Below are 144,179 nucleotides of genomic sequence, written 5' to 3'. Positions count from 1 at the left end.
GAGAGTGAGATTTGGCAGGATTGAAAGACATGTTCCACTTGTTTGACCAGTCTGTGATTTTGTCCAGGTCTTCAGAGAGTGAGGAGGCTGCAGACTGCCGATCTGAGGGAAGAGGAATGGAGCGGCAGAGAGTGGAGTCATCAGCAAAGAGATAGAGAGGATTTTCCAGAGAGTCAGAGAGATCATTGATAAAGACCAGAAAAAGCACAGGGCCCAGCACACTTCCTTGGGGAACTCCAGCCTGAACAGGAAGGGGAGATGAGAGAAATCCATTCAGGGCCACACGTTGACTACGACCAGAGAGGAAGTCCGCAAGCCATGCATGGAGATTTCCATGGATACCATAGGAGGAGAGTTTGGTGAGCAGAGCTGGGTGCCAGACCGTATCAAAGGCCCTTGATATGTCAAGGGAGACAGCTCTGATTTCCTGTTTGGCATTGAGGACCTCCATCCATTGTTGAGACAGCAGAAGCAGCATGTCCAGAGTAGAGTGACCTGGTCTGAAACCAAATTGATGATCAGAGATCAAGCCATTGGAGAAGAGGAAAGATTTCATATCCGAAGCAATGATGGATTCCATGACTTTGCTGATAATTGGGAGCAGGCTGATTGGTCTGTAGTTGCAAGGATCTGTTTTTGCACCTTTTTTGTGTAAAGCGGTAATGTTAGCTGATTTCCAGGATGCTGGCAGATGACCTTGAGCAAAAGATAGGGTGAAAAGAACAGAGAGAGGGTGAGATAGAGCGGCAGAGCAGGATTTTAAGACCCGTGGGCTGATGCCGTCTGGTCCAGTTGCAGAATCAGAGTCGAGGTTTGACAAAAACTCCTCCACCTTGTCAGGAGAGAAGGACACAGAGTCCAGGAGCAGTTGGGTTTGACTGGGAAAGGTGGGAACAGAGAGAGATGGGTTTGGGACTAAGGATTTCGAGGCGAACACAGAGTTGAGGCATTCGGCTTTGTCACGTGCGATGTCAACTGTGTGGCCATTTGAGGTAAGGGAGGGGATGGAGGGGGAACAAACACCAGAAACGGATTTGACCAGACGCCACCAGGATTTGGAGGAAGGAGACAGGTTTGAGAGTTCATTCTTGAGTGAGGAGAGATAGTGCTTCCTGGCACTCCTGAGGGTAGACACACACTTGTTCCGAGCTTGGTGGAAGGAACTGAGATTTCCTTCAGTTGGATTAGCCTTCCAAGAGGCAAAGGCAAGTTGTTTCAGGGCAACTGCCTCACCACAAGATTCAGTGTACCATGGACGGGAGGAAGGGTAAGACAATTGAAGGCGAGATGGGATAAATCTGTGCATGAGAGAGATCAGTTTGCTTTGGAAGAATTCCCAGGAAGAATTGATGTCAGAGGCAGTGGAGATGGGAGACCAATCCAGACGATTGATGGCTGCTTGAAGACCGTCCCAGTCGGCCTGAGTGAAATGCCAGACTCGTCGACGCTGAGGAGGCTCTCTGAGAATGGCCAGAGAGATGTCCACTTTGACAAGCACATGATCAGAAGAACCGATTGGAGCAGAAGAAGAGCAGCAGACATTAGCAGGGAAGTTTGTCATAACCAAGTCTAGAAGAGAAGATACTCCATTGGCTGAGATCCGGGTCGGGAAATTGACAGATTGTGTCAATCCCAGTGAGTCACAGAAGTCCTTTGCTGAGGTGCCATGACTAGTGAGAGAGGAACCCACACCCAACCAGGTGGCATGATGACAGTTGAAGTCACCACATATGAGGAAGAGAGAGTTGGGATGAGTGGATAGAAGTTGGTCCATGTTGTCAGACATTGAAATGTAGATGGAGTCATCACTGTTTGGGGGACGGTACAGAACACATATGAACAAAAGGTGGGAGCGGAGAGGAAGCCGTAACCAGAGGTACTCCTGCGGGTGAGGAGGAAAGAGAGCAGTGCAAGGAGAGTGAGGAAGAGAGTTTTTGACAAAGATAGCCACCCCACCACCAGGCCGAGGCTCAGGTCTAATCATACCGGAGGAGGGAGTAACCAGGAAGAGATATTAAGGAATCAGAGACATCTTGAAGGAGGAAAGTCTCTGTTAAGCAGATCAAGTCTGGATTGTCAGAAGCAACCTGTATGGAGAGATCAGTCAGGTTTGAGCGAAGGCCCCGGATGTTTGAGGTCCATACCGTTAATGAAGAGAGAGGGGGAGCATCGGGTACAGGACAGGGGAGGGGAGGAGTAGGGTAAGATGAAGGATGAGAGGGGGAGGTAGGGAGAGCAGTTGATAGTGTTTCAGATGTTGCAGAAGAGTTCCAAGAAAGGGAAGGATGAGGAGGATGAAAGGTTTGCTGGTGAATGGATGCGGCACAGTGAGGGGTTGTTTGAGGGGGGGCAGAGGAAAGTAGAAGGTTTGGGGGGGTGGAGGTATGAGATAGAAGGGAGACGAAGTGGGGAGGAGGCAGCTTGGAGGAGGAGGGGGGAGGAGAGAGAATTGGAGAGGAATGGTATGTGGGGAGAATTGAATGGGAGGGATTGGGGGGGAGTTTTGAAGGGCAGGAGTGAGGGGGGAGTTTAGGAGGGGAGGGGCAAGGGGGGAGTTTTGGAGGGAAGGGGAAAGGGGGGAGATCAGGAGTGGAGGGGCAAGGGGGGAGTTCAGGAGTGGAGGGGCAAGGGGGGAGTTTAAGAGTGGAGGGGCAAGGGGGAAGTTTCGGAGTGTAGGTGCAAGGGGGGGGGGATTTGGATGGGAGGGGCAAGAGGGGAGTTTAGAAAGTGGATGATTAATGAAAGACGAACATTGATAACAAATTGGGTTTGTTGTGATTTTCAAGTTAGCAATCCGGTTCAGGATGATGGAGGAGGGATGGAATGAATGTGAATTTAGACCATGTAGTGAGGGAGACGTATAAGATATTGAATTTCTTTTTTTTGAAGTGGAATGAGTTGGAGAGGAAATTGAGAAAAGCCTTTTAAATAGGAAGAAAAACAGTGTGTTGTAATATACCACTGAATAAAAAACAGAAGGGGAAAGGTTAAACATATTTAAAAATATTTAAACAGAACTATGAACAATCTTATATGCACAAAAATACCAACGGGGGGAGAGCCGAGAGGGACCACCACGAGTCACGTGAACAGGGCAAATGGTGGATGGCAAGGAGATAATGGGGGTGGGGCGAACAGCACACCTGGACAGAAAATACAGGATGAGACAACAGTACACGTGGAGAAAATAAAATAAATGTTTTTGGTTTTTTTTTGTTTTTTTTGGGGGGGGGGGGGGTGGGGATTTAGAACGTTAGACAGTATTATGTTCGGGGTAGAAGGGAAAAAACCAAGAGCCAAGCAAAACACACTTAAGTTAACAAAACACTGACGGGGGTACAACTACAGTACAAGGCCACACACGAGGAGCAGAACACGATTAATTAAATACGAGTTACAGGAAATTCAAACCAAAACTAACTATAATCAAACAATATCACATGGACGATAAAATAACGAATTGAAATTTGACAATCTATCTGGGGAAATGGGGGAGAAACACGTGGTCGAAGAACGAACGAACGAATAAGAAAGAATAAACGAATGAGCACAGAGAAGGTAATGTCTTTTTTTTTTGTTTTTTTGAGTTGAGATTTACATAAGGAAGTAGGCTTTGGGGTGGAAAGACTGCGAAAACAGAGAACGAAAGTTATTGGATCACAAACGACAGGCGCTGAGAGAAAAACAAAGCCTCAAGGTTGACACAGTGTACACTGTACAGGGCCTCGAGACGACACGAATTAACGCGATTTTCAATACAGGTATGAAAGATTTGCACCGAAAATCTTTGACGGGACAATATACGTACATACACCATAAAAGAAATACAGTTATAACGAAAATACAAATTGGAACAATGACTTAACTTCGATTTCGATGGAGAGCGTGGAGACCTGCGAAAAAACGAACCGTCGCCAGCAAGACCGGAAACGGAAGTGAGGTTTCCACAACTCATGCCTCTGTGTCGTCCTATGAAGGGGAAGGGCATTCAAAAGTTTTCAGCTGGAGCTACTACCCCAGTCGAAGAAACGCCAGTTATTGGTTTTATTTTTTATCATTGGCTCTGTTAAAATACTGTGAACCCGTTTTATTCCCACCTTGAGGGACCAACTGGAGAAAGTTTTCGTTGGGGCCCATAAGGGGGGTGGGGGCGGCGGGGAGGGGGACACTAGTCGTTTCACAAATGGAGTTGCCAGGCCTGGGGTTTGATTAAAGTCTATTACGCGTCTATTCTGCGCAAAATGCACCATGGTGGGATTTTTCATCTCCACTAAGCAGCCTCAGGCTTAAAGTTGTTCCAATGGTAGCACAGAAGACGTGCCTTCCAGCAATGGGTGTTGGTGAATGGCCAGGCACGCGGGGCACCAGATAAACAGTTTATAGTTAGGTGGAGATTCTAACTCCGGTGAGACAGCCCAGAAGTGAAGTGCTTTTTCAATGCCCCACGTATCCAGCAATCCTAATCCTGTATATGTGCAGAGTTTCAAAAAGTACCCTATTGGGGTTTTCCTTTGCACATTAATTCTAATGTTTTGTAAATATTCGAATGCACCTTCTCTTGTAGTGGCAAAAGGACCAGTGGAAGCATCGCACTCAGGGTCACCTGTTTGATGTTTCCATCCCAGCCGTATGCCTCATTAAAGTCTCAAGGAGTTAGAAGGACAACCAAAGAGAACACCATCAACGGTATTGCGGCTAGTTTAAACAGTCGTTTGGGAATGGTTAAGCAATGTATCAACAGCTATTCATAACAACGTCTGGAATGGCATTTTAAAATGCTCCCCAGGGTTGGAAGGCATGTTAAAGTTTGTATTTATCTTTCATTCCACCGAGACCACATTGCCTGGAGATGGGCAGGCATTCGTCTCGACAGAGGGCAGTGCATCATAAAGACTGGAACGAGATCGAAAGGTGAGATAGGCCATGCCATTAAACCAACATCTTATCTGCAGTGGCCGATGGAAGGCCACCAAGGAGGAAGTGTAGTTCCATAGCATTTAGCAAGCATTCCAGAGTTGCACAAGTTATTGAGGATATTTCCTGCCTGGATTGCAACAGAGGGAATTGCAAATGCCTCTTCGAGCCACTACAGCAGCAGGAAACAATTTTTTTTGTTTGCAAGAGACCTAGATGGTGCTTTTTGTTGCAGGCAGGGGTCAAATCGCCTCAAGGTCAGAAGGCTGGCTACGATACTCAGCCATTGCAAGCACAGTGGAGAGATATAAATTGCTTGCAATCTGGCCACGAAGCAGCAGATCATTACACTTTAGAACGCAGACAAGTTGCACAGACATCGAATTGTGTTGCAACAAGTTATTACCCGAACAAAAACCGAATCACGGAAACACTGTCGTGTTTCTCAATCTAGCTATACCACTAAGCGTGTCGAAGCATATTACAAGTGCAGAGCTACATTCAATGATAAGCACTAGCATGCATGGCCAGAATTGGCAACTGGTATTTAAAAATGACTAAAACTATAAAACTAACGCAAACTAAAAAAATGAACCGACCATGGTAGCACAATCAGGGAAGATTTCAGCTTCACACCTGTTATTCATTCATTCCTTTGACAAACACGTCTTACTGTACTTCATTGCTGGCATGGCAGGACCCATACTTACCTAGAATAGCACAGTCTGGGGCAATTGGATGTATCAAACAAGACATCAAAGAGAGTCATCGAGGACGATTCATACTACCACCCTTAGCCACCACAGGAAAACAGCATACCTGCAAACTACCTGTTACTTCAGACATTTCTATAGGTCGTCAAAAATAATAATAATAATAATAATAACAATAATAATAAAGATATTTTGAATGATGAGTGGCCACCTGTACACATGCTTTTCAAGGAAAAACCTCTACAAGGAAGATGACATCTGATTTAGAACACCAAGACCATCAGCACACAATGGCCTGCCCTTACGAAATGTGCTATTTTCGACAGGGACATCACAATATCAACAACAGGCAGTTTAAGGCCATTTTCCCTGCTAGAGCAGGGGTTAGCCTTGCGGTCCCCATGACAATCTTCTCCATTTTGCCCTATTTTCTGCATCTCTCCTTGTTAACCCCCTTGCCCGCATTTCTTCTTCCACCATCTTTAGCCAAGTCTTTCTCGGTCTTCCCCGTCCTCTACTTCCTTCTACATTCATTTCCATCACTCTTCTCAACCAGTCACTTTCATCCCTCAACACATGACCAAACCATCTCAACCTGTTCATCTTCACAGCATCCATCACAGGCTCTATTCCCATCATCTTTCACAATTCATCATTTGGCTTCCTCTCTCTCAACGATACTCCGCACATTCATCGAACCATTCGCATTTCCACCCTTTCCAACTTTCGTTGCTGCTCTACGTTCATTACCCATGTCTCGCTCACAGAAATCATAACACTTCTCACACATGCAGCATACACCTTTCCCTTCAGCTTCAACGACACTCCCCTCCTCGTCAGCACACCACTCAGTTCCCGAAACGTCTTCCATGCACATCTCACTCGAGCAACCATTGCCGAGTCTGATCCACCTTCTCCATTCAGCATGTCTCCGAGTTAGCAAAAATTTGTTCACACCTTCCAGCTTCATGCTGTCTCCAAGATCCAACTCAACATTTCCTCCAGCTGCTGCTCCCTCTGTGCACACCTTACACTTGAATGTAGCTCCCACACTGGTTAATGACCCTCTCAAACCACTACATTTTTGATGAACCCACTCAGCGCACATTGTACATTGAATGGAGTTCACCCCGACACCCTTCCTGCACACAGCACAGGGCCACTTCCCAGTTCTTTCCAGCTCACCACATGCTTTACCACTTGCCATCACCTTCGTCTTTCCGATATTCACCTTCAGACCCTTTGTCTCCATACATTCCTTCCACTTGTTCATCTTCTCCTTCAGTCCATCCATACTTTCTGCAATCAACACCAGATCATCTGCATACAACAACTCCCACGGTAAACCCTCCTTTACGGTCTGAGCCAGCACCTCCATCACAGCTACAAATCGTAGTGGACATAGTACCGACCACTGATGCACTCCCACCTTTACCTCAAACTCACCACCGTTTCCGTCCTTCATCCTTACAGCTGTGCACTCTCTTTTGTACATTGCCATCACTACTCTGATCAACCATTCCTCCACTCCTAACTTCCTTAATGCCCATGTCACTACTTCACATGGAACCCTATCGAATGCTTTCTCCAGATCAACAAACCCAAGAAACAACTTCTTCCTCTTCTCCATCTACTTCTCCTGCAACTGCCTTACAATAAAAAGCGCGTCTGTCGTTCCTCTTCCTGGCATAAATCCAAACAGCATTTCGTCGATCTTCACTTTCTTCCTTATCCTCCTCTCGAACACCCTTTCCAATACCTTCATTCCATGCTCCAATAACTTTATCACTCGATACGAGCCACAGTCCAGAGGGTCACCTTTCCCCTTGTATAGAGGGACGAGGGTACTCAGTTCCCAATCGACAGGGAGCATAATCCTCGTTATTGTTCTATCAGGCAGATAATTATTAACCCTTTCATTTCGAAGTGTGCTTGTCATTCGGTAAAGTTAGTAGCAATGTATAAGTGCACGTCAACAGCTACCATTTGGGTTTGTAACAAACGGTGGTGCTGAACCTCGGAGCATACAGATTAAGCACGAGGATGACTACCTGATCTGCATTGGATTTTTAAATCTCAGATGGAAACTAGAACGACACTCAGTATGCGTGTTTGTTGGTGAGGCAAAAACGCATACCTCTCCCAGGCTGAACATTTTACGTTTTGTATCCCACGGACAGGCTGGATCTGGATTCGGACCTGAACCAAAATCGAATTGGCTTGTTCTTGTCACCTAAGCAACTCGTCCAGCAAGTTTGTTACAAGTCATCCACAACATTTTGAAATATCGTGCTATATATCATTTTTGGCCAATCTCTCAAAGGTGAAGATTTTTTTTTTAATCCAGATCTTCAACAAAATCAAATATATTCACCGTCGTCACACACCCAACCTGTCCACCAAGTCTCGTCCGAATCTGTCCACACCTTTTTGAGATATCGTGCAATTGTTTTTGGCCCGATCTCTCAATGGTGAAGAATCACTTTTAAAATTCTGATCCAGATCCGTATTTTGATCTTCGCCAAAATTTAATCAATTCTTCCTCGTCACACACCCAACCTTTCCACCAAATTTTGGTGGAATGCGTCCACAACGTTGAGATATCCTGCCCAGACAAACAAGTGAAAACATAACCTCCATCTACCTTCAATGGCAGAGGCAAAAACAGAGGAATCCTGAAAGCGTCACAATTTACACCTGTGCACACTCCAAATTAGTTTGTGTCCAGCGGACTAGAGGAGTACTTTGCTAATAATTACATAGGCAAAGCAAATAAATAAACTCTACACCTTCGAGAAATAGCTCAACCTGGAAAAGCACCTGAAAAAGTCAAAGTCAGCAAATACACCTTTTTAGTGGTTACATTCATTGCAAAAGCAAGCAATTGCCAAACCTGTTGTTGGCTTAACGGTAAAGGTGGGTAGCTTGAGATCTTTGGGTCTCGAGGTCGAACCCCTGTCGCGCTGTTGAATTAACACCAGGTGGGTTGACTCAGCCTGTCATCCTTCCTCGGTCGGCAAAATACGTACCAGCTGACTTGTAATGGGGGCACTGCATCAGCAGCACAGCACCACGGGCAATGCCGCAGCCAGCTACATCCAAACAATCACATTGTATACCGGAGTTACTTACATTCAGTAAACGAGTTCGTTTCATCGCTATTCCTGCCATGGTTGGCGAAGCTAACACCTCCATAGATTGCAGCCCTGTTTATCGGTCCCGATACAGTATACGAGCTGGAAAGGGTTAAATCACCCGAACCAGGTATGCAGAGTGCCCGAGCAAGTTATTCACAAATTTTAGTTTTTTGGCAAAATGCAAAACAATCTGCGAGTACGCATTACGAGCTATTGGTGAACATCGTCAAGGAATTCTTGTAATTAATTAATTATTTCAGCCTCTGGGTTCCTCACAATTCATTATCAACACACAGAGCACACAAAACGTACACAACTTGGCCAAGCTGGCCACGAGGATCCACACGGCGATGAAGTACGGCTCCTTGACATGCTTCCAATGAAGACCGACCACCTCGAAGCCGCCAGGTGCGTCGTGCCCCTCCGCATTGGAACCGTGCTCTTCGGCCCGGCCGGGGGGCGCGGGTCGAGGGTCCAGGCTCGGCGCGGAGGTCGCCAAGGTGGGCCGGAAACACAGAAGGACTAGCAGGACCGAAACGGTTGGAAAGCGTGCCGCGCGACGGCGGCGAACGTCACGACGAGCCATGAATGAATGAATGAATGAGGAATGAACACCTCGAGATGGTAAGTCGCGGTCGACCCCGAACCCAGATCCTCTCCCTTCGCTTACGCTCGAAGCCCCCGAGCATTGACAGGGACTGTACACGCGCAGCCACGTTTATATTCCCGGTGCGAGCGCTGATTGGCCGGAACGAATTAAAACCTCCCAGTCACTGACCTTTACCTGCAGGAGTATTCAAAGTTAAAACGATGCGTAATATAATACCTTCGTTCAAATCAGCCAATGGCTGATGCAGCGGCGGCACCGAACATACACCAACTGATTAATTGCTATTCATCTGATGACGTTTACCTGGGTTATCGATGAAATTATTTATTTTCCTCTTTCGACACTTGGTCATCTCACACTGTGACTGTCGTGACCGTGACCCTCTCCCACGGTGCTGAGTCAGTGTGACAATAATTGATCCTCAATTATTATTATCGATCATCGTCTTCAATCTGCTGTTTCAACGTTCGATCAGCTACAAATTCTTTGTTTTTGGAACAAATAGTACCGTATTGCAAATAGTACAAATAGTACCAATTGAACCCAAATAGAGAGCTAAGCTCTCCATATGGGTTCAATTGTGCACTTTATGGTAAAAGCATGAAATCTCCCACATGTGTAACAGGGGCCAAGACATTACCTTTTCAGATATGGGCCACTTCCTCGAGTGCCCAGGGTGGCCGTAAGAGGTCAATGACCTTTGGCCCTATAATTTGCATACATTATGCATATACAGCCTAAAATGATGACATACTATGAACATCATGTTTGATACCTGAATGCAAAATTACACAAGGTTTTGTTATTTAAACTTAAATGTAGATATTTTACCATCCCAATGTCATCTTAAGGTAATTTAGTGACCTTTGACCTCCTCTGGACATTATCGAGTCAGGCAGGCATCAGGCAAGCATAACTGATCGTGTCAAAGGCGTTTGTGTCAAACACATATCATGTTTGGTATCAAAGTGTAGCAAATACCATGCACATTGCAAAGATGTTACTTAACATGAAATCTGTTCTTAGGTAAAAGTGTCACCAAAAAATCTACTCTGAATTATGTCATGTATTTTGTGTTGCAGATACCGTAGTATTCATGGAAAAATGATAGTGTGTCAGTGAATTAGACTTTCTTTGAATTGCATTAGTCAGCTTCGACTGATCACTTCATTTTTCATTGAAACTTAACTGCTATTTAACACTGAATTGAAAATATATAGAACGCTCATACTCCGTGAAAAGTGTAGCCGCCGTGTCGCCATCTTGGTTAGCACGACTCGACCGACTCGCTCCGCGAGTGAACTACTGGTGAACTACTGGAGTGAATATAGTGACAAAATCATGTGACATACAAAAACAAACATTACATGTACACACGTTGTACACACAGACATGTACATTCTCCCGGCTGCTCACTCTGCCAACCATTTGGGCCTACTTAATAAAGTTGATTACATTTCATCACTTTAGTTTGCATTACTTTGATACGTAATAAAAGGACAGCTAAATTCATGTTTTCAATTTTGACCAAAAACAAATCATTGTGAAATAATTCGGACAGGCTCTTCGCAAGTTTCATGAAAATGTCCCGAGTCCTTCACGCTCCCAAATTAACAATATTTGTCCTCGAATTTTTTTTTTGTGAAAAGGAAAGGATAAAGGAAAGTGTTGTAGTCATTGTGATAGGTTTCCTATTGAAAAACTATCGCACAAAAGGTGAAAAAACGCAATCGCTTTTCGTTCTGAATTACGTGCAAACGCATGACGGAAATCACCATCGCCCAGCATCGAGTGCCAACCAAGATGCGCCCGGCAGCTACATCTCCACCTGTGTGGTGTGAATGGCAATGGTCATTGTACACCGCACCTTTCCTATGCCATCTCCAGGCATTGCAAATCGTCATTGCTGGGCACCGAAGGGGACTCGGCAGTGACGCACGCTGAAAGGGAGTACTCAGTTTTCACTCTGGTTGTTTGTTTTCTTTCTTTCTTTCTTGTTTTCTTGGTTGTCCGGGCGATATCTCAGCCATCCTTTGAGCGAGGAAGCTGAAATTTCGGCACACTAGTGAGCAAGTGCTTTGACAAAAACGGTATTTTTGTACACCGCACCTTTCCTATGCCATCTCCAGGCATTGCAAATCGTCATTGCTGGGCACCGAAGGGGGCTCGGCAGTGACGCACGCTGAAAGGGAGTACTCAGTTTTCACTCTGTTTGTTTGTTTTCTTGTTTTCTTGTTTTCTTGGTTTCTTGTTTTCTTGGTTGTCCGAGCGATATCTCAGCCATCCTTTGAGCGAGGAAGCTGAAATTTCGGCACAGTAGTGAGCAAGTCCTTTGTCAAAAACTCTATTTTTTGTTTTTTGAATAATCAATTAATTGAGGAGTTATTTAATTATTAGCGATTAATTAAGTACTTATTTAATTAATCAAATTTCCTTTCTCTGCTGACCATTAGCTCAGGCACCTTTTGAGTTAGGAAGCTGATATTTGGACATGCCAATGACCAGGTGATTTGGCTGCAAAGGCTATTTTTGATTTATTAATTAATCAATTAATCGATTAATTATCTAATTATTCGTTTAGTGACTAATTTTTTTTTTTTTTTACGTTAAGATTCTGATGAAATGGTGGTGGTTTATGTGTTCTCTGACCGAATTGATTAATAATTTAATTTTTTTATGATTATTATTTATTTATTTTCATTATTAATCATTTATTTATTTTCTTTCTCATTTGGGCAATATCTCAGGCACCTTTTGAGCTCGGAAGCTAAGATTTGGACATGAGTGACCAAGTGATGTGGCTATCAAGGATATTTTTGATTTATTGATCAATCAATTAATCAATTAATTATTTAATTATTCGATTAATTACTAAAAAAAACAAAAAAAAACAGTTACAGATTCTGATGAAATGGTGGTGGTTTATGTGTTCTGTGACCGAATTGATTAATTATTTAATTTTTTAATGATCATTATTTTATTTTTTTCATTATTAATCATTTCTTTATTTTCTTTCTCATTTGGCCAATATCTCAGGCACCTTTTGAGCTGGGAAGCTAATATTTGGACATGACAGTGACCAAGTGATGTGGCTATCAAGGATATTTTTGATTTATTGATTAATCATTTAATCGATTAATTATTTATTGATTAATCGATTAATTATTTATTGATTAATCAATTAATTATTTAATTTTTTCTTAATGACTGATTTAATTAAATTTCTAAAAGATACATCTTCGGATGAAGCACTAGTGGTTTAGTTATGCTATTAGCCAATTGATTATGAAAATATTTTGTGATAATCTTTTATTGATTTTAATTATACAATTAATCAATCAATTAGTGTTCTATTCTATAGTGTTCTATTACAATCATATTAGTAATCAATTAGTTTTCACTCTCGTTGTTTGTTTTCTTGTTTGTTTTCTTTCTTGCTTTCTTGTTTTCTTGGTTGTCCGGACGATATCTCAGCCATCATTTGAGCTAGGAAGCTAACATTTCGGCACAGTAGTGAGCAAGTCCTTTCTCAAAAACGCTATTTTTTGTTTTTTGATTAATCAATTAATTGAGGAGTTATTTAATTATTAGCGATTAATTAAGTACTTATTTATTTAATCAAATTTCCTTTCTCTTCTGACCATTAACTCAGGCACCTTTTGAGTTAGGAAGCTGATATTTGGACATGCCAATGACCAGGTGATTTGGCTGCAAAGGCTATTTTTGATTTATTAATTAATCAATTAATGAATTAATCGATTAATTATTTAATTATTTGATTATTGACCAAAAAAATTTTTTTTTTTAGTTACAGATTCTGATGAAATGGTGGTGGTTTATGTGTTCTCTGACCGAATTGATTCATAATTTAATATTTTTATGATTATTATTAATTTTTTTTCATTATTAATCATTTATTTATCTTCTTTCTCATTTGGCCAATATCTCAGGCACCTTTTGAGCTCAGAAGCTAATATTTGGACATGAGTGACCAAGTGATGTGGCTATCAAGGATATTTTTGATTTATTGATTAATCAATTCTTAATTAATCAATTAATCAATTAATTATTTAATTATTTGGTTAATGACAAAAACTTTTTTTTTTTTTAAGTTGCAGATTCTGATGAAATGGTGGTGGTTTATGTGTTCTCTGACCGAATTGATTAATAATTTAATTTTTTATGATTATTATTAATTTTTTTTCATTATTAATCATTTATTTATCTTCTTTCTCATTTGGCCAATATCTCAGGCACCTTTTGAGCTCAGAAGCTAATATTTGGACATGAGTGACCAAGTGATGTGGCTATCAAGGATATTTTTGATTTATTGATTAATCAATTATTAATGAATCAATTAATCAATTAATTATTTACTTATTTGGTTAATGACAAATTTTTTTTTTTTTTTAAAGTTGCAGATTCTGATGAAATGGTGGTGGTTTATGTGTTCTCTGACCGAATTGATTAATAATTTAATTTTTTTATGATTATTATTTATTTATTTTCATTATTAATCATTTATTTATCTTCTTTCTCATTTGGCCAATATCTCAGGCACCTTTTGAGCTCAGAAGATAATATTTGGACATGAGTGACCAAGTGATGTGGCTATCAAGGATATTTTTGATTTATTGATTTATCAATTAATCAATGAATCGATTAATTATTTAATTATTCGATTAATTAGTTTAAAAAAAATTTTTCCCCCAGTTACAGATTCTGATGAAATGGTGGTGGTTTATGTGTTCTGTGACCGAGTTTTTTTTTTTTTTTTTGGATACTGAATCGAGGCTCGTGAAAGAGCTAACATTTACCTCACAAACAAATCAACCAGACAAACAAAATATATAAAAAGAGGGAGCGGAAGACAAGATGGTGAGAGAAGGGGAAGCACACAAACACAACATTTGAGAGCAGGGAGATGTGTGGAAGGGAGAGGGCTTGGTGGGAGGAGGCGTGGGAAGGGGGGGGGGGGGGAGGGAGAAGTAAAAACACAAGGACACCAAGGACTTCCAGGACAGAAGTTGGTATTTCAGAAAAGTGGAATTGGGGTGAAATTAGCGGGGGTAGAAAAGATCAAGGTTTTGGATGGGGGAAGATAAGAGATGGTGGTGAACAGCTGTTTTAAAGACCTGGAGGGTGAGTGGGATTGAAGAGAGTGAGGGAGTTTGTTCCAGAGGCGGGAGAAAAGAGGCATGAAGGAGTGAAGGTGAGCAGAGAGTCTTGATTTTGGCAGTTTAACCATAAGAGGGTTGCAGGCAGATCTTGTGCGACCTGTAGGAATATATGCGGGACAGAGCCCAGAGAGAGCTGGGGGGGGGGGGGCAAAGCCAGAGAGGAGTCGGTAGAAGACGGAAAGACCACCAACCTGCCTGCGGTGAGTGAGTGAGAGGCCCTTTAGGGCCCTACTTGGAGTTAGCTTCATCGTGGGAGATTCCAATGATTCTGAATGCTTTGGTTTCAACAGCGTGAATGATTGATAATTTAATTTTTTTCATGATTATTATTTATTTCTTTTCATTATTAATCATTTATTTGTTTTCTTTCTCTTTTTTTTTTTTTTTTTTTTTTTTGTATACTGAATCGAGGCTCGTGAAAGAGCTAACATTTATTTCACAAACAAATCAACCAGACAAACAAAACACACAAAAAGAGGGAGCGGAAGACAAGATGGGGAGAGAAGGGGAAGCACACAACCACAACATTTGAGAGCAGGGAGAAGTGTGGGAGGGAGAGGACTTGGGGGCAGGAGGCGTGGGAGGGGGAGGGCGGGGGGGAGAGGTATAAAACACAAGGGGACCGAAATTAGCGGGGGTAGAAAAGATCAAGGTTTTGGATGGGGGAGGATAAGAGATGGTGGTGAACAGCTGTTTTAAAGACCTGGAGGGTGCAGTGGGATTGAAGAGAGTGAGGGAGTTTGTTCCAGAGGCGGGAGAAAAGAGGAATGAAGGAGTAAAGGTGAGCAGAAAGTCTTGATTTTGGCAGTTTAACCATAAGAGGGTTGCAGGCAGATCTTGTGCGACCTGTAGGAATATTTGGGGGACAGAGCCCAGAGAGGGCTGGGGGGGCAAGGCCAGAGAGGAGTCGGTAGAAGACGTAAAGACCACCAACCTGCCTGTGGTGAGTGAGTGAAAGGCCCTTGGAGTTAGCTTCATCGCGGGAGATTCCAATGATTCTGAACGCTTTGGTTTCAACAGCGTGAAGACGGGCTAGGTGTAAGGCAGGAGCACCAGACCAGAGGGGAGAGCAGTATTCCATAGAGCTGCGGATGAAAGCCTTGTATGTGGTGAGGAGCTCAGGTGTGCCAAGGAAGGACTTCACACGACGGAGGATGCCCAGTCGGCGACTGGCTTTGGAGGCCAGATTTGAAATGTGGTTTTCCCAGGAAAGATCATGGCAAATAGTGAGACCCAAAAGCTTGAGTGACAGAACTTCTTGGAGAGGATTATTCAGAAAGAGGATGGGAGGGTTTTCCAGTCGGTCTTTTCGGAGAGACATCGTAAGAGTGTGAGATTTATCAGGATTGAAAGACAAGTTCCATTTGTTTGCCCAGTCTGTGATTTTGTCCAGGTCTGCAGAGAGTGAGGAGGCTGCAGACTGCCGAACTGAGGGATGAGGAATGGAGCGACAGAGCGTAGAGTCGTCAGCAAAGAGATAGAGAGGATTTTCAAGAGAGTCAGAGAGATCATTGATGAAGACCAGAAAAAGCACAGGGCCCAGAACACTACCTTGGGGAACTCCAGCCTGAACAGGAAGAGGAGATGAGAGAAACCCATTCAGGGCCACACGTTGACTACGACCAGAGAGGAAGTCCGCCAGCCATGCGTGGAGATTTCCATGGATACCAAAGGAGGAGAGTTTGGTGAGCAGAGCAGGGTGCCAGACCGTATCGAAGGCACGTGAAATGTCAAGGGAGACAGCTCTAATTTCCTGTTTGGCATTGAGGACCTCCATCCATTGTTGAGAAAGCAGAAGCAGCATGTCCAGAGTAGAGTGACCAGGTCTGAAACCAAATTGATGATCAGAGATCAAGCCATTGGAGAAGAGGAAAGATTTCATATCTAAAGCAATGATGGATTCCATGACTTTGCTGATAATTGGGAGAAGGCTGATTGGTCTGTAGTTGCTGGGATCTGTTTTTGCACCTTTTTTGTGCAAAGCGGTGATGTTGGCTGATTTCCAAGCAGATGGCAGATGACCTTGAGCAAAAGAGAGGGTGAAGAGAACAGAAAGAGGGAGTGAAAGAGCAGAAGAACATGATTTTAGGACCTGTGGGCTGATGCCGTCAGGACCAGTTGCAGAATCAGAGTCGAGGGTTGACAGAAACTTTTCCACCTTGTCAGGAGGAAAGGACACAGAGTCCAGGAGCAGCTGGGTACGACTGGGTACGGTGGGTACAGAGAGGGATGGGTTTGGGACACAAGATTTAGAGGCAAACACAGAGTTGAGGCATTCAGCTTTTTCACGTGCGGAGTCAGCCGTTAAGCCGTTTGAGGTGAGGGAGGGGATGGAGGGGGAACAAACACCAGAAACAGATTTGACCAGACGCCACCAGGATTTGGAAGATGGAGACAGATAAGAGAGATCGGTCTCGAGAACGGTGAGATATTGTTTCCTGGCTCTCCTGAGGGTGGACACACACTTGTTTCGGGCTTTGTGAAAGGAAATGAGATTTCCTTCCGTTGGATTTGCTTTCCAGGAGACGAAAGCAAGTTGTTTCAGGGCAACAGCCTCACCACAAGACTGCATGTACCATGGATGGGAGGAAGGGTATGACAACTGAAGATGAGATGGGATAAATCTGTGCATGAGAGAGAGCAATTTACTTTGAAAGAATTCCCAGGATGAGTTGATGTCAGAGGCGGTCGAGATGGGAGACCAGTCCAGATGATTGATGGCTGCTTGAAGACCGTGCCAGTTGGCCTGAGTGAAATTCCAGACTCGTCGACGCTGAGGAGGCTCTCTGAGAATGGTCAGAGAGATGTCCACTTTGACAAGCACATGATCAGATGAGCCGATTGGAGCAGAAGAAGAGCAGCAGACATTTTCAGGGAAGTTTGTCATAACCAAATCCAGAAGAGAAGATGCTCCGTTGACTGAGATCCGGGTCGGGAAATTGACAGATTGTGTCAGTCCCAGTGAGTCGCAGAAGTCCTTTGCTGAAGAGCCATGGCTGGTGAGAGAGGTACCCACACCCAGCCAACTGGCATGGTGACAATTGAAATCACCACATATGAGGAAGAGAGAGTTGGGATGGGTAGATAGAAGTTGGGCCATATTATCAGACAGTGAGATGTAGATGGAGTCATCGCTGTTTGGTGGACGGTACAACACACATATGAACAAAAGGTGGGAGCGAAGGGGAAGCCGTAGCCAAAGGTATTCCTGGGGGTGAGGTGGAGAGAGGGCAGTGGAGGGCGAGTGAGGAAGAGAGTTTTTTATAAAGATAGCAACCCCACCTCCAGGACGAGGCTCAGGTCGATCATACCGGAGGAGGGAGTAACCTGTGAGAGATACCAAGGCATCAGAGACATCATGAAGGAGGAAGGTTTCTGTTAAGCAGATCACATCTGGTTTGTCAGAAGCAACCTGTATGGAGAGGTCAGTCAAGTTTGAGCGAAGGCCCCTAATGTTTGAGGTCCATACCGTTAATGAAGAGGAAGGGGGAGCATCGGGTCCAGAACAGGGGGGGGGGGAGGGGTAGGGTAAGATGTGGAAGAGGAGGAAGAGGTAGGGAGAAGTGTGTGTGTATGTTGTGTGTATGTTGAAGGTGTGTCAGAGATTACAGAGATTTCAGAATAGCTTGGAGAAAGGGAAGAATGGGGCGGACAAAAGGTTTGATGGAGATTGGGTGAGGGACAGTGAGGTGTTATTTGAGGAGGGGGGAGAGCGAGGCAGAAGGTTGGGGGAGATGAAGGTGAAAGTTGGAAGGGGGAAGAAGCAGGGAGGATGCTTTGAGGAGGAGGGGTGAGAGGGGAGTCTAGGATGGGAGGAGCGAGGGAGAGTCTCGGAGGGGAGCGGTGTGGGGGGAGTTTAGGAGGGAGGGGAGGGAAGGGGCAAGGGGGGAGATTTGAAAGGGATGGGTGATGGGGAGGATTTGGAGGGGAGGGGTGAGATTGGATTTTGAAAAGTGTACGATTCATGGGAAACGAACATTTTTTGCAAAATGAGTTTGAGACCTTCGAGTCAAAAATATGTTTGAGGACACTGGAGGAGGGGTGGAGTTCTGGATAGTTTAGGGAATGTAGAAAGGAGGAACTGTAAGAGATGGTATTATATATATTTTTTGGAATGAATAGATTTGGTGAGCAAGACGAAAGTATCCTTTTGTAGGAAAAGAAGAAAAGGGTGTTATAATATATGAGAGAAAATAGTTGTTCAGGGGAGAGATTATACATTTCTAACCACGTGATCGCGTGATCGCGAACGAAGAACGAACGAACAAAAAGAACAACAAATAAACGAATAAGACCTGGGAAGAAAATATTTTTTTGGGGTTTTTTTTTTTTTTTTGTGAGTAGAGATATTAAACAAGGAGGTATGGGGTGAACGACTGGGACGAAACAGAGAACGAAAATAATTTCAGCGCATTCGACGAATCGCTGAGAGAAAAACAAATCCACAAGGTCGGAGACGGTACGGTAGCCGAACCGAAGCCTACGAGTACTAGGCCGCAGAATACTCGATACGCATTAACCGACGATTGTGATACATGTACGAAAAATTAGCACCGAAAATTTTCCAAAAGGATATGCTATAGGTACAGACACCGAAAGATAGATACAGTCTCGACAAAAACACAATTGAGAAATATCACTTAGCTTCGAAAGCGTGAGCGCATGGAACAGCTTCGAAAAGACGTGACCTCGCCGTGATCTCGCGAGATCTCCCATTTGGCCAATATCTCAGGTGCCTTTTGAGCTGGAAAGATAATATTTGGACATGACAGTGACCAAGTGATGTGGCTATCAAGGATATTTTTGATTTATTGATTAATCATTTAATCGATTAATTATTTATTGGTGAATCAATTAATTATTTAATTTTTTATTAATGACTTATTTAATTAAATTTCTAAAAGATACATCTTCGGATGAAGCACGAGTGGTTTAGTTATGCTATTAGCCAATTGATTAAGAAAATATTTTGTGGTAATCTTTTATTGATTTTAATTTTACAATTAATCAATCAATTAGCGTACACCTCTCTTTCCCAATGCAGCCTCTATGAGCTGCACTGCGGTATTGCCGGGCGCAAGAGGCGCCCCGGCAATGCCGCGCTGTAGCATATTTAATTATTTGGCATGGGGGGCGGTGTACTTTGAATGTATCTTTACTTGTTGTATACCGCACCTTTCCTATGCCATCTCCAGGCATTGCAAATCGTCACTGCTGGGCACCGAAGGGGGCTCGGCAGTGACGCACGCTGAAAGGGAGTACTCAGTTTTCACTCTCGTTGTTTGTTTGTTTGTTTTCTTGGTTGTTTTCTTGTTTGTTTGTCCGGGCGATATCTCAGCCATCCTTTGAGTGAGGAAGCTGAAATTTCGGCACAATAGTGAGCAAGTCCTTTTTCAAAAACGCTATTTTTTGTTTTTTGATTAATCAAATAATTGAGGAGTTATTTAATTATTAGCGATTAATTAAGTACTTATTTAATTAATCAAATTTCCTTTCTCTTCTGACCATTAACTCAGGCACCTTTTGAGTTAGGAAGCTGATATTTCGACACGCCAATGACCAGGTGATTTGGCTGCAAAGGCTATTTTATATTTATTAATTAATCAATTAATCAATTAATCAATTAATTATTTAATTATTCGATTAATGACTAAAAATATTTTTTTAAGTTACAGATTCTGATGAAATTGTGGTGGTTTATGTGTTCTATTACCGAATTGATTGATGATTTAATTTTTTAATGATTATTATTTATTTATTTTCATTATTAATCATTTATTTATTTTCTTTCTCATTTGGCCAATATCTCAGGCACCTTTTGAGCTCGTTAGCTAATATTTGGACATGAGTGACCAAGTGAGGTGGCTATCAAGGATATTTGTGATTCATTGATTAATCTATTAATCAAGTAATCGATTAATTATTTAATTATTCGATTAATTGCAAAAAAAATATTTTTTTTGCAGTTACAGATTCTGATGAAATGGTGGTGGTTTTTGTGTTCTGTGACCGAATTGATTAATAATTTAAGTTTTTAATGATTATTATTTATTTTCATTATTAATCATTTATTTATTTTCTTTCTCATTTGGCCAATATCTCAGGCACCTTTTGAGCTGGGAAGCTAATATTTGGACATGACAGTGACCAAGTGATGTGGCTATCAAGGATATTTTTGCTTTATTGATTAATCATTTAATCGATTAATTATTTATTGATTAATCGATTAATTATTTATTGATTAATCAAGTAATTATTTAAATTTTTATTAATGATTTATTTAATTAAATTTCTAAAAGATACATCTTCGGATGAAGCACTCGTGGTTTCGTTATGCTATTAGCCAATTGATTAAGAAAATATTTTGTGATAATCTTTTATTGATTTTAATTATACAATTAATCAATCAATTAGCGTACACCTCTCCCTCCCAATGCAGCCTCTATGAGGTGCACTGCGGTATTGCCGGCAATGCCGTGCTGTAGGATATTTAATTATTTGGCATGGGGGCGGTGTACTTTGAATGTATCTGTACTTCTTCTATATATTTTCAGTTCAGTGGTATTTAACCTATTGCCACCTTTCCTTTGTACATTGCAGGTAATACTCACTGTCCTCCTCTCAAGCATCTGCACTCACTGTCCTCCTCTCAAGCACCATCCACAGTACATACTCGCCGTTTAAGCAAAGCAAATGAAAATGAGCAATCCTCAGAACCAATTTGTTTCTTCTGTGATAAACAAGCCGACCATGATGCGCTACATGAGGTGTCCACATACAATTTAGATGAACGTGTTCGCAAATGTGCTTTGCAGCTGAACAACACATCTCTCTTAGCAAAACTCTCACCAGGAGATATGATTGCTTTAGAAGCAAAATACCACAGTAGATGTCTCGTTAACATCTATATATTTAAACGCGAGTTGTTTGTGTGTGTGTGTGTGTGTGTGTGTGTGTGTGTCCAGTTTTTGTGTGTGTGTGTGTGTGTGTGTGTGTGTGTGTGTGTGTGTATGTGTGTGTGTGTGTGTGTCCAGTTTTTGTGTGTGTGTGTGTGTGTGTGTGTGTGTGTGTGTGTATGTGTGTGTGTGTATGTGTGTGTGTGTGTGTGTGTGTGTGTGTGTGTGTGTGTGTGTGTGTGTGTGTGTGTCCAGTTTTTGTGTGTCCGCGTTTTATTCAGAGATGGCTGAACGGGTCTTCATCAAACTTTCAGAGGTTCATCAGTGAGTGCCTGGGAGTGTTTTAGGCAAGAAAAACAAAACAGACAAAAAAAAAAACAAATTGAAAAAAAAAAGTTCGTTTTTTTGGAGTTAAAATAAAAAATAAAAAATCGCTCGATAGTGCCGAAGCCTTTTAAAATTAATGACAGTTCTATACAAGTACACATTCGCATAAATAAATACAAAACATTCACCAAACATTTGAACACAAATAAATCAAACAATTCCGGAAGTGTACGAAGTTGTTAGTACGAATTGTTCTTCTTCTTGATCGGCAACACACTTAACCCTCCTCCCCTCCCCTCCCCTCCCCCACCCCTCCCCCTCCCCCCTTCCCTCCCCTTTCCTCCCTCCCTGCCCCTTCCCCCCTCCAACTCCTTCCCCCCTCCCTCCCCTCCCCTTCCCCCCTCCCTACCCCCCTGTCCTCCCCCTCCCCTTCACCTCCCTCCCCCCTCCCCTCCTTCTCCCCTCCCCTCCCTCCCTCCCTCCATTCTCCCCCTCCCCTCCCTCCCCCCCTCCACTGTCCCCCTCCCACCCTTTCCCCCCTCCCCACCTCCCCTTCTCCCCTTCCCCCTCCACCCTCCCACCAGCCCCTCCCTCCTTCCCTTCCCTCCCCTCCCCTGCCCGGCAACGCCAGGTACTTCTGCTAGTCTACAATAAAGCAGAGAGGGCAAACAAGGCATCTGATGATAATGAAACTGATGCCGAGCTGTACGGCATAGCACTAGCACAATTGGTGTCGTATATTGAAGAATTTCAAGCTGATAATATCGCATCAGTCTTTCGTCTTGCTGATCTCGCAACACTCTACCAGCAAAGGCTTCAGCAGCTAGGAGCTCAAAGCAATACAAGAATACACAGTACACGACTTAAAAACAGGCTTCTTGCAGCGTTACCAGACATGACGGCAATTTCTGAAGGTCGCAATATTCTCCTTACCTTCAACGAGAACATAGGAAGTGCTCTCGTACAGGCTTGTAATCAAGATAGTGATGCGATACATTTGGCCCGAGCAGCACAAGTAGTCAGGAAAGAAATCTTTGCCAGCACATATTCTTTCAATGGTTCATTCCAACCCGTGTGGTAGAAGAGACTGTTCCCAGGAAGTTACTGGCCCTAGTCAACATGATTCTTGAAGGCCCTAATATTAAAGCCCAGAGTGAATTAGAAACAGGGTCTTCATCCACTGTTGCCCGTTCCCTATCTCAGTTGTTAATGTTCAACTGTATCAAACATATGCACGCGCAAGTCAAACCCTTCGCCAGGCTCAGTGCGCCATAACAAAGACCGAGAGACACCGCTACCCACATACCTTGCTCTTAAAATCCACGGTCTTACTCGGAAAAGAAACCTCATTGATGTAATTTTTAACCATGGCATGTGTATTTCATATGATCGGCTCCTGCAGGTGACGTCAGACATGGGCAATGCTGTCTGCAAACGCTTTGAAGTGGAGCAGGTTGTTTGCCCTCCAAAACTGCATCAAGAACTGTTCACAGTTGCCGCAGTAGATAATGTGGATCATAATCCCACTTCCATCAGTTCACACGACTCATTTCATGGCACTGAAGTTATGGGTACTGAAGCATTTGATGAACTTGCACAGATGCCTGTAGACATCAGTGAGAAATCTATGGCTCTCATTGAGCGCTTTGTTGTCCTCTTATACCACAGAACAAGTGAGTTGACTGAAGTCAAAGCCGCCAGAAAGCAGCTCTTTGCTCAAAAGGCACGTGCTTTAGAGAACATTCCTCCTACCAAGGCAGCACTCACAAAACATGTCAAACGAGCTGCCTACCAAGCCAACTGTTGGAACCAGTCACTGGCGCTGAACCCAGAGCTTCCAAGTTCATCAGACTGGGGTTGGACCAAAGACACCGGTGAGTGGCAGGCCCTGTGAACCAAACTTCCAGATAGGGTGGTCCAAAAATTTGAAGATTGGATTTTCATTTCTCCACAAGCCTGCCCCTATTCCTATTGAGGAAAGTAGTTTGTGGTGGAAATTTGAGCTTGATTGGACATTATTTAGAGGGTTCTCAAAATGTTGACAAATTTTAATGAATAATAAGATACAGAATTTTTTGCATCATACATCAATTCATAGATAAATTATCTATTTTCAATTACTCAAATTTATTTATTATTGTTGGCTTGCACTTGTCTTCAATGGTATGACCAAGAGATTGTGCAAAAGCACTGGCCACAAACATAGCACGCCGATCTGAGAGATTTACTCTGTCCAGAGTTGCCACTATTGCTGGAGTGATCACCTTGATGGGAGCCTTTTTCGCCTGTTTGGCAGAAGATCGAATTTGGAGTTTGAATTCATTGTCCCCTGAATCGGAGCTTTCAATCTCAGACTCATCATCATCAACCACAGCCGATGTTGATGGAACAGATTGCATTGCTATTGGAGTCTCAGCAGCATGCTTCTTCTTTCTTTTATATTCATTCTCAAGCCTGATACGCTTTCTGTTGTCCTTCACTGCCAGAGTGTTGTCCACAGATCCCATACGTGAACGTGAGGGATCCTCACGCTGCATGATAAGGAATGCTTTGTCTTCTTCATTCGTCATTTTCTCAAGCGCATCATTTGGTGAGATATCAAAGAGGGATTGAAGATCATCTTTGAACATCTGCTCCTTCAATCTATAGTTTTCGAATGTCTTGGTTCTATTTTACTTTACCAGTTTGTGGGCATCATACAACTTCAAAAGTTGGCGCTCACAGGAATCTACTCTCTGCACTGGAATTCATGCTTTCTCCCAGTATGCACACATAGCTTGTACACTAAGTTTGGCACTTTCACGAACTGTATGGTGTTCTTGTATGTGATGGTACACCATTTTCTGCAATGTCTGTCCTTTGGTTGGTAGTCCCCCACATATTATTTCCTTTTCAGACTTGCCCAGCAACCAAACTGTGGAAGAGCTGCGAGTTTCTGCCATCTGAAAAAAACAGGATAAATTTAAAATGTTATTTTTTGAGCAACCTCTAAATAAGTTCCAATTGACCTCTTATTTGGTTCCTCTGGTCTTTATAAACATAGGAACAAGGGCAGCCTTGTGGAACATGGATGTTTAATAGTATTAAATATTACATATATCTGTGGACCACAGTGTAGTGTGGTGAGTGAGTGTGACTGTGTGACAGTGTGGTGAGTGTGACTAGAGTGAGTGATAGGTTGATGATGGTGAAAATGATGATTGGAAAGCTCTTGGTGAACGTCATCTCGGGATATGCTCCGCAGGTTGGTCGGAGCGATGAAGAGAAGGACAAGTTCTGGTGTGCGATAGAGAAGCTGATGGAAAACGTGAAAGATGAGGAAGTTGTTGTGGTAGGAGGAGACCTAAATGGACATGTGGGAAGGAGTATGGATGGTTTTGAGGGAGTTCATGGGGGTTACGGACATGGTGTGTGAGAAATGGAGAAGGTGAAAGGATTTTGGAGTTTGCTGATGGAGCTGATTTGTTGATTTGTAATACTCAGTTCCAGAAAGAGGATAATAAGCTTGTTACATACACGTCAGGTGGGTCGACGACAACCGTTGACTACCTGATGGTGCGTAGGCGAGATCGGGGGAACTTCCGGGACACAAAGGTGGTCCCGGGGGAGGAGGCTGTTTCACAGCACCACCTGGTTGTCTGCGACATAAGGGTGAAAGGTGCGAGGAGAGCTCAGCGGGTGAAGTACCAACCGAGAATGAAGGTGTGGAGGTTGAAAGAGGTGACAGTAAGGGAGGCATTAAAAGAGAGGCTGAGTAGGGTAGAGGATGATGTGGTTGAGCTTGAAAGTGGTTGGATGTCAATGAAAGCTAGTCTGTTGGGAGCCATTGGTGAGGTATGTGGATGGACAAAAGGACCACCGAGGCACTCGGAAACATGGTGGTGGGATGATGAAGTTGGAAAGAGGATTGACAAGAAGAGGACGAAGTTCAAGGAGTGGCAGAAGGCGAAGGGTACGGGAGCAGAAACAGCAGAGCCTGAAAGTTATAAGGCAGCCGAGAAGGCTGCAAAGAAAGAGTTGGCAAAGGCGCAGGAGGCATGTAGGAAAATGTTCGGAGAACGCTTGGATTCGGAAGAGGGTCAGAGAGCGGTATTCAGGATTGCAAAGCAGATAGCGAAAGAGAGGTGTGATGTGATGGGGGTGAGTTGCTTGAAGGATGAAGTGGGACAAATCGTTGTGGACCCAGATGGAATTAAAGGAAGATGGAAAAGATATATGGAAATGCTGTTGAATACAGAGAATGAATGGGATGGCAACATAGAGAGTAACCCAGTTTTAGGACCGGCAGATAAGATAACTGAGAAGGAAGTTGAGGAAGCGATAAAAGCAATGAAGAGTAGAAAAGTGGGAGGGCCGACGGGAGTTGTGGGAGATAGGTTGAAGGCAGCAGGAAGTTGGAGTGTGAAGAGAATGACAGAGATCTGTAATCTGGTGGTGAAAGAAGGCCGCATTCCAGTGGATTGGGAACTGAGTACCCTCGTCCCTCTATACAAGGGGAAAGGTGACCCTCTAGACCTAGAGTGTGGCTCGTACCGAGCGATAAAGTTATTGGAGCATGGAATGAAGGTATTGGAAAGGGTGTTGGAGAGGAGGATAAGGAAGAAAGTGAAGATCGACGAAATGCAGTTTGGGTTTATGCCAGGAAGAGGAACGACAGACGTGCTTTTTATTGTGAGGCAGTTGCAGGAGAAGTACATGGAGAAGAGGAAGAAGTTGTTTCTTGGGTTTGTTGATCGAGAGAAAGCATTCGATAGGGTTCCACGCAAAGTATTGACATGGGCAATGAGGAAGTTAGGAGTGGAGGAATGGTTGATCAGAGTAGTGATGGCAATGTACAAAAGAGCGTGCACAGCTGTAAGGACGAAGGACGGGAACAGTGGTGAGTTTGAGGTGAAGGTAGGCGTGCATCAGGGGTCAGTACTAAGTCCACTACTATTTGTAGCTGTGATGGAGGTGCTGGCTCAGAACGTAAAGGAGGGTATACCGTGGGAGTTGTTGTATGCAGATGATCTGGTGTTGATTGCGGAAAGTATGGATGGACTGAAGGAAAAGATGAACAAGTGAAAGGAATGTATGGAGACAAAAGGTCTGAAGGTGAATATCGGAAAGATGAAGGTGATGGCAAGTGGTAAAGCATGTGGTGAGGTGGAAAGAACTGGGAAGTGGCCCTGTGCTGTGTGCAGGAAGGGTGTCGGAGTGAACTCCATTCAATGTACAATGTGTGCTGAGTGGGTTCATCAAAAATGTAGTGGTCTGAGAGGGTCATTAACCAGTGTGGCAGCTACATTCAAATGTAAGGTGTGCACAGAGGGAGCTGCACATTGAGGAAATGTTGAGTTGGATCTTGGAGACGGCGTGAAGCTGGAAGGTGTGAAAACATTTTGCCACTTCGGAGACATGCTGAATGGAGAAGGTGGATCAGACTTGGCAACGGTTGCTGGAGTGAGATGTGCATGGAAGAAGTTTTGGGAACTGAGTGGCGTGCTGATGAGGAGGGGAGTGTCGTTGAAGCTGAAGGGAAAGGTGTATGCTGCATGTGTGAGAAGTGTTATGATTTATGGGAGCGAGACATGGGTAATGAACGTAGAGCAGCAACGAAAGTTGGAAAGGGTGGAAATGCGAATGGTTCGATGGATGTGCGGAGTATTGTTGAGAGAGAGGAAGACAAATGATGAATTGCGAAAAATGATGGGAATAGAGCCTGTGATTGATGCTGTGAAGAGGAACAGGTTGAGATGGTTTGGTCATGTGTTGAGGAAGGATGAAAGGGACTGGTTGAGAAGAGTGATGGAAATGAATGTAGAAGGAAGTAGAGGACGGGGAAGACCGAGAAAGTCTTAGCTAAAGATGGTGGAAGAAGAAATGTGGGCAAGGGGGTTAACAAGGAGAGATGCAGAAAATAGAGCAAGATGGAGAAGATTGTCATGGGGTCCGCAAGGCTAACCCCCGCTCTCGCAGGGAAAATGGCCTTAAAATGCATGTTGTTGTTTGTTGTTGTGGACCACCCTATTCCAGAGGCATCTAGAGTCTGCTATGAACTTATCAAGTGTGGTTGTAATGTCTTGTGTCATGGTAATTGCAAGTGCACAAAAGTGGCCATCGCTTGCACTGATCTGTGTACCTGTCCATGTGAAGTCTAATGTGTTCCTGCAATGTACATTTGAACACAAGGGCTGCAGTGCATCGAGTACTTGAATATATAGTTAATACAGTTTGAACCTTGACCAAGTGAAGAAGTAACATACTCGTGCCCGAGTATGATCTGAAGAGGTTGCAGCTATCAACTTCATCTCCAATGAGCAGTACAACTTGGACTGTGAATGCCATGCAGATACACTTTGGTTTTAAGACAACTGATGCATATTTCAGTAGATAAAGACTATTTATGCTGTGTCTCCATGCAAATTAAAGCAAGTGCACACTTAAATATTAGCTTTCTTTCATGATGGAGGAAGCACAAATTAGTCAAAAATGTAACATATCAGATTTTGTTATTTTTTGTTATTCAGTGAAAGTTTTATCCACTTTTAGGTAAAATTTAACCAAAACTGTTTTTAACTTATGTACCAACTACAGATTGAAATTAATGGTCTATTAAATATTTAGGTATCATAGTTTTCTTCACAGAAAGGTGCTTTATATGACGTAAAAAACGAAGAAAAAATGAGGTAAAAGTTCATTGACCCCAATGTTGGGTAGAAATGAACTAAAACTGTTGGGGTCTTGTTTTTACTATTATTTCTAGTGTGTACCTACTACAGATTGAAATAAAGGTTCAAAAGTATTTAGATATCATAGCTCTCTTCACAGAAAAGGTGCTTTACATGACAAAAAAAAATAAAAGTTGAGGTAAAAGTTCATTGACCCCTGGCGGCCATGTTGGAATAGGTGCAATGTGGCCCATATCTGAAAAATGTTACAAATGGTCAATAATAACACTGAGGAAAATTTGGTGCTTTTACCATAAGGTGCACAATTGAGGTGCTTAGCAGCTGTACTAGAAAGGTAGGGAAGTAAAGGAGGACCATGAAGACCGTGATGGTGACCGTGATTGAGAACGTGATTGAGACCGTGATGGAGACCGTCATGAAGATTGAGATGAAGACCGTCATTAAGCCCGTCATGACGACCGTCATTAAGACCGTCATGACGACCGTCATTAAGACCGAGATGAACACCGTCATTAAGACCGCCATGACGACCGTCATGAAGACCGAGATGAAGACCGTCATTAAGACCGTCATGAAGACCATCATGAAGACCGTCATGAAGACCGTCATGAAGACCAACATGAAGACCGTCATGAAGACCTCGATGAAGACCACGATGAAGACCAACATGAAGACCGTCATGAAGACCTCGATGAAGACCACGATGAAGACCAAGATGAAGACCGTCATGAAGACCGTCATGAAGACCGAGATGAAGATTGTCATGAAGACTGTATGAAGGCCGTCATGAAGACCGTCATGACGACCGTCATGAAGACCGAGATGAAGACCGTCATGAAGACTGTCATGAAGATCGAGATGAATACCGTCATTAAGACCGTCATGACGACCGTCATGAAGACCGAGATGAAGACCGTCATGAAGACCGTCATTAAGACAGTCATTAAGACTGTCATGACGACTGAGATGAAGACCGTCATGAGGACCTCGATGAAGACCTCGATGAAGACCGTCATGAAGACCATCATGAAGACCGAGATGAAGACCGAGATGAAGACCGAGATGAAGACCAAGATGAAGACTGTCATGAAGACCATATGAAGACAGTATGAAGACCGTCATGAAGACCGCGACGAGGGACACGATGGAGACCCCGTCATGAAGACCGTCATGAAGCCCGTGATGAAGCCGTCATGAAAACTGTCATGAAGCTCATCATGAAGACCGTCCTGAAGACCATGATGAAGACCATCATGGAGATCGAAATGAAGACCGTGATGAACACCGTCATGAAGGTCATCATGAAGACCTCGATGAAGACCCTCATGAAGACCATGATGGCGACCGTGATGGAGACCGTCATGAAGACCTCAATGAAGACCCTCATGAAGACGGTCATGAAGACCGAGATGAAGACCATCATGAAGACCGTCATGAAGATCATCATGAAGACCGTCATGAAGACCTCGATGAAGAGCCTCATGAAGACCGTCATGAAGACCGTCATGAAGACCGTGATGGAGACCATCATGAAGACCAAGATGAAGACCGTGATCGAGACCGTCATGAAGACCGTGATGGAGACAGTCATGAAGACCGTCATGAAGACCGTCATGAAGACATCGATGAAGACCCTCATGAAGACCGTCATGAAGACCGTGATGGAGACCGTCATGAAGACCATGATGGAGACCATGATTTAGAACGTGATTGAGACCGTGATGGAGACCGTCATGACGACCGTCATGAAGACCGTCATGAAGACCGTCATGAAGATCGACATGAAGACCGTCATTAAGACCGAGATGAACACCGTCATTAAGACCGTCATGATTGCCGTCATGAAGACCGAGATGAAGACCATCATTAAGACCGTCATTAAGACCGTCATGAAGACCAAGATGAAGACCATCATGAAGACCGTCATGAAGTCCTCGATGAAGACCATGATGAAGACCAAGATGAAGACCGTCATGAAGACTGTCATGAAGACTGTCATGAAGACTGTCATGAAGACCGAGATGAAGACTGAGATGAAGACGGAGATGAAGACCGTCATGAAGACCGTCATGAAGACCGAGATGAAGACTGTCATGAAGACCATATGAAGGCCGTCATGAAGACCGGCATGAAGACCGTCATGACGCCCGTCATGAAGACCGAGATGAAGACTGTCATGAAGACTGTCATGAAGATCGAGATGAAGACCGTCATGAAGACCTTCATGAAGACTGTCATGAAGATCGAGATGAAGACCGTCATGAAGACCGTCATTAAGACCGTCATGACGACCGTCATGACGACCAAGATGAATACCGTCATTAAGACTGTCATGACGACCGTCAGGAAGACCGAGATGAAGACCGTCATTAAGACCGTCATGAAGACCGTCATTAAGACCGTCATTAAGACTGTCATGACGACTGACATGAAGACCGTCATGACGACTGACATGAAGACCGTCATGAAGACCGTCATGAAGACCGTCATGAAGACCTCGATTAAGACCTCGATGAAGACCGAGATGAAGACCGTCATGAAGACCGAGATGAAGACCGAGATGAAGACCAAGATGAAGACTGTCATGAAGACCATATGAAGACATTATGAAGACCGTCCTGAAGACCGCGACGAGGGACACGATGGAGACCCCGTCATGAAGACCGTCATGAAGACCGTGATGAAGGCCGTCATGAAAACTGTCATGAAGCTCATCATGAAGACCGTCCTGAAGACCATGATGAAGACCATCATGGAGACCGTAATGAACACCGTGATGAACACCGTCATTAAGGTCATCATGAAGACCTCGATGAAGACACTCGTGAAGACCATAATGGAAACCATGATGGAGACCGTCATGAAGACCATCATGAAGACAGAGATGAAGACCATCATGAAGACCATCATGAAGATCATCATGAAGACCGTCATGAAGACCTCAATGAAGACCCTCATGAAGAACGTCATGAAGACCGTCATGAAGACCGTGATGGAGACCATCATGAAGACCAAGATGAAGACCGTGATGGGGACAGTCATGAAGACCGACATGAAGACCGTCATGAAGACATCGATGAAGACCCTCATGAAAGACCGTCATGAAGACCGTGATGGAGACCGTCATGAAGACCGTGATGGAGACCGTCATGAATACCGTAATGGAGACCGTCATGAAGACTGAGATGAAGACCGTGATCGTGACCGTCATGAAGACCGTCATGAAGACCTCGATGAAGACCCTCATGAAGACTGTCATGAAGACCTTGATGGAGACCGCCATGAAGACTGTCATGAAGACCGTGATGGAGACCGTCATGAAGACCGAGATGAAGACCGAGATGAAGACCGAGATGAAGACCGTGATGGAGACCGTCATGAAGACCGTCATGAAGACCGAGATGAAGACCCTCATGAAGACCGTCATGAAGACCGTCATGAAAACCGTGTTGGAGACCGTCGTGAAGACCACCATGAAGACCGTGATGGAGACCACGATGAAGACCGTCATGGAGACCGTCATCAAGATCATCAGAAAGACCGTCATGAAGACCATCATGAAGAAAATCATAAAGACCGTCATGAAGACCGTAATGAAGACAGTGATGAACACCGTTATGAAGACCGTCATGAACACCGTGATGAACACCGTGATGAACACCGTCATGGAGACCATCATGGAGACCGTCATGGAGACCGTCATGAAGACTGTCATGAAGACTGTCATGAAGATCGTCATGAAGACCGTCATGAAGACCGTTATGAAGACTGTCATGAAGACCGTGATGGAGACTGTCATGAAGACCCTCATGAAGACCATCATGAAGACCGTCATGAAGACCGTGATGGAGGTCGCATGGTGGTCGCGACCCAATTCCTATCGACGCGTTGTTTTCTCAATTGGAATCGCCAAAGGGTAAAACTGATTAAAATGATTCACACGAGTAGAAGTTCTCAATAACTAATCAGTAAATTAATTATTCACGTTGTATTGTGACGTCAGTCGGGTGAGAGGTTAATCGCTGATTTGTCTGTTTGAACAAGCTTGTGGACGTTAAGAATAACCAACCAGAGCTACCTTCTTTATTGTCTCATCAACCTCTTCCTCGATATAAATAGTAAAAGATGAAAGTTATATGAGAACAACTGGACCCCTAAAATAACGCAAAAACGAACGCCCCTCTTAATAATGGTCTTGCGTATAATGATGACGTCATGAAGTTTCCCAGCTGTGCAATAATCTGTGACAATTATGGTGTTTTGCATGTTTAAAAAAGACGTGCAATAATCTTCAGAGAAGCTCGCACACTTTCACTCTGAAATACACTTTTCTTTCTTTATTGTCATCGAAATTCTCCGCTAACGATTCAGGGATCATTCCCAAGGAGGGCGTGGGGTTACCTGTCCTAAGAACGCTCGTGCGGAGAATTAATATTTAAAATGAATGGGAAATCTCGAATAATTATTTTTGTTCACCTGAAAAAGGGTGGGCGAGGATCCTAAACACACTGGACACCTCCACCTCCATGCCACCAAAACTTCCCCTACGTGAATCTACCCAAGGTTGAAAGAACGGAAGAGAGAGAGAGACAGATAGAGAGACAGAGACAGAGAGAGACAGAGACAGAGACAGAGACAGAGACAGAGACAGAGAGAGAGAGAGAGAGAGTGGGGGAAGGAAACACACAAAACAGTAACACATAGGTAAGAGAGTTATCATTGGCTTGGGTGGGTTAATGGGTTAAGATTGCGAGTCGGGATTGGCGATGACATGATATGACATGTTTACACCGATACATGTTGTCATTAACGCAGTTCCTCCTGCGGGTTAGAGCAGGAATTTGTAGTTTTTTCAGGGTGTCAGCGATATCTCGGCGATAGGTATGCATGTGAAACACCTGGGTGACAATTTACAGATGGGTCGGGATTCAAACCCAAGCTAGACAGCTCAGAGGCAAGACAGATACATCAATCGGGTTTCCTGGAAAATGAGGAGTGAAGATGCGGATCCAATGGACCCCTCCGCCACCCAGGATAGACGATGGATCTCTGCCCAAGGTAAAACGACGGCAGGTAAGGTGCATCACCAGTACGTTACTCTGTCTGAAATCCGATGGAATTGCCTCCAATGTGCAATAGATGAAAGCCAGAAAGGAATCGTGCAAAGGCATTTCCCAAAGGCATTGTGCTGAAACAGGCACACCCTTTACCGAAACTCTTCATTGTGTCGTGCTCAGTTTAAGGAAGTTTCGTAATGGTGAAGTATTGTACATATAATTGTACACCTCGTAAACAGGTACTGGAGTCTGGATTGCGTTATTTCGTTGAACTCCAGTTACATCAATCATATAGTCTAGTAGGAAGACTAGGTCCCCCTGCACCCCCCGGAGATATACTTCTAATCAGTGTTTCTAGATTGGAAACAATGTGTAGAAAATGACTAGCTATGGCCCCAAGCTGAAAAAATGTCCCACATACCATTTTTATGCAAATTACTGCTGCCATTATCAAAAATACACTGCTGCTACCATCGGATACAAGAACGCTGTAGTCAGAACACCGGACACAGACATCCTCCTGATCCTGCTCCACCATGCCCACAACATCAAGCTGACGGTGTACCTGGATACAGGGTCAGGGAAGCATCGCCAACTTGTCAACGTCTCTGAGCTGGCAGAATCCCTGGGAGAGGACTACTGTGCCACTCTCCTGGGGTACTATGTGTTCAGCGGAGAAGACTGCACCAGTGCCTTCAAAGGGAAGGGAAAAGTCGGGCCCTTGAAAAAGCTGGAGAAGAATCCCAGGTTTCACAGGGCATTCGGTGAACTGGGTGACAACTGGGATGCCAACCCTGAGGTGGAGAGGCAGTTAGAAAAATTCACCTGTGTGATGTACGGCCAGAGTCGCGAGTCATCAGTGGACATTGTCCGTGCCAAGCTGCTACGAAAAATGGTGGGAGAGGACAAGACCCTCACATCCAAGTCCAAGGTTGATCTGGCTCGCCTTCCTCCATGCCAGTCTGCCCTGAAGCCGCACATCCAGCGTGTGAACCACCGCGTAGCATTGTACAAAAGAGCCGATCAACCTATCATCGAAAAGCCAAAACCTTATGAGGAGCAAGGATGGATAAGGACTGATGAAGGACTGTTGAAACCAATGTGGTCCAGTGGTCCCATCCTACCAACCTCACTGGTGGATCTTCTGAACACAGGAGAGCACGAAGAGGAGGAGGAAGAGGAAGGAGAAGAAGAGTTTGACTCTGACGATTTCGATGAAAATGATGATGACTGACTCAGTGTAGAATCACTAATGCTAATGATGTTTATCTAAAACAAGCAAGAGAAGAGTGGTCACATTGAGTGCTAGGACTATTTTGACAGTTGTAATATTTAGAAAAATAAAACTTTGTGTTAACGTCTGTGTAGACGGACCTTAATATGAGTCTATTATTTCGTAAAACTGTGATTATTTTGTAAATAAAGCACTAATTAGCATACTAGTATACCATAGACACATGTAATCATGTTATGAATAGTTCTATCATGATCTATGCCCTTCAAAACATGGGTCTAGACACCTTCATTTTTCAATTATCTGCAATCTTGGCTGAGATATGTCAAAAATCGTTTTTTTGATAATGGCAGCAGTAATTTGCATAAAAATGGTATGTGGGACATTTTTTCAGCTTGGGGCCATAGCTAGTCATTTTCTACACATTTTTTCCAATCTAGAAACACTGATTAGAAGTATATCTCCGGGGGGTGCAGGGGGACCTAGTCTTCCTACTAGACTAATACCAAGTAATTTTTTTTGTTCTTTAACATAAACTTTTTTTCTGACAACCTTCCTCAATACATAGAAGATCGAGGCTCATGGAAGAGCATGACGACAGGGTATTAAAGGCAGCAAACTGACAGTAGAGCGGTGGGGAGCAAATACTGGACACAACTCGAGAGTTCAAAGAACACGATACCCCGCACAGTGTCACTTTCATTTTACTTCAATTTACATAAAATAATGGTTTTAACAATCGTTTAAAAAAAATCCAGAAGTGCGGTTCTATTGAAGTCGTCCACATCACCACCCTTATATACCACCCAATTGAACCTTTAAATTGAAGTACGTACTGCAAAACTGGATGTTCTCGGAAGTACGGTATTATGAAGGCCATTTGTGTTATACAGTGTTCAAATATATAATTCAATTTAAATAAAGGTTTAAAGTGGTTTAAAGGCATATAAATAAAATATACCTGAGTAAATGTACGGTAAAACATAGAATACTTACCCTGTGCAGTCAACTTGGTGTGAAGCAACTCTTCTGTTTTTGAAGGTTTTTTTTTCTTTGAACCAATGTGGCTACCAGACCACGTGAGTGATGACATCATAAATTTATATTCTCTCATATAATTGTTTTGTAGATCACGCTCAATAAATTTTAAATTGATCAGACTTAGCATTGTCACTGTCAAATTATGACGTCATAATTAAGGCACCAATGATGTCATCAGTAACATTCCCCATGCAGAGTTCTTTACAATGAGCCACGTTTCAATTTTTTCCATTGAGCAGTTTTGGAGATATAGAGGTGCGAGGTTTTTCCAAGATGGTGCCCGTACCACGTGAGCAATGACATCATAATTATCACTAAAATTCTACAGGTGGAAGCGCTCCGATGGTGAAAATTTCGTGTCAATCAGACCAACAATGGCAGAGAAAAAAAAATTCACACTGATCGGTTCAAGTGTTGTACTTGTCGAATTATGACGTCACAATTACAGCACCAATGACATCATCATTAACATATCTTATTCCCCAAGGAGAGTACTTGACAAAGTGCCATGTTTCAATTTTTTCCATGGAGTGGTTTTGGAGATAGAGGTGCAGGTTTTTTTGATTTTTCCAAGATGATGCCTGTACCACATGAATTATGACGTCATAATTATCATTAAAAGCTTCTACAAGCGGAGGCTTGGTGAGAATTGATTGTTTGAAAAAAATATGGTGAAAATTTCTTCTCAATCGACCAATGGTTGCTGAGAAAATAAATTTTAAAAATGCAGACACACATTTGCCACTTTTACGCACGTATGCAACCAAATGCCTAACCCTGCTTTTCGCTTCACGAGTGCAGGGTAAAAATATGGGCAATGCCTCTGGGCTCACCTGGTAAAACCAGAAAACCACTGGTCAGCATGGATGACCCACAAAATATGCAACTGTAAACCACATTTTTAAAATGCCGTGAACAACCTTAGTCCATCACGAGTGGTGAAGGTTGTGGTCAAGTTTCATTGAAATTGTGTATGTAGTTTCGAAGAAGAAGCTCCAGGTGCCCTACATACAGCTTGACTGCCTGACGGACACCACACCATGCTAATACCTCGTCTGAACAATTTTTGTTCCAGGGGAGCTAAAAATTCTGGGTTTTACCGCCATTTTCCCAGCAGCTACTATACCACCCTACATAACACGTTACATTAGTTATTTGTGCCTGTTGTTTGTGTCCTTTATAATGTCCTTAAAAACAGTACGTTTCCTGTTTGGAATGATTTCCTATTTTGTTTGACTGCCAGACAGGCACCCAGAGTAAATATATTGTTGTGGATATGAGAATGGTTTTTGTTTTTTTGTGGTAAAATGTTGTTGTAAAAGGTTGTGGTAAAATATCACCCTCCGTCCTCCATTTGTTGTTGTATAAAGGTCAAAGGTCGTGCCCGTAGTTATTTCACAAGCACCCACGTAGCCAATAATAGATTTCCTCCTTGTTGACAGTTATTTCCTTATTCTGTGTAGTAGGGTAAGGCCTTGTCTTCCATTAATTTGACACTCCATTGCACCGCATTAAATAAGGTAGATCCCTCCGACATGGCATCTTCAAAGTGCCAGGTTTGCCAGGTTTGCTGCAATTGCCAACTGCATTTGGGCGGGTTTCTTCATTCGCCATTGCTGCCCTTTGGCTGGGGCTAGCTCGAATCGCCCCAAAACCACCATTAGCCACGAGGTAAGGTCGGGGAAGAAAGGCGTGTCTCCACCTCATCATAGAGGGGAGGAGTGAACCAGCCCTTGCCGACCAACCCAGAATGAGGGGTTGGCTTTAGAGGGCGGAGAGAGAACGTTTGGGGGAGGTTCGCAAAAGGGTCAAGGGTGGGGCTTATATAACCCGCGAGAGACGCCCCCAGAGAGAGTCGAGGAGGGAGGAGATCAGATCACAGACAAGCCTGAAGAGAGTCCTGCGAGTTTGTGAGAGAGGGAGAGAGAACCCGTCACGCCAGACCCCCCCACCAGCAGCGTTGGCTCCACCAGGCAGCTCCGACCCGTTACCCCGCGCACACCACAGGATCGGTGGCATCGGCGGCCATCGAGGTCCAGCCCGACGTCCCGTGAGGGATCAAGCTCCAGCCAGCTCCGTGCCTTCCTCCCCTTCTCTGCCGTCCCAAACCATTCCAGTCCTTCCATTCCTGCCTGCAAATTCCCCATTCGTGTGAGTCCGTCTTTTGTTTGTTCTGTCCAGGGTATTAATTAAGACTGTAATAGGTAAGCTAGAATTTTCACTGTGTCCTTCTGGTCCGTCCCTCTTTCTGTCTTTATTCTATTATCCTTCCTTCTTCCTTGGTTTCTTTGGTCCTGTAAATAGAAATAAATCATATTCGTATTTCAAACCTTTTTTTGTCTTCTTCTTCTTCACATCCACGTCGTCTTTGTCTTTTCCACATTGAATATCTGTGGCACGATTTGGCCAACGTTCAGAATCGGGTCTAGTCATTGTAAAAACGGTTCGGGCCGCGGCGCCATCCGCTCGGCAAATTAACATCTTATCCGCGGTCCGTAACAATATTATCTCACTCCTCTCTGCCCTGGTGTTGGGCTAGCGGCTAGGGTGCCAGCTTAGGATCCTAGGATCCTGGGTTCGTAATCCCGGTCGATCGCTGAATTAACGCCCGGGGGGTTGACTCAGCCTGATTCATCCTTCCGAGGTCGGCTAATTGAGTACCAGTTCACTGGTAATTCCCTGCTTGTCGTAAAAAGGCGACAAAAAGGGTTGGCGTCAGGAAGGGCATCCGGCCGTAAAACATTGCTTCAAAAAGGGGACCGAAAAACAACAACAACCACGGTCCCCGAAAAAGGCCAACCCCCGCTTGCGGGGAAAAATGGCCTCTAAAGGTGTCTTTTTTTTTTTTTTTTACTCCTCTCTGCGCATGTGTGATTGGGGAGAATTCAGTCAATGTTGGTAAAACGACAAACATGTCTTCCTATTCATGTTCCGATTTGTGTTCGAAATATAACATTCAATTTAAATAAGTTGTTCCTCAATCACAAACTGACGATCATAAACTGATTAGACGGATGGACGGACATGAACAAATTGTTTAACCCCGAATTTTGCCTTGCGTGCCCGGGGTAACAAAGCAAGGGTGCGAATGAACGATAAAAGAGGGGAGGGAGGAGGTGAGGAAACACTGCAATTTGCCAATATAGGCAGAGTCAATGGGGATAAAGAACAAAGATTGGTGGTAAGGTGTGATTGAAAAGTTTCAGGAAGTTAGACAAACTGGAGAAATGGAGAACAAAAGAGTGGAGGTGTGCAGCAAGCCTGGAATTTGGGAGTTTCACCTGGAATGGGGTTACTGGAAAAAAAAACATGTTTGTGTAAGGAGAAGTTCGGGAGCGTCAGAAGACTGAGAGAGCAGGAGATAGAGCAAGACCAGAGGAGAGTCATTAAACAAAAAAGAGAGGTCCCTAACTTGTCTGCCATGTGAGGTCACCATGGGAGATTCCAATAACATTGAGCTTTAGATTGCATCGAATTCAAGAGAGACAGATGGGGTTCCAGCCCATAGGGGAGAGCAGCATGTAATGAAATTATGGTTGATACCTATTGCAGTTCCAGCTTCAACCGGTGACGGCTCATAAAAGGGGCTGAGTTGTCCGGAGAGGGATTGTCTGCATTTGTCAGGCTTCAAGTTGGTAGAGAACGATAATGTGCCTTTATATGACTGGCTTTATATGATGCATTGATGAACGCTGGCTTATTAGCTAACTATTCTTTTCATAGATGCTGTGGAGTTCTATCGAAATAAAACTCACGATCTCGGGAGTTGATGTGGATTGTTTTCACCACACAGCACTCCATTGAAATGTAGACAAAGGCCTTGTAGACTGTGCGTAGTTCTCATTTTTCAAGAGATTACATTGAACAATGGATAATCCCCATTCTGCTGCAGGCTTTCGAGCCCAACAACGCCTATAGTTGGCGTAGGGGAGGTCATGGCTGATGGTGAGGCCTACAAGTTCAAGAGACTGAACCTCTTCCATGAACAATCCATGGAAATAGATAGGTGGGTTCATTTGACGATTCTTCTGCAGCAACATGGAGAGACTGTGAGACTTGTCAGTATTGAAAGACATGTTGCATTTGTCACAACATCTAATCAATTCCAGATTAGTAGAGAGTGATGCAGATACGGTCTGGCTGACAATAGGATGACAGTACCGTACAGGATAATGTGGAGTCATTTTCAAAGAGGAATATGAGGTTATCGGAACTTTGGAGAGGTCTATTATACATATGCGGAAATAGACTAGGTCCAGTCTGCCACCTTGGGGGTCACTCCCACATGTTCTGAGAGCAGAGGAACGGTTTATGGTCATAGCAATGGGCTGACTGTGTAAATGGAACAAATCAGAATGTCCGGTATTCTTGGATGTTGTAAGCAGTGAGCATGGCAGGTAGAGCTGGATGCCAGACTATGTGGAATGACTGAGATATTTCCAGGGTGATGGTCCTGACAACTTGTTTAAGACAAGGCCTCCAACCATTGCTGGACATATCCAACATATCCTCCCTGCTCCTTCCCCTCCTCGCTCCCCCACTTCACGCCCCCCTCCCTCCTCTCTCCCCCTTTCCCCCACCAACCTCCCTTCTTCTCTTGTCCCTTCTTTCTCTCTCTCTCCCCTCCCTCCTCTCCTCTCCTCTCCTCTCTCTTCATATTCCCGACAGGAAGCGACTCATTGGTGCCTGGCAACACTAGCACTTATTATATACAGTCACGTGAAAAAGTAAGTACACCCCATGTAAAGTTTTGACTTTTTCAACATATTGCAACATACAGCTATTTGATCTTCATTTCAACAATATTGATAGATAAAGGTGAAATAATATAACAAATATCATGAAACATTTACATTTTGTAGTCCATTTGTATAATTCAAATAAACATAAATGCAAATTTCGCATGTGGAAAAGGTAAGTACACCCCTGGCTCTAATAGGTGGTATTGCCTCCTTTGGCAGAAACAACCTCAAGGTGGCGTTTCTTATAACTGTCTACCAGTCTCTGACATCGACTGGAAGAAATTTTTGCCCACTCCTTCATGCAGAATTCTTTCAGCTGTGCAATGTTTGAGGGGTTTCTTGCATGCACAGCTCGTTTCAAATCCCCCCACAACATCTCGATGGGATTTAGATCCCGGCTTTGACTTGGCCATTCCAGAACCCTCCATTTCTTTGTTTTAAGCCATTCCTTGGTGGATTTACTGGTATGTTTAGGGTCATTGTCATGTTGCCAGGTCCACCTTCGGTTGAGCTTCAACTTTCCGACAGATGGCCTCACATTATCCTCAAGCGCCCTCTGGTACAATGAAGAATTCATAGTGGATTCTATGATGGTGAGCTGCCCAGGCCCTGATGCAGCAAAGCTGCCCCAAACCATAATATTTCCACCACCATGTTTACAGTTGGTATCAGGTTCTTGTGGTCAAATGCTGTCTTTGGTTTTCGCCAAACATGTCTTGTGGTACTGTGGCCAAATAGCTCCACCTTTGAATCATCTGTCCAGAGCAGATTGTTCCAGAAGTGCTGGTCTTTGCCTTGGTGTTCATTGGCAAACTTTATTCTTGCCCTGATGTTCTTTCTGGACAGCAAAGGTTTCCTCCTGGCACACCTCCCATGTAGATCAAATTTGTGCAGCCCCTTTCTAATCGTAGACTCGTGCACTTTGACATCAACAGTGGCAAGAGCTACCTGTTGGTCCCGTGATTACATTCTGGGGTTCTTAGAGACTTCTTTCAGCATCTTGCTGTCTGCTCTCGGGCTGAACTTGCTGGGGGCGGCCTGGCCTGAACAAGTTGGTAGTTGTTTGGAATCTTCTCCACTCGTAGATGATCTTCCGGACAGTCGAATGATTGATTTCAAATTTTTTGGAGATCTTTTTAAATTCCTTCCCAGACTCATAGGCATCTATAACCTTCTTTCTGAAGGCCTCAGAGAGCTCTTTTGATTTAGGCATAGTGATGCCGCACACTTCAACAACAAAGAGCAAACCAAACTAAATGTCTTTTTTTTTTTTTTTGTATACAAGATCGAGGCTCGTGAAAGAGCTAACATTAATCACACAGAAAGACAAACCGACACATAAAACATATAACATGGGGAGCGGTAGACAAGATGGGGCGAGAGGGGGAGGAACACAAACACAACATCTGAGAGCAGGGACATCGAGAGATCTGTGGGAGGGAGAGGGCTTTGGGGGGGGGAGGCATGGGAAGGGGGGGGGGGGTGGGAGAGGTATAAAACATATGGACACTGCTGGGACTTCCAGGAAAGAAGTTGGAATTTCAAACAAGGTGGATCTGGGGTGGATTAGTGGGGGTAGAAAAGATCAAGGTTTTGGATGGGGAAAGATAAGAGATGGTGGTGAACAGCTGTTTTAAAGACCTGGACGGAGGAGTGGGATTGAAGGGAGTGTGGGAGTTTGTTCCAGAGGCGGGAGAAAAGAGGAATGAAAGAGTGAAGGTGAGCAGAGAGCCGAGATTTCGGCAGTTTAACCATCAGAGGGTTGCTGGCAGATCTTGTGCGACCTGTAGGAATATTTGGGGGACAAAGCACAGAGGGAGCTGGGGGAGCAAGGCCGGAGAGGAGTCGGTAGAAGACAGAAAGACCACCTACCTCTCTGCGGTGAGTGAGTGAAAGGCCCTCGGAGATAGCTTCATCACGGGAGATTCCAATGATTCTGAAAGCTTTGGTTTAAGGTCTAAGGTTTGTTCTGAGGTTTAAATAGGACAGGTTCCTCCAAGATCCTCTCTGACGATGTTCTAATCATTTGCACCTGAGCTGGTGCACCTGATTCTAATTTTAGGTATTTGAAGTAGTGATAAATGTAGGGGTGTACTTACTTTTTCCACATGCGAAATTTGCATTTATGTTTATTTAAATTATACAATGGACTACAAAATGTAAAAGTTTCATGATATTTGTTATATTATATCACCTTTATCTATCAATATTGTTGAAATGAAGATCAAATAGCTGTATGTTGAAATATGTTGAAAAAGTCAAAACTCTACATGGGGTGGGTGTACTTACTTTTTCACGTGACTGTATATGAGTAATAAAAGACTCACAATATCATTCTGTATTCCCTATCGTCTAAAAATGCTGGCGTGCATCCATTTGCATATTCAGTAAGAACCACCTTTAGTGGCCATTTTTCACCGCAGAGCAGGGGTTGGAATTTTTCGGGCACCGTGGTCCCCTTTTTGAAGCAATATTTCTTGGTCAGATGCCCTTCCTGCCGCCAACCCTGTTAGTCACCTCTTGCAACACACAGGGAATTACCAGTGAACTGGTACTCAATTTTTCCCGACCTCGGAAGGATGACCGGCTGAGTCAACCACCCTGGCGTTAATTCAGCGATTGACCCAGATTCGAACCCAGGATCCTAGGATCCCAAGCTGGCACCCTAGGCGCTAAGCCAACACCAGGCTCATTTGCATATTCAGTAAGATGTCTGTAAATCGATCAAATTTCAAATAAGTATCGATCAGTTCCATAGCTCACTATGCTTGTACAGCATTTCTTACTCTTTCAAACAATTATTTATGGTTTGAATTTTAAAAACGAACTCAATCCCACCAGTCAGAGGAAGCTCTCCATCGGACTAGATAACTGTCCCATTTGAGAACTGTTGTATCGATTCCCAATAGTTAAAGAAACAACACATAATAATTGCATTTCCAGTCTTTATTACATGCTTTTTGAAGTACACAAATCAGAAATCATTGCAAAGCGTCCCATTTATGAATATAAGAATGGTAGTAATGATGTAATGACATGCACATATCAAGACTCAAAGCCTTTAACATCAAGTAAACATTGTCTGAAAGCATATTATACAATGAATAGGTACAAGTAAGTACTTAATGTATTTAGGACAACGCTTCAAAGGAAGACAATGTTTACAGACAAAGGAATGTGATTCTTAGCCATTTGTACACAATAAACACCTGTAATCACCTGGTTCCTCGTTCGTGCAATACTGCCAACAGGCCTCGCCGGCACTGGAGACCTATTGAGTGTTGGCTTTTACTGTGACAGGGACCATCTACATATTACGTACAAAAGAATGGTGGAATTTTGAAATTCCCCTCGCCATTCCCCCACGGCCTGTGTATGCACTAGCTCCACCTGGCTTCCCCTTTCAAGTAATAAGTAGATAATCCCAGACTTTTAAACCAGGCCAGAAGTTAGGTCTGCAAACAAGGTGAACCATATATAGGTGTCTGGATATGATCAGCACACCCACTGTGTTGCCATGCGATACATATTCAGACAGATGTAATGCACTTTTACATTTAAACATCAAACATTTATCACTTGGCTCACCTGGCAATATCAATAATTTATACAAATAATTTATGTATGATTGAAAACATTAGCTGCTGAATACAATAATGGACAAACAACCCCTGTGAGTTCCATTAAAATGGACTCGTTCATCAATGCTTAGATGAGAAGAGCAGATCGGTAAGGTTATCATGTCCATTTTGTTACAGATAAAACGAATTGTTGCAAAAATCTAAATGAAAAGATGTGTTGAAAAGAGTTAACAATGTCATCCTATAAGTGAGGCATACACGGTCAATGGAGAGATGACGTAAGACATAGTTATAATGGAGGTCATGATGGGGGTGAGATAGATCGAGTCTCAAAGGTGTCTCCCAGGGACATGTAAATACACACAGGTAACCTATATACAATCAGAAACTTCATCACGTGGATAATATTGATTTACAGGTCTTCGCATCAGGAAAGTTCCTGAAATCCTCATCCTGAACGACTAACATATTTTCAAGAACAAACAGAGCACTGACTCCATACACTTGAATTTAAGCAAAAAAAAATTACACCAGAAGGAGGTCATAACTGCAATTTAATGTATATATATATATATATATGATATATACAACTTATTATGGTAAGGTGGAAGAGAGGCCGTTCAAAATGAATATGCACTTGCAGTGTCAGATTTGAAATTAGAAATGCCCCTTGGTACAAAATAATAAAAAATGTTTCACTTGTCTGAAGGCCTAAAAATCTTCTTTTAGTTCATTCGTCCACCTTCACTTCCTTATCGTACATGCCACGATCCACAGCAATGCGTTGTTGTTGGGAACGTCTTTGCGGCCAAAGTTAATACAATGAACTTCCTTCAACCAAAATAAGCTAATAAAGTAAGGAGCCAAATTCAGGTTTTATTCTGACTATGTTGTTTTAATGGGGTGAAAATTTGGTGAATCTATCAATTAAAGTTAAAATGATATGATTTAAGCAAATATCAATTTTTCATTTTTAACCTATCTAGATATATGATTCTCTTAACTAGACAGTGCAGACATTACATCCCTAGAATGAAGGTCTTTTGTGAGTTAATTGGGTTTTTACTGATAATTCCAATGTAATTGTTACGTAGGAAGAGGCCATGATCCATTTATTAGTCTCGCCCGAAGGGGATGCGAGATTCTAGCAATGCCTCTGGCTGTCTGTGTCTGTCTGTCTGTCTGTCTGTCTGTCCGTGTGTCTGCGTCTATATATTTTCACTTTAAATATGGTTTTCTCTGCAACCGCTTACCCGATCGATGCGAAACTTTAAACAAAGGAGGGGCTCCCCATGTGGAATATTTTAATGCTAACAGTGACGTCAAATGTCACATGGTATGGCAGCCATATTAGATTAAAGAAAAAAAAATGAACATCATTTTCTCTGAAAGCGCTCAACGAAAAAATTTGAAACTTGACATATGCCATCAACTCCCCATAGGATATACAGGGTGATAATGATGATGTCATTGGTGAAGTGGTATTCGAGCCATAATTGGTTGGATTGAAATATTTATCCAAAAAATCTGAAACTTCATATATCCGATTTATGACCCCGATACGAGTAAAGAATTAAATGTATGATGTTAATAACCCATGCGCCATAATAGGTGCATGGATTAATACGGGTATATGAGCCATAACAGCATTGGACCATAATTGTAGCGTGTTCAGTAAATGATGAATGAGTGAGGCAAGACTATGCAGCGCTCTTCGAGTGCTGTTCTAGTTACATATGCACTTAGAAGCGAAATTGAGGGAAGGAGTGGGGAGAGAAGATAAATAATTTTGTGAGGAGACAGGAGTAATGGGAATGAAGTTTCTAGGTTAAGGGGGGGGGGGGGGGGGGGCGGGTGTTCAAATATTCCTCCATCTTTTAATACATAATACAAGCAAAGCTCAACACCGCTGCCATCAAGTCTATTTAATCCACAGCCTCTCGGCTACAAGTTGAGAGTGTTCACCCTAAAGCCTTCACCAGCTTGAGAGCTTACACCACCTCCAGTTCAGTGGACAGCACATTGTGCAAGTGATGTGAACTGACACTACTCCAAACAGCGTTTTTAAAATTCCATTTGTTGTTTGCTTGTTTATTTATCTCTTTACAAAGTACCTCGATTCCACAAGTTACTGCACTATGGGTGGCTGCACTAAAATATCTAGTTGTACGATGTAAAGGCCTAAAATGACAAACATAAAATGCACATTCATTGTGTGTACAATTTATCTATATCAAATACAGACTTGGCATTTAATATGGAATTTTTTTTTTCTTGACTTGGGTTTACTTTCTGAACTCAGTATATCAATCTGGTGAGTTTCTTTTACGCTTCGGTGATTTCTTTGTTAAAAGAACCATGTCACTGATTGTCTGTCGCAGCAAGAAGTCAATAACAGGATTATATCACAGATGGCGTGACAAAATGTACGGACAGGTACATTTGACGATTGGCTACACAATCAGGTATATAAGGGTTGTTGCATTCTGTATTAGTGGAAAACAACTGCTGCACGTCTACAAAAGTTATTGCCGCTTCCTCTGGAGATGGTCCATCAACTCGACAATGCTGTTTGTCATGGAGTGGTGGCTTTTCGAAATTCCGGCATGAAACAGCGTGCTATTGCTCGGCAGTATGGCATCACTCAAGGTCAGGTGTCAAAGATCCTGAAACGAAATGCTCAGAGGGGTGTCCCTACTCCAATACCGAGGCCAGGACGTCCCCGCAGAACCAAAAGGAGGGATGATCACCAGCTGCACCGGTTAGTCCGCAATGGTCATACCAAGTCAGCTAATCGGCTTTGGGCTGAGTGGCAGCAACTGACAAATGTGCCTGTATCCAGAAGGCTAGTCAACCAACGACTGGTTCAAGCAGGCTCTCGTGCCAGGCGTCCCCTGAGAAAGCCACGCCTGACCAGACAACACCACCAGCGCCGATTGCAGTGGGCCAGAGAGCACTGTCAATGGCAGCCAGGACACTGGAATCACATGATCTTCAGTGACGAGTCTAGATTTCTGGTCTATCGTCAAGACGGCCTCATCCGAGTGTGCAGACAAGTGCATGAAGCCTACAACGAAGATTGTATAGTGCCAAGAGTCCAAGCTGGAGGTGGTGGGGTGACCGTTTAGGCTGCTTTTCATTCAGGGGGCAAAACTGACCTGGTTGTTCTGAATGGAAACCTGAACCAGTTCAAGTACAGGGCCATTCTGGAAGAAACATTGCTTCCATTTGCTTGTGCAGCCTTTCGAGGAAACTTTAGCCTTTAGCTTTAGCTAAAGTACGGAAGCTTTAGCCTTCCAAGATGTCAATGCACGGCCTCATCGTGCTCGCATGATCCAACACTTTCTTGCTGACCATGGTGTAGAGCATATGGAGTGGCCTGCCATGTCCCCGGATATGAATCCGTTAGAGAACTTGTGGGCAGAATTAACGCGTCAATTCGACCACTTGGACCAGCAGCCGACCTCTGTGCATGAATTGCAGCAGGCTATTGTCACTGCATGGCAAGCAATTCCTGTCCAAACCATGGCAAATCTCATGAACAGCATGCCTCAACGTGTACGTGCTCTCCTGAATGCCCGCGGGGGTTACACGAAGTACTGAACTGTAATTTTACTGTCCGTAATCCCAGTCGTAATTTCACTTTTGTTTTTGTTAAAAATAATTTTGGCTAATGTGCAAAATAAAGAGATACTTCTGGAAAACGTACAGAAGTTTAACACAGTACTGTCCGTGAATTGAGTTCGATATCAGTTTACATCACTTTCAAGGATCAATTTATTTGCTTCGAAATGTCAAATGTGGTTGTTGTTTCTTTTAAAGGTCACATTCACAAAATCTAGAATAATTTCAACATAATTCCAATGAACTTTTGGTTCCAAGTCGACTTGAAAAGTAAGTTCACCCCCACAAAAAAAATATTCCATATTAAATGCCAAGTTTTTAGTATTATGGATATGAATCATATTTGATTCACATGTTCTATTGCAAATAAGTATTGGGACAGGAAGGAAATACATGAAGGGTTATCATTGAATAACTGTTTATCTAACCTGCAGTAGAATGTCAGTTCGCCTTTGAAAGAAAAACAAGCTCGTCCTCCATCACCAACACTTTGTACCAACTGTTGGTGAATGTCACGTGGAAAGTTCCACGTTTTAAGGATCGTTTGGCCTGAAATGGAAATAATTTTGACCTCCCAGTAATGTTTTCAACACTGTCAAGACTCGTTCTTTAGAACGCTATAGTATAGTCACATTTGACTTGTGGAGGCCGAATATGATGTAAATACTAGAAATCTCTGACATACAACAACCAATATGTTGAGTTTCAATAGGTTTTTAAGGTACTAGCTGCTTTGGAGTGTGGGGAGAATAAGCAGTTGCAGGTTGAGACAGTTCATTTCAAGTTTGGGTGTACTGTCCCAATACTTTTGGGAGGAAGTGAAACTGCGGTGCGTGGAGACATCTGTCCTAGCAGATATTCTTGGCCAATGATATTAAGTGCCAAACACAATGGTGGTTAATACCAACCAATGGCTGAGAATGTCTGCAAAAGGAGATGTCCCAATGTACCCCAGTTTACCCTATAGTGATGGGGTATTTCATAAGGACTGATGAGAAGGATCAGAGAATAAGGCAGTTTTTGGGGGGAATTCAGAATGAACATTTACTTTGAAGTACATCCATCTATAATTGGCTTCACCTTTAAGTAAGGCCTTGTGAAGCAAAGCTGCGAGCAAAAACAAAGGCACTTCGAGGAATGGGAACCTAAGCTTGGCTTCGGCATCTCAGCAGCAAAGCACAATGGGCAACCCAGCCAAAGACACCACAAAAACAAACCCGGTAAAAAATGGCGAACAACAAATAAACATACATTGTCTCAGAAGTCACAGCACCAAAACCCTCACACACAATTCCGGTTTGATGATGTCTTTCTAAATAACAATGAGTCAAAGAACTCCACAGACCATGTCCCCGCGTCGTACGGATCGCCATATTGCATATTGTCCAAGGTTGCTTGCATTGCCACCAATTTTCTTCACCTCCACCTCCCTCCCCCCACACAAAAAGAGACCATCTGCAGTTTTTCCGTAACATTTTACCCCAGAATAATTATGAACATTACGTTTTGGGATATTCAGATCAAAAGGCACCTATAGGGCTGTAGGTAACGGTAATAACCGAGACCTTAAACGATTTATCATCACAAAGACAAGATTGGAAAACGAGTTAAATTTAGTTTTTCTACCACATTGCAAAAAGTGTTTATGCCATTTCCAATCTGGGAGAGATCTTTCGTGGTGGCGAACATCATGGAGGCTGCATGGCAGAGCCCGTTTCAGTTGTCCTCCTTCACCTTCTTATCAAACGTGCCTTTGCCCTTGTACGCAGTGACGTAGCCGCTGTTGTTAGGAACGTCTTCACGACCGGCTTTGCCTTTGCCCTTTCCTTTTTCGTCAAAACGCCCGCGATGTTGGCCTGTGTACTTGGTGCTGTCTGTGAGACGTCTGACCGCACCGTCGCTCACCGTTTTCTGTGAATACACGCCACTGCGGGTCACCTCACTGCTTGAAAAAACCTGCTGTTACAGGTCTTTCTTTATCACAACTAGGTAACACCATTACATGAAAACCGTACATGGGCAAAGGCCTTTTTCCAAACACCTACAAGCTGGCAAAACATTCACAGGTGGCGCATTGTGTGGTGATCCATACCGCCAATGTGTGGTAATTTCTTACCAATCAGATGTTCACTGACAAATAAAACGAGGACCTTACAAAACCAGGCCTCAAATTTGCTATCCTGACCACTTGCCGGGACCAACTATACATCATTAGGACAACTCGTTTTCTGAACTGATTGTGGAGAGGTTTATCAGGCATATTAGACGTTGGGAGAAAAAGAGAAAAATTGGTGGGAGTGCAGGGGGCTGCCTAACGACCTCTGGTGTGGTCCAGGGGCAGTGCCCAGGCAGGGTCCAGGGGCAACACCATAATGGGGTCCAGGCAGTGAAGCCCCATGAAGCTGTTAGTTTTAAGCATTTTGGACATATTTGAGACACCTTCCAGGGCATGCTTTGTTGCACCAACAATGTTATTAGTCTCCTATCGGTTTCACCAGAGGGTACTCTAGGTTTGCTTTCTGTCTGCCTGTCCCACCTGTGGTTTTCCAGACTTCGCTCCATTGCTATTTAAAATATTCAACTGACACTTGGTATATATGGCTTTATTATGATACGTTACAGAACGAGTTTCAGGGAGTTTCCCAAATTTTTCACGGAGTTATGCCCTTTTTGGACATGGGCATGCTTTTTTATGCCCTGGAGAAAATATCACATATTATACATAGCTCAGTATTTAGCTGCCCTGACTCCACCCCACTGCTTTACACCCATTGGCTGGACATATGGCCTGACACCAGCCTAATGAAGTAGCACACATTGGCAGGCCTCAGGGCTTTTTAGGCCTGCATTTTAGTTGATGACCCAGTACAATTGGAACAATCCCAGGTATAGGTATATAACCACAATGTATGATATATGCACATACGCTGTATGCATGTTTTTGCTTCATGCATGTACATGGGTTAATTTTTTTTATTATTTTCGGTATTAAACACGGCATCGCCCAATTAAAGGGATGTGTTCACTGATATTGAACTGAAACTTGGGGTAGGGGACATGTATTGCAAAACAGTTCTCTCTCTTTTAAGTATTGCCTTTCCTGACATTTTGAAATATGTACTGTACGGTGAACAATTTGTGCATCGGATACGAATCGGGAACATAAATTCCCGATTCAAATCGGGAATTCATAAATTCAAATCGGGGTGTTGGCTTAGCGGTTAGGGTGCCGGCTTGGGATCCTAGGATCCTGGGTTCGTAAATCCAGGTCGATCGCTGAATTAACACCAGGGGGGTTGACTCAGCCTGTCATCCTTCTGAGGTCGGCAAACTGAGTTCCAGTTCACTGGTAATTCCCTGTGTGGCGCAAGAGGTGACTAACAGGGTTGGTGGCAGGAAGGGTATACACTATTGCTTCATAAAACATTGCTTCAAAAAGGGGACCATGGTGCCCGAAAAAGGTCAATCCCTGCTCTGCAGGGAAAAATGGCCTCGAAAGGTGGATTCATCCAAATCGGGAACATATGCCCATTTATGCTAACTGCAATTGGAAAAGGGAGTAGTTGTTGGAAGGGATATGTCAGGCATGATAGAGGCAACATGGAGGAAAAAATAATTTCTTCAAAATAAAATAATTTTTTATAATTTTATTCTCTCTCCATGATTCAAAGCAAGATAGAGGAAAAAGAGAAACTTTCTCTTGCTTTGAAGAGGGTCCCATGCCCGAAACATCCCTTCACCTGCTTTGCCAAGTAGTCTGGTCTGTTCGGGGAAAAATTGTGCAGATTTGTCTACAAGCATGACATTTGGCACAATTGTAGTTTTTGACATGCTGATTCAAATCTGCCGGGAGCCAAAGCCAATTCTCAATGGGAGCGCCATATTTGACACTTCAAAATGGCCACCACTCAAAAACTGACTTTTCCGTTACTAGCCAACCAAAAGTCACATAATTACAATTAAAAGCACTTTTCTAGGGTTTTGGACCTCACTGATTCTAAATCTGATGTCTGTTTGACAGTAGCCTTGACAGGAAATTTTACATTTTTTTTTATTATGTTTGACAATTTAAAAAAAAAAAAAAATTTTTTTTTCAGGTGCCTGTCGTTCTGCTGTGGGAATATAGGAATAGAATAGAAGAATAGAGAATAGAAGTCCTAGCTGTACTGGTGGTGGATGGCAAGGATGGATGCCATCAACTGGGAGCTTTGCTGTGTCTGCCAAGAAGAAAAGGATGAACGGTTGCAGACGCCAACGGAAGAGGGCCTTGCTTCAATTGAGAAAGATCTGAATGGTTTTAAAGCCATTGGTGTCATGCCTTCTTGTTTGAAAGTGTCATGGGCTCAGCTTGATGAGGGCCAGGGCATTGCTAAGACGCTTCAGACACACAATGCCAAATATCACAAAGTTTGCAGAACCTACTGCAGTAACTCTCGCCTGAGAAGGTTCACTGAAAAAGAGGATTCTAGTGACCAAAACTCACCTAAGAAACTACGGTCCAGTTTTGCAGTGTCTTCTGCTCCTCAGAAGTCTCCTTGTTGCATAATATGTGAGGGACAGGACCAAAAGAATCTACGTAAAGTTGAAACATTTAATGTAGACACAAACTTAAAGACCTGGGCTCAGAGCACCAACAATTTCAATCTTCTGGGCAAACTGATTGCCCACGCAGCTGATGCCCACGCTGGTGACACTTACTATCATGTACAGTGTTACTTGCACCTGAGAGACTCAGCTCATGCTGAGGATCGCAGATCTTCTGCAGGTCCTCCTGCCCCTCACTTCAATTCAGTTGCCATTGCGCAAATTGTTGCTTTAGTCGAGGACTCTGACTCAGTCTTCAAACTGTCTGCTTTGCGACAGTTATATAGAACACTTGTGGAGCAACAGGGAATTCCCTGTTCTGATACCAGGGAACCACATGCCACACGGTTCAAGGAGTATCTTCTGAAGCTGCTTCCTGAGTCGACAGAGTTCTCCCAGGGCAAGGAAGTCTATATCTCTAGCAACCAGAATGTTGGAGATCTAATAGCTGAAGCCCATAAGTCCCAGATAGGTCAGGATGATGCTTTGTTGCTGATGCGAGCAGCAGTAATACTTAGGAAATGCTGTCTCCAGAGGCAAGAACCATTTACTGGTTCTTTTGCCTCTGATTCCCTGACATCTCCCATCCCTGGACAGCTGAGAAGCTTCCTCAACATCCTGCTCCAGGGCCCCTCAATCTTGCGTGAACAGGGCAATGAGGAGTTGCAGGCGCAGGTACAAGGCAGGGCAAGAGTTGCAAGCGCCATTGCCCAGCAGATTATTTATAATACCTGCAGTGGTTCACATCATGCCACAAAGTCCAGCAACATCCGTCACAACAAAGAACATGAGACCCCTTTCCCTTTGTACCAGGGCCTCAAGCTGCATGGTGAGGGTAGGCGGAAGAAAGAGATCAATAATGCCAATGCCTTTGGGGTTTCTGTGTCTTACAGTCGTGTCTTGGAGATCAGGCGATCCATGGCATGAGCACACGTCAAACAGTTTGTCCAGGATGGAGTTGTGCTGCCCACAAACATCTGTAGTGGGGTCTTCGTGACCTTTGATGTAGACAACTTGGATAGCAGCAACCAAGGTAACTTCTCCCATGATGAGTTCCATGGGACAGCAATCAGCGTGACAAACCACCTGTCTTGGGACAACCAAGGAGTACAGCGACCCTCTATCGAGCTGGATCCTACAGACACTACTGTACCACAACTTCCTGAATCCTACACAGTGGTTCAGCCAGCTGAATTCTCAAGCAATGATTTGCATGTACCATGTACTCCAGATCTCAATTCTCGGCCATCTCATAATCTGCTACATGGAGCCAAATTCAAGGATGAGTCCTGGATGGCACATGTGTCCACAGTGCTGAAACAGGACACATTGCCAGAAGGTGAAGTCATCACCTGGTCAGGCTACAACTCCCGACTCATGAGTGATGACTCTGTGAAGCCTAAGGCATTGATAGGGGTTCTACCTCTGTTCCCTGACAAAGCAGCCACACCTTCTATGATGAAACATGCAATGCATCTCACAATGCAAGGCACAGAGGCCCTCAACCCTGGTCAAACTCCTGTGCTTGGTGGTGACCAGCCTCTGTATGCCATCGCTAAGCAGCTGCAGTGGTCATTCCCTGACACAATGGGGGAAGATAAGCTGGTCCTGATGATGGGCGCTCTACACATAGAGGACAAAATGCACCAGATGATTGGTAAGTTGCTGCGGGACTCTGGGTGGAGCAACATTCTTACTCAGGCCCAGGTCCTCACATCTGGCCGTGCCCAGTCTGTGCTTCATGAGCATCATATAAAGCGCACTCGCTATGCTCACCAGGTCTCTGTCATGGGTCTGTATCTCCTCAGACAGAAGTCATACTCCAATTACTGCTCTGGTGTTGAGGGACCACCTGAGTCTCTAGAGATCTGGGCTCAAAGGTCCAGAACTCACAATCCCATGTTCATGAAACAAAAAAAACAAAAAAAATTAAAATTAAAAAATATTGTCAAACATAAAAATAAAAAAAACGTAAAATTTCCTGTCAAGGCTACTGTCAAACAGACATCAGATTTAGAATCATTGAGGTCCAAAACCCTAGAAAAGTGCTTTTAATTGTAATTATGTGACTTTTGGTTGGCTAGTAACGGAAAAGTCAGTTTTTGAGTGGCGGCCATTTTGAAGTGTCAAATATGGCGCTCCCATTGAGAATTGGCTTTGGCTCCCGGCAGATTTGAATTCAGCAGGTCACAAACTACAAGTGTGCCAAGTTTCATGCTTGTAGACAAATTTGCACAATCCCCCCTTAAAATCCCCCTAACAGACCAGACTAATGGCGGTTAGCATAACTCTCTCGACATTTGGTTAAGAAAATTTAATTGTTCGTATTTTTCCACCGCCGACGCAAACCGACTCTTGACTTTATAAATTCAATTTTCCCAGTTGTTTAGAATCATTAGGATCACTTCTGGACTACAAGCGATTGCAATGATCTTATGTCGGTCCATCAATTTGAATATACCAATTGGAGAACAGAACCATTTTAATAAAATGGTTCAAAATTAGGTCACAGAGCTCTAATTTTCTGAAGTGCAGACGAGAGATGTCAAAATTGCTCAAATCTCACCAAATGTCGAGGCTCATCTAATACTTATCCTTCTCTTTTGAGCAACACAAGTGGCTGATGGGTAATTTCACTTAAACCGCTTCCGAAAGCTTCTCTCAATATCATTCAGGCTCTTTCGGCCATCTTGCTCCATTGGTAATTCCCATCCAGTGTAAACAATGATGATATGTTGAAAATATATTGATCGAAATGTTAGATCGGCCTTGAGTAAATTATTCGGCGTACTGTGTGTGCATTTAAAGTATGGAATGGAAATGCAGATAATAATGCAAATATATTTGCACCTTTTAGGCTGAACGTCATTGTTTAAGGACAAAAGTCATTCTGGGGAAATTCCATGCAGGTAAACCAGGGCTGGAAGATAAGGAATGTCACATTTGGCAAAAAAATATATAATCTTTTCTCTCCTTGTCGTTTTCATGAATATTTATTTATAAATTTGAAATGGATGGAGGGTCAGGTGGTGATTGTACAAGTTATAGGTTATAATTTGCATTACCATGATGGTGGTTAGTTGTGATGTTGTTGTCATTGTTGAAAGCTCTAACCATCCTAAAGGACAATTTCGCCTGTTGCTAGTTGCCCCATGTTTTTGAGCAAGGGAAATCGAGGAAAGAAAAATTGTGGGTGGAGGAACAAAGTTGAGTTTATGAAAGCTGCAGTGGAGGGGAAAGGGAAGGGCAGAGGCCAGAAGGGAACACCAGACAAGGAGGGAATAGAATTCCAAATATATGGGATGATCTGCCATTTTGCATATATAACAGGTATTTCAATTCATTAAGTTTGCTCAAATTCCTTCTGCAAGTAATACACAATCTATACCAAATAATGAACATAAAACACACCTGATCTAAAACACAACTAGTTTTATTACCATACGTTCATGTACTACAGCAAGATTACCCTTCCAAAGAGATCACTGTATCATACGGGTATAAAGTCTTTGGTAATCGACAGATCCACTCCATACAGTCTTGGAATCAACTCTCACTTGTACAACTATCAGGGATGCTTCTTTGTGGTGTTTGTACCCTCCAGCACAAGTGGGGGGCCAAATCTTCCCCATTCTCCCCTGCTGCTCGGATTCGAGTGCCGATCGGTCCCTATGGACTGGCCCTTTCCTTCTTGTCTCTTTATCTTTCTTTTTCTCTCTTTCTCTTTCTCTTTCTCTTTCTTTCTCTCGTGCGCCCCTGCTGGATGTTGGTGAGTCGTGCGTGGGTGTGGCAATCATGGTGGCTGTGGGCGTTGTGCTGTGAGTGCTGTGGTGTGTTGGTGGTCCTTCCTATCCCCATTTCACTCCCTCTGTGTCTTTGTACGTGTCTGTGGAGTTTTCCCCGTGTTTTCCTTTCTTTGTTGAGGCAAGAGAGAGAGAGAGAGAGAGAGTGAGAGTGAGAGTGAGAGAGAGAGAGAGAGAGAGAGAGAGAGAGAGAGAGAGAGAGAGAGAGAGAGAGAGAGAGAGAGAGAGCAGCTATTTGGAGGCATTGGCGGTAGGCCTTTCCGCGTTCTGGGCAGTGGTTATTGCGATAAAATTTTAGTTTGGTTTTTTTTTTCTCTCTCCGTCGTTAATCCTGCATCTTGCCGGAGTATAGACGTTTCACTTGAAATCATATTTAATTTCTTTCGTTTTTGCTTAATTATTATTTCCTTTTTCCTTTTTTCTTTTTAATCTCCTCAACCCGAGTTGTTCGGGTAAAACGGAGTTCCTTTGTTTTAGTCATGGCGACGACTCGTTCGCAGCAAGACGCTGTGTTCGAATCGTTAACTCGCAAACATGCTCTGGTTTGTGTCCCTCCTGAAGGTTCACGTTCACGCATCTGGTTCACGATGTCGTGAGTTCCGGGTTAACCACAGAGAGTGGTCACTATGTTATGGCCTCCCCGATGGATGTCCCGGCAATGAAAATAATTGTTTCAAATTGTCCTCCCTTCGTGTCCGATGAAAAACTCGTGTCTGTTTTGTCTCGATATGGTACAATCGTTTCGAGAATCTCGATGATCCCCCACGGGTGCCGCCATGAAAAAGCGAAGCACGTGATGAGCTTTCGACGGCAGCTTCACATGGTTCTTCCAGACCGTGGGGATGATACGGGTATAAAGATTTCATTTAAGATTAAAATTGATGACCGTAATTATCAAATATACGCTTCATCAGCGACCTTAACATGTTTTCTCTGTGGGGCTTTTGGGCATTAAAAGAGATTTTGTCCGAAAGCTGCTTGTTGAAAGTGTGGGGAAGCAGGACACGTTGATCAAGATTGTAAAACGGTTAACAACCCACTACCTCGTGTGATGGAGGAGGTGACACCCAGTGTCTCAAATGTTTCCGCTGACACTGTGTCCTTACAGAGTGAGGAGGGTAAAGAGGATTTTGCAGCTGTGGCAAAAAACGTAGGGCCTCCGCTCCTCGTGGCCCCACTAGTGCCCCCAAAGTAGTTGTACTGGATACGAGTGGTGCAGTAGCTGAGGAACCTCAAGGTAGTGAGAAAAAAGATGGATTACCTTCTAATGATGGATTTTTAGTCCAAAGTGCACAAGATGGTACGGTTCCATCAAATAGTTGTACAAATGAAGGGTCTATAATTATTGATGAGACATTGGTTGAACGTAAGGAGACATCACCATCATCATCTCTTTATCTATCGCATCTTTATCTTTATTTATCTATCTCTTTCTAAACTCTTTATCCTTTTCTGGGAGCAATCGAAAGACCCTGTATGTGCAAGGCTTTAAAATCCTTTTTCCTTCGTTGTCCTCCCCTGTATCCTGTAAATGGCCTGCAGTCCTGCTGAATACCCCTCCCCTTTACCCTATTTGGGGGTGGTACTATAAACAGCCTGTGCCAAAACGTGTTGGGGGATCTTCAATGGAGAATTGCTCATTGGATCCTACCCACAGATTCCCTAATTCACCGCTTCTCGCAAGCAATAAGTGAGCAATGTCCATTTTGTGGACAAACTGAAACCTTGCCCCATGCATATGTGCACTGTGACCGGTTAACTCCTTTATTTGTTTTCTTTAAAATGTTACTTGCACGGTTTTCCTTTGTTTTTGATTTTCCTGCCTTTATTTTTGGCCCTAGTGGGCGGTTCAATTCCCCAACAACAATTTTAATTCATTTCTTTCTTGCGCAAGCCAAGTTTGTGATATATAAGACCAGGAAATCGAATATACGTAATGATGCGTAGAATACAGATGTTTTGGAAATGTTTAAAGCTCTCTGTGTTTCAAGAGTTAAGCTGGAATTTTGTTGTTGTTCTGAGGTACAACTCTTTGAGACGCAGTGGTGTGTGAGAGCTGCTTTTTGCAAAATAGCTGAGGGTCAGTTAGTATTCACTATGTAGTTGATTTCCTTAATACTTGCTTGTTTATTTGCTTATATTTTGTTTATTTACCATGTAAAGGTTTGTGCAACTGTTGTGATTGTTTTCTTTGAATCATCATTTATTGTTTTTTAAAAATACTTTTGTAATAAAAGGACATAAAAGTCTCTCTCTCACTCTCACTCTCACTCTCTCTCTCTCTCGCCCCCTGCAGGCCGTTTGTGGTGGGCGTGGCGTGGCGTCATGGCGGCTGTGAGCAACTGCTCTGTGTTGTAGTGAGTTCTTTGTGAGTTTTCCTCCTCTCCTGCCCACCCCTGCCCCCCCCCTCCCTCTCCTTTCCATCCTGTGTACTTTGGCATTTTGTTTTCATCCTTTCTATACCTTTGTCTTCAAGAGAGAGAGGTTTGAGAGCGGACCCATTTTGGGTGCGGCCTACCGGCTTCGACGACGCTTTGTAAGCCTTTTTGTGCTTATAATGCACGTTTATTATTTATTCTAGTTTGATTTATTTCGTTTTGGTACCTACTTATCCGGTTCGGACAAGTGGGGGGGGTGTTAATTCGCTGGGATGGCGAATACACGCTCTCGGTTAGAGGCGTTCGACAACTTAACAAGGAAGCATGCATTTGTGTGTGTTCCACCCGAAGGAACTTCCACTGAGGACATTGTTTTGTCGGTGGGGAAAATAATCGGTTGTGAAAATGTACGAGCAGCGTCGAGAATGAATCAAAAAGTTGTTGTATTTGTGTCCGATGAAAAATTCGTTCACGATGTTGTAAGTGCGGGTTTAACCACAGAGACAGGTCTCTTTGTCTTGGCGTCGCCTATGGACACTCCGTCGATGAGGGTCGTCATATCTAACGTACCCCCATTTATAACCTGCAACCAGCTGATGTCCGTTTTGTCCCGATACGGAACAGCTGTGTCAAAAATCACAATGATTCCGCTCCGGTCTCAGGATGAACGTGTTAAACACGTGATGAGCTTCAGACGGCAGGTGTATATGGTGCTTCCGGATCGAGGCGATGACACGGGGTTAAACATCACGTTCAAGGTAAAGGTGAACAACCATGAGTACCAGATGTATGCGTCATCGGCCTCATTAACATGTTTTCAGTGCGGAGCTTTTGGCCATGTGAAAAGGTTTTGTCCGAAGGTATCGTGTGTAAGGTGTGGTGAAGCAGGTCATAGTGACGCTGATTGTAAAAGAGATAACACCCCGGTCTCTAACGTACGAAACAACGTAAACCGAAATACCCGAACGGTTCCTACCGACGCTCCCTCGCACTCGAGGAGTAGGGATAATACTCCTGTTCGTCTTAGTGAAAACGACAACACCGCTGATTCGGTAAATAATGAAATAACCCCAGATAACCCACCTGTGGTGGCAGATGCTACGTGCAGTGAGGAGATGGAAGAAAATCCCATTGTGGTGACAAAGAAACGAAGAGCACCTGGTGCTTGTAACTCCAACATTACTTTGAAAAAGGTAGTGTTGGATAAAGAGAGTGTGGGTGCAGACGCCCTGGAACGTCTTTCTCAGGTGTCCACAAGCTGTGTTGACACCAGGGAGAAGGAACATGAATTAATTAATTCTGAAACATTATCGGGCAGCACCGAAAACCTGGGAGAAAAAGTAGATGGTGAGACTAAAGATGATGGTGAGCCCATTAGTGAGCCGCCACCTTCACTACCTGCTGAGACCGAGCGGATTGGGAATGTCTCAGCCCCAAGCTCCTCTTTACCCCTGCAAGATCTAAATCATGACACTGGTTCGTCAACTGAGCCAGTGAACATCTCCCTGCAGGAGGGTGAAGCTGAGATTTCAGCTCCTGCTGAATGTCCCGGGTACCAGAGTGAGGATGACTCTACCATAGAACATTCCAGCAAATCTTCGGACTTGGCTGGAATCAAAATGGGGACTGGGCAGACTGATATATGTGACCCGGGCGGAGCTGTTTCTGATTTGTCAGATTCAGAGGATGAAGTTGAGATGACTGAGTTGTCTCAATCTTCATCAGATCAGTCATCCATAGCCCCTCAACTCGTTATTTCTTTTCTGAATGACACCTACCGACACCGAAATGTGATTGTAAAAGATCATTTTCCTGATTTAATTTAATTCATCCAGGCTGCAAAGGACATAATTAGGAGGCCGGATGAATTTCATTTAACAAGGTCGCTGTTTCATCGGCTTAGAAAGGCTGTTACAAAAGCAGGGAGCGAGATTTCCCAGCAACCGCTCACGCCTTTTGATAATCCATGAAAAAAATCACCTTTGGAACCTTAAATATGAATGGTGGAGGTGCAAGCCAAAACCGCCAGGTTCAGGTGAAAAGTTTATTTGAGCGCAAGAAAATTGATGTACTCTTACTCCAGGAAACCCATATAATTCAAAATGGGGAGTACGACTGGTGTCGCCTCTTTAAAGGACAATGTTTTTTTAGTAACATGTCTTCTTCTTCTGCTGGTGTAGCCTTTTTACTCAGACCAGGCCTAGTACCTGAGTCATGCCTCTTCCAGGAGGTGATTAAAGGCCGGTTTATTTCATTGGAACTGGTCATTAATAATTTTCGGTTTACACTATTCAACGTTTATGCACCAAGTGAGAGTGTGGAACGAAGAGCTTTCTTTTCATCTTTAATTCGACACATGCAGTCGATAGATCTCAATAATTGTATTTGCATGGGGGGTGACTTTAATTGCACCTTTAAACCCAGTATAGACCGAAATACAGCAGAACCTCATCCCGAAGGTAGTACTGATTTGTTAAATTATTTTTCGGCAGTGGGTGTGCTAGATGCATGGAGACTGCATTACCCCAACAAATCTGAGTATACTTGGGGACGATGTGCCAATGGGAGAATGACTTTCGCTAGACTTGACCGTTGGTACATAAACTCACAGTTCAGGAATGCGGTTATCTCTCCAAATCATTTTCCATCTTTGTTTTCTGATCATCATTTAGTTACCATGGGCCTCTTTTTCCCTCAACCCTTACGCAAAAGTGCATACTGGAAATTCAATACCAGTCTTCTCGAAGATGCTTTGTTTAAAGACGCCTTCCGTGCTTTTTGGGTCATCCAACTTTCAAGAAAGCCCTCTTTCTCTTCTTTAGCATTATGGTGGGATAACACAAAAGCTCAGATTAGAGTGTTTTGTCAGCAGTTTGTTTCAAATGAAACTGACGTAAAAAATATAACAATGGCTTGTTTAGAAGCTGATATTATACGGTTAGAGTGTAAACTGGCTAAAGATAATATCAGAAGAGACGACAGGTTATTGGTTGAAAAGAAGGCTCAACTGAGAGAGCTGATTCAGGAGAAAGCAGCAGGCCTGTTAATCAGATTAAGAATAAACAATTTAAAGGTATCAGACACCCCGAGTAAATCTTTTTTCCAAATGGATTTTGTAAATAAGTCACCCAAAACCCTTTTCTCTGTACAAGACTTTAGGGGAAACATGGTTGCCAACCCTGGAGATGTAAGGTTGTGCATTAGAGAGTTTTTTTCAAAAGTTTATGCAAAACAAAATGTTTGTGAGCAAACCATGGAATTTTTAACTTCTCACCTTTCATCCCTAACTGAGCCTCAGTGCCTGGGCCTGGATTCAACAATTACTTTGCCTGAGCTAACGCAGGCCCTAAGTGAAATGGACTCGGGGAAAGCTCCTGGGATTGACGGCCTACCAGCAGAATTTTTCTTGGCTTTTTGGGACCTTTTGGGCCCTGAATTATTGAATGTCCTGGAATCATCCTTGGTGCTTGGAGAACTCCCACTAAGCTTCAGAAGGGCAGTGGTGTCGCTGATTCCAAAGACTGGGGATCTACGACAGATAAAGAATTGGCGGCCGGTCTCGTTATTATGTACGGACTACAAAATATTGTCGAAAGTGTTGGCCAGTCGGTTGAAGACGGTAATCGGTGACCTAGTCCACCATGATCAGAATTACTGCATCCCAACCAGATCTATTTATGATAATTTTTTTTGATTAGAGATTTAATGGAATGTGATTGCTTGGAAAAAGATTTTGGGATAATATTCCTTGATTTGGAAAGGGCTTTTGACAGAGTGGATCATGTTTTTTTGTATCGTGTGCTAGAAGCATGTGGCTTTGGTGTCAATTTTAGGGCCTACGTGACTTTGTTGTACAACAATATATTTAGTTTATTTAAAATAAATAACGAACTCAGCTCTCCGGTACAGGTTCAAAGAGGGGTGAGACAAGGATGCCCGGTTTCTGGGTTGTTATTTTCCTTGGTAATGGAATCACTCCTAATTTTATTTAGGAAAAATATTTCAGAAGTGACAGTATCCCCTGGGAGTCCTTCAGTAGTTGTATCAGCTTATGCAGATGATGTCTGTGTGGTTGTTAAGAAGGAGAGTGATATCCCAGCACTTGTTGAATGTTTAAATCTTTTTTGCCTCGCTTCTTCTTTGAAGTGTAACTGGGACAAGAGTAAGGCCTTATGGATTCCCTGTCTCAAGAACATTCCACCTGGAAGAGTGCTGGTACCACCTGTGCATCTACCAACAAAGTTAAAATGGGTGGAAGACGGAGTCAAATACCTTGGGGTTTTCCTGGGATCTCCACATTACGTCCTCAAAAATTGGGACGGGATTGTTGAGCATGTCAAAAAAAAAACTGGGACTGTGGAAACGAGCTCTGCCCCACCTTTCCTACAAAGGCAGGGTTCTAGTGGTTAATAATTTGGTGGCTTCTTCCCTGTGGCATAGGTTTATCTGCCTTCAGCCGCCAGAGGTACTACTAAAGGCAGTGCAGAGGCTACTCATGGATTTTTTTTGGAGTGGTCACCATTGGTTGCTACCAAATGTCATATGTAGCCCCTTGTTTGAAGGTGGCCAGGGACTGATCGACATAAAAAGTCGTATCATGGCTTTTCGGCTGTGTACCATACAGCAGTTGCTGTACAAGGAACGACTGCCAAGCCGACTTCTGGCCTATCACGTGCTGCGAAAAGCAAGCGGGCTCGGATACGGCCTTGAACTTTTCTTAGTCCAACTCCAACATGTCGACACATCTCATCTACCATCATTCTATCAGAGCCTTCTGAATGCCTGGCAAAGCCTTTCGACTAGTCGCCAGCAAGAAACCTATGCTACAAGCATGTTTGTGGAAGAACCCCTTTTTTACAACCCACTGTTTCCTGCAATTCCAAGAAGCCGAGACTTTTATCAACACTTTATTACAGCGGGCATATTCAAAGTGTTGGACCTCCGCCATGATTCTGGTTGGGGGTGGAAGACGGTGCAAGAGATAGCTGATATGACTGGAATATGGTCAAACAGAATAATCGGAAGAGTACTAAAGGAAATAGTAAAGAAAAGCTTCCAACTTGGACTAAGATGGACCCAGGAAGTTTTGGTGACATCCAATGACTGGCATTTTCCTGGTTTATTGGTACAGCCTAGTCACAGAGACTTGCCCTCAATTAGTGAGGGACAAAACATTTTTCAGAAATGCAGTAGTAAAGACCTGTATCGGTTATGCACTGCAGTTCTGCTTGGGAACTCACCGTTAAATGGAGTGGCCAGGTGGAAAGGGCTAATGCCGGAAGGACTCCCATCTGAGCCTGCATGGGAATCAATATACAGTAAGCTGGTAAGCAAAAGGACAGGTGACCTCCAGTGGCGAATGATACACTGGATCATTCCGTCTAATAAATTAGTGAGTCATTTCGCGCCCACATCTACGTGTTGCCCGTTCTGTGTTTACACAGAGGATGTGTTCCATGCGTACGTTGATTGTGCAAGGCTTGTGCCTTTATTTCAATGGCTGAACTACATGGCTGGAAAAATGAAGATCACTTTTTCTCTGCGATCATTTATTTTTGGTTTCAATGATATGAAAGAACATGTACATATGTTGTTTTTGTTTTTAGTGGCCACGGCGAAAATGGCAATTTATTTATCGAGGAAGGAAAAACTGAAAGGAAAGCCGATTGGGCAATGTGATGTCTTGTTCTTTTTTAATGCCTTGATATCTGCAAGACTCAAACTTGAATTTTGTGATTCTGAAAGAAAGAAATGTATTGATGAGTTTATGAACATCTGGTGTTTTGATGGGATCTGCATGGTGCAGGAGAATGAATTATGATATATTTGTAGGTTTGTTTGGATTGATTCAGTGTGTGGTCGGTTTTTCTGTTGTTGTTTTTCTTTTCTAGTTCATTGTACTGTTTTGATTTCCTGTCATTATCTCTTTTTCTTTTCTGTATTTTTGATTATTGTGCCTGTATTGAATAGTATCTTCACCGACTGGCTTGTATTTTTATATTTTTGTAATAAAAAGTCTAAAAAGTCAAAAAGTCTCTCTCTCTCTCTAACTCTCTCTAACTCTGTCATAGCCCTGACTTTGTGAAGGTGGGTTACACAATCCTGGATGTGGGGATTCTCTGGGGTGCTCCTGCGAGATCAATCGGCTGTCTCCGTGCCGCGAGCTTTCTTGAGAGAACTGTTCAGGGCTATACAACAACACCAACAACATCTCTCACCTGTCACAACACAACAACTTACAACAAGCTTCTATATAGGAAGCTCAACTTGATAAGCTCTGATTTTTGTTTTAGGTACAAGAACGAGGCCCATGGAAGAGAGATGATGGCGGGTATGAGCTAACAGTGAAGCAGTTGGGCAATGGTTGGATAAAATAAGCAAGGGAATGAATGAACAGGAAAAGGGAGTGGGGTAGGAGAGAGGAGGGGATAAAACACATAACCTGAAAGTAATGGGGTTAGCTTAGGTTAATGGGGGTAAAACGATTGTGGGACGGGATGGGGAAATGACAAGAGAAGACCCAAATTTTGTTTGTTTAACCCCCTCTTCCCTCCATGGCTTCAAAGCCCTGGAGGGAAGAGTGCATAGAACAGTCTGAGGAAGACAGTTTCACACAGATGGGAGAGAAGAGGAATACATATAGATTTGAGTTGTGCAGTCAGCCTAGATTTTGGAAGTTTAAACAGGAGGAGGTTACTGAAAGAACATGTGCATCATGAAGTTGTTTGGGTAAGATGAAATGATGAACTACCGGAAAATGAAATGATCCACAAAGTTTGCACAATTCCAGGAAGTAAGTGATCCAGGTACTGGAAGCAGAACTGAGAAGCTGCATGGAGGATCTGCTATGTGCAATGAAGTGAGTCCATAAGCAAAAGGTTTAATCGTGTGGAACCAAGATTAATCAGATGATCCCACTCATGTCCCTTCTCAAGGACAGCTGTTTAAATAGGACAAGATGGCCGACTAGCATGACACATCGCCTCGACTCAAATGCGGCATTTTGAAAGCTAAAAACGAGTCGGTGAACGTTAACACATCTATATATATATAAAACACTGTGTGTGTGTGTGTGTGTGTGTGTGTGTGTGTGTGTGTGTGTGTGTGTGTGTGTGTGTGTGTGTGTGTGTGTGTGTGTGTGTGTGTGTGTGTGTGTGTGTGTGTAATGTTACCGATAGACTCCTAAACCGAAAGGCTCATGTGCTTGATATTTGGCATAGACATGCCATTGAGCCTGGGAAGAACGTGGCCGACCTAAAAAAATTATTTCATAATATTTTTTTACCATATTTTTTACCTCAGTGCATTTCAGCGAGGAATATTATGCACAGAATCTGAGGCAGTGGCAGAGCAGCGCGCTGATTCGCTCAGAGCGATCACGTGATGTTCCTTGCCGCCATAAACTCAGTTACGCGTTCGCACGTAATTTAGAGCGAAAAGCGATTGCGTTTTTTCACATTTCAGCGAGGAACATTGCCATTCACACCACATAGGTTTTTGTTTTTCTTTCATCTTTAGATCCATATTTTTTTTCAGCGAGGAATATTATACACAGAATCTGAGGCGGTGGCAGAGCAGCGCGCTGGTTCGCTCAGAGCGATCACGTGATGTTCCTTGCTGCCATAAACTCACAGCAAGTAGCATAGATTTTAGCATGATTAGCATTTAGCATGATTTAGCATAGATAGTAGCATGTTTCACATAGATTTTAGCATGATTAGCATTTAGCATGATTTAGCATGATTTAGCATAGATAGTAGCATGTTTCACATAGATTTTTTTTCAGCGAGGAATATTATACATGGAATCTTAGCCGGTGGCAGAGCAGCGCGCTGATTCGCTCAGAGCGATCACGTGATGTTCCATCCCCGCCGCCAGACCATTGAACATAAAACAGTTTGTGTGTGTGTAATGTAATGTTACCTCCCCTCCCCCCCTCCGTCCTCCCCTCCCCCCTCCATCCTCCCCTTCCCCCCATTTCCCTCCCCCCTCCATCTCCCCTTCCCCTTCCCTCCACCCTACCCCCTACCCCTTTCCCCTCCACTTCCCCCTTCCCCACCCCTTCCCCTCCCCCCCCTCCCCTCCCTCCCCTCCCCCCACCTCTCCCCTCCCCCTCTCTCCCCCTCTTCCTCCCCTCCCCTTCCTCCCTCCCCTCCTCTCCCCTCCCCCTCTTCCTCCCCCTCCCCTCCCCCTCCTCCTCCCCTTCCCCCACCTCCCCCCTCCATCCCCTCCCCCTCCCCCTCCCCTCCCCCCTCTTCCTCCCCCCTCCTTCTCCCCCTCCCCACCCCCTCCCCCCCTCTCCATCCTCCCTCCCCCCTCCATCCTCCCCTTCCCCCTCCCTCCTTCCCCTCCCCCTCCCCCTTCTCCCTCCCCTCCCCCCTCCCCTCCCCTCTATCCTCCCCTTCCCCCCCTTCCCCTTACCCCTCCCTTCCCCCTCCATGCTACCCCCTCCCTTCCCCCTACACCCTACCCCCTCCCTTCCCCCTACACCTACCCCTCCCCTTTCCCCCTCCCCTTCCCCCCCTTACCCTCCCCCTTCACCCATACCCTCCCCCTTCCCCCCCTACTCCCCCTCCCCTCACCCCTCCCTCCCCCTCCCCCCTCCTTTTCCCTCCCCCCTCCACTCCCCCTCCCTCCCCTCCCCCTCCCCCTCCTTTCTCTCTCCCCCTCCCCTCCCCTCCCCCCTCTTCTCCCCTCCCCCCCTCTCCTCCCCTCCCCCCCTTCCCCCTCCCCATCCCCTCCCCCGTCCGGCAATGCCGGGTACTTCTGCTAGTTATAAATAAAACTGAAAACATCAGCAAATCCAATACATCCTAACACTTAACAAGTGTAATGTTACCTTGTTATTGACCAATAGTACATAAATTAACTTTTGTGGAAGAATATAACAAACAAGACTTGAGCCTATTCAGCTTCCGCCCTCCCCTCAGTATGGTCCATTCTATAATTTGAAACCATTGAACTGCAGTACATTTCAATTTCATATCTCAATCTGATTTTGGTCTACCTTAGCTTCAACCATGGCCTTCTCTAGGTCATCAATTTGTATTTTTTTGTTGTCCACTGGCTGACCCTTCTTGTTACATATCCGGCCCAGTTCCATTTCAGTTTTATAATTGTGATCCAAATGTCAAGGAATTTAACTTTTTTTTCTTCATTTTTTAAATTTTATACACGGTCGAGGCTCATGGAAGAGCTAAGACACAGAACAGATCACGACACAACATAACAAAGGGAACAGCAGAAGAAAGGGGAAACACCAACAGCAGGGCAGAGGGAGAAGGTAGACGGAGATGGACAAACAAGGGATGCAGGTAACAATGAGGGTGAGGGGGGAATGGAAAAAGGTGAACAAGATGGATACATAAGTAAAGTGTTTATGAGGGGTGGAGTGGATAAACAGGTGGAGAAAAGATCATGGCTTTGGATGGGAGATTACCTGAGATGGTGGTGAATAGCTGGTTTGAAGACCTGGAGGGCAGAATGATATCGAAGAGTGTGAAAGGTGGTTCGATAGGCGAGAAAAATTAGTGGAGGTGAGCAGTGGTTCTGGATTTAGGCAGTTTCACTAGGAGGGGGTTGCTGGTGGACTGCCTGTTGTTGGAGACCATGTTTCGTTGGCAGCCTTATACAGTGCCTTCAAGAAAGTATTCACAGGCACCCCTTGACTTTTTCACATTTTGTTGTGTTCCAGCCTGAATTTTGCATGGATTCAATTGAGATTATTTTTTTTCACTGATCTATACATAGGCTAATACGCCATAATGTCAAAGTGCCATTTTTGTTTTAGAATGTTTTTTTACAAAATAATTAAAAATGAAAAGGTCATGTCGAGTCAATATGTATTCAGCACCTTTGTTATGACACTCTAAATCGAGCTCATGTGCTCCAGATTCCTTCAATTGTCCTTGAGATGTCTCTACAACTTGACTGGAGCCCACCTGTGGCCAATTCAATTGATTGGACATTGTACATGATTTAGAGAGAAACAGAAACACAGTTCACAGTGCATGTCAGAGCAGAAACTCTAGCATGAAGTCCAAGGAACTGTCTGGAGAACTCCCGAGTAGAATTGTGAGGAGGCATAGATCTGGGGAATGGTATAAAACAATTTCCAGAGTGTTGAAAGTTCCCAAGACCACAGTAAGCTCCATTGGGAATTGAAAATAATGTGGAACTACCCAGACTCTTACTAGAGCTGGCCGTCCGACCAAACTGAGCAACCAGGAACGAAGGACCTTGGTCAGGGAGGTGACCAACAACTCAATGTCCACTCTGACAGAACTACAGAGTTCCATGGCTTAAATGGGAGAACCTGCCAGAAGGACAACAGTCTTTGCAGCACTTCACAAATCTAGGCTTTATGGGAGAATGGCCAGACGGAAGCCACTCCTGAGAAAAGACACATGACAGCACACCTGGAGTTTGAAAAAAGCCACGAGATAGACTGAGGGCATGAGACAAAAGATTCTGTGGTCTGATGCGACAAAAATTGAACTCTTTGGCCTGAATGAAAAGTGCTGTAGAAGAACCACCTTTAGAGGCCATTTTTCCCCGCAGAGTGGGGGGTGGCCTTTTTTGGGCACCATGGTCCCCTTTTGAAGCAATGTTTTATGGCCTGATGCCCTTCCTGTCGCCAACCCTGTTTGTCACCTATTGCGACACACAGGGAATTACCAGTGAGCTGTTACTCAATTTGCCGACCTCGGAAGGATGACAGGCTGAGTCAACCCCCCTGGTGTTAATTCAGCGATCGACCGGGATTCGAACCCAGGATCCTAGGAACCCAAGATGGCACCCTAACTGCTAAGCCAACATCAGGCTTTGAATGAAAAGTGCTCTGTCTGATGGAAACCGAGCACAGTTTATGACCCATCAAACACCATCCCGACCATGAAGCATGGTGATGGCATTATCCTGCTATGTGGATGTTTTCAGTGGCAGGGACGAAGAGACTTGTAACGATAGAGGGAACAATAAATGGAGCCAAATACAGGTAAATCCTTGAAGAGAACCTGCTTCAGAGTTTAAAAGACCTCAGACCGCGGCGGCAATTTACGTTCCAACAGGACAATGATCCCAAGCATACAGCCAAAGCAACATTGCAATGGCTACAGAACAAAATTTTGAAAGTCCTTGAGTGACCCATCCAAAGCCCAGACTTTATTTCCATTGAGAATCTGTGGAAAGACTTGAAGATTGCTGTTCACTGACGCTCCCCATCCAACTTGATAGAGCTTGAGCAAATCTGCAAGCAAGAATGGGAGAAACTACACAAATCTAGATGTGCAAAGCAGGTACAGACATACCCAAGAAGACTCGAAGCTGTAATCACTGCCAAAGGCGCTTCTACGAAACAATGACTCAGGGGGTTGAATACTTATGTAAATTAGATTTTTTTGCATTTCATTATTAATTATTTTCCAAAGCTTTCTAAACAAAAATTCCACTTTGACATTATGTGGTATTATGTGTAGATCAGTTACAAAACTTTTCATTTTAAGCCATTTTAAATAAAGGCTACAACACAACAAAATGTGAAAAAAGTTAAGGGGTGTGAATACTTTCTGAAGGTAGTGTAAACAGATGGCAAACATTCCTTTTCAGACAAAAGGGCAGTTTGCTCTTCATGACATTATTTAATGTACCAGATTCTGCCCATCCTGCTCTAGTACGTCTCTTCACTTCTTGGAAGCGACGTGTGTGTGTGTGTGTGTGTGTGTGTGTGTGTGTGTGTGTGTGTGTGTGTGTGTGTGTGTGTATAGATAGATATATACATATATATATATATACACACACTACCAGTCAAAAGTTGTTTAGGTACACCCAACATTTTTTGATATCTTACTGTTTATTGTGTTAATGAGTGTTTTTGTGTTTCAGATTGCATGAACATGGGTGCCAAAGCTCAGCTAACACCAGAAAAAAGACAGGCAATTGTAACTTTGAGAAAAGAAGGCCAAATCTTGAGAAAAATTGCAAAAAATTACAAGTGTCAGTTAATGCAGTTGCTTGTGCCATTAAACGACATAACAAAACTGGTAAAAATGCGGATAGAAATCTGGTCAACCAAGAATCACAACAGAATCGCAGAACAAGAAATCCAATTCACCAATCTGCACAACAGACGTCTTTCAGCACCAGAAATTAGATCCCAGCTAAACAGCTCCAGCATTGCAACTGTTTCAAGGCCTTCTTTTCTCATAGTTACAATTGCCTGTCTTTTTTCTGCCATTAACTGAGCTTTGGCACCCATGTTCATACAATCTGAAACACAAAAACACTCATTAGATCGTATGGCTGGCCTTTCTGTAAACCTTTTTGCAACGCGTGGCTATAATAGACATTGCACGTGATGAAGAAACTAAGCACAAACATTCATTTCACACAGAGCAGAATATTTGTAAACAGTTTTTGCTCCTGAGATGAAATGTTAATAACATTAACTTCGCGTTTCAGTTTTGATTTAGTGTTGCACTTGTCGACCTATCTCCAAAAATGGCTTTAAACCTACGTTTCGCACAAGAAAGATGCATTGAAGCACAATATATTATCAGTAGATAAGCAGATATATCTTTGGTAAGAGTTTTGTTCACATCTTATGTTCATTTTGCACATTAAACACATTATGTTGGGTGTACCTAAACTTTTGACTGGTAGTGTATATATATATATATATATATATATATATATATATATATATATATGAGTTGTCCTTATAGTGAATCTAACTGCTGGTTCCTTCAATTGTGCAATAATCAATTTCAATATCTTCCTTTTTATTTTTTATTTTTCTACATCACTGATGAATATCAATTTTATTTTTTGTCATTCATTTTTAGCCCCATTTTTTCACTCTCTAAATTGAACTCTTCCATCATGATATTGAGTTATTTAACATTGTTTAAAATTAAAAAATTGTCATCTGCGAATCATTTGTGGTTTAGTCCTTCTCCATCAACAATTAGTCCCTGCATCATGAAGTTGTAACCTCAAGTTCAAATCCCATATACTCTGTTGATTTGACCATGATCTGTTAATGTCCCTGTCATGTTTTTGCTCTGTAATAAAGCTTGTCTGGGTGTCCCTGAGCACTGCAGAGAAAAAGAAAGTACCAGTAATGCCTCTTGCTTGTCATTGCCTGCCCAGTTCCTAATTGTGGGTTTTTGATGAAGTCTGGTGTGTAAATCCAGGTGGCCTATTTGTAAAGTGGCTTGTGGTGGCCTATTTGGAAAGAATCCTTTTTTAATTTAAGTAAATGCTCTAAAGTTATGACCTTAAGCAATGGAAGTGGGGGAAGATTGTGTAAATTTTCTTTACAAAATAGACATATACAGGTTAATGAAATTTATCGATTGTGCCATACAGTACATTCAGAAAGTATTCAGACCCCTTCACTTTTTTCACATTTTGTTATGTTGCAGCTTTGTGCTGAAATCGTTTAAATTCATTTTTTCCCTCATCAATCTACACTCAATACCACATAATGACAAAGAGAAAACAGGATTTTAGAAAGTTTTGCAAATTTATTAAAAAGAAAAAACTGAAATATCACATTTACATAGGTATTCAGACCCTTTGCTATGACACTTGAAATTTAGCTCAGGTGCCTCCCATTTCTCTTGATCATCTTTGAGACGTTTCTACACCTTGATTGGAGTACACCTGTGGTAAATTCAATTGATTGGACATGATTTGGAAAGGCACACACCTGTCTATGTAAGGTCTCACAGCTGACAATGCATATCAGAGCAAAAACCAAGCCATGAGGTCGAAGGAACTGCCTGCAGAGCTCAGAGACAGGATTGTGTCGAGGCACAGATCTGGGGAAGCCTACAAAAAAAATCTCTGCTGCATTGAAGTTCCCAAGAGCACAGTGGCCTCCATAATTCTTAAATGGAAGAAGTTTGGAACAACCAGGACTCTTCCTAGAGCTGGCCGCCCGGCCAAACTGAGCAATCGGGGGAGAAGGGCCTTGGTAAGAGAGGTGACCAAGAACCCGATGGTCACTCTGGCTGAGCTCCAGAGATCCTGTGTGGAGATGGGAGAAACTTCCAGAAGAACAATCATCACTGCAACACTCCACCGATCTGGGCTTTATGGCAGAGTGGCCAGACGGAAGCCTCTCCTCAGTGAAGGACACATGAAAGCCCGCTTGGAGTTTGCAAAAAAGCACCCAAAGGACTCTCAGACTGTGAGAAACAAGATTCTGTGGTCTGATGAAACCAAGATTGAACTGTTTGGCCTTAAACCAAGATTGAAACCAAGATCCTGGGGCCCACTATTTTTGGGTCAACCCTATATATACACAATAAAAGAATTGATAAATATACAGTTGTACTGCTATATGAGTGGGAGTGAAAAGGTTTTTCCCTTTTCAAAAACTTTCAGAGTCAAAAAAGACGACTCTTGTGACAACATGTGACTGGCTCAAAAGTACATGGGAAACAAGTCTGTAATGGTATTCCTGTAATGGTATTAACTCTGGTGACTTTTGCTATTGCAGAAACATTCCTTCATGGTGAAAGGAAAACATTATTGATTTCCACTGTACTTGAGTGGATGCAAACGAGGAATGGAAATGTGGAGGGGTGGGTGGATGAGCCATGTGGATCATGAACAAATATATTGATAATTAAAATGACTTACAGTGACGCCACTAATTATTGGAGACTTTCCAGCCACCAGTTTCTGGATCTCTTCCAGCGCCTGTTCTTCTTCAAGCTCATGGAACCGCTTGCGCGAGAGGTCATGCAAAGCATTCTGAAACTGATGAAAACTGATCAATCGTGAAGATCGGTCTCTGCCAAACAAATGAGAGAAACAAGGACAGGGTCAGGAGGGAGCTGCTGCAAAATATCCGTACTTGCTCAAAGTTGGGCCTAGTTTGTGCCATGTAAAAAAAAATACTGCAAAGGATTGCGAACGAGCCATCTCATTACGTACGGGACTACGATATCGGGTGGTGCCACCAATTATTGGAAACCTCTTACCCTCTCATTTTACGTGTTCCATAAGCTCCTGAAATGATATTTATCAGCCTCCAAGTGGATTTCAAAGGGAATAATCTCCACTGGTGCAGGGCCAACTTTACAATGAACTACCACCCAAAATGGCATAGTTCTCCCTAAACGACAGTCGTTTGAGTATACCTACTGAACAGGACAGAATACTGCAGGTGCTCTATCTGGAATTTCAAAATAAATTGTCAGATAGGGTAAAAAAAGAAATTGACTTTATCTCTCTTATGTTTAAACAAACAAGTCCTTCATAAACTATTAAAGAGATCTGAGTATTTTCCATCAAAAAGTTTCCAGTAATGTATCCAAACAATCCCTGATTGATAGGAAATTTAAAATGTGGCTTTCCCACTTTCTTTTTGGCCAAGTACTGCATGTGAGCTCTCAAATTAAGCATTCCTCCAAGTGGACAACTCTACCTCCATGGGACGGAGCAGCAACGTCGGACTATACGAGTACCGAGCTCACCATAGATGCAGATTTTGATACTCGTAGGAATAAACATTTAGATAGAGAATACAGTACTTTACAAATAAATCACATCTCACTTCATGTATTTCCTGGTGTTAACTGGACCCTTAGAAGGTGGAACAAAAATAATATGAAGCGTGCCGTACAGCTAGGTTTATCTGAAACGTTCTTCATTAATAAAAAGGCCAACAACATTATCTTCATATCAACAACAACAACAACTGCAGGTAGCAATGCCAGTGGTCAAGATGAATGCAAAGAGGGTAGACATATGCATGCATTTATCATCTATCAACTGATTACTTTTTTACTCCCGCCAGGGAGTAATGCATTCGATCGTGTCCGTCCGTGTGTGTGTTCGTGTGTTTGTGAACAAGATATCTGGAAAAGTTCTGAATGGATTTGGATGAAAGTTGGTGCGATGATTGCCCTTGGGATAAGGAAGAATTGATTAGTTTTTGGTGAAGCTCAGGATATTATTCCGGATCCAGGAATTTTTTGAAGGATTTTCTTACCATTGGAAGATAGGGCTCATTTTTTTTTTTAACATTATCTTCTTCTATATAATCTTCTATATATTCTATATATATTCTTCTATATCTATATATATAAAAGAAAGTTGATGTTTGTTTGTTTGTTTGTCTGCGCATTCTCTGACAGTTAGGGCCTACTTTCTTTTTCATTTATTGTTTTGGGGAGAGGGGATGTTAAATAAAACATATTATTCCAACTTGACCCACGGCGGGAGTATGCACTCTACTGAGTGGCGTACTCGTTTTATTACTTTTTCCGATTACTTTTAAATAAGGGATTTTCAAAATGACGTATAAATGCTAATGAGGCCTTTCACACATGCGTTGTGCGTGCGTTTTCAGTGACTCGCTTCTGTGAGATGGGGCATTTTAACGTTCCACTGATAGGCAAAATCTGTGATTCAAATCATCTTTTTAACATAATTTTCATCATTTAATTAAAACAGTAGAAATTTAAAAATGATCAACTATAACTGTTGTTCCTGAGTGCAAATCGGACTCACAGAAATATAGGAAATACGACAAATATCCATAGATGAGAGGTGTCGAGTTCCGACAATTTCCTGTTAATACAAGGGAACAGCAGCATTGAATATATAATATAATTGAAAAACAAATGCACACACACACACACTTTTTCTTTCAGCAATAGATGCAAAAATCTAGTATAATTTCTCTTTTGGCCCCAGAATATATATATACAGTCATGTGAAAAAGTAAGTACACCCCATGTAAAGTTTTGACCTTTTCAACATACAGCTATTTGATCTTCATTTCAACAAAATTGATAGATAAAGGTGATATAATATAACAAATATCATGAAACATTTACATTGTGTAGTCCATTGTATAATTTAAAAACATAAATGCAAATTTCGCATGTGGAAAAAGTAAGTACACCCCTACATTTATCACTAATTCAAATACCTAAAATTAGAATCAGGTGCACCAGCTCAGGTGCAAATGATTAGAACATCGTAAGAGAAGATCTTGGAGGAACCTGTCTTATTTAAACCTCAGACATTTCGTTTGGTTTGCTCTTTGTTGTTGAAGAGTGCGGCGTCACCATGCCTAGATCAAAAGAGCTCTCTGAGGCCTTCAGAAAGAAGGTTATAGATGCCTACGAGTCTGGGAAGGGATTTCAAAAGATCTCCAAACAATTTGAAACCAATCATTCGACTGTCCGGAAGATCATCTACAAGTGGAGAGGATTCCAAACAACTGCCAACTTGTTCAGGCCAGGCCGCCCCAGCAAGTTCAGCCCGAGAGCAGACCGCAAGATGCTGAAAGAAGTCTCTAAGAACCCCAGAATGTCATCACAGGACCTACAGGTAGCTCTTGCCACTGTTGATGTCAAAGTGCACGAGTCTACCATTAGAAAGAGGCTGCACAAATTTGATCTACATGGGAGGTGTGCCAGGAGGAAACCTTTGCTGTCCAGAAAGAACATCAGGGCAAGACTAAAGTTTGCCAATGACCACCTAGGCAAAGACCAGCACTTCTGGAACAATGTGCTCTGGACAGATGAGTGAAAGGTAGAGCTATTTGGCCACAGTACCAGAAGACATGTTTGGCGAAAACCAAAGACAGAATTTGACCACAAGAACCTGATACCAACTGTAAAGCATGGTGGTGGAAATATTATGGTTTGGGACAGCTTTGCTGCATCAGGACCTGGGCAGCTCACCATCATAGAATCCACTATGAATTCTTCATTGTACCAGACGGTGCTTGAAGATAATGTGAGGCCATCTGTCGGAAAGTTGAAGCTCAACCGAAGGTGGACTTTGCAACATGACATTGACCCTAAACATACCAGTAAATCCACCAAGGAATGGCTGAAAATAAAGAAATGGAGGGTTCTCGAATGGCCAAGTCAAAGCCCGGATCTAAATCCCATCGAGATGCTGTGGGGGGATTTGAAACGAGCTGGGCATGCAAGAGACCCCTCAAGCATCGCACAGCTGAAATGATTCTGCATGGAGGATTGGGAAAAAATTTCTCCCAGTCGATGTCAGAGACTGGTAGACAGTTATAAGAAACGCCTACTTGAGGTTGTTTCTGCCAAAGGGGGCAATACCACCTATTAGAGCCAAGGGTGTACTTACTTTTTCCACATGCGAAATTTGCATCTATATTTATTTAAATTATACAATGGACTACAAAATGTAAATGTTTCATGATATTTGTTATACTAGGGCATTGCCCGTACTATATCTATATCTAAAATTATATCCCCCCCCTCTATTTACATGAAATGGTTTGGTCCAAAGCGAACGGCTTGCGAGTACGGTGACAATCCCCCCCCTCTATTTACATGCAATGGTTTGGTCCAAAGCGAACGGCTTCCGGAGTTTGGTAAAGAAATCGCCATCGCGTGCACAAACGCGCAGGAAAGCGAATGAATCGCAAATTCGGTTTTATTAGTTTTAAAACATAGTTTAACGCCAACATAGTTTGCAAACGTGAAATAAATGAATACGCTCTCAAATGTGCCATCCGAGGCAGAGTGTGTCCTCCACGTTCGGCACACGCGATCGTTCGCTGCTCTCTGATTGGTTGAATCGTTTTTTGGACATAGCTCGGTAAGTAATTGTCCGATTAATATGAAACCTTGAAAAGGCACATCCTCGGGTCCCCAGCAATATACCTGGCAAGTTAAAAGTATATCGGACCCGTGGTTGTCGAGAAACAGCGGTCACAGACAAACAGACGTACAGACGTACAGACGTACAAACGTACAAACGTACAAACAGAGATTACTGGAATTATAGATAGATTAAATCAACTTTATCAATATTGTTGAAATGAAGATCAAATAGCTGTATGTTGAAATATTTTGAAAAAGTCAAAACTTTACATGGGGTGTACTTACTTTTTCACGTGACTGTATATATGTATATATATATATAGTATATTGTTTTTGAAGTATTTTTGGCTTCTTTTTTAATCTTTGTGAGCCATTTTCGGTAACGATCCTTATCGCGCACACAATATAACTTCACTTGCTCCGAAAAGATTCGTTTCTTGGGGTTTCTGTGCATTTGCACTTAGCATTCTGGGGCGGCTTCCGTCATTTCGAAAGTTCCGTATTGAATCATCCATGATTTAGAATCAATTCTTCAACAGACCTCCGCCAGGATGAACAGTTTATGTTTTGTATCCCACTGATAGGCCGGATCTGGATTCGGACTTGAACAAAAATCTACGGCTTGTTCTTGTCATCTAACCAACTCGTCCACTAAGTTTAGTCATAACTCGCCCATAACCTTTTTTCAATATCATGTTATATATCGCTCTTCATCCGATCTCTCAATGGTGAAGAATCACTTAAAAATTAAATATTTCTTGTATCCGAATCCATATTCAGATCTTCAACAAAATCTAATCGATTCGTCCTTGTCACACACCCAACCTCTCCACCAAGTATCGTCCATATCCGTCCTTAACTTTTTGAGATATTCTGCAATGTATCGGTTTTAGTCCTATCTCTCAATGGTGAAGAATCACTTCCAAAATTAAATAATTCTTGTATCCGAATCCACATTCAGATATTCACCAAAATCAAATCGAATCGTCCTCGTCACACACCCAACCTGTCCACCAAGTTTCGTCCAAATCCATCCATAACTTTTTGAGATATCCTGCTTTGTATCGTTTTTGGCTTTATCTCCCAATGGTGAAGAATCACTTAAAAATTGTAGTAGCCGGATCCGAATCCGGATCTTCACCAACATCGAATAATTTTGTCCTTGTCACATACACTACCTCGCTGCAAAATTTCGTCTGAATCCCTCTACGACTTTTTGAGATATCTTGTTCACAGACAGACAGACAAACAAATGAAAAATCGGCCAGAGACCGAGGACTTGCCGCAATGTACTTTTTTATCGGCCATTTTGGATCAAAATAATAATACATAAGGCCATGGGTTGAATGCCTGCTTGAGAGAATGCCAACCCATTCACCGCCATCACGGTCGTGTCTCCAACTCACAATCCCACGAGATATGCGGAAAGGACGACCCAAAACCAATTATCTTCTTCTTGATGCGTATATAAACATCATTAAAAGTAAATAATGACCTCGGCCAAAGTTCAAACAACGTGGGTTTAATCTCTATATGAGAGAATTCCACATAGCTTATACACAGCCCAAATACTAAATAGCTAACAGATTGCTGTCTCCATCGATCTTGCCATGGCCGTAACACCTATCGGCTCAAAATCCTTTTAACTGTTGACTTGGTAGTTTTTACAATGAAGGAAACACGTATCGGGAGTACATACAGACTTGGCATTTAATATGGAATATTTTTTTTGAGGGGGTGAACTTACTTTTCAAGATGTCTTAGAACCAAAAGTTCATTGGAATTATGTTGAAATTATTCTAGATTTTGTTAATGTGACCTTTAAAAGAAACAAAAACCACATTTGACATTTCGAAACAAATAAATTGATCCTTGAAAGTGATGTAAACTGATATCGAACTCAATTCATGGACAATACTGTGTTAAACTTCTGTACGTTTTCCAGAAGTATCTCTTTATTTTGCACATTAGCCAAAAATTTTTTTAACAAAAACAAAAGTTAAATTACGACTGGGATTACGGACAGTAAAATTACAGTTCAGTACTTCGTGTAACCCCCACGAGCATTCAGGAGAGCACGTACACGTTGAGGCATGCTGTTCACGAGATTTGCCAAGGTTTGGACAGGAATCGCTTGCCATGCATTGACAATAGCCTGCTGCAATTCACGCACAGAGGTCGGCTGCTGGTCCAAGTGGTCGATTTGACGCGTTAATTCTGCCCACAAGTTCTCTATCGGATTCATATCCGGGGACATGGCAGGCCACTCCATACGCTCTACACCACGGTCAGCAAGAAAGTGTTGGATCATGCGAGCACGCTAAGGCCGTGCATTGTCATCTTGGAAGACAAAGTTTCCTCGAAAGGCTGCACGAGCAAATGGAAGCAATGTTTCTTCCAGAATGGCCCTGTACTTGAACTGATTCAAGTTTCCATTCAGAACAACCAGGTCAGTTTTGCCCCATGCATGAAAAGCAGTCCAAACGGTCACCCCACCACCTCCAGCTTGGACTCTTGGCACTATACAATCTTTGTTGTAGGCTTCATGCACTTGTCTGCGCACTCGGACGCAGCCATATTGACGATAGTCCAGAAATCTAGACTTGTCACTGAAGATCACGTGATTTCAGTGTCCTGGCTGCCATTGACGGTGCTCTCTGGCCCACTGGAATCGGCGCTGGCGGTGTTGTCTGGTCAGGCGTGGCTTTCTCAGGGGATGCCTGGCACGATAGCCTGCTTGAACCAGTCATCAGTCGTTGGTTGACTAGCCTTCTGGATACAGGCATATTTGTCAGTTGCTGCCACTCAGCCCTAAGCCGATTAGCTGACTTGGTACGGCCATTGTGGACTAACCGGTGCAGCTGGCGATCATCCCGCCTTGTGGTTCTGCGGGGATGTCCTGGCCTCGGTATTGGAGTAGGGAGACCCCTCTGAGCATTTCGTTTCAGGATCTTTGACACTTGACCTTGAGTGATGCCATACTGCCGAGCAATAGCATGCTGTTTCATGCCGTAATTTCGTAAAGCCACCACTCCATGACAAACAGCATTGTCGAGTTGACGGATCATCTCCAGAGGAAGCGGCAATAACTTTTGGAGATGTGCAGCAGTTGTTTTCCACTAATACAGAACGCAACAACCCTTGTATACCCGACTGTGATGCCAATCATCAAATGCACCTGTCCGTACATTTTGACACGCCACCTGTGATATAATCCTGTTGTTGACTTCTTGCTGCGACAGACAATCAGTGACATGGTTCTTTTAACAAATAAATCACCAAAGTGTAAAAGAAACTCACCAGATTGATATACTGAGTTAAGAAAGTAAACCCAAGTGAAGAAAAAAAAAATATTCCATATTAAATGCCAAGTTTGTACGTCATAGCAATTGTGAATGTGACAGCTCTGAGGTGTCTTTCGCTTCGCATCGCAGTGACGGCGAGCACCAACATGGCGGCTGTCAGATTAAAATCTGGCTTCAAGCCCCCTCACCACCCAAAATCTATTCCGGCGAATCTATTCTGGCAAGTAACAAACGGACAAACAGACAGGGGTGAAAACATAACCTCCACCCACCTTTTGTGGCGGAGGTAACAAAATCAGGATGAAGGTCCCAATGAAAATCCGCCTCATCGCGGCTTCATTTAAACCGTCGAATCCTTCCGCTGTATCACTCCGCCTCACCCCGGCTTTACGCTGCGGTCACGATTTTCACGTTTTGGGTGACCTAGAGCTTGACCTTGGGCCTAGAGAGTTAAAAATTGGGCACAGTCTATTCCAGGGCAAGGCAAATATGTGTGTAAAGTATGGCGATGCTATGTGCAACGATGTAGACGTAGTACTGCGTACGAACAGAAACAGATGGACAGACAAACCAACCAACCAACATACTTGCCGGAATCTATTCCGGCAAGTAACAAACAGACAAGCAGGGGTGAAAACATAACCTCCATCCACCTTCCGTGGCGGAGGAAAAATACAAAATGAAAATTAATGATTTCATGCAGCTGTAGATCTAAAAAAACAAAATCAGCTTCTAACTTTTGATTGGTGAACCAATTCAGTGACCCAATATGCAAATTCTAAAAATTTCAGGTTAATCGGATGAAAAACGACAATTTTATGTGACACTGACCTCTGACCTTTTTTAAATCAAATTCTTAATTTGTCTTCTGCATATTCTCATAATAAAGTTTTGTTGAAAAATTTATGACAAAACACAAATGGTAAATTTTAATTTCAGGTCAATTAGATTAAAATTGATGATTTTAGGTGACGGTGACCTTTGACCTTTTGACAAAATTATTAATTTGTCTTCTCCGTATTATCATAATAAAGCTTTGGTGAAAATTTGATGACAAAACTCAAATGGTAAAAAAGTTACGGCCCGGACACACACACCCACACACACACCCACACACACACCACAAACACACACACACAAGTTATTACAAAACCCCGTCTCCCGCGCTAATGATAAGTAATTAGTACTTGTGGCTAATAATGCACGAACTTGGCAGAGTGATGCACATTGGTACACTGAACATTTTTGGGATGCAGAGTGATGATGTGTCCAGAGATGAAGAGTTCGATTGCATCACGGGGATGACAAAACGCAACAGCATGTATGGTTGTTGTAATTGTGGTAACAAATTAAACACACCTTCCACTTAATGTGTGTCATGGATTTATGTCATGGACTCGACTAATTTGGGGGATAACAGACAAAAACACCATCCGTGAGGATCCGTATCAACATGGCACATAAATAACAAGCACACTGTAGGAGAAAATCAAACATGTGGGATTTGGACCTGGGATGACATTGTTTTCAGATGTGATTAAAGCGGAACAGGTTGCCATAAACAGAAGACAGACCAATGATTTATCACTTGTTGCTGAAAAACTTTGCATGTATGTAATGTAATGCACATTTTGCATGTAATGTCCTTGCCACTTGTCAGATGAAGAAACCTTTTCCTTCCGACAGAGGGCGAGATTATCCAGCACGACACAGAATGGCAACATTGACACACTGGGAATAACAGAGTTAAAGGTCATATTACCTGCACTAAATGAGGCCCTTACCTTTGCTGTCTGTATATTACAAGTTTTATCACATTCATTTTTATCCAACTCAAACTTTCAAAGTCCAGGAATCTGAAGTCACCTGCATTCCTTTGTTCCTCCCTCTTTTCCCACCGGTCGAATCCCTTCTGTAAATCCGTTCCCATCCTGTTCCACTGTTTCAAGGTTGTATCTCATACCCACCACCACCACCACCACCATATCATATTGTCTCCTATTTCCATTCACTATCCTTCATTTTATTCCCAGTCGCCTCCTGTCATATCCCACCTTTCATTACAAGTCATATTTGCATGTCTATCGATTTGCCAATTCCATTTTTCCAAACAGACACATTACTAAGTGCCACTGTTTGCTTCCTGTTGATAAGATTAATCTGAGCTTTCACTGATAATTCGACGGAAACCTCATGATTTTCATACATTTAACCATCACCATGGTTCATAGAATGCTATATCTAGGAACGAATTCCATTACGACAGCCTGGGGAATGTGGGATCAATGGGTGTGGAAGAGGAGTGGTGGAGATTATGATGTAAAGAAGGAGGATGGAAGTGTTGCGTGCACAGGAGGCTAAATATTGTTGTTGTTGTTTTTTTTCGTATGCAGCCTGTGGCTGCTGGTTGCATCATCTTTCTGGAAGCACGTTTGTGCCGCTGATGCACTGCCCCAATTACCAGTGAGCTGGTACTCAATTTGCCGACCTCGGAAGGATGACAGGCTGAGTCAACCTCCCCTAGCGTTAATTCAGTGATCAACCGGGATTCAAACTCAGGATCCTAGGATCCCAAGCCGGCACCCCAACCGCTAAGGAACTCAGGATCCTAGGATCCCAAGCCGGCACCCCAACCGCTAAGGAACTCAGGATCCTAGGATCCCAAGCCGGCACCCCAACCGCTAAGGAACCCAGGATCCTAGGATCCCAAGCCGGCACCCCAACCGCTAAGGAACCCAGGATCCTAGGATCCCAAGCCGGCACCCCAACCGCTAAGGAACCCAGGATCCCAAGCCGGCACCCCAACCGCTAAGGAACTCAGGATCCTAGGATCCCAAGCCGGCACCCCAACCGCTAAGGAACTCAGGATCCTAGGATCCCAAGCCGGCACCCCAACCGCTAAGGAACTCAGGATCCTAGGATCCCAAGCAGGCACCCTAACCGCTAAGGAACCCAGGATCCTAGGATCCCAAGCAGGCACCCCAACCGCTAAGGAACTCAGGATCCTAGGATCCCAAGCAGGCACCCCAACCGCTAAGCCAACACCAGGCTGGAGACTAAATGGAAAGGAGAAAGAGTGAGGAGGTTGGCAGGAGGCTACAATATGATGCATGCAGGTGGGGATGGAAGGAGTAATGGTGTGGGAATAATAGTATTGGAAGAGATCAGCAAGCAGGTGGTCAAAGTGGAAAGATGGGAAGGACGGAGAGTTATGGCATAAATCAGTTTATGTGCCACAAACGGGAAAGATTGAGGCAGAGTAGAAGGAATTCAGGGACACACTGCAGAGAATGATGGGAATGGTTGAGCTGGATGTGATGCTGTGCATTGCGGGGACTTTAACATGCATATGGGAGTAGCGGAAACAGGTGAAGAAGAATTTCTTGGTAAATTTGGTTGGCGAATGACGAATAAAGAGTGTCAAGAGCTGGTGGTGAGAAATAGGATGGCCATAGCTGGTTCATTCTTTCAAAAGTGGAGAATCCACAAGATTACCTATAGGAGTGGACAGCACAGAACATAATTGGATTTGGTGGTGGTAAGGAAGCAACAGCTGCGGAAGGTTAATGGTTGTAAGGCAGTGGCGGAAGAGCAGGTTACCATTAAGCACAAGCCTGTGGTGTTTGTGATGAGGATGAAGAATTGTAGGGAGGTTGAGAGCAGGGGTCATCAGGTTATTAGGTGGGGAAACTGTTGGGGAAATGTCACCGTAGAATACAAGGAGAGGGTGAGGGCCAGGTATGAGGAACTTAGCAAAGATGTAGAAGGTTTGGAGATCGAGTGGGAGAAGTATGGAGAGGCATTTAGGTGAATTGCAGAATTGTTGTGTGAAAGGACATCAGGAAAAGGTGCATCGTCGAGGGATAGAAACCAGGTATGGTGGACGGAGGAAGTCGCGAAGGCAGTTGGTGAAAAGAAGGAGTTTTGGAAGAGGATAGAGAAGATGAAGGATAGAGGAAGGCAACCGGATGCGGGGTTGCTGCAACTGTATGAGCAGAAGAAGAAGGTAGCAAGGAGCGCTGTGGATAAGGTGATGAATGATATGGAGGATGAGGTGTACAACAAGTTGGAAGAGGATGGTGGGAGGAAGATTATCTATAAATTGGCTCATGACAGGAAGGAAATGAAGGGGGGAGGAGGGTGGTAATTAAGGATGGTGGTGGGAGGCAAGTGTCAGAGAGGGGCACAGTATTGAAGGTGTGGGAAGGATATGTCAAACAGCTGTTGAATTGGGAGGGGAAAGGAAGCAAAGGCGAGCTGAAGCTACCGAGTTATGAGGAGTTGGTGGAGATCACGGAAGAGGATGTGCCGACGGCATTGAAGAGGATGAAAAAGGGAAGGGCACCAGGTATTGATGAGGAGATGATAAGTGCAGTGGAAGAAGTTGGAGTCAGGTGGATGAAGAGGTTGTTGAATGCATGTATGGGAGATGGGTCAATTCTGGAGGGGTGAAGGACAGGGTGGGTGGTGGTTCGTGTGCAGCCACTCGGCTGCTGGTTGCATCATTTTCAGTGGGCGCCTCTGCCGCTGATGCATTGCCTCTCTATAACCAGTTAACTGGTACTCATTTTGCCGAACTCGGAAGGATGACAGGCTGAGTCAACCCCACCTGGTGTTACTTCAACGGGATTTCAAACTCAGGACCTTAGGATCCCAAGCCGCTGCCCTAACCATTAGACCAACACCAGGTATAGGACAGGTATTAGTTATGGCATGAAAGTTCAGGAGAGGTTTCTGGATGGGTGGATAAGGAAGAGTTTGGAGACAGAGATTGGAGAAGAGTAGCAGTGGATTAGAAAGGGTAGGGGAATGACAGATGGGATGTTCGTTCTGAGACAGCTGGTGGAGAGGAGTTTGGAGGTGCAAGGTGAAATGTCACTGTGGTTTGTGGACCTGGAGAAGGCCTACGACACTGTCCTGAGAGAGATGGTGATGGCGACACTGAGCTGGATGGGAGTGCCATTAGCAGAAGTTAGGTTGGTGGAAGGGATGTACAAGGGAATGATCAGACAAGGAAATATGTTTGAGTATCTCGGGAGAATAGTGACCGACGATGGTAAGTAAGAGGTAGAGGTGTGTAGGAGGATTCAGGTGGGTGCGAATGTGTGGTGGAGGGTGGAGGGAGTAATTGCAGACAGAAATATTTCAAGGAGATTGAAAGGAAAGATTTCTGATGTCTTATTTAACGTGGCCTATCTTTACAGACTGGAAACGGTAGCACTAACAGAGAGACAACAACTGGGTCAGGAGGATTGCAGTGGATAGAGTGAAAAGGGTGGACAAAAGGAGAATGGATGAACTAAGGGAGGAGATTGGTGTGCAGATGAACTTGACTGGGAGATTTGTGAAATGGCGGTTGTGATGGGCTGGACATGTGGTACGGATGGGGGAAGAGAAAATGGCAAAGAGAGCAGATAGTTTGAGGGAACAAGGTAGAAGGAAAAGAGGTAGACCACGGTTGAAATGGGAGGATTGTGTGAAGAGGGATATCAGTAAAGTGGGGATGGTTGGAGAGTGGAGAGAGTTGGCTGAGGACATGGGGAAGTGGAGGAGTATCGTGGTATAGATAAGGGCAGGAGCATGGTGCCATTGGACATCACCCCTTATATAGGGAAGAGGAGGAGAAGAAGCTTGGGGGTGAACCGGGTTATATGGATAATGTATCCTCATGACCGATTGCATTAATGATCAGCATATGAAATTTGAATTCTCGGATTTCAACTTCGATCCAGTATTTGATCCAAGGAAGTCTGATTGTTTGCGATGCTTTTCTCGAGTTTACAAAGTCGTACGTTCATTTCAGGAACATCTCTATCCTGTTGTCTCTTCTGCAGAACCATGTTACGCATACTTTATTTGCATCCACTTCTTTCCTGTAGACTGTCCAAAGCAAACTTTTCTATTTTCGCAGATTTCAAAGAGCAGAATTCTTTCCAAATGCGGCATTGCAAACCCATTAAAAATGCACAGTATTGAAAACAGACAAACATTTCTTCTTGTAAAGTTGTCAACTTTTCCTTCATGTCAACATGTCAAAAGAGAGATGCCTATCTATATCTATCTATAATTCCACTAATCTCTGTCTGTGTGTGTGTGTGTATGCGACCGCTGTTTCTCGACAACTACCGGTCCGATATACTTGAAACTTGCCAGGTATATTGCTGGGGACCCGAGGATGTGCCTTTTCAAGGTTTCATATTAATCGGACAAGTAGTTACCGAGCTATGTCCAAAAAACGATTCAACCAATCAGAGAGCAGCGAGCTATCACGTGTGCCGAACGTGCCGAACAGACTCTGCCTCGGACGGCACATTTGAGAGCGTATTCATTTATTTCACGTTGGCAAACTATGTTGGCGTTAAACTATGTTTTAAAACTAATTAAAACTACTTTGCGATTCATCGTAACTGCGATTCGTAACTGCCGTTCGCTTTGGCTTTGCGAATGGACCAAACCATTTCATGTAAATAGAGGGGGGGGGGATTGTCACCGTACTCGCAAGCCGTTCGCTTTGGACCAAACCATTTCATGTAAATAGAGGGGGGGGGGATATAATTTTAGATATAGATATAGTACGGGCATGCCCTAGTATATAAAACACAGTTTGTGTGTGTGTGTGTGTGTGTGTGTGTGTGCGTGTGTGTAATGTTACCGATAGACTCCTAAACGGAGAGGCTTACGTGCTTGATATTTGACATTGACATGGCCATTGAGCATGGGACGAACATGGCCGAACTCAAAATATTTGACGATCCATATTTTTTATTCATATTTACCTCAGCGCATTTCAGCGCACGGAATCAACGGAATCAGAGCAGGTGGGCGCTGATTCGCTCAGAGCGATCACGTGATGACGCTATGACGCTATGACGCTATGAACGATATGACGCTATGAAAAAAAAAATCGCTATGACGCTATGAAACGCTATGAAACGCTATGACCGCTATGACGCTATGACGCTATGAAAAAAAAAATCGCTATGACGCTATGAAAAAAAAAATCGCTATGACGCTATGAAACGCTATGAAACGCTATGACCGCTATGACGCTATGACGCTATGAAAAAAAAAATCGCTATGACGCTATGAAACGCTATGAAACGCTATGACCGCTATGACGCTATGACGCTATGAAAAAAAAAATCTCTCGCTTTGCCAAGGGGCTCGCTCCCCTCCCCCCGTTCCCCTCCCCTCCCCCTCCCCTCCCCCTCCCCTCCCCCGCCCGGCAATGCCGGGTACTTCTGCTAGTATATTTATATTAGTGTGGTGGAGCAGGGGAACATGAAACAGAACCTTTCGCGAGGTAGGTCGCGGTATGTAGATCCGTATTTTGACAGAGCATTGTGGTGCTCAGGACAAGTTGTACCATTCATATACATCATATACTCAAGACAAGTTCTTTGGGACACAGCAACTCGATCATGTATGTTGGCATGGCACAGGGAGATTTGCGGCTCGGGTGGAAGAAGAAAGGATGGCACAATAGTCGGGAGGTAGTGTCTGCATCTCTTGCATTCAATCCTCTTTTCGGCTGATCCTCTTCTCTTGTCGGTCCTTTTCTTCTGGCACCCAAGCACCTTCTCAGCTTTCGCTTACATTACACTCTACCTGGTGATGCCAATAGGCCTTGCCTGCTTGGCTCTCATTTACCGTTCAGGCATCACCCCAAGCCTAAAACCCACCCCTGAGCTTCTTGACTCATCCCGAACGTTCCAGATATGTCAAAAGTGTGCCTGAACTCATGCTCTGGTCGGCTTGCAAGGCCACACTCTTTTAAAAGAACATTAAGGACAGATTACAAGTAATAAAACAATAAAAAGGGATAATGGAAAAGCGGCGATAGACACAAACATTGTTAAGGGAGACAGCATGACTATCTCAACGATTAAAATCAACACATTTCTGGTCACAGAGTGGTTTTACTTCACACTTATTCTAAAACATAAGTTAAGGAGATAACTGCTACAATCTATGCATTTTAACCCCTAGAAATCATTTCCGCAACTGCATATATTTATATATATGAATGTTAAGGGTCAGTCTTCGTGATTATGTGGCCCTGGACAAAAGTCAACAATAGAGGCCCCCACATCCCCTTTATTCCCACCCAACCAACTCTGAACAAGAATAAAGCATCCAATTTTCACAATGTATGGCCGTCGATTCAATAATACACCGCAATTTGTGAATTAACTTCACTCTATTTTCAAATACTCAGCAAAACAAAACCGAAAATGTAGAGCTATTACGATAAAAAAAAAATCAACAAGTACAGATACATTCAAAGTGCATCGCCCCATGCCAAATAAATAAATAAATAACATATCTCCCAGCGTGCGGCATTGCCGAGGCGATGCCAACATGCACCACATATAGATGGTATTGGAAAGGAGAGGTGGACAATAATTGATGAATTGCGTAATTACAATAAATAAATAATAATCGTAAAATAATTAATTTATTAATTAATTGGCTAATAGCATACCTAAACCACCAGTGTTTCATCCGAAGCTGTAATTTTTAGAAAATGAATTAAATGATTAATTAATCGAAAAAATTAAATAATTAATTACTTGATAAATCAAGAAATAATTAATCAATTAATTGATTAATCAATAAATCAAAAATATCCTTTATAGCCACATCACTTGGTCACTGTCGTGTCCAAATATCAACTTCCTAGCTCAAAAGGTGCCTGAGATATTGCCCAGATGAGAAAAAAAAGTGATTAATAATGGAAATAAATAAATAATATTGTAAAATAATTAAATCATTAATCAATTGGGTAAAATAATACCTAAACCACCACCGTTTCATCCGAATCTGTAACTTTATCAAAAATATCCTTTACAGCCAAATTATGTAGTCATTGTCGTGTCCAAATATCAGCTTCCTAGCTCAAAAGGTGCTTGCCCAGATGAGAAAGAAAATAAATAAGTACTTAATAAATCGATAATAATTAAGTAATTAATCATTTAATTGATTAATCATAAAATAAAAAATACCCTTTTATATATACATTGAATTTAATTTAATTTATACTTACTTTACTTTCATATATACTTTTATATATACATTTTATATATACATTTAATATATACATTTTATATATACATTTAATATATACATTTTATATATACATTTAATATATACATTTTATATATACATTTTATATATACATTTAATATATACATTTTATATATACATTTAATATATACATTTTATATATACATTTAATATATACATTTTATATATACATTTAATATATACATTTTATATATACATTTAAGTACCCAAAGCAAAACAAAGTTCATTTTTTTGTTTTGTTAATTTTCTTCTTTTTTCTCATTGTGACATTCCCAGGCACATTTGACATAGACAAGCAACTTGTAGGAAATATAGTTCATGCAGTAATATGTGTATTTTCACTTAAACATGCTCAAGGGCAATGAGATCTGCGTACGCAAAGTGACACAGGTGACTTTAGAAACTTGGCTCGAAGAACCCACACGATAGCCAAAACAATTACACAAAAAGCTTTCCAAGAAGGCCTAGTCTGGAAGCAAACCAGAGGACAACCATGCTATCGCAAGCTACTTTAGCCAGTTGTGGAAACTGAGCTTTGTTTGAAGAGTGCTGCAGTTCAGTGCTTACAATTCAAGTGCACTGAACAGATGTAATAATGCTCCCTCTCAACAGAAAAGCAGATTCCCACTGCTGTGAGACATCTGCATCTCATTGCTCGGTTCATTCCAACAGCAATCATTTCATGATCAAAATAACTTCGAACAAGAAGCTCAGAATTGCTGGAATTCTCTAGGCAGAACCAGCAGAAGTGGAAATATATTGAATTTTTCTCATTCACTACTACTACTACTACTACCTCTACTACTACTACTACTACTACTACTACTACTACTACTACTCCGCAATTATTCCCACCATATTGTGGGGTCAGGTGGGGAAAGTTTTTGGCCCAGTTCTGGTGTTGGCCAGGCTTGATATTCAACTTCAGGTGGCAGGAATTTGTAATTTGTTCAGAGTGCCAGCAATAACTCAGCTAATATACACGAAACACACCGTGGGATAGTTCACGTCCATCAGGTAAAGGCTCATGATGGATCCCTAGTTTAACGTCTAACTGAGGGAGATGCACTTTGTGATGCAAGACTTGGCCTGCGAAGCACCAATCTGGCAGTTTGTTACTCAAGTCAGGAAATGAACCAAGACAAGACAGCTCAGAGGTAAATGTATTACCTATGCACCACTCTGTTGGATTAACCTCTCTCCTCCAATGCAGTAGTAATTACATCATACACATACTCCATACAAATTAGAACCCCATTGTTTGCCACCCTCCTACATAGACCATGATCATGTTCACAATACAAACCTTCACACATTGCTCAGGTCGTACATAGCAACCGACTGAGATCTGAAGACAAAGGGAACAAGAAAGAGCAATCAGAGATTGCAGACCAGGACATGTTTGTGTGGTGTATTTTGTATGGTGTTTATTAGCTGCTGACGTAGATTTATGTTCAATTCAATATGGCTGCCGAACCATGTAACTGATGACGTCATCAATTAAATTCGCCCATACAATTTCTGTGTAGATCATGCTCAAGAAATTTCAAACTGATCGGACCAAGCGTTATACTCATCTAATTATGATGTCATAATGAAGGCACTGATGACATCATCATGAACATATGTTGTTCCTCATGGGGAGTACTTGACAATAAAGCCATGTTTCGATTTTTCCATAGTCCGAGGTATAGAGGTGCAATTATTTGTCGTTTTTTTCCAAGATGGCACCTGTACCACTTATCATATGACATCATAATTATCATTTAAAATTCCACAGGAGGCGCTCCTATGGTGAAAATTATTGACAATCTGATGAACGGTTGCAGATAAAAGCATACTCACATTCTGTGTGGACAAGCAAACAGACAGACAGACAAACAGATAAACAGACAGACAGACAGACAAACAAATGAAAAATCACTCATAGAGTGACACTTGGCAAAACAGAACAAAGTGGAATGGCACTCAGTGGGGCATCCTTTTGACCTCAAAAATAATTAGTGCTTGAATTCAGTGACCTGATATATGCAAACCGTCTTCAAAGTTTAAGTTAATCAGATGAAAATTGACAATTTTAGAAATTCTCCCTATGTTGACTATGTTGACCTACAAAATTGTTGGTGGTTGCTTTCAGTAAGGTGATATGAAAATCGTTTTTAAATATCAAGCCCATCGGATAAAAATTGACGATTTTAGAAATTTGAAATATTTGTTGACGTTTGACCCATGGTGATCCCAAAAATAGTTGGTGGTTGAACTTAGTTTGCTGATATGTAAATCCCATTCAAATTTCAAGTGAATCGTATGAAAATTGAGGATTTTAGAAATTTGAAATTGTTGTTGACTTTTGGCGTTTGTTGCTCTTTTGGCCTACGGTGTTCTCAAAAATAGTTGGTGGTTGAATTCAGTTTGATGATATGTAAATCCCATTCAAAGTTCAAGTGAATCGGATGAAAATTGAGGATTTTAGACATTTGAAAAAAAGTGGTTGACCTTTGGCCTATGTTGACCTTTTGGCATATGCTGATCTCAAAAATAGTTGGTGGTTGAAATCAGTTAGCCAAAATGTAAATCCTTTTCAAATTTCAACTCAATCGTATGAAAATTGAGGATTTTAGAAATTCAGAAAAAGTGGTTGACCTTTGGCCTATGTTGACCTTTTGGCCAACGCTGATCTCAAAAATAGTTCGTGGTTGAATTCAGGAAGCCGATACGTAAATCCTATTCAAATTTCAAGTCAATTGGATGAAAATTGAGGATTTTAGAAATTTGAAATAGTTGTTGACCTTTGGCCTATGTTGACCTTTTGGCCGATGCTGATCTCAAAAATAGTTGGTGGTTGAATTCTGTTAGCTGATATGAAAATCCTATTCAAACTACAAGTCAATCAGATGAAAATTGAGGACTTCAGAAATTCGAAAAAGTGGTTGACAATGTTGACATTTTGACCTTTTGACCTAAAAAAAATAGGATTCTGTCGGACCACCAACTCAACTCAACGTGATCAACAATTTGGTGAAGTTCGTGAAGATTAATTTGATATTGTGACCTGTAGGCAAGTATAAGTGAGTGGGCAGACAAACACACAGCCACAAACAAACACACAAACACACAAAACCGGAGTGATCAACATACTTGTCGAATTAAAAAAAAAAAATTTGCGAAGAAACAAACGGACTCAAATACAATGCTCCCTCCTCTGGCGAGGACAATAAATACTGACTTTATGCATAGAAATAAATGTTATACAAGAACTCAATTTGTCTCAGAAAGATTCCTTTGCAAAAGCCTATGAGTTTTGCATCCTGAACATTTCCAAACAAATAAAAACACATCGGTATGACGTTAAAACAAGTATTTCGAGCTAACCATGCGACATTCATTCATAAAATGGCCTTTTTCACGAGTTGAGGAGGAAGCTTTCCATCTCTGTACTTGAGCCAACAGGATGTGTTCTTCATTAGAACTTCCATTAAGAACATCCCACATTCTACCACGAAGTCTTTCTGTGGAGAACCCCAGTAATTGTTTAAATAGAATTTCCAGGAACTAGTCCCATGAGGTCGCCCTTCCGCAAATCATTAAAAACAGCCGAGCTATCTGGATTGACATCGAAAACATGGTGGTTGCCATCGCAGCCGGTGCTTCCGAAGTGTTTCCGGTGAATATTGTGGAGGACGATAACAAACAGAGTTCGAGCTATTTGGCACGGCAGCAGGTCCGAAGCAAAGAAACAGGAAAGAGAGGAAACTTACTGTGCTTGCTGGAGAGTAAATGGAGGCAAAGTGGCAACAGCAACAAGGAAGCGAAAGAGAGGCGACACGTGACGGGTTTAAAGAAAAAGGCCAGAAGCACGTACTTTGATTTTGAGAAACTGATGTCCACGTCTGTGGTGGTAATGTTCTTTCCATCGATGACCTTGCAATCCTTACAGAGTTTGGCGAAATTCTTTCCTGACATCTCATTTCCAGTGGCCTTTGTGTCACCATGCATGGCAAACTTGCGAAAGGACTCTTCGAGGGCCTGCACGACGTCCTTGTCAGCCATATTTAGCCTGCCAACGAAGAAACGCAACTTGTTATTTTGCTGCTTACGCAACAACAAACACACAAATACAATCGAGTGCCGAGTTCATCACAATGCCTTGCGTCAACTGCTCAATGGGAAGAGGTTGGACAGGCCATCGATGCCCACAACGCGTCATCGACTTCCTCATGTGCAATTTGTGGCATCCGGCAGCAGTGTGGCCTGGTTATTATATACAAGATGTATTTCCTGATATACTGCAAAAGGGCAAACTGTAGTACAAACCTCCAAGGTAAGTGAAGAAAGAAACTTGTAGTCCGACAGATAGATAAACTCTCATTGCCATCTCAAATGCAACCTTGATTATTTTATGCAACCTTGACCATGGTTCATACTTTGGTCATGGTTATGCAACCTCCCAAATAATGGGAGGAGGGACCTGTTGATCTAAAAAAAAAACTGACTCGAACCTTTTTGATTGGTGAACCAATTCAGTGACCCAATATGCAAATTCTTTAAATTTCAGGTCAATCGGGTGAAAATTGGTGATTTTCCGCAACCTTAACCTTTGACCTTTTGATCTAAAAACAACAACAATCAGCTTCTAGCTTTTGATTGGTGAACGAATTCAGTGACCCAATATGTAAATTCTTAAAATTTCAGGTCAATCAGATGAAAATTGACAATTTTATGTGATGTTGACCTTTTGACCAAATTATATATTTGCCTTCTCTGTATTCTCATAATAAAGCGTTGTTGACAATTTGATGACAAAACTCAAATGGTAAATTGAAATTTCAGGTCAATTGGATGAAAATTGATGATTTTATGTGACACTGACCTTTGACCTTTTGACAAAATTATTAATTTGTCGTCTCTGTATTCTCATAATAAAGCTTTCCTGAAAACTTGATGACAAAACCCAAATGGTAAATGGCAATTTCAGGTCAATTGGATGAAAATTGATGATTTTATGTGACGCTGACCTTTAACCTTTTGATAAAATTATTAATTTGTCGTCTCTATTCTCATAATAAAGCTTTGGTGAAACTTTGATGACAAAACTCAAATGGAAAATTGAAATTTCAGGTCAATTGGATGAAAATTGATGATTTTAGGTGATGCTGACCTTTAACCTTTTGACAAAATTAATAATTCGCCTTCTCCGTATTATCATAACTAGGGCATTGCCCGTACGTGGGTGCCCGTTCCGTGGCCAAAAAAAAAAAAAAACGCTACCCGTACGCTCTACCCCGCCCGTACGCCCGTAAACAAAAAAAGCAACGCTCTTCGCTTCCGCCCTTCGCTCTGACTGAATTGGGAGAAATAATGCGCATAAGAAATCGAATTACGTACCGTAATGGCGGTCAGCTCGTAACGCGCTCAGCTCCGCTCGTCTCACATCGGCCACGCCTACGCAACAGAGCGTTCTGTGATTGGCTGCCGGAAGATAAGTCGTCACTGTCCGGAAGTTCGCAAATCGCAGTTAGGATGAATCGTTTTAATTTAATCGCAGTTTGAATTCGTTTTAAAACATAGTTTAACGGCAACATAGTTGAAAAGCCTTGCCTTGCTGCAAACAGCTGCTGCAAACAACAACAACATGGAAGGCTGCACTGTCCGGAAGTTGGCATATCGCAGTTACGATTATTTTAGTGTTAATGGCCAATTATTCAATTAGCGCCAACGTATTTTGGCTGTTTGCAATTTAATCGCAAGGAAAAGTAGAAAGAGAAGAGGGAAAAAAAGAAAAGCCTTGCATTAACGCATTAACGCTTGCATTGCATTAACGGTTCGGCACACGTGATAGCTCGCTGCTCTCTGATTGGTTGAAGCGTTTTTTGGACATAGCTCGGTAGGTACTTGTCCGATTAATTACAAACCTTGAAAAGGCACATCCTCGGGTCCCCAGCAATATACCTGGCAAGTTTCAAGTATATCGGACCCGTGGTTGTCGAGAAACAGCGGTCACAGACACACAGACAGACACACAGAGATTGCTGGAATTATAGATAGATAAGGCTTTGGTGAAAATGTGATGACAATAGCTCAAATGGTAAAACAAAGTTATAGCCTGGACAGACAAATAGACAGAGACAGACACACAGAAATGATTACAAAATCCTGTCTCCTACTGCGCAGGGAACGGGCTAACTAGGATGACCCCTTAAACCATCTGAAATGTAATAATGACCATGGGAAAACTATTATTCATAGGAAAATTATTCAAGCAAATACAATGATAAACATTAGAGTCTCCTATATTTTTCCATCTTAAATATTGTTACGTTTGTGGGGGTAGATGGAGGAATCCCATAAAAATAGGACTATATAATTATAGCATGGACCGTGGATGCGTAGGAGACATCTCGATGTATTTAAGTAGGGAAACTGGAGCTTAAGATGGCTTATGTCTTCACACGAGGGGTGAAGTTGTGTTAACTAGGTAGGGATTAAAATTAGTTATCCCCCAGAGAGTGATATTCCCTCTGTGATCTTTCCCTTATGTTTTACATTTACAACCAGGCCGGCCTTGCAAAATCTCCATTAAACCACCACAACCGCCGACAAAACCTGAACATTGCCGATCGGCAAGTAAGACCCACCTTAATTAACACTCACGCCAAGCAAAGCCGGCAGGCTACGCCCCGAAGTTCATGATTGTGCGAGAAGACTGTGAGGTGATTTGATATAGCTTAGCCATTGGTCGGGGTGACATCAGAACAAGAAGCTTTGAGAGGGAGAAGAGGAAGAAGAGCGAGTCTCTCTCAGGTGGCTCAGTTGGTTCTTGCTCGGTGTGTGCGCTTGTGAGGAGAGCTTTTGGAGCTTTCATGGGAACTTTGGCAAAGTCGGAGGAGGAGGTGTTGTTTGTCTGTGGTGCTCTTCGTGGGACATAGGGGCCGTGTTGTGCTGGCTGACTAGGAATTGAGAGGAGAACGTTTTTGGCTGCCACTTCACGGCTCGGTGCGCTCGTGTGATTGACCTGCGCCATTTTGGAGCACTTCGACGCGTGGTCCTTTCGTCGATCGACCTCACCAATTTCAACAGCCACCAAGCTCCTAAAAGTCCTGGGATTTTTTTGTATCGAGGCTCGTGAAAGAGCTAACATTAATCACACAAAAAGTCAAACCAACACATTTGTATAAAAAATAATGGGAGCGGTAGACAAGATGGGGAGAGAGACAGGGGGAAGGACACAAACACAACATTTGAGAGCAGGGACATCGAGAGAAATGTGGGAGGGATAAGGCGTGGGGGGAGGTGGGAGAGGTATAAAACATATGAACACTGCAAGGACTTCCACGAAAGAAGTTGGAATTTCAAAAAAAGTGCATCTGGGGTGAATTAGTAGGGGTAGAAAAGATCAAGGTTTTTGATGGGGGAAGATAAGAGATGGTGGTGAACAGCTGTTTTAAAGACCTGGAGGGAGGAGTGGGATTGAAGGGCGTGGGAGAGTTTGTTCCAGAGGCCGGGGAAAAGGGGAATGAAAGAGTGAAGGTGAGCAGAGAGCCTAGATTTTGGCAGTTTAACCATAAGAGGGTTGCTGGCAGATCTTGTGCGACCTGCAGGAATATTAGGGGGACAGAGCACAGAGAGAGCTGGGGGAGCATGGCCGGAGAGGAGTCGGTAAAGACAGAAAGACCACTAACCTGCCTGCGGTGAGTGAGTGAAAGGCCCTCGGAGTTAGCTTCATCGCAGGAGATTCCAATGATTCTGAAAGCTTTGGTTTCAACAGCATGAAGCCGAGCTAGGTGTGAGGCAGGAGCATCGGCTCAGAGGGGGGAATAGTATTCCATTGAGCTGCGGATGAAAGCTTTGTATGTGGTGAGGAGCTCAGGTGTGCCAAGGAAGGACTTCACATGACGGAGGATGCCCAGTCGGCGACTGGCTTTGGAGGCCAGCTTGGAAATGTGGTTTTTCCCAGGAAAGATCATGGCAGATAGTGAGACCCAAAAGCTTGAGCGACAGAACTTCTTGGAGAGGATTGTTGATAAAGTAGATGGGAGGGTTTTCCAGTCGGTCTTTCCGGAGAGACATAGTGAGAGTGTGAGATTTGTCAGGATTGAAAGACGTGTTCCACTTGTTTGACCAGTCTGTGATTTTGTCCAGGTCTGCAGAGAGTGAGGAGGCTGCAGACTGCCGATCTGAGGGATGAGGAATGGAGCGGCAGATACTGGAGTCATCAGCAAAGAGATAGAGAGGATTTTCCAGAGAGTCGGATAGATTATTGATGAAGACCAGAAAGAGCACAGGGCCCAGAACACTACCTTGGTGAACTCCAGCCAGAACAGGAAGGGGAGATGAGAGAAATCCATTCAGGGCCACACGTTGCTTATGACCAGAGAGGAAGTCCGCAAGCCATGAGTGGAGATTTCCATGGATACCATAGGAGGAGAGTTTGGTGAGCAGAGCTGGGTGCCAGACCGTATCGAAAGCACATGATATGTCAAGGGAGACAGCTCTGATTTCCTGTTTGGCATTGAGGGCCTCCATCCATTGTTGAGACAGCAGAAGCAACATGTCCAGAGTAGAATGACCTGGTCTGAATCCAAATTGATGATCAGAGATCTAGCCATTGGAGAAGAGGAAGGATTTGATATCCGAAGCAATGATGGATTCCATGACTTTGCTGATAATTGGGAGCAGGCTGATTGGTCTGTAGTTGCAAGGATCTGTTTTTGCACCTTTTTTGTGTAAAGTGGTAATGTTTGCTGATTTCCGAGATGCTGGCAGATGACCTTGAGCAAAAGAGAGGGTGAAAAGAACAGAGAGAGTGTGACATAGAGCGGCAGAGCAGGATTTTAGGACCCGTGGGCTGATGCCGTCTGGTCCAGTTGCAGAATCAGAGTCAAGGTTTGACCAAAACTTCACCTTGTCAGGAGAGGACACAGAGTCCAGGAGCAGTTGGGTTCGACTGGGAAAGGTGGGAAGAGAGAAAGATGGGTTTGGGACACAAGATTTTGAGGCAAACACAGAGTTGAGGCATTCGGCTTTGTCACGTGCGGTGTCAACTGTGTAGCCATTTGAGGTAAGGGAGGGGATGGAGGGGGAACAAACACCAGAAACGGATTTGACCAGACGCCACCAGGATTTGAAAGAAGGAGACAGGTTTGAGAGTTCAAACTTGAGTGTGGAGAGATAGCGCTTCCTGGCACTCCTGAGATTAGACACACACTTGTCCAAAATGGCTGATAAAAAAGTACATTCCGGCAAGTCCTCGGTCTCTGACCGATTTTTCATCTGTCTGTCTTTTTGTCTGTTTGCAGTACTATGTCTACACCGTTGCACGTAGAATCGCCAAACTTTGCACACGTATTTGTCTTGCCCTGGAATGGACTGTGCCAAATTGATGACGTCATTGGTCACGTGGTTCGGTGGAAGGAACTGAGATTGCCTTAGGTTGGATTTGCCTTCCAAGAGGCAAAGGCAAGTTGTTTTAAAAGGCAAGTCGTTGAGGCCAAAACTGAGTGCCGGCAAAAAGGGGGACTTTCTTTTAATTTATCTTTCCCTTTGTGTATGTATTTGAGTCTGCATGTGAGGTACCTCAGTTAGAATTCTAGTTTTTACCTCAACATTAATTTTGACATTTTCATCTTGGATTTATTTTCATTAAATCATTATTGTTGAATTTACTGTCGTGTCTGTCCGTGATGGTTTCAAGACAAACCCGTGAACTCCGTTCAGATAATCACCTCGCCACCTTCCGTCCCGCGCGCAACAAAAGTACCGCCAATTTTCAGGCTGCCACCTCGGGAGTAAGACCGCCTGGCTATTCGTCCAAGGCTGGTCTTCACTAGCTGCGGTCAACACAATATCAAAATATTGATGGTCCATGTTACATATATGCACCCCAAAGTTGCTACTGTTATGCTTCCAAGGGAACAAGTAGGGGCGTACAAACAAGGTCTGGTTGAAATATGCTATGATTGGTGGAGTGAAAGCTGCGGCAGGAATTTCTAAAGAGTTCACTGGTTAAATTGGTATGTGAATTGGTATGTGTCATGGGTAGTAAACACTTCCAAATGCTGAAAAAGGGACAGTGTGGCAAAGGAGGTCTCTGAAGTTAAGCAGGGACCTTGTTACCCTCGCCTGAGGAGGGGGTATTGCATTTGAGTCCGTGATTCCGGCAAGTATGTTGGTTGGTTGGTTTGTCTGTCTGTCTGTTTGTGCACAGCACTAAGTCTACACCGTTGCACGTAGAATCGCCAAACTTTGCACACGTATTTGTCTTGCCCTGGAATAGACTGTGCCCAATTGATGACGTCATCGGTCACGTGGTTTGGCCGCCATCTTGGAAAAACCGAAAAACTTTGCACATCTATATCTCCGAAAGTGCTGAACAGAAAAAAATGAGACATGGCTCATTGTAAAGAACTCTCCATGGGGAATAAAATATGTTGATGACGTCATCAGTCACGTGGTTCGGCCGCCATCTTGGAAAAACCAAAAAACTTTGCACCTCCATATCTCCGAAAGTGCTGAATAGAAAAAATTGAGATGTGGCTCATTGAAAAGAACTCTCCATGGGGAATAAAATATGTTAATGATGATGTCATTGGTCACGTGTTTCGGCCGCCATATTTGTCCAAAATGGCCGATAAAAAAGTACATTCCGGCAAGTCCTCGGTCTCTGACCGATTTTTCATCTGTCTGTCTGTTTGTCTGTTTGCAGTACTACGTCTACACCGTTGCACGTAGAATCGCCAAACTTTGCACACGTATTTGTCTTGCCCTGGAATGGATTGTGCCAAATTGATGACGTCATCTGTCACGTGGTTCGGCCGCCATCTTGGAAAAACCGAAAAACTTTGCACCTCTATATCTCCAAAAGTGCTGAATAGAAAAAATTGAGACATGCCTCATTGTAAAGAACTCTCCATGCGGAATAAAATATATTAATGATGATGTCATCGGTCATGTGGTTCGGCCGCCATCTTGGAAAAACCGAAAAACTTAGCACCTCTATATCTCCAAAAGTGCTGAATGGAAAAAATGAGACATGGCTCATTGTAAAGAACTCTCCATGGGGAATAAAATATGTTAATGATGACGTCATCAGTCACGTGGTTCGGCCGCCATCTTGGAAAAACCGAAAAACTTAGCACCTCTATATCTGAAAGTGCTGAATAGAAAAAATTGAGACATGCATGGCTCAATGGCTCATTGTAAAGAACTCTCCATTGTGTTATGGATACAGGGTTTAGGTGAATTACTATTCATGTCATTGCTTATTAATGTTTATTCTATTAAAGGTTGTTGTGGTTGAATGGTTAGAGAGGCTCCGGATAACAGGAGACCGGAAACGGGATGGTGACCCGGAAGAAGAAAATGACACGAGGTCGGGGAGAAAGCGGCCATCTTCTGCCCCTCGCCCAGCTCCGACGCGAGCGGTGTCGATATTGAGCAGCGTGGGGAACGCTGCGTTTGAAAGCCCGTCTGGCGAGAGGAGTTACCTGCGCGGGGTAATTACCGGGTACGCGTCAAGTTGCCGTGGGTTCGTGCACGGAACCAAGCATCCGGCACCGTTCGCCTCAACATCTACAAGGACGCGTACGGGTCGCACCTTGGGCCTCGCGCGCTTTGCGAGCCGTGCTTTGCTTTGCCCGCTTTGCTTTGCAAGGAGGTGTGCGCTGCAGCAGCTGTTCCCGGTACGCGACGTGCACGTTTGGAGCACGTCAGCCAGGGGTTCGTTCAACCGCCCGTGTGCAGAGAAGTCGACCTTCACCTTGGTCTGGAGGGGCCCAGAGACATTGTGAGGGACAGTGACCATTGAGGGGTCGTGAGTGGGGAAAGGGGAGACATATATGAGATGGCCATCTTAGTAATATTGTGATTGATTGTTGATTGTTGTTGATGGATTGAGAATATATTATTAATTAATCCGGATCCTTGGTGTGGGATTGCTTATTGACCTGAATTGTTTGTGTCTTTCATATTGATTGCATTACGAAAGCGTATAGATCATATATCTTTCTGGCGGGGTCCTCCCACGGTCCGGGGGTCACCAAGACCAGGTAGTTACCGGGAGGGCCACATAACAATTGGGAATAAAATATGTTAATGATGACGTCATCGGTCACGTGGTTCGGCCGCCATATTTGTCCTAAATGGCCGATAAAAAAGTAAATTCCGGCAAGTCCTCGGTCTCTGACTGATTTTTAATTTGTCTGTCTGTCTGTTTGTCTGTTTGTCTGTTTGTTTGATTGGCCGCACAGAATAAATATGATTTTCTCTGCAACCGTTGGTCCGATTGACAGGAAATTTTCACCAAAGGTGCAACTCCACCTGTATAATTATTTAATGAGAATTATGACGTCATAGGTCACGTGGTATGGGCGCCATTTTGGAAACACCAAAAAACTTTGCACCTCTATATCTCCGAAAGCTCTGAATAGAAAAAATTGAGACAGCTCATTGTAAAGAACTCTCCATGTGGAATAACATATTGTTGTGGGCGAGGAGGTACGAATCGCCTTTCTTGACAACAATTTGTTGCGTGATTCCCCTCAGTTAATACCGGAAAATCACGAATACCTTCAAGGTGCACACGTCACCGAAGACGGCGATCGAACCTTCACTCTCCCACACCTTCTGGATGCCGAGCGGTTTTGCACGGTGTGGAAAGCGGCATTACCCCCATGAGATTTATGGACCTAAGTCTAGCCAAATTCGGTCTCGGATGATGCGAGGCCAATTGGTGAAAGGACGTACCGAATAGGTTGGAAAGGAACAAAATGTACAGCCTTTTATTCAGAAGGCACAGAGAAACAGAGACTAAGATTCAGCTTACCAAATATTACCTAATAATAACCCTGACTTGGTGCCTTCACACTCTGACACACACACACACACACACACACACACACACACACACACACACACACACACTGGGAATAACACTCTGGTTAAGGGCGTACCGATGTACGTGCTGGGATTGCCTCGCAATTGGCCACGTGGTCTGGTGTGCGCAGTTCGGTCCTCACGTGCAGCCTGGACGAGGTCAGGTCCGAAGGACGAACCGCCGCCTCAAAGTTGGCACGGACGAACTTCAGCACAGGCAGATAAACTTCAGCGCAGGTGAGTCTTGTCGAAAATGCCAACGCTTGCAGGTCAGCTGGATGGCGCAAGAGATCGGCGCAGAAGCCAAGAACAAGAACACAAAGGCCAAACACGTGTCGTGGGAGATACGAAAAAGCAAGCGAGGTCTCGTCGTGGGCGTGGCGAAAAAGGCAAGAGTGCTGGTGTGTCCTCGGTCAAGTCCCAGAAAGCAAGAGAATCCAGAGCAGGAGGTTGTGGCGTGGCGAAATTCCAGGCAAAAGATAATGAAATTGCAATCCGTGTGGGGTTTTACCAGATCCACCAAAGGATCCGCCCACGCCCCTCAAAATATTCCACAGCCTCCCATTGGCTTAGGCTTGTCGCATCATGGCGACGGGTTCCCGGCTCACCTTTGGTCACGTGGGCCGTGCTTTTGGCCATGCCTTTCTGCACATCTGGTGTTATGGCTTCCTTTAACCAACTAAGGTTTGACATTCTGCCTCCCTCAACGTATATTTGGTCTTTTTTTACTACTTAATGGGAAAGGGCTAATCTTTACATTCAATAAGACATAACTGACTAATGCAGGCTACATGTTGCCGTGCAACGAACCACTGGGCGTTTGCCTTTATGGCACAACCGCAACACTACCCCCTTCTCTCACCAAGACTCGACCCGAGTCGTCCACATGGAGCGGCTGGGGTGAGCTGACATTCGTTTAAACATTACTTTTAGTGTGACACATAGATGTGATTCCCCTTACATTTTTAACTCTAATCCCAGTGTGCGCCTTTTTTTTAAAATTATATTTAAACGTACATTTTAAAACTAAATAGGTCCCTCCTAATGCATTGAGAAACTACCTAACAGATTCACACCCACAACCTTATACTGTTCACGTATTGCCGGAATTTTGAAACTAAACACATAACCGGTGGGCAACATTTTTACATTTTACACTACACACAATTTATTTTACAAAAACTATGACCCAGGACCGGGACTTGAGGAATAACACTTGGAGCACTTGTTGCTGGAGTCATCTTCTTGTTGCTGGAGTCATCTTAAGGCTTCTTGCCTTGGTAGGCGGGCTAACAAAAACAGGCTGGCCCTGACCGGCATACAGGCCATTTGAAGATCAGGGCCATCTAAATCTTCATAATTGCACACATGGATCACTCTTTTTATTTACGAGCAGGGCCAATTGACAAGTGGTCCAAATGTGTGGCGTTAATGCCACTCAACAGGTGATCCATGTGTGGCAAGATGATGAGGCAGCCAAGAGGTGCAACCATGGAAATTTGGTGTGGCCTCTGAGCCAGTGGTCCATAATGTGATGGATGGATGGATGATGGGCGTGAGTGGCAGCAAGATGCTGCGACGGCAAGGTAAGTCCTCTTGATGGTCCTGGATCGGGCAGGAAGAGAAGATGCAACGAGCAAAAAGGAAAAGACATGGTGGCACATGCAAAACACAGGTACGACAAGCAGGTGAGAGGAACGCCGGCAAAGTGAAGTCGAGCCTGGCCCTACCCGTTCGTGCTTCCCACCGTTAACTACACTACCATAGCCCTCCTTGTATTTACAATTCGTCTCTACATCTTGTCTCTCCCATCCCCTCTTTATTCCAAATTCGTCCCCATCTCCCCCCAGGTTCTCCCAGGAAGGAAAGGCGGAATGAACACAATGTTTTGTACTCACGTCGTGATGCATCTTACCAATCAAACATTGAGTCCCGTGGTGCGAAATCCTTCCCCTTGTGGATGGCTGTGGATGGTGCGAAGGGGTCTTCACCAAATTCTAACTACACTAACATCATTACACATTTTAATCTCCCCGGGTTCGTTCCTTGCCAATCGGCCTTCTTTAATCTATATGGTTCTAAGAACCCGAATTCCCATTGCCCACACTGTGGTGCCCTCCGAATTTGGGTCTCACCCAACAAATCTTTCTATTCGTGCCCTCGCACAATTTTGGGGCTGGGTCGTGTGGTTCCACCAGCAGGTATACCTACCTGCACCCTTCCGTTCACTGGAGCTGCCTCCCAAGCTTGCCTGCTCCTCACTCTAACCTACCTGGGGAAGGCGCTCCCTGGCGCTTACTCCCTCGATGCCCACCCGGGGCATTGGGCAACCCGGGTCCTTTCCCTGGATCCTCGGGCCCCACTCACGAAACTAACCGGCTCCCTGAGCCTACTTGCGGCCTTACCTGGCCGACGAGCTCTCAGTGACGGAGTGTCCCAATAAATATTACTACTAATAAGTCACACGCCCAGCCATTCCACCGCCTCATGCACCTTACAAAAAAAAAACTATTTCTACAACCAGCACCACAGATGTCAATATCCATGTAATTTACCTGTACCCTCTATCTACCTTTAAACTACCCACCCGGGTCTTCGTGAATGGGTTCCACTCCCCCCCATTCAATCCTTCGCACCATGCTTTCCACACCATTCATTCTACACCATTTATTTGCACACCAAATATTTTCACACCATTTATTTCCACACCATGCATTCCACACCATTTATTTCCACACTACAACACAATTCCATTTATTCTCAAACACACAGCATCATCTATCTAACTGATTTCCCCTATCACTTGTGCTTCCCCGTCATCCCTTTACACGACGCACACCCTTTGTTAGCAACCAGCTGAACTCTCTACGTCCCCACTACTGTTCATTGTCACTACTTAAATCTTGTCCCTATTGTCTCTCTAGATCCCTAATCATTATCCTAGCCCTCCCTCAGCTCGTGCTTCGGTAACCCCATGGAGCAACCATTGCTGACCCCTCCATGGGCCTAACAATGCTATCCCCCTAAACTAGTGCTCATGGACCCCGTACACGTGGGGAATAGTCACACCACCATACCCCCACATGGGGGGCACACACTTCCCCTAGTCCTCTAAACTATGAGCCCCCCATTCATGAAGGTACTTGGTCACGGCTCGGCCTCAAAGGGCCGAGCGATCCATTTGGGTTGTTGGTTGCCTGTATGGGGTGATATCCGACCGGCATTGACGATCCGAGGGGGGGGGGGGTGGAGTTGGTTGTCCCAGGTGCCGGGGTCCATCCCTGTGTGGGGCCTTGCCGTCCCACGCACGATGACCCAACCGGCCACGGTTAGAGCACCTCACCCGGTAAGGTGCTTGCCTTCGACAATCCGAATTGCCCCTCAAAACCCGCCGATCGCTCTTGCCGCGGTACGACGCCAACAATACCGTGCGGGTGCCGGAGGTACGAATCCCGCATGCTGGTCATTGCGAGACCAATGCAGCACCGATTCCCTCTGGTCCCCACGGCACACCATTCACCGGGGGCTCGTGTACTCTACCCGTCCCACTGAGCACTACCCCGGTCGGCGTTGATGCCTGAGCCGCATCATTTCTCACACTCCATTTCGTACTTGCACACACCGGTGTGCACACTCTCTCCACACACTCCATAATTGCACACACCGGTGTGCACACTCTCTCCACACACTCCGTAATCACACACACCGGTGCACACACTCTCTCCACCCACTCCGTAATCGCACACACCGGTGCGCACACTCTCTCCACACACTCCATTTCAGTCTCACCCCTCACAATGGGCCCTTCACAAAATCCCGGGTCTATCCCGATCCCCAAGCTCGCCGAACTCCCCATCGCACCAAACACATTTCCGATATCGCTACTCACCTCGGGACTCACCTTTTCCCAGCTCTCTTCATTAACCTGCAATCTTTTTATTTGATTAACAGGCATTTCATCACGGTCCGAGCACCACTCTCACACACATTCCAGCAATTCCTTCCCTAATTCATTCCCCACCTCTTCATCTGTCTTTTCAATTTCTATTATTTCTTCTTTTTCCTCCTCCAGCTTCTGTTTTACCTCTATTTCCCGCTGCGCCCCTACTATTTCCTGCTCCAACTCTACCTTCGTCGGTTCCTCTACCTCCTCCGTCAATATTTCCATTGCCCCAGTCAGTTTGGCCGTGCTGTCCTTCAGCCCTCGCCGGGCGCTCATCTCACTCCGCTTTATCTCGTCACGTGCACCCACGACCTCCTCGCTCATCCTCTTCATGTCGCACCATGATTTTTCTCTAATCTTTTTCATGTCACACCTCCACTCTTTCATGCTCGCTAACATTTGTGTCATGAATAACTGCATGTATAACCCCACATAGGTTCATGTATAACTTAGGTTAGGTTAGGGTGAGGAGGCTCGGCCTCTGCCGCCGGCCCTGCGTGCGAAGCGCGGCCATTGTCTTCACTCCGTGCCGTGATTAACTCCAAGGTCAATCTGTTCGTTTATGTCCTGGGCCATTAATTCACCTTCATTCTCTACATTTTCTATACCCACCAGAACCTGCACGTCTTGGCCCGACATCATCCACATTTAATTTTAATTTTGTTTTAAATTTGTTTTAAACTAAATTTCCACTCGCTCGTAATTTCGCAGTACGTGAAGTGTACTGCAGGTCCAATCCCACTCCCAGACACCAATTTGTTGCGGGCGAGGAGGTACGAATCCCCTGTCTTGACAACAATTTGTTGCGTGATTCCCCTTGGTTAATACCGGAAAATCACGAATACCTTCAAGGTGCACACGTCACCGAAGACGGCGATCGAACCCTCACTTTCACACACCTTCTGGATGCCGAGCAGTTTTGCACGGTGTGGAAAGCAGCGTTATCCCCATGAGATTTATGGACCTGAGTCTAGCCAAATTCGGTCTCAGATGATGCTAGGATGATTGATCCAATTGGTGAAAGGGCGTACCGAACAGGTTGGAAAGGAACAAAATGTACAGCCTTTTATTCAGAAGGCACAGAGAAACAGAGACTAAGATCCAGCTTACCAAATATTACCTAATAATAACCCCGACTTGGCGCCTTCACACTCTGACACACACACACACACACTGGGAATAACACTCTGGTTAAGGGCGTACCGATGTACGTGCTGGGGTTGCCTCGCAATTGGCCACGTGGTCTGGTGTGCGCAGTTCGGTCCTCACGTGCAGCCTGGACGAGGTCAGGTCTGAAGGACGAACCGCCGCCTCGAAGTTGGCACGGACGAACTTCAGCACAGGCAGATCAACTTCAGCGCAGGTGCGTCTTGGAGAAAATGCCAACGCTTGCAGGTCAGCCGGATGGCGCAAGAGATCGGTGCAGAAGCCAAGAACAAGACCACAAAGGCCAAACACGTATCGTGGGAGATACGAAAAAGCAAGCGAGGTCTCGTCGTGGGAATGGCGAAAAAGGCAAGAGCGCTGGTGTGTCCTCGGTCAAGTCCCAGAAAGCAAGAGAATCCAAAGCAGGAGGTCGTGGCGTGGCGAAATCCCAGGCAAAAGATAATGAAATTGCGATCCGCGTGGGCTTTTACCAGATCCGCCCACACCCCTCAAAATGTTCCACAGCCTCCCATTGGCTGAGGCTTGTCGCATCATGGCGATGGGTTCCCGGCTCGCCATTGGTCACGTGGGCCGTGCTTTTGGCCATGCCTTTCTGCACATCTGGTGTTATGGCTTCCCTTAACCAACTAAGGTTTGACATTCTGCCTAACTCAACGCATATTTGGTCTTTTTTTACTACTCAATGGGAAAGGGCTAATCTTTACATTCAATAAGACATAACTGACTAATGCAGGCTACATGTTGTCATGCAATGAACCACAGGGGGTTTGCCTTTATGGCACAACTGCAACAATATGTTAATGAAGATGTTATAGGCTGAGACAGCGCATGATTCTATGGCTGAAACTGCAGGGACACTTAAATCTCTCCACATCAAGGGAAGAGCACCCTACTTCAGGAGAAGCACTGATTCACCATCAAATTGTTGACGTACGAACAACAACAACAACAACAACAACAAGAACTACAATCATTAATTCCACTTTGCATCTTGGTAGAAACCTTAATAATTGAGGAACATTATGAAAACCATTCATCATGATCATAGATCATTGAGTTTTGCCAAGTTCACACAATCATCCATCATGTTTTGACAAAGTATTGATCAGTGAACATCGGTTAAGAGAAACGAACCCCTGGTCTCTCCCTCTCATCACCAGGTAGTAGGTAAACCTCCATGCTGAACCCCCGGGATCCGCACGCACTCCTCCAGGAATGCACACTTGCTTATGTTCCCCAAGTCATTCTTCATTCTTTCATCCCACTCTTCCCTCGTCTGTGGAACTGAATCCCTGTGTCTATTGTGTTGTGATTTTTTGTTTGAAGACTGCTGCACTTCCCACTACAACATTTGCTCTAAGACCCACTCATATAGTCTCTTGTATACTCTTGCTTACCCCCACATATATTTCTCCGTGCCATTCCACTTCTCATACTCGAATGTGTTTACGCGTCTTTTGCTGCCCTCTGTTGTTTAGCACCTCCATGAGCCCCCATTTGTAAAATAAAGGAGTGAGGGTATCAAGCTTTAACAGTCAAGAGTTATTGGTGATTTGGCAGTCTCATACACAAAATGAGCTTCCAGGTGAAATTGAGATGACACCGGAAGTGCAATGATTTTATTGGTTTGTCGTCATTGGTGTAGTTTGATTCAAATTGATGCTCAGAGTGAGGTGTCTTGGTTGTTCTTCCGATTTGGGAAAACGCTGGACAATAATCCATGACAATAAATCGCCAAACCCCAAAAATAATGGGGCATGGCATACAGTGAGTGGGCCTCTTAATCAATCAAAAATCTTATTTAATTTTTTGTATCCCAAGTCGAGGATCGTGGAAGAGCTGGAACACAGAATTTTATTATTATTTTTTTGTATACTGAATCGAGGCTCGTGAAAGAGCTAACATTTACTTCACAAACAAATCAACCAGACAAACAAAATATATAAAAAGAGGGAGCGGAAGACAATATGGGGAGAGAAGGGGAAGCACACAAACACAACATTTGAGAGCAGGGAGATGTGTGGAAGGGAGAGGGCTTGGGGGTGGGAAGGGGGGGGGAGGATACCGTGGGCGGTATCCCACGGTGGGTGGAAGGGGGGGGGAGGATACCGTGGAAGGGGGGGGGGAGAAGGGGGCGTGGGAAGGGGGGGGAGGGAGAAGTATAAAACACAAGGATACCAAGGACTTCCAGGACAGAAGTTGCTATTTCAAAAAAGTGGAATTGGGGTGAAATTAGCAGGGGTAGAAAAGATCAAGGTTTTGGATGGGGGAAGATAAGAGATGGTGGTGAACAGCTGTTTTAAAGACCTGGAGGGTGGAGTGGGATTGAAGAGAGTGAGGGAGTTTGTTCCAGAGGCGGGAGAAAAGAGGTATGAAGGAGTGAAGGTGAGCAGAGAGTCTTGATTTTGGCAGTTTAACCATAAGAGGGTTGCAGGCAGATATTGTGCGACCTGTGGGAATATTTGCAGGACAGAGCCCAGAGAGAGCAGGGGGGGCAAGGCCAGAGAGGAGTCGGTAGAAGACGGAAAGACCACCAACCTGCCTGCGGTGAGTGAGTGAGAGGCCCTTGGAGTTAGCTTCATCGCGGGAGATTCCAATGATTCTGAATGCTTTGGTTTCAACAGCGTGAAGACGAGCTAGGTGTGAGGCAGGAGCACCAGCCCAGAGGGGAGAGCAGTATTCCATTGAGCTGCGGATGAAAGCCTTCTATGTGGTGAGGAGATCAGGTGTGCCGAGGAAGGACTTCGCACGGCGGAGGATGCCCAGTCGGCGACTGGCTTTAAAGGCCAGATTGAAATGTGGTTTTCTCAGGAAAGATCATGGCAGATAGTGAGACCCAAAAGCTTGAGTGACAGAACTTCTTGGAGAGGATTATTCAGAAAGTGGATGGGAGGGTTGTCCAGTCGGTCTTTTCGGAGAGACATCGTAAGAGTGTGAGATTTGTCAGGATTGAAAGACATGTTCCACTTGTTTGCCCATTCTGTGATTTTGTCCAGGTCTGCAGAGAGTGAGGAGGCTGCAGACTGCCGATCTGAGGGATGAAGAATGAAGCGACAGAGAGTAGAGTCATCAGCAAAGAGATAGAGAGGATTTTCAAGAGAGTCAGAGAGATCATTGATGAAGACCAGAAAAAGCACAGGGCCCAGAACACTGCCTTGGGGAACTCCAGCCTGAACAGGAAGAGGAGATGAGAGAAACCCATTCAGGGCCACACGTTGACTACGACGAGAGAGGAAGTCCGCCAGCCATGCGGGGAGATTTCCATGGATACCAAAAGAGGAGAGTTTTGTGAGCAGAGCGGGGTGCCAGACCGTATCGAAGGCACGTGATATGTCAAGGGAGACTGCTCTAATTTCCTGTTTGGCATTGAGGACCTCCATCCATTGTTGTGAAAGCAGAAGCAGCATGTCCAGAGTAGAGTGTCCAGGTCTGAAACCAAATTGATGATCAGAGATCAAGCCATTGGAGAAGAGGAAAGATTTCATATCTGAAGCAATGATGGATTCCATGACTTTGCTGATAATTGGGAGAAGGCTGATTGGTCTGTAGTTGCTGGGATCTGTTTTTGCACCTTTTTTGTGCAAAGCGGTGATGTTGGCAGATTTCCAAGCAGATGGAAGATGACCTTGAGCAAAAGAGAGGGTGAAGAGAACAGAGAGAGGGAGTGAAAGAGCGGAAGAACAGGATTTTAGGACCCGTGGGCTGATGCCGTCAGGTCCAGTTGCAGAATCCGAGTCGAGGGTTGACAGAAACTTTTCCACCTTGTCAGGAGGAAAGGACACAGAGTCCAGGAGCAGCTGGGTATGACTGGGTACGGTGGGTACAGAGAGGGATGGGTTTGGGACACAAGATTTAGAGGCAAACACAGAGTTGAGGCATTCAGCTTTTTCACGTGCGGAGTCAGCCGTGTGGCCATTTGAGGTGAGGGAGGGGATGGAGGGGGAACAAACACCAGAAACAGATTTGACCAGACACCACCAGGATTTGGAAGAGGGAGATAGATAAGAGAGTTCGGTCCTGAGAACGGAGAGATATTGTTTCCTGGCTCTCCTGAGGGTGAACACACACTTGTTTCGGGCTTTGTGAAAGGAAATGAGATTTCCTTCCGTTGGATTTGCTTTCCAAGAGACGAAAGCAAGTTGTTTCTGGGCAATAGCCTCACCACAAGTACCATGGATGGGAGGAAGGGAATGACAACTGAAGACTAGATGGGATAAATCTGTGCATGAGAGCAATTTACTTTGGAAGAATTCCCAGGATGAGTTGATGTCAGAGGCGGTAGAGATGGGAGACGGGAGACCAGTCCAGGTGATTGATGGCTGCTTGAAGACCGTGCCAGTTGGCCTTAGTGAAATGCCAGACTCGTCGATGCTGAGGAGGCTCTCTGAGAATGGTCAGAGAGATGTCCACTTTAACAATCACATGATCAGAAGAGCCGATTGGAGCAGAAGAAGAGCAGCAGACATTTTCAGGGAAGTTAGTCATAACCAAGTCCAGAAGAGAAGATGCTCCATTGACTGAAATCCGGGTCAGGAAATTGACAGATTGTGTCAGTCCCAGTGAGTCACAGAAGTCCTTTGCTGAAGAGCCATGGATGGTGAGAGAGGTACCCACACCCAGCCAACTGGCATGGTGACAGTTGAAATCACCACATATGAGGAAGAGAGAGTTGGGATGGGTAGATAGAAGTTGGTCCATATTCTCAGACAGTGAGATGTAGATGGAGTCATCACTGTTTGGTGGACGGTTCAACACACATATGAACAAAAGGTGGGAGCGAAGGGGAAGCCGTAGCCAAAGGTATTCCTGGGGGTGAGGTGGAGAGAGGGCAGTGCAGGGCGAGTGAGGAAGAGAGTTTTTTATAAAGATAGCAACCCCACCTCCAGGACGAGGCTCAGGTCTATCATACCGGAGGAGGGAGTAACCTGGGAGAGATACCAAGGAATCAGAGACATCATGAAGGAGGAAAGTTTCTGTTAAGCAGATCACGTCTGGTTTGTCAGAAGCAACCTGTATGGAGAGATCAGACAAGTTTGAGCGAAGGCCCCGGATGTTTGAGGTCCATACTGTTAAGGAAGAGGAAGGGGGAGCATCGGATACAGAACAGGGTGGGGGGGGGGGGGGGGAGCGGTAGGGTAAGATGTGGAAGAGGAGGAAGAGGTAGGGAGAGCTGTTGAAGGTGTGTCAGAGATTACAGAATAGCTTGGAGAAAGGGAAGAATGGGGCGGACAAAAGGTTTGATGGTGATTGGGTGAGGTGCAGTGAGGTGTTATTTGACGAGGGGGAAGAGTGAGGCAGAAGGTTGAGGGAGATGAAGGTGAAAGTTGGAAGGGGGAAGAAGCGGGGAGGACGCTTTGAGGAGGAGGGGTGAGAGGGGAGTCTAGGAGAGGAGGAGCGAGGGATAGTCTCGGAGGGGAGGGGTGTGGGGGGAGATTTGAAAGGAATGGGTGATTGGGAAGATTTGGAGGGGAGGGGAAAGGGGGAAAATTTGAAAGAGATGGGTGATGGGGAAGATTTGGAGGGGAGGGGCAAAGGGGTAGATTTGGAGGGGAGGGGTGATGGGGAAGATTTGAAGGGGAGGGGTGATGGGGTAGATTTGGAGGGGAGGGGTGATGGGGGAGTTTTGAAGGGGAGGGGTGATGGGGAAGTTTTGGAGGGAAGGGGTGATGGGGAAGATTTGGAGGGGAGGGGTGATGGGGAAGATTTGGAGGGGAGGGGTGAGATTGGATTTTGAAAAGTATATGATTAATGGGAAATGATCATTTATTGCAAAATGAGTTTCTTGAGACATTCGAGTCAAAAATACTTTTGAGGATGCTGAAGGATGGGTGGAGTGCTAGAGAGTTTAGGGAATGAATGAAAGATGCACTATAAGAGATGGAATTTTTTTTTGGAATGAATAGATTTGGTGAGCAAGTCGAAAGCATCTTTTAATAGAAGAAGAAGAAAAGGTGTTATAGAATATGACAGAATACAGTTCTTCAGGGGACAGATTAGACATTTTTTAACAACGTGATCACGTGATCACAAACAACGTGGTCGAAGAACGAACGAACAAATAAGAACAACGAATAAACGAATAAGAACAGAGAAGGAAATAGTTTTTTTGGTTTGTTTTTTTTTGAGGAGATTTTAAAACAAGGAAGTATGGGGTGAAAAGACCGGGAAAACCAGAGACCAGAAAGTAATTGCAGCGCGATCGAAGAACCGCTGAGACAAGAACAAAGCTTCAAGCCAAGGTCGGGCACGGTAGCCTACTATACTAGGCCTCAGAATACGCGATACGAAAGACCGACGATTCTGTACACAGGTATGAAAAACCAACACCAAGAATACTATTAAAGACACCCCAATAGGTACATACACCGAGAGAAAGATACAGTTTCGACAAAACCACAATTGTGAAAAGTTACTTAACTTCGAAAGCGTGCCGCATGGACAGCTTTGAAGAGACGAGACCTCCAATCTTGCGCATGCGGTCAGAATAGGCTGGAATATAACAGAACAATGATCACATCGAGAAAAGGGAGGAGACACACCTCCATCAGAGTAGAGGGACCACGACAGAGGAACCATTGGACGGAGAATGAGTGTTGGGAAGAATAAGAGCAAAAGGAGGGGGGGATGACCCAACAGGTGAACAAGCTGGTTACAAGCTCAAACACAGCAAGAATAGGAAGGGGAAATCGAGGATGAAACAGAAATGGAACAAAAAATGAAAAAGAGGGAAAGGAGAGGGAGGAAAACACAAACTAACCTGGCAAGGAACGGGTAGGGTACTGTGTATGAATATCTACCATGTGTATGAATAGGGGGTGACCTGCGATGAGGGTGAACAGTCATCTGCAAGCCTTAGAGGAAAAAATGGGATTGAACAGACTGAGGAATTTCGTTCCACAGGATAGAAGGGAAAAGCAGACAGAATTTATTTGAGGGTGAAAATAATAAAATAAAATTACCATTATAGAGAAAGGTTGAAAGTAGAGTGTGAGAAATTAAAATGCGCGGAACAAGCATCGAACTCGGCAAATATATATATATATATATATATATATATATATATATATATATATATATATATATATATAACATATATATATATATATACATATATATATAATACATATATATATATATATATATATATATATATATATATACAGACTTGGCGTTTAATATGGAATATTTTTTTTGTGGGGGTGAACTTACTTTTCAAGATGTCTTAGAACCAAAAGTTCATTGGAATTATGTTTAAATTATTCTAGATTTTGTTAAGGTGACCTTTAAAAGAAACAAAAACCACATTTGACATTTCGAAGAAAATTAATTGATCCTTGAAAGTGATGTAAACTGATATCGAACTCAATTCACAGACAGTACTGTGTTAAACTTCTGTGCGTTTTCCAAAAGTATCTCCTTATTTTGCACATTAGGCAAAAATTTTTTTAACAAAAACAAAAGTGAAATTACGACTGGGATTACGGACAGTAAAATTACAGTTCAGTATTTCGCGTAACCCCCACGAGCATTCAGGAGAGCACGTACACGTTGAGGCATGCTGTTCACGAGATTTGCCAAGGTTTGGACAGGAATCGCTTGCCATGCAGTGACAATAGCCTGCTGCAATTCATGCACAGAGGCAGGCTGCTGGTCCAAGTTGTCGATTTGACGCGTTAATTCTGCCCACAAGTTCTCTATCGGATTCATATCCGGTGACATGGCAGGCCACTCCATATGCTCTACACCACGATCAGCAAGAAAGTGTTGGATCATGCGAGCACGATGAGGCCATGCATTGTCATCTTGGAAGACAAAGTTTCCTCGAAAGGCTGCACGAACAAATGGAAGCAATGTTTCTTCCAGAATGGCCCTGTGCTTGAACTGGTTCAGGTTTCCATTCAGAACAACCAGGTCAGTTTTGCCCCCTGCATGAAAAGCAGCCCAAACAGTCACCCCACCACCTCCAGCTTGGAATCTTGGCACTATACAATCTTTGTTGTGGGCTTCATGCACTTGTCTGTGCACTCAGATGCAGCCATCTTGACGATAGACCAGAAATCTCGACTCGTCACTGAAGATCACGTGATTCCAGTGTCCTGGCTGCCATTGACGGTGCTCTCTGGCCCACTACAATCGGCGCTGGCGGTGTTGTCTGGTCAGACGTGGCTTTCTCAGGGGACACCTGGCACGATAGCCTGCTTGAACCAGTCGTTGGTTGACTAGCCTTCTGGATACAGGCACATTTGTCAGTTGCTGCCACTCAACCCTAAGCCGATTAGCTGACTTGGTACGGCCATTGCGGACTAACCGGTGCAGCTGGCGATCATCCCTCGTTGTGGTTCTGCGGGGACGTCCTGGCTTCGGTATTGGAGTAGGGACACCCCTCTGAGCATTTTGTTTCAGGATCTTTGACACCTGACCTTGAGTGATGCCATACTGCCAAGCAATAGCACGCTGTTTCATGCCCGAATTTCGTAAAGCCACCACTAAATGACAAACAGCATTGTCGAGTTGAGGGACCATCTCCAGGGGAAGCGGCAATAACTTTTGTAGACATGCAGCAGTTGTTTTCCACTAATACAGAACGCAACAACCCTTATATACCTGATTGTGAAGCCAATCATCCGTACATTTTGTCACACCACCTGTGATATAATCCTGTTATTGACTTCTTGCTGTGACAGACAATCAGTGACATGGTGCTTTTAACATAGAAATCACCGAAGCGTAAAAGAAACTCACCAGATTGATATACCGAGTTCAGAAAGTAAACCCAAGTCAAGAAAAAAAAAATATTCCATATTAAATGCCAAGTCTGTATATATATATATATATATATATATATATATATATATATATATATATATATATATATTTATATATATATATATATATATATATATATATATATATATATACATATATATATATATATATATATATATATATATATATATATATATATATTGTGCTGATTATGGAGTTGTTGATACGTGCGGTGATTGGACATGGGAAAGAAGTGGAGCAGAATTTGCCAGAGTTTGTCAGCGATGTTTGCATTCATGGATGACCTGAAAGTTGTCCAGCAGTCCGCTGATGCAGCAGTAGAGGTACTGGGACGACTGGAAAGGTTGATGCGGTGGGAAAGAATGGGCTTTAAAGCAAGAAAGTCGAGGAGTGTGGTAGTGAGACGAGGAGTGGTGGATAGCATGCACAGGTTTGAGCTGGGAGGGGGAGGTGGTTGCATCATTGACAGAGGCCCCTGTGAAGAGTTTGGGAAGATGGTATACAGTGGAGTTGAATTATGTGGGAAGGATGGAGGAGGTGAGGAACAAGCATTTGAGAGGTTTGAAGAGGATTGATGGATGTGGTTTGCCAGGTAAGTTGAAGGTATGGTGTTTGAAGTTTGGATTGATGCCACGAGTATTGTGGCCATTATCATGTATGATATTGCGATTGGGAATGTAGAGAGGATGGAGGTTGTGGTGAGCAGGTTTGTGAGGAGGTGGTTGGGAGTGCCAAGCTGTTTGAGGAACATTGCCTTTATTGTCAGGGTGGCAAACTCCGGTTTGCCTTCACATCATTAACCGAGGAGTTTAAGGTGGTGAGAGTGCGGGAGTTCATGATGTTGCGGGATTCAAGTGATGCAGTGGTAAAGAATGCTCTCCCAGAGAAGAAAGGAAGTCGGAAGTGGAATGCAAGAGCAGAGGTGGACGAGATGGAGGAGCGGTTGTAACAGGAGGAGGTCATGGGGATGGCACAGCATGGGAAGCATGGCTTGGGGTGGATGGAGCATGAGCGATGGGGAAAGGCATGTGTGAAAGAGAGGAGGAAGATGGTTGAGAGGGAGGTGAGAAGAAAGGAGGAGGAGGGGAGATATGTGAAAGCAGTCGGACAGGCAAAGCAAGGTGCTTGGACTCAGTGGGAAGGTGTGCGGGTGAGGCCATTGAAGTGGCAACAGATTTGGAGGATGGAGCCGCTATTGTTGAGTTTCCTGTTGCGGGCAACATATGATGTGCTTCCATCGGCAGTAACCTTGAGATTGTGGGGGTTGTTGCAGGAGGAGAGAAGTTATTTGTGTGGAGGTTTGGGAATGGTGCAGCATGCACTGAGTTGTAAACCTGACCTCTACATCTCAGTAATGTGACTGAGCATTGGCAGCGGGAGACTTTGCATTGACTGAGCGGGATTGACAGCGGGAGAGCATTGCATTTGCATTGACAGCGGGAGAGGATTGACTGAGCAATGAGACTGAGCATCTCAGTAATGAGACTGAGCAAATTCTCAGTAGCATTGGCAGTGGGAAGATACAAGTGGCGGCATGATCAGGTGCTTGCAGTGGTAGTGCAGATGGTGCAACAAGATGTGCTGAGATCAAGAGAGAGAAGAGTGGAGAAGGAGACCGATGGGGGAGAGGTGTTGTTTTTCAAAGAGGACCAAGTGGTAAGAGGTGGAAAGAGGAGGAGGTGGAAAGCAAGAGGGCTGTCAGATGCTTGTGATTGGCAGGTGGTGGCAGACCTAAAGCCACAATTGGTATTCCCAGAGGAGATCTGTGTGACAAGGTTGCAGCCTGACATTGTCATCTGGTCAGGTGCAACAAGATAGGTCATCTTAGGGGAATGTCTGTACCTTGGGAAGCGAACATGGAGGAGGTGCACGAGAGGAAGAGAGGAAAGTACAGTGAGCTGGAGGCAGAGTGTCGGGAGAAGGGTTGGCGAGTTTCTTGTCAGCCATTTGAGGTGGGGTGTCGGGAGTATATTGGCAATTCCTTTTCTGCATTTCTTGCTCGGCTTGGAGTGTGTGGGACAGAAAGAAGGAGGATGTGTGACAGAGTTGCCCAGGTTGCCTTGAAAGGCTCACTTTGGATATTGAGGAAGTTTATGGAGGCACGTCGAACGGTGTAGGTTGAGGTTGTGGGTGATGGTTCATTTCAGTCTCAAGGGGTAGTGACTGAGTGTGTAAGAGAAATTAAGGTTTGTTAGGAAAGTAAATGAGAAGGTCCATCAGTTGGTTGTTTCAGAGAAAGTGAGAGTGTGGGATTTGTCAGGATTCAAATATCTATTCCAATTGTTTGACCAACTCCTGGTTCTATGAATGTCTGCAGAGAGGAAGAAGGCTGCTTCCGGCCTATCTGAAGGATGAGGGATTCTACGGCTGAGCGAGGAGTTATCAGCAAATAGATAACGAGGATTTTCCTGAGAATCTGAAAAATATTTTGAGGCAATTTTCAGAGGTAAGAGTGAAAACTTGTTTTAAATAAAATATTAAAGTCAAAAATAACATAATAATAAAAATAACTCTTTTAATATAAATTATTAATGCGGTTGGTCGACGAAGGGCAAGCTTGATGTGGTTGGCATAAAAAGCACTTGTACCAATCTGATATGATTCATTACAAAACATTACTTCTGTCACTCTTATGAAGGTCAGATGGTAGGCAAAGTGCATGCCTGGTTCTCCGACATAGTGCCTTGCAGTGGACACATTTACAGTCATGGTCACACATGATGACGCCATGGTCGTTAATCAGGCCAAATGAGGGGCCAGCTGTTATGGCGTAGCTGCTGCAGAACCTCCTCTTTGGAGTCCCTCACCCTCCCCACCCTCCACTTTTTTCACAAAGTCTCAAGTTCACAACATGGATGGAAGAAAGAAGATGAACTGGCTTTAATATGCAGGAACACTGGGTGGTTAACATTTTAGAAGTATGGCTCAACAGTACCACTGTACCAAAATGGCAGTTAAGCAAGAAGGCCTTGAGTTTACTGTCTTGCTTTAGACAAGGTATATCTTCTTCTTTTGAGTCTCAAGAGGGTAACAAGAAATCTAATATTTGCACTTCAGGTTTGACAGGACTAAGAAATGATTATAATGGATTAATTTAAAATGAAGTCTTTTGGAATAAGTTTGATAGGGACAGGATATTTTAAAGGTAATGTTCCAGATTTTGAGCTCTCTAGTCTGGTTTCAATTCCTGAGCTGATGATAATTAATGAATAGTTTATTCTGGCATTTCACAGGCGTCGTGTTGCATCATCCTTCAGAGGATGTTAAAGTAGATCTGGAGAACCATTGTGGGCTCGATTTGGAGTTCATGCGTGAATGTACGAGGGTACCAAGTCATCGAATAAGTCCCCACATAAGGTGGCTGGTTGACCTAGAGGTATGCACACTCGCCTCTGAGCTATCCATCTTGGGTTTGAATCTCGGCCTAGCTATAAACTGTCATCCTGGTGTTGTCCAGGCAGGGTGAGGCATCAATGTGTTATGCCGTCCTTCGGATGGACACGTCTGATGGCACTGGTCGTTGGTGGGCGTTAAAGATCCCACGGTGCATTTCGTGAAGACGAGGTGAGTTATGACTGGCACCCTGAACAAATTTTTTACATTTCTGCCTTGACTGACTGCTGGGAAGGCAACGGGCAAACAACTGGCATACTCCTGTCAAGAGTATGATGCAATGATGTATGATACTTTTTCTACAGCCACAATGTGTAGCATACCATACTTTATGAAGAATGTTGGCACCCTTAATTTGATACACAATTTTTTTTTCTTTTAAAAATACATATTGTATTTTTGTCATTTATTTGGGCACCTGAGACTAGCTGTGATAAGTCCTATGGTAAAAATACAGGGGACTCTTCATTAAGATACCTGGTTTTTTCAGACGAGTTTAAGATGATTTAAAAAACAACACCCCAAAAAATATATATAACCTGAGAAAAATCTACATAATCTTATCAAAATTTGACTCAAACAAGGATCTGATGTTTTAGGTTCCCCACCTTTTGGATGACATGAGGAATAGATCTGTGTAATATGAAAGCTAAATCTTCATGGGTTTTTGAAATATCGCATACACTAGCCGAGTCACCGAGATGGTTGCCATGGCAACATAATTCAGCCAATCATCGCCGTGATCTAATCAGGTTCAGATACTGTCATGAGGAATATATATATACATGCAATAGGAAAGCTAAATGTTAATTGGTTTTTGAAATATCGCGGACACAAAAGTACAGTCACGTGAAAAAGTAAGTACACCCCATGTAAAGTTTTGACTTTTTCAACATATTTCAACGAACAGCTATTTGATCTTCATTTCAACAATATTGACAGATAAAGGCGATATAATATAACAAATATCATGAAGCATTTACATTTTGTAGTCCATTGTATAATTTAAATAAACATAAATGCAAATTTCGCATGTGGAAAAAGTAAGTACACCCCCACATTTATCACTACTTCAAATACCTAAAATTAGAATCAGGTGCACCAGCTCAGGTGCAAATGATTAGAACATCGTTAGAGAGGATCTTGGAGGAACCTGTCTCATTTAAACCTCAGACATTTAGTTTGGTTTGCTCTTTGTTGTTGAAGTGTGCAGCGTCACCATGCCTAGATCAAAAGAGCTCTCTGAGGCCTTCAGAAAGAAGGTTATAAATGCCTACGAGTCTGGGAAGGGATTTCAAAAGATCTCCAAACAATTTGAAATCAATCATTCGACTGTCCGGAAGATCATCTACGAGTGGAGAAGATTCCAAACAACTGCCAACTTGTTCAGGCCAGGCCGCCCCAGCAAGTTCAGCCCGAGAGCAGACCGCAAGATGCTGAAAGAAGTCTCTAAGAACCCCAGAATGTCATCACGAGACCTACAGGTAGCTCTTGCCACTGTTGATGTCAAAGTGCACGAGTCTACCATTAGAAAGAGGCTGCACAAATTTGATCTACATGGGAGGTGTGCCAGGACGAAACCTTTGCTGTCCAGAAAGAACATCAGGGCAAGACTAAAGTTTGCCAATGAACACCTCAGTAAAGACCAGCACTTCTGGAACAATGTGCTCCAGACAGATGAGTCAAGGGTAGAGCTATTTGGCCACAGTACCAGAAGACATGTCTGGCGGAAACCAAAGACAGCATTTGACCATAAGAACCTGATACAAACTGTAAGCATGGTGGTGGAAATATTGTTATGAATTTGGTAGAGCAATATCTAGAGCTAGGTAGATCTGAATAGGTAGGTATTCGGCTGTCGTGACAGGGACTCTACATGTAATAAGTTCTTGATGTTTAGGCGTTTGTCGGGGTAAGATGTATGATTGTGGATCTACCTGGAGGTCCGAGTGTTAAATAGTGAGGGATTAAAGGTAACGCCCCTGTGAGTATCACCTAGTAATCAAACCTTTGTCCTTTATGGCACTGCAAACCACATAAACATTAGTTAGGTCCTTAGCGCAACATTAAATAATCCCCTTTCCCTGACAAGGACTTCGTATTAAATTGACAGGAAACCAGGTAAAAAAACACCACCACAATTGGCCGCCACCGTGTACACCTCCAAAGGCCTACAAACCTGGCCGGCACGTGTTATGCCAGGACCGCGGGGTCACGGACGGGAGATGTCAGGAGTCGCATGCCGCAGAGGGCGTGACCTGGGCGAGTTGGGAGGCTATGATTGGCTGAGGAGTGCGCCAATGTGACGTCATCGGCCACCAATATAGGCGACGGTCGAACGCCATTTCGGCTTCGGCAGTTGAGTCGCAAGTCACACGGAGTTAGTTCGCCAGTTGGAGTTGGAGAGGACACGCCATTTCGGGCAGTCGCAGTCGAGTTCGAGCTTGGCAGTGAGCAATTGAGAAGCGAGTTGGAAGGACGAGACGTGCAGTCCCACCTGCGTTCTCTCCGGTCCTGTCTTCGTGCTTTGTGTGGGGATCGACCTCGTGTGAAGCTGCTGGCTTGCGTTGGGTGCTTTGGAGCGTGGTGCACGGACCTGGTGGGCGGCGAGAGGATCGGAGCCTGGTGGAGCAAGGCCTCGTGGGTGCATCGGGGCCGAGCGGTGCCGGGGTGGACGGCAAACAATACAAGACGACAAAGACAGATAAGCCGAGCTCCTTGTGTACATTTTACAAGACGTGTTATTTTCGTAATTAATCTCCCTCGTTTGTGTTTGCTGTCAGTCGCGTGGGGACGTCCCGATTTAGGTTTATTAGAGTTATTAGATTTACCGGCGGGCTTTTTCACTGGCTTTACTTTTCCTAATAAACCCTTATATTACTTTTTGTACATAATATCTGAACGCAGTTTTCCTGGGTGTTTGATTTTAATAGATAAGGTTGCGGAGCCTTCGCTGCGTCCCGCCATTCCGCGCGTTGGTGTTGAACTTGAGTCCGCCATTGAGTGTTCGCCTCGGGAGTTAAAGTCTCGCAAATCGGTCATCCGTAACTGTGGTGTTAATCACGGTTACGCGACAAGTGGTGTCAGGAGTGTAGGATTTGAACCCGTCGGACAAAATTTTTTGTCCGCGGCGAGACATCGACACGGTCGGACAAATTTTTTTGTCCGCGGGGCGACATCGACACGGTCGGGCGTACATTGCGCTCGACGTTCGAACGCAAAATTTTTATAGTTGAGGCGGAGAAATTTGATAATCAATTGGGCAAACGGAGCGCGATATCGCGTCTTCGTCAAATTTAAATTGTTTCAGGAATTATTAAAATAAATACGCGCGCGGGAAACAATCTTCCGGAAAGCGGATGTCGGAAATTGATGAGATGGAAGTACGCAGCGAGCCCTCCGTCAGCGTTGGGAGTGAGCCGGAAATAGGGGAATTTGATGCAGAGGTGAGCCTTGGAACCTCCCTCGTCCCGAGCACCAACTTATGCCCCTCCCCTACCGGGGAGTCGGGAACAAGTGGGACGGCCCCGATAGATCTCCAGACCATAGTAAATTTAATAAATGCTCAGAGGGCCGAGGGTGAGCGAAACCTTGCAGAAATTCGGGGAATAAATGATAAAATTGAAGGAATGGAAAATAAAATGGAGTCCCAGGGGAAGGAATGTAGGGAAGGAATGAAGGGAATGAGTGATCGATTGGAGGAACAAATGGGACAAATGAAAAGTGGGTTGGAAAATAAAATGGAGTCCCAGGGGAAGGAATGGAGGAATGAAATAAAGGAAAGGAATGAACAATTGGAAGGAAAAATTGGGGAATGTTTCCCACATTCTGGCCTGGTTGTTTATCGGGACCGTGTGGATGTCACAACACCCCAACCGGGGGATGAATTTGGAATTGTGCAGCACCAGGGCGGTGGTGCGGAGCAAGAGGGGGTAGAGTTTTTGGGGGTCCATGCGATAGAGCCGGACCGGGTATTTATTGGGGATATTGATCAAAGCCTGGCGGGGCCAGGAATGATTTCTAATGATGAGGATGAGTTGATCCAGCGGCTGGAGACCTGTGACAGTCCCATGGAGGTAGAGCTTGTTCAGGCCCAAAGGAGTCTGGGGGAAGAGGTGAGTTGGTTCGAGGAGGTGGTTGGAATGACCGAGGGGACGCTCACTGTACACTGCTATTTGGAAACAGAGGCTCCAAAATTGGACAACCAGTTGGGGGAGTGTGTTGGCTCCGGGCTGGATTTGGATCTTGGAGGATCGGGAGATAGAGCTTCTGGAGATTTGGTCCCTGTAGGGAATTTGGATCAACTGCAGGGAGGGGCAGAACAACCGGTGGTAGAGGTTGTTCCCTGCAGCTGCGGGTTGGCAATGGGAATGAAAATTTGTAAAATAAAATGTAAAATAAAATTACAATGGGAAATTGATTTGGAGCAGCCATGGTGGGGATTGGTCCCCGGGCTGCGGGATTTGGACATGGAGAGGTCATGGGTGATGGCCTCGGGCAAAAGTTGCCCCTTTCAAAATTTGGGTATGCCGGCCAGCTGGGGGGCTGTGATGGCGAGATTTGGACGTGGGGTCCAGCCTTGGGTGTCGAGGTACGACCTGGGTCCCACGGGGGGTCTGGTGGAGTGTGGCGTCCCTTGTCCGTCGGGGCGCCGTCCGAGCTGGTGGCTCGGGCCGGCAGGGTCACCGGACCCTGGTGGGGGTTAAGACCTCCAGGGAGGTCCGAGGTGGTTTCTCAAGCCTGGGATGGCAAATATTGAGGACCACTAGGGGGAGGTGTTGTGGGTCGCGCTTTGGTGGTGGCACTGTGGACGGCCAACTTGGGACTGATGTGGTGACCACCCGGGCATGCGGCCTGGCACTCTCCTCCAGGGACTCTGGGACAACCAGCATGTGGTGACCTGGCATGGTGGTTGGTCTATGGACGCGGGTCAAACCGAATGGACAGGGATGGAGATAGCCTGCCGGACAACCATTGGGGCATCTGTGGAACGTGATGGTGTGAGTGACCTTCCACAGATGCTCCGTTATGATTTATGGACTCTCGGGTTGGGAAGAGAGCCATGGGGATGTGAATCGGGAGATGTGTAACGCGCCGAGCATATGGGCCATGCTCGGCTGGCATGTGTATGGCAAAGCATCCTTCTTTGGTGAGGTGAGTGAAATGTGACAAATGGTTGGCATGGGTAATCTGTGGGTTAGATGGAAATTTAAGGGTGGATTTTGAAATGCCATGGTGGACACTGTACAGTGACGCCATTATTGATCCAGGTGTGTAGACCAAAGTGTTGGAGGCTGTGATGAAATTAATAGGGTAGCAAGACACAGCTTTCAACTGGTTGCGGGGGCAACTGTGCTGATATTTGGGACGCGGGATGATGGGGATGTAGTTGTGTAGCCTGAGGGTCAACGTGGTGCTGTGCGTGTCCGAGGTGTGTGGACCATGTCTTCTGGGTGGGTCTCCTGGTGGAGCATGGCTGTTGACTGGACCTTGGTGTGGTCAAGTGTGGGTGAGCACTGGGGGGGGCTGCAGTTTTGTAGTCGGACTGGGGGATGATGGGGAGGTGCAGGGGACGTGGCTGTAGGGATGCCACGCACTGCGACCGTGCCCCCCAGGGCCGAGGTTGTGTGTGCGGTAGTGTGTGTTGTGGCAGCAAGTGCTCACCACATTGGCCAGCTGGGGCTGCTGCAGCTGTGTTCCTCGCAGGGGGGCCGAAGGATGGATGGTGGGTCGCACCCTTATGGACACTCATGGGCCATGTTGGCGTTTTGACTGCTCACCTTGTCCCGGTGACCCTTGCACGGTAGAGGTGCAGAGCTGTCGTGGCCACAGGTAGTTGTGTAGTGATGATCACCGTTGGATGCGGATCCACATACCTGCCAGTGTAGTGGGGACAAAAGAGAAATCTGGAAGGATTTGGTAGGCCCAATGTGAAATTTTGGGAATTGTGTAGTGGATGACACCCTTGAACCTGACCAACCTGCAACTACCTGAACTTGAGGTGAGTGTTTTGAGGAGTACTGTCCCAGGCTTCAGGATTTGCTTTGGGAAATTGGGGACATGTAATTTGGAGTTGGGAGGTGAGAGCGAGTGATGACATGGCCGGTGAGGGGATGGAATGGGAGCCACAGTGTCTTGTGGGTGGCGTATGTTTTTGTGTTGTGGTTAGGTGTTTTGATGTGGTCGTGAGAGTGGAACCTGGAGAGTGTGTGATGATTATTGGAGATAATGAGGGGTGATAATTGTGCTTTTGGAAATGTGCTTTTGGGAAGATGTGATGGTTTAAATGTGAACTGGGGGAATTTCACATGTAGCAGGCCATGACAAGCCTTGTAACACCTTTTACACCATCTATGGAATTGTACTGAATTGTGCTGAGTTGTGTGGAGAATTGAATGGCAGTGGGGGAGGAAGTGTGTTTTGGGGTCTTGTGGGTGGGGAAGGTGTGTGTGTCCGCAGGTACAGAGCAAGCTCTGAGGAGCGATGCCTGCGGGCCCCCCTCTGCGGCAATTACCCCTGGCAGCCGGTGGTAACTGGAAATTGGAGCTCGTCGGTGGAGGGTCTGGTTGGGCGCCGCGGGGTGAGGAAGTCCCCCGGTGACCCGTGTTGCTGCGTGAAAGCAGGAGGCAAAGGAGCCTGGTGTGTGTGGAGACCCTCACCGGCGAGGTAACGGCGGAAAGGGGCTGTTGGGCTGTCACGGGGCCAAGAGGTAAAGGGGGGGGGGGGGCAATGAACTTGTAAGTCGGTTGACTTGTTTTTGGGACTGCGGGCACCACAGCCTGATGCGCCCCCACCATCTTTTTGTGCGGTACCTCCCCGCTGCCTAGTTGAGGAATGCACACACACGTGAATGACATCAAGGCCATGGTCCTGCAGGGGATGTATTGAGAAGAACCTTATTGATTTTTGAAATGCCTTGATGACCTATGGAATGAGAATGAGTGGTTAAGGGGTCTGTGTTGCATGAATGTGGGCGAAATGCACCGAGCCGTGTCACTCACCTGTAACATCTGGACAGGGCCGTGGAAATTTAGGGGGATGCATTGGGGATGGCCCCGCAGGTAAGGTTGTGTCTTGTGGCATCCACCGGGGGACGCGGTCTGTAGACCGGGGTATGTACAAAGGTTAGAGTTTTGAGTTTGGAAAGATGGTTAAGTTTTGTGGTTAAGTTAGTGTTGTGTGTTGGTTGTTTCCTCCCTCCACAGGAACAACGAAGAAAATGTACATACTTGCATGATGGTTAAGGGGTTCAGCATGTTAAGGAAGTGTAGGTAGGTAGTCCGACTCACTTCCCACAGCCCTTCCTGATTTATTTCATAGGTTAATGAAGTGTGTGACAGTAAGTGTTAAGGCTGGAATGGTAGCGCCTGCGGTGAACCTTGCAGGAGCTACGGTTCCAGGGGGGGGGCTGTGTTATGAATTTGGTAGAGCAATATCTAGAGCTAGGTAGATCTGAATAGGTAGGTATTCGGCTGTCGTGACAGGGACTCTACATGTAATAAGTTCTTGATGTTTAGGCGTTTGTCGGGGTAAGATGTATGATTGTGGATCTACCTGGAGGTCCGAGTGTTAAATAGTGAGGGATTAAAGGTAACGCCCCTGTGAGTATCACCTAGTAATCAAACCTTTGTCCTTTATGGCACTGCAAACCACATAAACATTAGTTAGGTCCTTAGCGCAACATTAAATAATCCCCTTTCCCTGACAAGGACTTCGTATTAAATTGACAGGAAACCAGGTAAAAAAAACACCACCACAATTGGCCGCCACCGTGTACACCTCCAAAGGCCTACAAACCTGGCCGGCACGTGTTATGCCAGGACCGCGGGGTCACGGACGGGAGATGTCAGGAGTCGCATGCCGCAGAGGGCGTGACCTGGGCGAGTTGGGAGGCTATGATTGGCTGAGGAGTGCGCCAATGTGACGTCATCGGCCACCAATATAGGCGACGGTCGAACGCCATTTCGGCAGTTGAGTCGCAAGTCACACGGAGTTAGTTCGCCAGTTGGAGTTGGAGAGGACACGCCATTTCGGGCAGTCGCAGTCGAGTTCGAGCTTGGCAGTGAGCAATTGAGAAGCGAGTTGGAAGGACGAGACGTGCAGTCCCACCTGCGTTCTCTCCGGTCCTGTCTTCGTGCTTTGTGTGGGGATCGACCTCGTGTGAAGCTGCTGGCTTGCGTTGGGTGCTTTGGAGCGTGGTGCACGGACCTGGTGGGCGGCGAGAGGATCGGAGCCTGGTGGAGCAAGGCCTCGTGGGTGCATCGGGGCCGAGCGGTGCCGGGGTGGACGGCAAACAATACAAGACGACAAAGACAGATAAGCCGAGCTCCTTGTGTACATTTTACAAGACGTGTTATTTTCGTAATTAATCTCCCTCGTTTGTGTTTGCTGTCAGTCGCGTGGGGACGTCCCGATTTAGGTTTATTAGAGTTATTAGATTTACCGGCGGGCTTTTTCACTGGCTTTACTTTTCCTAATAAACCCTTATATTACTTTTTGTACATAATATCTGAACGCAGTTTTCCTGGGTGTTTGATTTTAATAGATAAGGTTGCGGAGCCTTCGCTGCGTCCCGCCATTCCGCGCGTTGGTGTTGAACTTGAGTCCGCCATTGAGTGTTCGCCTCGGGAGTTAAAGTCTCGCAAATCGGTCATCCGTAACTGTGGTGTTAATCACGGTTACGCGACAATATTATGGTCTGGGGCAGCTTTGCTGCATCAGGGCCTGGGCAGCTCACCATCATAGAATCCACTATGAATTCTTCATTGTACCAGAGGGTGCTTGAGGATAATGTGAGGCCATCTGTCGGAAAGTTAAAGCTCAACCGAAGATGGACCTTGCAACATGACAATGACCCTAAACATACCAGTAAATCCACCAAGGAATGGCTGAAAAGAAAGAAATGGAGGGTTCTGGAATGGCCAAGTCAAAGCCCGGATCTAAATCCCATCGAGATGTTGTGGGGGGATTTGAAACGAGCTGTGCATGCAAGAAACCCCTCAAACATCGCACAGCTGAAAGAATTCTGCATGGAGGAGTGGGCAAAAAATTCTCCCAGTCGATGTCAGAGACTGGTAGACAGTTATAAGAAACGCCGACTTGAGGTTGTTTCTGCCAAAGGGGGCAATACCACCTATTAGAGCCAAGGGTGTACTTACTTTTTCCACATGCGAAATTTGCATTTATGTTTATTTAAATTATACAATGGACTACAAAATGTGAATGTTTCATAATATTTGTTATATTATATTGTAGCGGTTACCGCTGGATGCACACAATCGCCTTGCACCGGCCAGAACACGGCCAGACGCGCCTCTCCCGGGCATGCCCGGACTCACTGTTCCCGGGCACGCCCGAACCTCCCGGGCACGCCCGGTCTCGTCTTTCCCGGGCATGCCCGCTCTCGCCTTTCCAGGGCTCGCCCAGAGCGTCCGGGCATGCCCGCTATCGCCTTTTCAGGGCTCGCCCAGAGCGTCCGGGCATGCCCGCTATCGCCTTTCCAGGGCTCGCCCAGAGCGTCCGGGCCTGCCCGCTATCGCATTTCCAGGGCTCGCCCAGAGCGCCCGGGCACGCCCAGCCTCGACTTGCCAGGCCGCAGCCAAACACGTCCGGGCATTCCAGACTCGCCTTTCCAAGGCTCGCCCTTGACACCCGGGCATGCCCGGTATAGCTTTTGCCGGGCAAACTTCCCGACATAAATGTGTATATATATTGCTGCCCGATAAACGGGCTTGTGAGAATACCTGAGCTGTTTTGTTTCAATAAAGCAACTCGGACGAATTCCGTCTTTGGTCGTGTCAATTCTTTCGACTCGCGTTGGAGCGCAGTTCCTTCATTGGTGACCTACCGACATGGATACGGCAGTGATGCTTAAACTGCCTACCTTCTGGGAGGCTCACGCGGCTGTTTGGTTCGCTCAGGCGGACTCTCAGTTCGCCCTGCGAGGCATCACCACGGACGACACCTGCTTCCACCATGTTGTGGCGGCGCTCGGTTCCGCCACCGCGGCCCGCGCCTTGAGCCTCCTCGAGCACCCGCCGGCTGCTGACAAATACGACACGCTGAAGACACTCCTCCTCGACGCTTTCGCCCTCTCACCGGCAGCATGTGCACGGCACCTGCTCGCTCTGCCCGAGCTCGGCGACACGCGCCCGTCAGAGCGCATGGACTATATGCTCTCGTTGCTCGGTGAGCACTCTCCGGATTTTCTGTTCCGCGAGCTGTTCCTTCGCCAGCTGCCTCACCCAGTACGCCTCGCCCTGGCTGGCACGTTGATCACGGATTCCCGCGCCCTCGCCAGGGAAGCCGATAAGATCTCCTCGGCGGGCCAGCACATCGGCGCGGTTACCTGGAGCCCGCCGCCGTCCGAGACGACGCCCACGATGCCCGAGCGCCCTGCGCGGTTGGAGGCCGAACTGCCGGTGCAACTGGCGGCCGCCACGCCGCACCGCCCGCTTCCGACACGACGGCCGGGGCCTCCACCTGACCGGGCATGGTGTTATTACCATGCCAGGTTCGGACACAAGGCTCGGACGTGCCGGCCCCCGTGCACTTTCGGAAGGTCGGGAAACGGCCGGGCCGGCGTTCATTCCCAGCCATGAGCGCCGGCCACTCGGGCAACTTGCTGTTTATTCGGGACAAAGCGTCTGGGCGGCGTTTCCTGTGTGACACCGGCGCCCAACTGAGCGTCATACCCGCCTCCGAGCAGGACAGGCGGGACGCCGTTTGCGGCCCCTTTTTGGTCGCTGCTAATGGCTCGGCCATACGCACTTTTGGCCCACGCGTCGCCACCCTCTGCTTCGGCAGCCAGCGTTTTCAATGGACTTTTGTGACCGCCTGCGTCCCCATGGCTTTGCTGGGTGCCGACTTCCTCTGCGCGCACGGGCTGCTGGTCGACGTCAAACGTCGTCGCCTTGTCAACGCCGAGACCTTCAGCTCCCTGGCGTGCACGATGAGCAGCTCCGCGCCGACCGAACTGGTGTGTGCCCTCCCGGCAGCGAACGAGTTCGCTCGCCTGCTCGCGGAATTCCCGGCCCTCACGCGGCCGACGTTTTCGGCCGTCGCGGTGCGGCACGGGATCGAGCACCACATACCCACTACGGGCCCGCCGGTCTACGCCAGGGCCCGCCGCTTCGACCCGGCCAAGCTCGCCGTGGTAAGGCCGAGTTTGACGCGTTGGAGCACCTCGGCATCGTGCGGCGCTCCGATAGCGCGTGGGCCTCGCCACTGCACATCGTGCCAAAGCCGGGGGGTGGATGGCGCCCGTGTGGCAACTACCGCCGTCTCAACGACGCTACCACCCCCGACAGGTACCCGATCCCGCATATTCAGGACTTTTCCGCCCGTTTGGCGGGACGGGTCATCTTTTCGAAAATTTACCTGATACGGGGCTACCACCAGGTACCTGTCCGGGCGGCCGACGTCCCGAAGATGGCCGTCATCACGCCGTTCGGCCTGTTCGAATTTTTGCGGATGCCGTTTGGCCTCAAGAACGCGGCCCAGGCGTTCCAGCGCTTGATGGACGGCGTGCTGCGCGACCTGCCGTTTCTTTTCGTCTATCTGGACGATATCCTCGTCGCCAGCACGTCCCGTGCCGAGCACCTCCTCCACCTCCGAACACTGTTCGGTCGCCTCAGCGAGCACGGCTTAATTGTCAACCCGGTCAAATGCCACTTCGGCGCGACGACCGTTGACTTTTTGGGCCACTGCATCACCAAGACCGGGGCCGTGCCGCTGCCGACCAAGGTCGAGGCCATCACCACGTTCCCGCGTCCCCGTTCCATCAAGGCCCTCCAAGAGTTCCTCGGCATGGTGAATTTTTATCACCGATTCGTGCCCCGCGCTGCTCAGCTCATGCGGCCCCTTTACGAGGCCCTCCGGGGCAAGCCGGCCAAGCATGACATTGTTTGGTCCGCGGCCATGGACGCGGCCTTCGCCAGCGCCAAACGGGCCCTCGCCGACGCAACGCTGCTGGCTCACCCGGTGCTCAACGCGCCCATCGCCCTCACTACGGACGCCTCCAACTACGCAGTGGGCGCCGTCCATGAGCAATGGGTGGACGGGGTTTGGCAGCCACTCGCTTTTTTCAGCCGGCAACTCCGGCCGAACGAGTTAAGCTACAGCACGTTCGACCGCGAGCTGCTCGGGCTATTCCTGGCCGTTCGCCATTTCCGACACCTCCTGGAGGGCCGCCCATTCACGGCTTTCGTCGACCACAAGCCGTTGGTCTACGCAATGGCTAAGGTCATGGAGCCGTGGTCGGCCCGCCAGCAGCGCCACCTCTCCGCCGTGTCGGAGTTCACCACGGACATCCGGCACGTCGCCGGCAAAGACAACGCCGTGGCCGACTGTCTTTTCTCGGGCCAGCGCGAACGCGGTCCACCTCGGCGTGGACTTCGCGCTCATGGCGGCCGACCAGACCACCGACGCCTCGGTGCAGGCACTCCGTGCGGCGGACACGGGCCTCCGCCTGGCCGACATTCCCTTTGCGGGCACCGTCCTGCTCTGCGACGTCTCCCAGGGCCAGCCTCGCCCCATCGTGCCCGTTTCCTGGCAGCGCCGCATCTTCGCCTCCATCCACGGCCTTTCTCACCCGGGCCGGAAAGCTTCTCAGAAGCTGGTGTCGGCGCGTTTCGTCTGGCACGGCCTTCGACGAAACATCCGCGACTGGGCCAACGCCTGCACGGCCTGCCAGCGGGTCAAGGTCCACCGCCACACCCAGGCCCCGCTGGCACCTTTCGCCGTGCCTGAACGGCATTTCGACCACGTCCACGTGGACCTGGTGGGTCCCCTGCCCCCCTCGCGGGGGTTCACCCACCTGCTCACCATGGTGGACAGGACCACCAGGTGGCCGGAGGCTGTGCCCCTCGCCTCCACCACCACCGCCGACGTGGCGCAGGCGTTCATTGCCACCTGGGTCGCGCGCTTCGGCGCACCAGCGGACATCTCGTCCGACCGCGACCCACAGTTCACGTCTGAGCTTTGGGGCGCGGTCGCCCGTTCGTTGGGGGTCACGCTGCACCGCACCACGGCCTACCACCCCCAAGCCAACGGGTCGTGCGAGCGGTTTCACCGCTCCATGAAGGCCGCACTCATGGCCGGCCTTCAGGACGACGGTTGGGCCGACCGGCTGCCGTGGGTCCTTTTGGGCCTTCGCACGGCCCCCAAGGAAGACCTCCAGGCGTCCGCCGCCGAGCTCATCTACGGCCAGCCGCTCCGCGTCCCGGGCGAATTCGTGCCCGACGCTACCAGTCCCTGGTCCGCCGCTCGCCAGCGCTCGGACCTCCAGGAGGCCGCCCGACGATTTGCCCCCGTGCCGACGTCCCGCCACGGTGGCCCCCCGTCCTACGTCCCCCCGGCGCTTTGCACAGCGGAGTACGTCTTTGTGCGTCATGACGCGCACCGGGGGCCACTCCGGCCGCCGTACGACGGGCCCTTCCGGGTCCTGCGACGGGGCGACAAGTCTTTCATCGTCGATTTCGGCGGCCGGCCGGACCGGATTTCTGTGGACCGCCTCAAACCGGCGCACATGGACGTCGACCGACCACCACGGTTGGCCCTTCCTCCGTGGCGAGGCCGCCCCCCGTCCACAGTTCCCCCCGCTCGACCACCCACCACCACGTCGGACCCCTCCCCACGACCCTCCAGGGGTCGCTTCGGCCGGGTCATCTGGACCCCCCTTAAATTGACCCTGCCGGTGCAGGTCGATTCTGGAGGGGCGTGTGTAGCGGTTACCGCTGGATGCACACAATCGCCTTGCACCAGCCAGAACACGGCCAGACGCGCCTCTCCCGGGCATGCCCGGACTCACTGTTCCCGGGCACGCCCGGTCTCGTCTTTCCCGGGCATGCCCGCTCTCGCCTTTCCAGGGCTCGCCCAGAGCGTCCGGGCATGCCCGCTATCGCCTTTTCAGGGCTCGCCCAGAGCGTCCGGGCATGCCCGCTATCGCCTTTCCAGGGCTCGCCCAGAGCGTCCGGGCATGCCCGCTATCGCCTTTCCAGGGCTCGCCCAGAGCGCCCCGGCACGCCCAGCCTCGACTTGCCAGGCCGCAGCCAAACACGCCCGGGCAGGTCCAGACTCGCCTTTCCAAGGCTCGCCCTTGACACCCGGGCATGCCCGGTATAGCTTTTGCCGGGCAAACTTCCCGACATAAATGTGTATATATATTGCTGCCCGATAAACGGGCTTGTGAGAATACCTGAGCTGTTTTGTTTCAATAAAGCAACTCGGACGAATTCCGTCTTTGGTCGCGTCAATTCTTTCGACTCGCGTTGGAGCGCAGTTCCTTCAATATCACCTTTATCTATCAATATTGTTGAAATGAAGATCAAATAGCTGTATGTTGAAAAAGTCAAAACTTTACATGGGGTGTACTTACTTTTTCACATGACTGTACATGGACGGATGATCGATCGGTCAGTCGGATGGAGTTCATTTTTATGTTCCCCATCGCTCGGGGCGATGAGTACAAATGCAAAAATAAGAAAAAGTACAAATGTATCAATTAGAGACAGCATGTCCAATGCAGGAAAAAGGTTCACCCTCCCACAATAAGGTTCGGGGTCCACCACGGTGTGGGTAAGATACATTGGCGGATGAATAGGCCCATTCATGTCGAAAAAGAAAATCACGCAATCATGCTACAATGACCAGTGCAACATAGTTTTGTGCGACAACGTGTTGCTCGCAGCCAGGTTGAAGCTTGCAATCAGAACCAAACAATGAGTTTCTGTTGCAACTATGCCAAGGCCATCCTGTTTCGGCATGACAAGTGAACTCACTAGGCCCAAACAACTATCGTTGACTTGTTATGAAATGAATGAAGTGGGATAGGGGGTTCCTTCCTCTCCACAGTCTGGACTCTTATGTCCATCAGGATTGCACTTGTCTTTTTGTTGTCTACCACAAGTTTGATTCTTGACCCGATATGAATGCGTTGCAGGCGGGGCATTGGATGCATGAATCAGAGTGCTGTCCCTCAGATAGATGAACAGATGGTGGATGAAAAGGTTCCCTCGGTATCTTTCGAAGAAGAGTAGGTGAGTTATAGCCGGCACCTCGACCAGATTACAAATTCCTGGCATAATGTGCAGGGTCACTCCATCAATAGCACATCTGCCCTTCAGTAGTGATGCGAGCAGCAGGACGACCCATAATCAAATCCCGGTTGAGCATGCATCCACGAGAAGATGGCCAGCTCTTGTCCCTTCTAACCTTCATCATTTTGCTCCAATTAGATAGGTACTGTGGAATTATTGATCTTACTATGAAGATTGGAGTGGATGCAATTATTATGTAATAAAATTGTATCGGGGTCTAGGTTCATCGAGGAACTGAACGACAACGGCAGCAGGCTCACAAACTACCAAGGGGTATCGGGGTGGACATGCACATGGAAGATGCCGACACAATGGATACAGGGAGACAATTATACAGTTGGGAGGATATGGGGGGGGGGGGGTGGGGAAGATGAAAGCAGGTGGGCAAGAAGTCTGAATTATAGGAGGGTGAGCAGGTGAGGGTTTCTAGGTGACCACGTGTGAGCTGGGGTGGCTTAAGGAAGGCAAAGGCAGGAGGACAGGAGGAGAAAGGCCAGGAGCATTGGGTTGTCTACCTCGCCGCATGAAGATCCTGTTCTACAACAATGCGAATGAAGAAAGAGTCACTGGCATCAAGGAGATGGCCCTCTGACTTAACGACAAAATGCCTCAGGGGTTACAGGTTATCTTTCTTGTGGTAAGAAGAAGTGATGTGGTTTGCAACCTGGAAGGCCCACTTTTAGCACCAAACATGAAGAGACATGCGTTTTGGGACATTTTTTCAGGGTTCCAAAGCAAAGGTGTTGGTCTAGTTATACGCCGGATTTGGTTTAAACCAAGTTAAAACCCCAGGTAGCGTGGTCATTGTCATACCAAAGATAACAAGCTTGATAAACAGTTTCCTTTACAAAAAGGACATGTCAACACTGATCTCAAATGGAAGATTTGCTAAAGCAATATTTGTTGTTAAATTTTCTTGAGGCAAAGAAAGCCGAGCATAAATGGGATATTCAAAAAGAGCTTCCCCTTCCATACCAGCCTGAGCAAACTCCGGATGTGTACACAGGTGCACGCCCAAATGGACATACTGTACACACCTATACATAGGCACGGACACACAAGAAGCTATAATGACATATTCGCAGACCGACGAGGCAAGAGGCAAATGCTCGGCCAAACAATGAGTACAAGAATAACGCAAACAGCTCAGGCCCAGTAAATGCCTTCTGGAGAGGGTCCAGACGTCCTGAGGCCTGCTCCGGGGAGGGGTATCCAAGGGTGCGAATAGGCGCGCGGTGGTGGTGCTGCCAGTCACCCCACGGCGGTAGGGTTACCAAGGGCTATTTAAGAGCAGGGATGGCCTGTCGCCCTGTGCCTAGCAAGCTTGGTGATGAATGGGAGGCCTGCTGCCTTCCAGCAAAGAGACAGGAGACGAGAAGCTCTGATCCTCTTTGCCGCACTGGAACTCCTTCCCACTATTACAAGCTCATATTTAAATACATCAAATTAAATAAAACCTTTGCATCACAACAATTACTCATCACTGCTGTTTAATACCAAATTGACTTCCAAGGAAATGTAACCAGGATGAAGCTTTCCAAAATAGCTACCAAAGCTGCATGGTGTTGCGAAGCAAGCGATGGTTGGTTGACAAAGGGTGTTGTGAATAAAAAAAGACCTGGGCATGCCAAGATGATGTTGATTTATGAGGTCAGCTACTGCTTGTTAAAATGAGTCAATTCCCCCAGATTTTGGACGGTGTTCCTATTTATAAGAATGCATTTGAAAACCTACTTGCACAAAAGCAGCTGTGACGTCCTAATTGAACTGCTGGACAACTGGTCCTGCGTGGTCTAAATCCGCACAAACACCGAGCGCATCATATCATGGACATACAACCGACGGTGTAGACACACTCACACGGACACCATACTGTACAGGTGCAGCAATAGCGGAATTGATATAATCCATGAAAAACAGAAATAAGTCTTATCAGAGTTATCTCACACCACAGTGAAACAACAGCATTTCATAAAACATTGCAATGTTTATAGTTCAGTGGTCTTGGTGACATTAATTTATCTCTCGTCCTTTCCATATTTGAATTGTGTTCACTATATACGTGCACATCGTCGGCGTACAGCACAGGTCAAAGCATGTTTACGTACGTCCCTGTAGACGCTCGAGAGGCAAATGCAATTATACCTGGATAGGGAAGTGGGGTGAGGGGTATACACAGGTGCAAGGATAGCGATGTGTGGTTGAAAAACACGACGGTAAGATGAAGACGCCTGCAAAACATGACGGCGAACGCAATTGTACGAGGGTTCGACGACACGAATCGCACGACAGACGCAACGCAGCTGGACAAGATCATTGCAGGTAGTATCGGCTACTCTGGCTAAAGAGCAAATAAAAAGAGAACTTACGTGCTCTTGCCGGGGAGATGTGCAAAACGAGCCGTGGAGATCAGAGCCGGTTATCGAACAGGGAGCGAGGGGGGTGCGATGGCAGGGGGTCTCCCTGGTTCCCAGTCCAGACCCAACAGCTGAGCAGACGGTGTGAAGAGCGCGCGATGGGCGCGGCATGGGCGTGGCTATCTCTGCCTTGCTCCACCCTCCCGATCGCTGCTCATTGAAGTCGCCCCATCTAAGAACCAGCGCAATTACATCTCTGGCTTCTGCAGACAGGCGTCTCGGAACGGTTAGATTAGGACTGCAAAGCATGATCGTCATTCACGATTTGTTAACTAATTCATTTCCCTAAAATCTGGATGCAGGAATGCGATGCAAGAATTAAAGGCCTTTCAAGGTGACGTCACAGTGTCGCAGACATCACCAGCACTGCAGCAGCACGGTAGCCTGTACAAACAACATGGTGGAATCGTTGAGTTTTGTCCCACGAGTAGCTCCCGAGGAGCGTTTGCTCTTGGAAGCCGAAGAGTTTAAAGGTATGGCTTTAGATAGATCATCTCATGATTAAACTAGAACGGCACTCAGTAGAGAGCGTACCTCCACCTGGTTGTCCACATAACTCAATGGTGAAGAATCACTTTAAAAAAATTATACCAGCTGGATCCGAATCTTCACCAAAATTGAATTGATTCGTCCTCATCAGTTATCACACACCCAACCCGTCCGCCAACTTTCGTGTGACGAAATTGAGATCATGCACAATTGAGATCAATCCACAACTTTTTTTTTACACATCATGCTCACAGACAAAGAGGTAGACAGACAAACAGACAGACAGGGGTGTAAACATAACCTTCGGTAGTGTTGGTAATAAAATAAAATCACTCCGTCAAAAGGTAATTGTACTTATGACTCACAGGTACAGCACGGTATGTTCAGTGGTTTCATAATTTGCTAATGTACAATAAGTGATCTCTTAATTCATGTTGTGCAATGGAGCACTTTGTGTACAACTACTCCATTTTATCTACTTTGTAAAGTATGTCAAATTATATTATTCAGGAAGTGAGAACGTTTTGCCTGAAGGATTAGGATGATTAAATCAGTATTATGTGTTGCTATGGTGTCATGTAACACACATGGTAAGCTCAAATGGGCTGGATCATCATGGTGGACCACGTTACGTCACAATGATGAGCGTATTGAAGTTATGACATTTTGTTTTTCATGTAATGGAAAACGTTAAACACGTGTAATTGGCTGATTATAGTTATTCTTCCTCGGTTGTACAAGAAAAAATTAGTTTTGTGGCTCATTGTTGCCCTCACCACTGAAGCTTAGGGTTAGGGTTAGTGTTAGCATTAGAGTTAGAGTTAGGGTTAGAGTTAGGAATAGGATTAGGGTTAGTGTTCGGGATGTTAGGGTTAGGTCATGTTTCACCGAGTTGTTAGGGTTTGGGTTAGAGTTAGGGTTAGAGTTAGGATTAGGGTTCGGGTTGTTAGGGTTAGGTCATGTTTCACCGAGTTGTTAGGGTTAGGGTTAGAGTTAGAGTTAGGGTTAGGTAAAGTTTCACCGAGTTGTTAGGGTTAGGGTTAGAGTTAGGGTTGGGTTAGAGTTAGGGTTGCGGTTAGGGTTGCGGTTAGGTCACGTTTCACCCGAGTTGTTAAGGTTAGGGTTGTTAGGGATAGGGTTAGGGTTAGAGTTAGAGTTAGGGTTACAGTTAGGGTTGTGGTTCGGTCACGTTTCACCCGTGTCTGTTTGTGTGTGTTTGTGTGTAGGATATCTCAAAAAGTTGTGGACCGATTCAAATGAAATTTGGTGGAGAGGTTGTGTGTGTTTGACAAGGAGGAATCGATTGGATTTTGGTGGAAATTGGATACGGATCTGGGTCAGAGAATTTCTTTGATTTTTAAAAGTGATTCCTCACCATTGAGAGAGAAGGGGCAAAAAGGTATGGATCATTATATTTCAAAACGTTATGGATGAGTTGTGAGAAAACTTGGTGAATTCGGTGGTTAGGGTTAGTCTCAAGGTCTTCTGCCATCAGCTTGGAAATCAGCCAACATTACCGGTTTACACAAAAAATGTGCAAAAACAGATTCTTGCGACTACAGACCAATCATTCTGCTCCAAATTATTAGAAAAGTCATGGAATCCATCATTGCTTCGGATATCAAATCCTTCCTCTTCTCCAATTGCTTGATCTCTGATCATCAATTTCGATTCAGACACGGTCATTCTACTCTGGACATGTTGCTTCTGCTGTCTCAACAATGGATGGAGGTCCTCAATGCCAAACAGGAAATCAGAGCTGTGACATATCACGTGCCTTCGATACGGTTTGGCACCCAGCTCTGCTCACCAAACTCTCCTCCTATGGTATCCATGGAAATCTCCATACATGGCTTGTGAACTTCCTCTCTGGTCATAGGCAACGTGTGGCCCTGAATGGATTTCTCTCATCTCCCCTTCCTGTTCAGGCTGGAGTTCCCCAAGGCAGTGTTCTGGGCCCTGTGCTTTTTCTGGTCTTCATCAATGATCTCCCCGACACTCTGGAAAATCCGCTCCATCTCTTTGCTGATGACTCCACTCTCTGCTGCTCCATACCTCATCCCTCAGATCGGCAGTCTGCAGCCTCCTCACTCTCTGCAGACATGGACAAAATCACAGACTGGTCAAACAAGTGAAACATGTCTTTCAATCCTAACAAATCTCATACTCTCACTATGTCTCTCCGAAAAGATTGTATGGAAAACCCTCCCATCTACTTTCTCAACAATCCTCTCCAAGAAGTTCTGTCATTCAAGATTTTGGGTCTCACTATCTGCCATGATCTTTCCCTGGAAAACCACATTTCCAAGCTGGCCTCCAAAGCCAGTCGCCATCAAAAGTTAAAGCCAGTGCGAAGTCCTTCCTTGGCACACCTGAGCTCCTCAACACATACAAGGCTTTCATCCGCAGCTCAATGGAATACTGTTCCCCCCTCTGGGCCGGTGCTCCTGCCTCACACCTAGCTCGGCTTCACGCTGTTGAAACCAAAGCTTTCAGAATCATTGGAATCTCCTGCGATGAAGCTAACTCCGAGGGCCTTTCACTCACTCACCGCAGGCAGGTTGGTGGTCTTTATGTTTTCTACCCACTACTCTCCGGCCTTGCTCTCCCAGCTCTCTCTGTGCTTTGTCCCCCAAATATTCCTACAGGTCGCACAAGATCTGCCTGCAACCCTCTAATGGTTAAACTGCCAAAATCTAGGCTCTCTGCTCACCTTCACTCTTTCATTCCTCTTTTCTCCCACCTCTGGAACAAACTCCCTCACTCTCTTCAATCCCACTCCTCCCTCCATGTCTTTAAAACAGCTGTTCACCACCATCTCTTTTCTTCCCCCATCCAAAACCTTGATCTTTTCTACCCCCGCTAATTCACCCCAGATCCACTTTTTTGAAATTCCGCCTTCTTTCCTGGAAGTCCTTGCAGTGTCCTTGTGTTTTATACCTCTCCCACCCCCTCCCCCCCCCCCTTCCCATTCCTTCTCCCCCCAAGCCCTCTCCCTTCCACAGATCTGCCGATGTCCCTGCTCTCAAATGTTGTACTTGAGTGCTTCCCTCCCTCTCCCCATCTTGTCTCCCGCTCCCTTTATCATATGTTTTATGTGTCAGTTTGTCTTTTTGTGATCAATGTTAGCTCTTACACGAGCCTCGATCTTGTATTCAAAAAAAATAAAAAATAAAAAGGTGGAAGGCAGGTTGGATTCGATTTTGGTTCGGATCTGAATTCAGATCCGGCCTTGCAGTGGGATGCAAAATGTAAACTTTTCAGCCTGGTGGAAGTGTGCGCTAACTTCTAGTTAAGTTTGTCTTTGTTTTCATCATAAATTAATAAATTAATGACTGTATTTTGCTGTAGAGGAGTATATTCCTTGGGAATTATTTTGCTTTTCTTGGGAAAGTGGTAGCAACATGGACAGTATATAGATCGGTTTAAAATGGATAGATATATAGGATTAAGGGGGATAATGGGGTGCAGGGGTGTCTGTTGGAAAGGTAGGTATACCTCGGGACTGGGTTGGGTGTTCTCTGGGTGTTGTCGCCCCATAGCTTCCCACCTACGTACATCTACCTTTTTTTAACCTTTAAATTTGGTTTTCGTAATCATGCGGATTCGACACAGGCACCTCTTGTGTTCGGGTGTCCTCGTGCATCTATCTCACCTGTGTTCTGTGAGAAATCGATCCTGACATTGAGCTGAACGAAGGATATGGACATTCCTGTTCACCAGTACGTGAACAATTCCACACACTCACCAATCTGTCAGGGCAACACCCAAAAAACAGGTCAATTCAAAAATCTGGATCAGAGGAAGTCTTCACCGGAGGGTGTGGCTGCACCATTCAAATTATTGCCATGTTCATCATTTTCCTCCTGAGAAACCTTCTGACTGTAGCAATGAGTTACAGCTTGCACTCTTAGTGAAGTTGAGTCGAGCCAGCATATTTCATTTCACCAAATGTTGACTCTGGCTGCAATGTTTTGCTGTGGAAAAACAGGTTTACTGATTGACAATGTTTGGCAAACGGATAACCTTGACAATAAATAAATAAATAAATAAATTATATATATATATATATATATATATATATATATATATATATATATATATATATCATGGCAAAACTTTCTACTGTTTGACAAAAATTAACTTTTTCTATGTATAATTACCACTCTACAAACTCTTACCTTGTTTTATAAACAGACCGATTTGCAAATGCATGTTGTTTCACAAAGATGGTAAAACTTTTCCTGCTTTGAACTCAATGGCTCATTTCCTGAATGTTACACAAAGAGGATGCAACAGTCCAGACCTGGGGCTGACAATTTTAAAGAAAGAAACACAAGCGGTGAAGGATGATCCCGAGAGTTCAGGGCAACTGCAGCACGCCAAGTTGGGTCTTCAGAATGCTGATTAAGGACCAGAAGAGACAACGGTAGTAATAATTCTCTGCCTGTAAATATCTAGGGAGGACCAAGAAAGGTTTCTTTTCCCAGGTTGTAACTCACTATGAAATAGGTTCTTCATTTCGATCCTGGATCAAATGACAATGTTTGGCCTTAAAGCATCCTGATTCCCAGCAACTTTGATCATTTTGAGTCAAGCCCCAGCTTGGTTGGTTTCAGCCTTGGTCTTTTGTAATGCAGCTGGAAAAACTATGATCGACTACAGTATTTACAACAATTGGAAGTACAATACCTGGGGCATGTTATCCTAAATTATTAAAGATATTGGTGGACAAACTTGAAAAGAAAGAGTGTGGGAACCTCCTTTTAGGAATTCTGGTTCTCCAGCAGTTTATGGTAATGCTCTGGGACTGGCAGGATAAAAGCTCAAAAACAGCGAAATAATCTTCGAGCTGTCTAGTCTGGGTTCAATTGGCGACACAACTGTAAACTCTTGCCCTGGTGTATAACCGGGCCTGGCATCTGCTCGCATTCGCCGATGGACGTTAAAGATCCCACGGTATATTTTGAATGGAATAGGAGATTGTGTGCTACTACCGCTGCCAAATTCCTGCCCTGTCTACCGTGAGGAAGAGCGATGGCAAAACAACCGAGTAGTAATTCATTGCTAGAGAAAAAAACCTTTTGTTGCATGACAAAAAAAGTGTATTCTCCGACTCTTGGCTGCGTCGCTAGTGCCAACACTGAAAGAGTATAGCCACGTCGGGAACGTAGCGCAGGACAATGCTCGAGCCGACAAGTCTCACATCGCGACTGCAAAGGCAGCAGAATTGGGATTTGAAATCCATCCTCATTTCCCCATATTCATTTTTGTCTGACTGGGTGGTGCAGGTGTTAGCACAACCTGCCTTTCGAGATGTCTTGTCTGGGTTTGATTCCCGACCAGACTATAAGCCGTTGGATGTTGCATCAACGAGTCCAACTTTGCGCAAAAAGACGTCAATGTGTGGACCCCCTCTGCTCACCAAGGAAGAGTCTTTCGAGTGCAATGAGAAAATCTCAATTACAACTGTTATAATTTCGTCATAATACCTGTCCACATTCAATATAACTGCCCAGATGTGGACAGCCCACCTAAATATGGCCCGTCCTCACCTGTTTCTCAATGTCGGGCCCACAACGGTGAATAAATGCAGTTTCGGATGAATCTCCATTGGGACTTCTGTTGATGATAGATGATTCAGTCAGTTGAACTGTACAATAAAAACGAGGCAAAAAAGAAAGCGATAACAAAAAGACAGATTGCAGGAATATTCTAGAACTGCACGTAGACTATGGAACTGTTTTGTGTTCTCAGCACCATAAACATGTCAATTATAAGGGCATACAGATGTGGATGAGGTGCAGCAGGAAGTGAGTTTTAAAATGGTTGCCTTGGTGATTGAAAGCCATGCATTGCTTCTAACTCATAGATAAATGAGTTCAATAGCCTGGGGTGTTTGGATAACAACATTGCAAATATCATATATCCAAAAGCACACCACGAATCCCAATAAATGTGTTTTTTTTATGAACTCACAAAGCATGCTCATTCTTCAACATTTAATGGCTGTCTTGGGATAATAACATAGCTCTCCTTTGTAGATAGCTGTCTTAGTTACTCAGGGTTAAATTCCCAACATAATAATGGCTTTCCAACGAGAAAATCTCATCCTGGTGTTTCGTGCACAGCTTCTGACATCATGGAGAATGCTGTTCTTTGGAAACCGAGGATCCTTATACTGGCTGTCCTGTCTGCTAGCTCTCTCTCTCTCTCTCTCTTTCTCCAAAAATCCCACAGTAACTAAAAAAAAAAAAAAGTAGGACATAATATGTCAACATGCTGAAGAAGAACTATTCCTTACAAGTGTTCAGACATATAGAGCTGCCGAGACAGCTTTCCTTGGCTAGGGGTCACAATCCTGGATGGGTCGCCACTCTGATGCGCAGGATACTCAAATGGCTCATCTTCCCAGTAGGTTGGTGCTCATTTTGTTGACCTCGGAAACATGGCAGACTGAGTCAACCCACTGGTGTTATTTTAACGACACAAAAGGGGCTCCAACTCAGGACCCTAA

General features: G+C 44.9%; 1 protein-coding gene and 1 long non-coding RNA gene across 2 annotated transcripts; both read right to left on the bottom strand.

Annotated features, from left to right (window-relative positions):
- Window positions 1-3,871: 3,871 nt before the first annotated feature.
- Window positions 3,872-9,449, bottom strand: LOC137433465 (uncharacterized). The gene is made up of 3 exons (XR_013624860.1): window positions 9,077-9,449; window positions 8,521-8,635; window positions 3,872-3,969 (listed from the first exon to the last, which is right to left on the bottom strand). It is a non-coding gene; the product is annotated as an uncharacterized LOC137433465 (long non-coding RNA).
- A 34,004-nt stretch (window positions 9,450-43,453) lies between these two features.
- Window positions 43,454-137,282, bottom strand: LOC137434127 (tubulin polymerization-promoting protein family member 3). The gene is made up of 4 exons (XM_068126829.2): window positions 137,126-137,282; window positions 93,361-93,555; window positions 73,142-73,295; window positions 43,454-49,638 (listed from the first exon to the last, which is right to left on the bottom strand). The coding sequence occupies exons 2-4, from the start codon at window positions 93,546-93,548 to the stop codon at window positions 49,444-49,446; spliced, it is 537 nt and encodes a 178-aa protein (XP_067982930.1). The 5' UTR covers window positions 93,549-93,555; window positions 137,126-137,282; the 3' UTR covers window positions 43,454-49,443.
- Between the last annotated feature and the right edge of the window lie 6,897 nt (window positions 137,283-144,179).

Source organism: Myxine glutinosa, chromosome 10 (assembly GCF_964187855.1).
Source record: "Myxine glutinosa chromosome 10, kmMyxGlut1.1, whole genome shotgun sequence".
Classification (NCBI taxonomy): domain Eukaryota; kingdom Metazoa; phylum Chordata; class Myxini; order Myxiniformes; family Myxinidae; genus Myxine; species Myxine glutinosa.
This window is presented reverse-complemented; position numbering and strand designations above follow the sequence as displayed.

What these genes read in the sequence shown, in the direction of transcription:
- LOC137434127 (XM_068126829.2), bottom strand. Translation starts at nt 93,548, where the DNA reads ATGGCTGACAAGGACGTCGTGCAGGCCCTCGAAGAGTCCTTTCGCAAG. An exon ending in ATCAGTTTCTCAAAATCAAA is followed by an intron (nt 73,296 to 93,360) that starts GTACGTGCTTCT and finishes TTTGTTTGGCAG; the next exon opens with AGACCGATCTTCACGATTGA. An exon ending in CAATAATTAGTGGCGTCACT is followed by an intron (nt 49,639 to 73,141) that starts GTAAGTCATTTT and finishes GTGTATTCACAG; the next exon opens with AAAACGGTGAGCGACGGTGC.